The sequence below is a fragment of the Ranitomeya imitator genome, chromosome 2, assembly GCF_032444005.1.
Source record: "Ranitomeya imitator isolate aRanImi1 chromosome 2, aRanImi1.pri, whole genome shotgun sequence".
Classification (NCBI taxonomy): Eukaryota; Metazoa; Chordata; class Amphibia; order Anura; family Dendrobatidae; genus Ranitomeya; species Ranitomeya imitator.
In genome coordinates, this window is record NC_091283.1 from 36,696,350 (window position 1) to 36,840,528 (window position 144,179).

A 144,179-nucleotide genomic window follows, 5' to 3' on the forward strand; every position below is an offset into this window, starting at 1 on the left:
GTGGCGATTTATTAGACCATGGCTCTCCTGACCTGAACTCGACGGCCTTGTGGGGATTTATTAGACGATGAGTCTCCTCACCCGAACTCGACAGCCTTGTAGGGATTTATTAGACAACGGGTCTCCTCACCCAAACTCGACAGTCTTGTGGGGATATATTAGACCATGGGTCTCATGACCCGAACTCGACAGCCTTATAGGGATTTATTAGAACATGGGTCTCCTGACCTGAACTCGACAGCCTTGCGGGGATTTATTAGACCATGGGTCTCGTGACCCAAACTTGATAGCCTTCTGGAGATTTATTAGACCATGGGTCTCCTGACCCGAACTCGACAGCTTTGTAGGGTTTTATTAGACCATGGGTCTCGTGACTCAAACTCGAAAGCCTCGTAGGAATTTATTGACCATGGGTCACCTGACGCGAACTTGACAGTCACGTACGGATTTATTAGACCATGGGTCTCCTGAATCCAAACTCAACAGCCTCATGTAATGTCTAAGTGACAGTTGTGTTTGAGTCAAGAGACCCGTCCATGCATAATCAGAAGTTGATACATGGACACCTGAATTTGGCCTCAATAGGGTCTTCGATCAAAGCGACCCACAGGATATGCTATTATATGCCCTAATTGTATAATAGATGGGGTCTTGTCTCTAGGGTGTGCACTTGTCTCTAAAATAAGTGTCCTGTGATACCCCGTTCTGACTAGTCCCATGGCTTCAGTGACCGGCACGGAGGCTGCGCATGCGCAAGTGTCTCCATTTAAAAACAGGGGAGCAAATGCGCTGAGCTGTACTCATAACTAACAGCAGTCAATGGAGGAAGCAGCACATGTGCTAAAGACTGGAGGACCCCTGTTCTTTGGATAGGTGCCAGTTCAGGTTTCCATATGTTTATGGAGAGTGGGAGGAAACCAAAGAAGTACTTGAGAGTATCCAAACTGGATGCAAATATTGTCCTCACTAGGAATACATGGCCACTGAGTCACCGAGCTGCTCTTTGTTATATGTTATATTCTATATCTTGCATGTCTTTGGTCAGCGACTGTGCCGAATCTCCAATGTTACAGCAATTCCTCTGCATCATTTGTTTCACATGTTTAGAGCCACAAGGGGGAGACATAGAGCTGTGTATTTATATAGGGCAGCATCAATGCAGCTCGCTGGTAATAATCTTATAATGTATCCAGGAAGGTTCTATGATTCTCTTTATGGATTTCAGTAATTGCTGAGGATATTTCAGAAGGTGTGAACACTTTTTTTGTTCTGACATTTAAACCCCAGTCTGGATGTATCACTTTGGGTGTGATAGAATCAACACTTTCCAAGTACCCTCAGGATTAGCAATACAGCATAACTTCGAGGATACCCAATGTTAAAACTTAGCTTTTAATCAGTTCAGATCAAACCTATAACAACCCAACTAAAGCCCCACTCAAAATAACCAAAACAGTGCTCATGTGAACCAGTGCACAAAAGATAAAAATTGGTTGGATCTTACCAATGATGACGGACATGTAGTCACGATAATGTACCTCCCACTCTCTTTAGCTGAGAGTCGGCGGTCAACATGTAGGGATGGGGATTGGGGGTAGGGTATATACTCAAAGATACGCAAAACTCAAGATATATATATATATATATATATATATATATATATATATATATACGTGCAATAATTTTAATAACCAAACACAAAGGGGAAAGGAATATATAACATCGTAAACCAGCTTCATATAGGACAACACATAATGTCAAAAAAGTTGAGTTCATCTCCGAAACAGCAATCCCAAAACTTTCTGTTAGTTTTAACCCAAAAAGAAGGGTACCAGAAACGGTATAAAAAAAACAGGATTACCGAGTACAGCAGGGGAAAAGGTAAACCCCTAGCAAATGTCAGGGTTGACATAATTAGTTTTGTTTTCTTTGGTGGTCCCCCCATGGCAGATCCATATCCTACTACAAAAAATTAGATACAGAAATCTGCATCGGCACGATATCCTGGTTAGAAGGTATATACAGTTAACCACAATGGTCCAATATTGCTATACTGTTTATTGGTGCATAGAGTAAATTCCTCAAAAACAAAACCAAACAGGACAAATACTAGATTGTATATATAGAGAAGCGGAGGAGGAGAATTCAGTGGGATTAGTGGTCCCCAATAGGGGCCACAACCTAATTTGGAATTAGTCTTGCGGGAGTATTTTATAAGAAACACCCAAAGTTCAGTTGGTCATTTAGCCCCCGGGGGTGACTAGAATCCAAGACAAAAATCCATTTTGCCTCCCTTTGTAGGAGTAACCTATCCAGGTCACCCCCCCTAGCAGGCATTTGGATTTTATCTATTCCCATGAAATGCATGACTTTAACATCCCCCCATGCACAGTATTGACGTATCTGGCAATGGGGGTATCCCTTTGGGTATTTTGAGTGGGGCTTTAGTTAGGTTGTTATAGGTTTTATCTGAATTGAAAGCTAAGTGTTAACATTGGGATATCCTCCAAGATATGCTGTGTAGCTTTCCACCCGCCTGGGGCTATATTACAGACGTTTTCTGTATCAATCTATCATATGACACCCATAGCCGTGCCCAAATTATATCTATATGCACCTTTGGTTTTGCATAGCGGCACACGAAGACTGGAGATAGACCTGGGCAATTTTGCAGAAGTCTGGGAAAGTTGGGTAGCAGTCGATTATATAAGTCCTCTGCTCCGACCCCACACTCTGGCTCCGGGCGGCTGGCCATGGCGTCCTCCACGTGGCTCGCTCCTTCCTCGTCCTTTTCCCGCTCTCTCCTCCGGGGATGGTTCCTGTTTCTTTGTCTCCGCTCGCCATCGAGGATCAGAAGGCGGATCTCGGCTGCTGACAGACACGTCCTCAAGGTAAAGATAATTAGACTGGGCGGCCATTGTTTTTCGCGCTTCTCAGTTCGTTCACGCCCACAACTCCACACCCTTCTTCTTCTCCAGCGCTCCTCGTGGCGCAGTAATGGCGGCAGCCTTGGCGGGAATTTTGACGGTAAATAGCAATACACAGTCCTTAAGCACAAACAGTTCAAACACAATTCTGGCACAGTTATTAGGCGCACATGACCCGATTTTCAGGCTTAAGTAGATCCTGTTCGTGACGCCAAGTTGGATCGTCCCCAGTGTAGGGCAATGGGGTACTCAGACCCGGGCCCTTCGGTTCTCAGTGGGGATGTCACAGTGGCTGACCCGCTCCGTGGCCCTCGGGAGGTCCGTTGTAAATGGGGGAAAGGTCTTTAAAGGGATAGTGTTCGTGACGCCACCTGTGGTACTCGGTCAGGGTGACCGACGCTGCTTAGGGGTCCGCTGGGGTGATGTTAGGGCAACTAGATGGTATACCTTCCCACAGGTGAAGTATGTCCACAGGGCTTCCCAGAGTGTAGTTGGTAGATGGTGAATGTTGTAAGGCGCAGGGAATAACGAGGACACAAGGTTGCAGTCTCTTTACCTTTACTGAAGGCTTCAACATCCACAGTCCAGGGCACCAGACCACAGGGTAGGCAGAGTCCGGCCGGTCCGAAGGCAAATCCAGAGCCCCCTTATCCAGGTGGAATTCAGTAGCCTTCCTACTAGCGCCTGGGTGTTGTAGTAACTCCCTGCTGAGCAACTCGGTAAGGTCATCACAACTGGTGTAGATGTTCTAGATGTTATTTCTTCCTCTCTGTCCCCCAGATGGTGTGGATAGGACAAACCCGTATGACTGATGGCCTGAGGCTTGTTTATAGGGACTCTAGAGATGCCCCAACCCCAACAAATTTGCCACCGTGTCTTCTTAGGTATTAAGGTCGAGCAGCCAACTTGGAATTGACTGTCCTGCCGGTCTCTGAAGTATAGCGTAGAGTCTATTACTCCCTCGGTGTTCCGGCCACCGGCTATGCGCCTCAGAAGGAGGCAGCATCTCTCAGGGCAGAACTCCTTCTGGTTTTCTTCTCCTTGTGCTATGACTTCGCGTCTCACTTTCTACAATACAGTTCTCTTTGTATCCTTTCTTAGGATGCTGCCGCACATGGGGCAGGCGCAGCTCCGTGTCTTTCTGTCTAGACCTCTGACAGGATCCCACCCCTGTCTGGGGCCCTCTGTCTGCAGCTTTGTGGTGTTCCTCCTTTCCCGCTGTCTGCCTGACAGGAACTCCCTGGGTGAAGCCCAGGCAGCGTCTGACTAACTTTCTATCCAACCCACCAGTTTTACCCTAATGTGAGGAGTGCCCTAGTAGATAAGAGCAAGGCTCCCCCTGGTGGGCTGGAGTGTGAAGTGTAGTGTATGGTTTGTGATACCTGACAAGGTGAACTTCTTTAGTGCCATCAGACGTAATATCACTCCCCCTGGTGGAAGAATAACATTACTGCAACGACCAGGACTCTGGGGCGCTGCATAAGTAATTGTACACAACTTTTTTTTATCAAAGATTAATTAGCTTTCTAAGAGCTAAATTATAAACTGTATTTGGGCAGGGTCAGATGTTTATAAAGAGGCTCTGTACGCGTCATATAATTTATTATAGAGTTTGTATAAAAAGTCTCCTGGTGGTCATAAATGGTACTGCTTTTGGCATTTTTTTTCCATTTTTTTTTTTTTGCAACAAATTTTTTCAGCTCCAGTATAATGGGCCCAATAAGATTTGATGTGAGCAAGGTGCTTTAAGACATACATAAGACATCAGAAAAAAATACTTCAAAGAGTTCCCCAAAAAGGGTATGTGCACAAAACATCTTTTTCTGGCAGATATTGACATTTCAGGAAAGAAAACCGCCAGCTTCACTTAGGAAAACCTCGGCAGGTCCGCCAGGATCTTAATGATGCCGTATGCCCAAATTGGATTTCCCATAGAAATAAATAGGAAACGTTTTCCAAAGGTTAATTAAATGGATTTTAAGAAGGATTTTGGAATGTCTCCGCTCCAAAAACTCTGTAGAAAACCCTGTAAACGCAGCCTTAAGGCTTCTTTCATACAATACATGGTCATCTTGCAGTGCTTTATTTTTGGGTTGCAATTTCTTATTTTCAGAATTTTTTTTATTTTCTATACTGAAGCCTATAGGAAAATGTATATAAAAAAAATCGCACCTTACAAAAAAAAAAACACCTGGGACCCAAAAATGCACCAAAAGTGTAAAAAACAACGACCCCCAAATGACAGAAAACATAGTAACATAGTAACATAGTTAGTAAGGCCGAAAAAAGACATTTGTCCATCCAGTTCAGCCTATATTCCATCATAATAAATCCCCAGATCTACGTCCTTCTACAGAACCTAATAATTGTATGATACAATATTGTTCTGCTCCAGGAAGACATCCAGGCCTCTCTTGAACCCCTCGACTGAGTTCGCCATCACCACCTCCTCAGGCAAGCAATTCCAGATTCTCACTGCCCTAACAGTAAAGAATCCTCTTCTATGTTGGTGGAAAAACCTTCTCTCCTCCAGACGCAAAGAATGCCCCCTTGTGCCCGTCACCTTCCTTGGTATAAACAGATCCTCAGCGAGATATTTGTATTGTCCCCTTATATACTTATACATGGTTATTAGATCGCCCCTCAGTCATCTTTTTTCTAGACTAAATAATGTTAAAAGTCGAGATTTAGGAGCAGTTTTTCTTTTTTTTTTTTCTAGAGCAAAAAAACACAAGAAAAAGGTGTAATAAAACAAAATGCTTTGTGTGAAACGCGTGGTAATAAGTAGTCGGACCCTGTCGTGGAGCTGGTGAGATATGGAAATTGGGCGGTCTACACCAGACCACCCCATTATCATAGATCTGAGCCGGCCAGGCAAGCACATGAGTAGCAGCTAATAATGGCGCAGATCAGAAGAGGATATTAGGTAATATTAGCTCCTGTAATGGGGACTCTATGAGTAACCGCTCAACGTGTAAGAACAGCCGGTTCTGTCTTCGCCTTTGATGTTGATTCCTGACATCCCGGGGAAGCGGAGTCTGAGCTCTCACTGCGGCACACATTGCTTTCACGGCAGCTTTGGATCCCTGTACCGGGCACGTGGAAGGGCAACAGGTAGGCAGTTGGCTTATTATGGGGGGTCCTATGGGTGAGGGTTCCCTCGGTAGATGGAGCCGATGATTTGGAGATATTCGCACCTTTTCGTGAAGCATTTAGGATTTATTCCATCATCCCCATTTGCGTATATGAGAATAATAATTTTGTAGGATAGTCAGATTTCTGGCCATCCTAGCTGTATGGGGGTCTCCCGCCTCAGATGATGTTTGGAAGAGAAGTTGGATTTCAATGTCCGCCCTTTTTGTTCTCAGGGAAGATAAGCGGCTGCCAGAGGTTTCTCTTGGCTGCTTTTCCCCTCAATCTATTGAGAATTAGACCTGATATTATTGCAACCCGCATCAGGCAATAATCACCACTGGGTCTGGCGCTGATGATGGGCCGGAGACCACTTGGAAATACTAAATTGGAAAATCTTCCCATTCACTAAGATGCCCACCCGCCAAGGCAGTATTGAGCGCAAAAGCGATGCTCCTGAGCCCCAATAAAAAAAAACAGCACGCTCAGCCAAACTGGGCATGCATGATGCATGGAGAGGAAGGATCTGCAGCACTCTAGAATTGCTTCAAAATGGGGCGTTTATTCCATCAAAGACACAAACCCATCACCAGCATTAGTGGTCTCTGCCAAGTAACGAGTAATGGTGGAACGCAGCGTATGTTCGGGTGACTAAACACCCGGCTTTTACTATTCTGGAGCGTCGCAATCCTTTCTGTGTATTCCGCTGATGAACGTCCATGTGGCCACAATCGCTCTGCACCCTCTCACTATTCCACCGGCTAGAGGTGGCAGCTTTGCACTTTGGCATCATGGCGCCAGTTGTAGGGGGTCACTAATTTACTAATATAAATAATTTTCTACTTTCTACGTCTCAGATGGGTGGTATAAAGATAATAATTTATCCTCTTTCTGTAGAATGAGGGGTAACTTGCTGATCACTAGGGGCCCACGGCTAAGACCCCCAGAGATGCAGAGAGCCGGGCCATTTACCGCATGGCCTTGAATGGAGCCGAGGTTTTAATACTAGACTTCCATCCCAGTCATTATTGGAAATGCCCGAGCGCTGCGCTCTCCTACCTCCAACAGTCCCATAGACAATGAATGAGATGAACATGATAAACCTCTGATCCATTCGTGATGGGGCTCTATAGCGCACCTGCATCAATGGGGGTCTTAGCAGTTGGACCCTCACGAAAAAGGATAATTTACCATCTTGTGAATAACCCTTTAAAAAGTACAAAAATGTTTACTTTTTTTGTTGCTTTAGTGGGTGGGTCTAGGTTCTAAGACCACTATCAAATGCTCTAAAGACCCCTCAGTAGATAGCAGCGCACAGTTTCTGCCTTAATACGGATACCGTGTCAACATGAAGGTGCTCTGTGCGCGCTTACTCCAGAACTGTGCCCTCCGAATAACACACTTCTCAGGGATCTATTGTGCAATCTGTGGGGGTCTCAGATCTCAGACCCCCCCCCACTAATCTAAAAGAGATATAAAGGGGGGGGGGGGGGGGAAAGAATCATTTTTGCTAGCACTTAGTTAATCTTTAAAGTAGTGTTCACAGCTCGGTCCGGGGATTTCATCTGAATCCATGGTAAAAAAAAAAAAGGTATTCAGACATTCCCGAGACAGAGTCATTCACTTCAATGAGGCACCCTGAGTCCACAACATGCACCTTCGGCCTTCGTGCCGGCGGCGGACATCTTTTTAGCCAGTGTGGTAGACAGCGCCATTGTGTCACCGCCGGTATGAAGGCGAAAGGTGCATGGTTTGGGCTCAGTTTATCTAATTGCTCTCTCCCAGGCACCTCTGGCTCCCACTTTTCTGGGGTTCACTATGGGAACCATGAACGTGCCACTTAATGCAGTGTGAATGCTGCCTAAGGGGGGTGCAGGACAAGGTATACACCAATGTGCCGCCACCTCTGCCCCCCACACAGAACTGAGTGACCAGGACTTGCCAAATCCTTCAGGAGTTCACACATACAAGTCGTGCGTGATGCAAATTTCCTTTTTCAGGATGCAACTCCTTGTAAGAAGTGTCATAAATGCACATTTTCTTGGTACAACCATGAGTCAGTCTCATGTCTCCCTGATTTCTCCACCCCCTGCAATATCAGCTTTGAAGTGTAATAACATGCTGCCCATTATCAGTCACCATTACCACCAGTCATTACTGGCAGCAGCATGTCCATCTATTGCATCAGGCTGCACTGACTTCTCTCCACCACCAGATGTCGCTTCTTGGGCTGCCCTCTTTATTGCCTGACTACAATGATAATTGCCGCTGCTTCGGTGTAATAAAATCCCAGACAACATAGCAATGGCGGCTCTTCATCTGTTTAATAATATATAAAACATTTGGAAAAAATGAAGAAACGTAATTAGAAGTCGCCGTTAGACACAGGCGAGTAGTGCGGACAGCTCGGGATGGGCAAATGGGGGTCCTCTGACGGTGCGCGCTAAGGGCGGAAGCAGGAAGTGGAAAGGGGAAAGAAAATACACGTGGGGGAATGTGCGTGACGTCACTGGCGAGGAGCTGAGGAGAAGTGAGTGGGGGATGTGGGGTAACGGGGAAGAAATGCGTGGGAGTGTGTAAGGGGCGTGAATTAGAGGTAGGCCACTGCCGGGGGGACTACAAGTCTCAGCAGGACGCCTCACTGTCATTTCAGTATCTGTGCTCCCTGTGCAGTGGCCTCAGCAGCTGGAATATCAGGTATTGTCCTCTATTATCCGTCACCTCCAGTCATAGAGGTGGGAGACAGGCGGCGGTGTGATCCTGCTCACAGCTGAGGGTTTGTGACAGTTGTATCTGCCGCCACTAAACCTATCATCCGCGCAGTACCCTCTCCGCGCAGTGCTGACGGTCTGTTACAGTGTGTCAGTAAAAACGACCTGACGATGTGACTGCCCGGGTCACTACGATGACGGCTATAGAATTTTATTTTATTTTTTTTTTTGACCGGCTAAAATAAATTAAAACCATTTCCCCCCCCCCCCCCCATTTCCCGAGACCGGTAACTTTTGTCTTTTTATCCTTCTGTTGATGCATAATTATTTTTTTTTTCCATGATCCGCTGATATTTTTGTTGATAACATTTTGTGGTGCTTAAAATGTTGTGATTTTTTTTTTTTTTATTTTATTTTTTTTTAAATATGGAACCAAAAAAAGACAATTCCGGCTTTTTAATTTAATTTTCTTTTTTTTCATTTCAGACTTTTATGGTATAAAAAGAATAGATATTTTATTAGTTGGGACATTTATGTATAAAGTAATGTTAAATATTAAATATACTTATTTCAGAGGGAATAAGGGAGGGATTGAAATCTTTTTAATATTTTTTTATTATATAATAATAATAATTTTTTATTACTTATGTTTGAAATATGTTTTTTGTTTTTACTCGAATCTGTGGTCGCCTTCTTATATACACTGCACTGTAATATTGCGGTGTAACGTGGCAGACACGGGGGTCCTCCAGTAGCCCCCTGGTTGCCATGCCAACCCATCGGAACCCCACGATTTCCATCAGAACTGACAGCCACCACTAGTTATTGACAGTAACATTTCAGATGTGATTGGCCGCTGTGTACAGGAGCGCCGTACACGTTATTTTGGGGGGGTGATGATTTGGTGACTGTATAACCCTGTATGTAACCCCTTTCTTATGTACAGCACCATGGAATTAATGGTGCTACATAAATTAATAATAACTCCGTGTCTGCTTCCTCCGCAGGTATTGGCTTCCCCCTTCCACCATGTCGACCCTCTACCTTCCCCTGTCTTCCGCCTCAGACCCGCGATGCCTGTGGGTGCGTATCTCCGGACAGTACGCCCCGCACCCTCGGCCGGCAGTGCAGGAGGTGGAGGTCGGGCCCCGCGGGCTGCCACTTCCTTGCCTGCTGTCTCCATCCACTGGCTCAGTGTGGGGAGCCTGGGCCGTGTCTTACATGCTGGCACCAGAGACCCTCTCTGGGGGAGGAGACCCCCGAGCGTTCTCCCTCATTAAGCAGTGGGTGAACTATGCGGAGTCTGACGTGTTGCCGGCTGCCTATGGCATGGACCATAAACAGGTGAGACTTACAATGAAGGGCGTCTCGCTGTATTTCTTGGAGCCTCTTGGTAACTTTCCGCCTTTTGTTGATGTCGCAGACGAAGGACCGGTCTCGTGTGGAGCTTCAGAAGATACTGGAGGTGCTGGAGGGTCACCTTAAAGTGCGCACATACTTAGTAGGGGAACGTCTGAGCCTCGCTGACATCGCAGTGTCCTGTTGTCTCGTCCATCCGTTCAGCAAGGTGAGAAAGTGTTACCTACCTGATCGCCTCCATCGGGGGTGGACAAACCTCATGAGCAAACCTGTAGTAATCCCCGATGCCAAGGCTTGGTCTACTGACTGGTTCTCACTAAGGGCTTTTCTGAGTCCGTCATACACAGTATACAGCTGTCATTCATCTGCTGTCGCTTCACTCTTATTTTCAAGAAGAACAAAAGGATCCATATTGGGATCCAAGTTACTGATTCTTCTCTTTCCTGGTACCATCTATCAGGGAAGACTCATTAGACTGTCGGTGGGTTCAGCCAACTTTGGTCCACTGTGTATAGAGGCCTTTAAAGGGGTTTACAGTTTTGGAAAATCCATGACTTCAGTTTGTTTTAAAACTAAGCAAACTGAGCTTTACTCACCCTCCCTGGGTCCACCGCTAAGTGTCTGCTGCTGCTCCCAATGTCTGCAGCGCTCATGTCACGTCGACAACACTGCAGCCAATAACTAAGCGCAGAGCCGCTGAACTCTTATTGGCTGCAGCTCTGCTGATATGACATGAGCGCTGCAGACACAAACGTCGGAAACAGCGGCACAGGACCTGGGTAGGATGATTAAAGTACTTTTTTTTTTCTATTCTAAAGCAAGCTGCGGCCAAAATGTCTTTAATATTGATGACCTGTCTATAAAATACAGTGGGGAATATAAGTATTTGATACGCTTCTGATTTTTGCATGTTTTCCAACCTACAAAGAATGGAGAGGTCTGTAATTTTTATCGTAGGTACACTTCACCTTTGAGAGACAGAATCTGAAAATAAAAACATCCCATTGTATGATTTTTTTGCATAATTAATTTGCATTTTATTGCATGAAATAAGTATGTGATACAATAGAAAAACAGAACTTTAATATTTGGTACAGAAATCTTTGTTTGCAATTACAGAGGTCAGATGTTTCCTGTAGTTCTTGACCAAGCTTGCAGACACTACAGCAGGGATTTTGGCCCCCTCCTCCATACAGATCTTCTCCAGAACCTTCAGGTTTCGGGGCAGTCACTGGGCAACATTGAGTTTCAGCTCCTTTCAAAGATTTTCTATTGGGTTCAGGTCTGGAGACTGACTAGGACACTCCAGGACGTTGAAATGCTTCTTATGGAGCCTCTTCTTAGTTGCTCAGGCTGTGTGTTTCAGGTCATTGTCATGCTGGAAGACCGAGCCACAACCCATCTTCAATTCTCTTACTCAGGAAAGGCGTTTATTGGCCAAAATCTTGTGCTACATGATCCCAACCATCCTCCCTTCAATATGGTACAGTCGTCCTGTCCCCTTTGCAGAAAAGTACCCCAAAGTAGGGTGTTTTGGTCTCATCTGACCACATGACCTTCTCCCATGCCTCCTCTGCATCATCCAGATGGTCATTGGTGAACGTCAAACGGGCCTGGACATGTGCTGGTGTGATCAGGGGGACCTTGCGTGCCCTACAGGATTTTAACCAACTTTACTTTTGTGCATACTCTTAGGTATATAACTTAGGGATGCTTCTCCTTTCCTGGGATTTGGTTGGTAACTTCTGCTCTTTTTCTCTGCCCACTTCCAGGTCATCTCTTCTTCCCACCGACAGTCGACTCCTAACGTCACTCGCTGGTACCTGACATGCGTAAACCAGCCGCAATTCAAGGAGATTTTAGGAGAGGTGCTGCCATTAAGTGGAGGTAATGACTCCCATAATTGGAGGTGCGGGGAGGATTTGATTGTCGCTTTAAGGCTCAGGGGTTTGTGCGCTGTTCCTCTGTTTTTTCTTCTGTGCCATTGCTTCTGCTATGGACTTGCATGCAAGATCTCATCTCCATTTATAACTTCTTGGCCTGATTTATAGAAAATGAGACCCCTAATAGAGTCCTGTACTAGTATGGCAGCTCAGTCCCCATATCACCGTGAGTTACCTGATTGGAAGGGGTGCCTCAAGTCGGACCCCAAATTATGAATTTCCGAATGAATGGAGCGGTAGTCGATCATACGCATCTCCACATCATTAATTCCCTATGGAACCGCCAGAAACAAGCGATCGGCTGATATTCGACACTCCCATTAAGAATGAATGGAGCAAAGGTGAACATTATCGGCCAATGCTCTAATACGGGGGCTCCTCAGATCGATCGGGGGTCTTAGCAGTTGAACCCACAGCTACCAGAAAGTTATTCTTTATTCTACTGATGGGGGATAACATCCAAATTAGGAATAGTCCCTTTTAATGTCATTAAAGGTCCATTAATCCCACTCAGTCAAGAAAATCTAATAATATTTTACACTTTATATTGCGTGACCATCTTATCTTCTTGCCCCAGACACCAAGATGGATGTGACCTCTCCACTCGTTGCGTCGGACCCTCCCGAGGTGAACGGTCTCCCCAAGACGGCTGCCCAGCTGAAGAAAGAGTCCAAGAAGAAAGAGAAGCTGGAGCGCTTCCAGCAGAAGCAGGAGAAGCTGAAAGGCCAGCCGGGCGAGGTGAGGAGGCCGCACTTCTCCAGGTTGTGATTCGTCCCCCTTCTTTGTTTTTTACCGTTGATTCTTCTCAACCACAGAAGAAACCAAAGTTGGAGAAGAAAGAGAAGAAGGAGCTCGGTGTGATCTCCTATGATATTCCCACCGCTCCAGGGGAGAAGAAGGACATCTCTGGTCCTATGCCGGATTCCTACAGTCCCCAGTACGTGGAGGCGGCTTGGTATGCCTGGTGGGAGAAGGAAGGATTCTTCAAGCCAGAGTACGGGGTGAGTGCCACCTTGTCCATGTTGGGTTGGTGGACCATCATAAAGCCCAGTGGTTATTCCATTCTTTCTTTGTTGGATCAACTTCTGTATTGTGTTACAGAGAGAAAGTATCTCCGATCCCAACCCCAAGGGCATGTTTATGATGTGCATCCCCCCTCCAAATGTGACTGGATCCCTGCATCTTGGACATGCCCTAACCAATGCCATCCAGGACAGCCTAACCCGCTGGTGAGTACCTGTCCAGATGAACAAGAAGCAGCAAAGACTAAACCTACATACAGTTTGCATGTTGTCAGCAGCGCATCTTCTATATAAACTGTCTAACAATGACCATTGGCTGATTGCCGCCATGTTTGCACAAGGCACAACCCTTACTATGGACGTTTGTTCTGACCGTCACACGATCATTGTATAGTCTAACGCCCAGTACTTTTACCCTAAGGCATCGCATGCGCGGTGAGCTGACCTTATGGAATCCGGGATGTGACCACGCTGGGATCGCCACACAGGTGGTGGTGGAGAAGAAGCTCTGGAGGGAACATCAGAAGACCCGACACGACCTGGGCAGAGAGCGGTTCATAGAGGAGGTCTGGAAGTGGAAGGGAGAGTGAGTCTCATGGTTACACGTCTCTGCATCCCCTCTTTGTATATGACTTGGGCTTCACACCGTTTTCCTTGTTGCACTCTTCAGGAAAGGTGACCGCATCTATCACCAGTTGAGGATTCTCGGCAGCTCGCTGGACTGGGATCGAGCGTGTTTCACTATGGAACCAGTAAGAAACCATCATGCTGCTTTAGTTCTTATCAGTTGAGACTATTTTTTTTCCCACCGCTCACAAAATGTTCTTAATTCAGAAACTATCAGAAGCCGTCCAGGAAGCGTTCATTCGCCTGCATGAATCGGGGATCATCTATCGCAGCAAACGACTTGTCAACTGGTCGTGCACCCTCAATTCTGCCATATCGGATATAGAGGTGAGCAATGGCAGCAGTAGGTATTGGGGAACCTTAAAGGAATATTCTGAGAGTTTGATATCGATGGACTAACGCCAGGGTAGACCATCAGTATCTGATAGGGAGAGGCTTTGACGCTTAGCACCTTCGCTGGTCATCTGATTAACTGGCGCTCTTTAACCCCTTTCTGACATGGGACGTACTATCCCGTCGAGGTGGGGTGGGCCCCCATGACCACGGACGGGATAGTACGTCCAGCGCGATCGGCGGCGCTCACGGGGGGAGCGCCGCCGATCGCGGCCGGGTGTCAGCTGTTTATCGCAGCTGACATCCGGCACTATGTGCCAGGAGCGGTCACGGACCGCCCCCGGCACATTAACCCCTGGCACACCGCGATCAAAGATGATCGCGATGTGCCGGCGGTGTAGGGAAGCTTCCCGCAGGGAGGGGGCTCCCTGCGGGCTTCCCTGAGCCCCCCGCAGCAACGCGATGTGATTGCGTTGCTGCGAGGGTCTCACCTCCCTCCCTGCTTCCTCCAGCCCCGGATCCAAGATGGCCGCGGCATCCGGGTCCTGCAGGGAGGGAGGTGGCTTCACAGAGCCTGCTCAGAGCAGGCACTGTGAAGGCTGCAGCGCTGCATGTCAGATCAGTGATCTGACAGAGTGCTGTGCACACTGTCAGATCACTGATCTGTGATGTCCCCCCCTGGGACAATGTAAAAAAGTAAAAAAAAAAATTTCAAAATGTGTAAAAAAAAAAAAAATAAAAAAAAATATTCCTAAATAATGAAAAAAAATATATATATATTATTCCCCTAAATACATTTCTTTATCTAAATAAAAAAAAAAACAATAAAAGTGCACATATTTAGTATCGCCACGTCCGTAACGGCCCGACCTATAAAACTGGCCCACTAGTTAACCCCTTCAGTAAACACCGTAAGAAAAGAAAAAAAAAAACGAGGCAAAAAACAACGCTTTATTATCATACCGCCGAACAAAAAGTGGAATAACACGCGATCAAAAAGACAGATATAAATAACCATGATACCGCTGAAAGCGTCATCTTGTCCCGCACAAAACGAGCCACCATACAGCATCATCAGCAAAAAAAAAAAAAGTTATAGTCCTGAGAATAAAGCGATGCAAAAATAATTATTTTTTCTATAAAATAGTTTTTATCGTATAAAAGCGCCAAAACATAAAAAAATGATATAAATGAGGTGTCGCTGTAATCGTACTGACCCGAAGAATAAAACTGCTTTATCAATTTTACCAAACGCGGAACGGTATAAACGCCTCCCCCAAAAGAAATTCATGAATAGCTGGTTTTTGGTCATTCTGCCTCGCAAAAATCGGAATAAAAAGCGATCAAAAAATGTAACGTGCCAGAAAATGTTACCAATAAAAACGTCAACTCGTCCCGCAAAAAACAAGACCTCACATGACTCTGTGAACCAAAATATGGAAAAATTATAGCTCTCAAAATGTGGTAACGCAAAAAATATTTTTTGCAATAAAAAGCGTCTTTCAGTGTGTGACGGCTGCCAATCATAAAAATCCGCTAAAAAACCCGCTATAAAAGTAAATCAAACCCCCCTTCATCACCCCCTTAGTTAGGGAAAAATTAAAAAAATGTATTTATTTCCATTTTTCCATTAGGGTTAGGGCTATGGTTAGGGCTAGGGTTAGGGCTACAGTTTGGGTTGGGGCTAAAGTTAGGGTTGGGGCTAGGGTTAAGGCTACAGTTAGGGTTGGGGCTAAAGTTCGGGTTAGGGTTTAGATTACATTTACAGTTGGGAATAGGGTTGGGATTAGGGTTAGGTGTGTGTCAGGGTTAGCGGTGTGGTTAGGGTTACTGTTGGAATTAGGGTTAGGGGTGTGTTTGGATTAGGGTTTCAGTTATAATTGTCGGGTTTCCACTGTTTAGGCACATCAGGGTCTCTCCAAACGCGACATGGCGTCCGATCTCAATTCCAGCCAATTCTGCGTTGAAAAAGTAAAACAGTGCTCCTTCCCTTCCAAGCTCTCCCGTGTGCCCAAACAGGGGTTTACCCCAACATATGGGGTATCAGTGTACTCAGGACAAATAGGACAACAACTTTTGGGGTCCAATTTCTCCTGTTACCCTTGGGAAAATACAAAACTGGGGGCTAAAAAATAATTTTTGTGGGAAAAAAAAAAGATTTTTTATTTTCACGGCTCTGCGTTATAAACTGTAGTGAAACACTTGGGGGTTCAAAGTTCTCACAACACATCTAGATAAGTTCCATGGAGGTCTAGTTTCCAATATGGGGTCACTTGTGGGGGGTTTCTACTGTTTAGGTACATTAGGGGTTCTGCAAACGCAATGTGACGCCTGCAGACCATTCCATCTAAGTCTGCATTCCAAATGGCACTCCTTCCGTTCCGAGCCCTCCCATGCGCCCAAACGTTGTTTCCCCCCAACATATGGGGTATCAGCGCACTGAGGACAAATTGAACAACAACTTTTGGGGTCAAATTTGTCCTCTTACCCTCGGGGAAAATACAAAACTGGGGGCTAAAAAATAATTTTCTTTATCGCCTCTCATTGGGGGACACAGGAACCATGGGTGTATGCTGCTGCCACTAGGAGGCTGACACTATGCAAATAAAAAAGTTAGCTCCTCCTCTGCAGTGTACACCCCACCGACTGGCATTATACTCTTCAGTTTAGCTTAGTGTCAGTAGGAGGTGGACACGGGTCTTTCATTAGACCCTTATCTACCTCAATGTGCGTCGTTTTCTTTCAGTTTTCCTCGGAGGGATACAGGGTGAACAGTCACACCTGTATTCCCACAAGCGGACTATGAGTACGGTGTGTACTGCCACCCCGTATCCTCATAGATCCCTCACCAGGACCAAGATCCTGGCACACCAGCGTGCTCAGAAGTCCGGTCCTGGCTCCGTCCCCCACCCACTCGCCCACCAGAGCCTGTCGGTTGGAGGAGACGAGGACGTCCATCAGCCCTGGATGTCTCACCCTCTTTTAAGGTTAGTACGGCGTGGGATGTTTTTTAGGTGAGTATTTCCCCTATCCCATCCCAGATCCTTGTTAGGGGGGGGATTCTTGTTAAGGGCTCCCAGACGGTGACCCTCTCTTACCCGGTCATCGCCTGTATCCTTTGCGGCGCGGTCGATATTTTATCGGTTCCTGGAGTTCCAGCATTTTCCCCATTCTGCAAGGGCCTTCTGCTCCAGCGCGGGGCCCTTTTCTGGCCGCAGCGCTCTCACCCGTGACCAGCACCTTCTTTCTTGGCAGCTTTTGGCTGCTGTTCGCTCCTTTCCGCGGCGCACTATCAGCGCTGCGGTTTTTCACTGGGCACAGTCCTCAGCGCAGCAGCCCTGCAGTCTATCGCGCTGCTTATCGCTGCAGCGCATTGCCCCGGCGCCGCAGGAGGTGGATCTGCGGCGCCCTTCAGCGGCGCAGCCTGGCAGGCTGCGGCGCCTGTGCCGCCAGCCTCCCGTCGCGGCGCACTGCTCCGGCGCCGCAGGAGGTGGATCTGCGGCGCCCTTCAGCGGCGCAGCCTAGCAGGCTGCGGCGCCTGTGCCGCCAGCCTCCCGTCGCGGCGCATAGCTCCGGCGCTCTATACCGGCGCCGCGGCTCGTTTCCCGGCCGCCGGTTCCTAATTTAGGCCCCGGCTTCGGCCGGGGCCTACTTCCGGTCTTCGGATCTGTCACTTCCGCTTCTGCGGGCGGGCTTTTTCCCGCCCGACATACTATGACCTGCCCACCGGCGCCTCTGCGTCTAGCTCCGCCCCCTTCCTCGTGGGACACTCGTCTGGTGTGAGCATCGCTTCACACCACAGCAGCAGCCCTTGCAGTGCCTCACGCAGCGCGCCACGCTCCTTCGCCCGCATCTTCTGTGAGCTCAGCACCAGGGGATTTCTCCACCAAGGACAAGTGGGACATCTTCCAGGACCGGGTCCGTGAGTAGCTGCACTGCAGTCTGACACCCCCCTCTGCCCACTGTCCCCTAACCAACTGGCATCTTCAGGGTCCCTCAAAATGTCTTCCTCTAAAGGGGGCCGCTCTCGCCCCCCTACTTCTTCTTCTTCATCTACTACCTTAGTCACGTACTTTGCATGTTCGTCCTGTAACAGCAAACTTCCCTCAGGTCAGTCCTCCCCGCTGTGTCAGTCCTGCAGCAACCCGATTGCTCCCACCGCCCAGGATCCCCCGGCTGTTCCGCCCGAGAGTGATCCCCCCCATCCCAGGCTGGGCCGCCTCCCTGTCACAATCGGTGGCCGATTTAACACGGGTGTCTCAAACCCTGGTGTCCGCGCTGGATCGGTTACCCCTGCAGACCCCTGCAGTGGCCAGCGGGTCGCAGGAACCGCCGCCCGAGCCCTCCTTGATTAGCCACAAAAGGTCCAGACAGGAACGTCGGTCTGAGTCCTCTTCGCGTTCCATGTCGCCGCACGGCCCTCCCCCGCGGTTGGTGTCGCACCGTTCCTCCTCCCCTGAGTCAGGCGAGGCTTTATCTGATGCGCCCTCAGAGGAGATGTCGGAGCTGGATCCTAGCCAAATCGCCACCATGAGTGAGTCGGTCCAGAACCTCATTCGGGCTATAAACCAAACCTGTGGCATTAAGGATCCCTCTACGGAACCCGCAGATCAGGCGGTTTCGTTTAGACGGGCCAAACCACCTTCAAAATTTTTTGCCCCTCATCCTGAATTCGAGGAAATCCTGGCCAGAGAGAGAGAGAATCCGACCAGACGTTTTCAGAGGGGAAAACGCCTGGGGGTGTTATATCCTTTTTCACCAGATCTTACCGCCAATTGGACGGTCTCTCCCTCGGTGGATCCACCTGTGTCCAGGCTGTCCACCAACACGGTGCTCCCACTGTCCGGCGGAGCGTCTCTGAAGGATTCTAACGACAGAGTTATAGAATCCTTCGCAAAATCTGCCTTCGAAGCGGCTTCAGCAGCGCTATGCCCGGCCTTTGCTTCCACTTGGGCCTCAAAATCCATCTCTAAATGGGCCAAGGATCTGCGGCGAGGTATCCTGGACGGGGCTCCTCCCGCGCAATTAGCGGAACTTGCCAACCAGATTTCCCACGCTGGTGAATACCTGGTTTCCGCCTCCCTGGATGTCGCCTCTTGTGCTGCTCAGGCTTCCAGCAATGCCGTTGCCATCCGCCGGACCGTTTGGCTCAAGGCCTGGCAGGCGGACTTGTCCTCCAAAAAGTCCCTCACTAGTCTGCCCTTCCAGGGCTCTCGTCTCTTTGGTTCCCAGCTGGACCAGATCATTAAGGACGCCACTGGGGGCACAAGTTCCCTTCTCCCCCAGGCTAAACCTCGTCGCCCTCCTCCTAGACGGCAGTTTCGCTCGTTCCGGCCTTTTCGTCGCTTCGCTGCGTCAAACTCCTTTTCCCAGCAGCAACAGAGGCCACAGGCACGTCAAGAGAAGAAGGCGGTGTCCTTCAGGCCCACTCCGTCCTGGCGTCCTCGCTATTCCCAGGGTAGATCGTCCAGGCCCAGGGCTGGAAGATCCACTTCCGCATGACTCTCGGCAAGACTCCAGCCCAACTCCCAGGTTGGGGGGCCGTCTTCTCCGTTTCAGGGACGTCTGGATTTCCGCAGTAGAGGATGCATGGGTCAGGGAAGTTGTGTCTTCGGGATACAAAATAGAGTTCGCCTCCCAACCCAGAGATCGTTTCTTCCAATCTCGTCCTCCAAAAGATCCCGCTTTGGTTCCGGGCTTCTTCGCAGCCATCGCTTCTCTGCTCAAATCCGGGGTAATCGTTCCCGTCCCAGAAAAGGAACGGTACACGGGTTTCTACTCGAACCTCTTTGTGGTACCGAAAAAAGACGGCAAGGTTCGTCCCATTCTGGACCTCAAATTGTTGAACAGGAGGGTTCGCCTGAGACACTTCAGGATGGAATCCCTTCGTTCAGTAATTGCTTCCATGGAGGCTCAGGAATTTCTATGCTCTATAGATATCCAGGACGCCTACCTACATGTTCCAATATTTCCCGGACATCACCGTTTCCTGCGCTTCGCAGTGCAACAAGATCATTTTCAGTTCGTCGCCCTGCCGTTCGGTCTCGCAACCGCGCCAAGGGTGTTCACGAAAATCATGGCGGCGCTGATGGCCATTTTGAGAGTCAGAGGCTTGGTTCTGTTTCCATACCTCGACGACATCCTCATCAAGGCTCCGTCCTTTGCTCAGGCCCACGAAAGCTTGTCCATTGTTCTCGACACCTTATCCCGTTTCGGATGGCTGGTCAACCGGAAGAAGTCCTGCCTTATTCCTTCTCAGCGCATCATCTTTCTGGGCATGCTCTTCGACACTCGTCAGTCCAGAGTCTTCCTTCCCAAGGACAAGAGATCCACCCTTTGTCGGGACATTCTCTTGCTCCAGGGTCCTCGGCCTCCCTCCCTCCGATCGGCCATGAAGGTTCTGGGGAGGATGGTAGCTACCTTGGAAGCGATTCCCTTCGCCCAATTCCATTCTCGATCCCTTCAGCAAGCCATTCTGTCTCAGTGGGACAGGTCGGTCTTCTCCCTGGATCGGCCGATCAGACTCTCCTTTCGGGTCAAGCGGTCTCTCAACTGGTGGCTGACGTCTCCTCTCATCTCCCAGGGCAGGTCCTTCCTTCCGGTTCACTGGCAGGTGGTGACAACGGATGCCAGCCTGATCGGCTGGGGTGCGGTTTTTCGCCACCTGACGGTTCAGGGCCGTTGGTCGCTGCAGGAGTCCGCGCTGCCGATCAACGTCCTCGAAATTCGGGCCATCTTTCTGTCCCTCCGCCATTGGGAAAGGATCCTCAGGGGCCTTCCAGTCCGGATCCAGACGGACAATGCCACGGCTGTGGCATATGTCAACCATCAGGGGGGGACTCGGAGCTCCTTGGCCCTTGCCGAGGTGTCCAAGATCCTCCTTTGGGCAGAGGAAACGGTTCCGGTGATATCCGCGGTGCATATCCCCGGCGTAGAAAACTGGGCCGCCGACTTCCTCAGCCGCGAGGGTCTCGCGGCAGGGGAATGGTCCCTGCATCCGGAGGTCTTCCATCAGATTTGTCTTCGTTGGGGAACTCCGGATGTGGATCTCACGGCGTCTCGGATCAACAGGAAGGTTCCACAATTCGTCTCCAGGTCACGCGATCCCCTCGCAGTGGGCGTCGATGCTCTGGCCATCCCTTGGTCACAGTTCGAGCTGCCCTATCTGTTCCCACCCCTTCCATTACTTCCCAAACTGTTGAAGAAGATCAAAGCGGAAGGGGTGCCGGTCATCCTGATCGCCCCGGATTGGCCCAGGAGAGCTTGGTTCGCGGAGCTCGTCAACCTTCTCGCGGACGCTCCCTGGCGCCTTCCAGACAGGCCCGATCTGCTGTCCCAGGGTCCGATCTGCCACCCGAATTCTCGGTCGCTCAGTTTAACGGCGTGGCTGTTGAGACCGCGGTTCTAAGAGCGTCCGGCCTTTCGGACCGGGTGATTCACACCATGATTCAGGCTCGGAAGCCTTCGTCTTCCAGGATCTACTACCGCACCTGGAAGGCCTACTTCCGTTGGTGCGAGTCCAACCGCGTGCCGCCTATGGTCTTTTCCCTGCCTTCTCTTTTGGCCTTCCTTCAGGCAGGACTGGATTCGGGCCTGGCTCTTAGTTCTCTGAAGGGTCAGGTCTCTGCGCTTTCCATCCTCTTTCAGAAGACCTTGGCCTCTCGGCCACAGATTAAGACCTTCTTTCAGGGGGTAGCCCACGCCGTCCCGCCGTACAGGGCCCCTGTGGAGGCATGGGACCTAAACCTGGTACTGGACGTTTTGAAGGTTTCTCCCTTTGAACCTCTTAGGGAGATTCCTCTATCAGTTTTATCTTGGAAGGTGGCCTTTCTTGTGGCCATCACGTCCATTCGCCGCGTTTCCGAGCTGGCGGCACTGTCTTGCCGCCCTCCGTTTTTGGTCATTCACCAGGACAAGGTGGTCTTCCGACCTCCACCTTCCTTTCTTCCTAAGGTGGTTTCCACCTTCCACCTCAACGAGGACATCGTTCTACCTTCCTTTTGTCCAGCTCCGACTCATCCTCTGGAGCGATCGTTGAACAAGCTGGACCTAGTCAGGGCAGTGAGGATTTATCTGGATAGAACATCCTCTTTCCGGAAGACGGATTCATTTTTCGTCATTCCTGATGGCACGCGCAGAGGCCAGCCGGCTTCTAAAGCGACTATTGCTCGCTGGATCAGAACGGCAATTTTGGAGGCTTACCGGGTCAAGAACAGAGTGCCCCCTCCTGGGATTAAGGCTCACTCTACCCGGGCAGTCGGCGCCTCCTGGGCGGTGCACCACAGGGCTTCCGCCCTACAGCTTTGCAAAACTTGGTCTTCCATCCACACGTTCGCCAAATTTTACAAGGTCCATACCTACGCATCGGCGGACGCCAGCCTAGGCAGAAGGATCCTGCAGGCGGCAGTGGTGAGTCCTCTGACCTGATGGAAGTCTGTTTTCCCGCCCTTGGGACTGCTTTGGGACGTCCCATGGTTCCTGTGTCCCCCAATGAGAGGCGATAAAGAAAACAGGATTTTTTGGTTGCTTACCGTAAAATCTGTTTCTTGAAGCCTCCATTGGGGGACACAGCTCCCTCCCAATGTTTTCTGTTATCTGTTCTATGACTGTTCTCACGTTACAGTTCTCAAGTTTGTGGTTATGGTTTTTCAACCTTGTTTCATTATCTCCTACTGCTTTCTCACTAACTGAAGAGTATAATGCCAGTCGGTGGGGTGTACACTGCAGAGGAGGAGCTAACTTTTTTATTTGCATAGTGTCAGCCTCCTAGTGGCAGCAGCATACACCCATGGTTCCTGTGTCCCCCAATGGAGGCTTCAAGAAACAGATTTTACGGTAAGCAACCAAAAAATCCTGTTTTTGTGGGAAAAAATTTTTGTTTTATTTTTACGGCTCTGCATTATAAACTTCTGTGAAGCATTTGGTGGGTCAAAGTGCTCACCACACATCTAGATAAGTTCCTTAGGGTGTCTACTTTCCAAAATGGTGTCACTTGTGGGGGGTTTCAATGTTTAGGCACATCAGGGGCTCTCCAAACGAAACATGGCGTCCCATCTCAATTCCAGTCAATTTTGCATTGAAAAGTCAAATGGCGCTCCTTCGCTTCCGAGCTCTGCCATGCGCCCAAACAGTGGTTTACCCCCACATGTGGGGTATTGTCGTGCTCAGGACAAATTGTACAACAATGTTTGGGGTCTATTTTCTCCTGTTACCCTTGGTAAAATTAAACAAATTGGAGCTGAATTAAATTTTTTGTGAAAAAAAAGTTAAATGTTCATTTTTATTTAAACATTCAAAAAATTCCTGTGAAGCACCAGAAGGGTTAATAAACTTCTTGAATGTGGTTTTGAGCACCTTGAGGGGTGTAGTTTTTAGAATGGTGTCACACTTGGGTATTTTCTATCATATAGACCCCTCAAAATGACTTCAAATGTGATGTGGTCCCTAAAATAAAATGGTGTCGTAGAAATGAGAAATTGCTGGTCAACTTTTAACCCTTATAACTCCCTAACAAAAAAAAAATTTGGTTCCAAAATTGTGCTGATGTAAAGTAGACATGTGGGAAATGTTACTTATTAAGTATTTTGTGTGACATATCTCTGTGATTTAATTGCATAAAAATTCAAAGTTGGAAAATTGCGAAATTTTCATAATTTTCGCTAAATTTCCGTTTTTTTCACAAATAAACGCAGGTACTATCAAAGAATTTTTACCATTGTCATGAAGTACAATATGTCACGAGAAAACAATGTCAGAATCACTGGGATCCGTTGAAGCGTTCCAGAGTTATAACCTCACAAAGGGACAGTGGTCAGAATTGTAAAAATTGGCCCGGTCATTAACGTGCAAACCACCCTTGGGGGTAAAGGGGTTAATTATTTACTAAGCACTGAGGACTTTACATGGTAAAGTGAATGGTGCCATTCAAAACTACAATTCCTTTTGTAAAAAAATAAAAAATTCCCAAGTTTTTGTACAGTTATGTCCGGGGGAGGGGGGAAAGTTTGGGCTCTTTGCAGAAAAGGAGACAAATAAGTAAAACGAAAGCACAAAAATTAAACTTTTGCTCTGTCATGAAGGGTATATCTGTCATTAATAGTTGGGCCGACTTTTTTCCACTTACTCGTAGCGGGACCTTAGGGGTTGCAACGTGACCCCATTCACTGCATTATGCTGCCATATAATCGCACAGTCGTGGCCAAAGTTGCCGTCTAGCCCCCGCTTTACTCTCTTGCATGATTGACATCCCCGGATTCTGCATTGTAGGTGGACAAGAAGGAGCTGACGGCTCGCACGATACTGCCGGTGCCTGGGTACAAGGAGGGCGTGGAATTTGGGGTGTTGGTCTCCTTTGCTTACAAAGTACAATTTACAGGTGAGATTTTGTGTATTTACGACTCTTGTTTTCTTTAATTATTCATTTGCTGACTCCTTTCTGCTTTGGACGCTCTTCTAGGCGAGGAGGTCGTGGTGGCCACAACTCGTGTTGAGACCATGTTGGGGGACACGGCGGTGGCTGTACATCCTCAGGATCAGCGGTACCAGGTAAAACAGCGTTTCTTCTTTACGTTCTGAACATTTTGGCTGTGGATAGTGACTTATCCTGTTTCTGATTCCAGCACTTGCGGGGAAAGTCTGTTGTCCACCCCTTCTCCTCTCGCCTCCTGCCCATTGTGTTCGATGAGTTTGTGGATATGAGCTTCGGGACTGGTAGGTTGGGAACTACGCAGGACACTTCCGTCATGAAGCCGCCCGTGTCTCCTCATCGTATTCTCTCTCTCTTCCTCCATTTCAGGCGCTGTGAAGATCACCCCCGCTCATGACCAGACTGATTATGAGGTCGGGATGAGACACTCCCTGGGGTTTATTAACATCATGGACGACAATGGGCTGCTGGTGAATGTTCCTGAGCAATTCTTGGTGAGGAGTTCATCTGATTATTTATTTTTTTAAATAGTTTTATTTTTTTATTCCTGATTTTCATCATTGTTAAATGTTGCTTCCTGAATTAGGGAATGAAGCGTTTTGAGGCCAGGAAAGCCGTCTTGCAAGCTTTGAAAGATAAGGGATTATTCAAGGAGATAAAGGACAATCCTATGGTGGTCCCTATCTGCAGGTAATGACCCCTTTTTAAAGTTGCTTATTTTCGTTTGGTCAGCAGCTTTTTCTCTTGTGCTCCCCGAATTCGGCTGATTGTTCATGTGTTGTCAGTATAGAGGGGACACCTGGGAGAACATGGGGATCAAGTGTGAAAACGCAATGTGCCGATCATTCTCCTCCTGGACATCATCAGTGGGGGGAGAACTGTGAGGCTTTCATTCAGAGAAGATAAATGGAGGGTTCAGGAAACTATGGCCTTAAGGGGTCTTAAGACCATGGGGTCTGACAATCTATATAAAAAAATAAATGCTTGCCTACCGGACCTCTGCTGCTCCTCAGCACTGCTTCCTGTGTCTCCTACCAGTCTCCATGTTTCCTCCTCCCAGTAGGGGACATTATACGATCAGTGACCAGTCGACAGCTATGACCTTTTGTTTTCATTTGGTGTCCAAGCTCTAAAGTTTTTTTGTTTTTTAGTCGCTCTAAGGATATTGTGGAGCCTCTCCTAAAGCCTCAGTGGTACGTGCAGTGTGACGCGATGGGCAAGAAAGCAGCCGATGCCGTCCGGGATGGACACCTGTCAATCAAACCTGAGTTCCACAATAAGACTTGGTTTAGTTGGATGGACAATATCAGGTGGGTGTCGTGTCTTGTGGCGGATGGTTGTGATCTCTCTCTGTACTGACATTGATAAAGTTAAGGGTAGTAGTTGGCACTAGACACATATATTGCATGCAGTTGGCATCAGAAGGGGCTATACAAATATGTCATTAGTAGTAAATCATCCTCACCCTGCCATTAAAACCAGCTCTGAAATATCATTGCACCCTCCAGTTTTCTCCCCTGACATTGAATTCCTTTTTGATTTGCAGAGATTGGTGCATTTCCCGGCAGCTATGGTGGGGTCACCGCATCCCGGCTTACTTTGTCACTATTAATGACCCGTCTGTGCCCCCCGGAGAGGTGAGCGGGCAGGACGGCTGCGTTATGCTCTCAGGTTGGGCCGTAGGTGGGCTCGCTGTAGTAGCCGCTGTACGGCAGGGGGTTAATCTGTGACTATATTACAGCCTAATGTGACTGCGCTTAGTGTTGGTGTATTTCACATATTGACCCCGCTGCTCGTCTGTGCAGGATACTGATGGCAAGTACTGGATCAGCGGCCGATCAGAGGAGGAGGTGAGGGCCAAAGCCGCCAAACGGTTCAATGTTGCTCCCGCAAAGGTGTCACTTAAGCAGGGTAAGTCATCATAGAACTCGCCTTATTGGCAGTAATATATGTATGACATATGGTATAATAATAATATGATATTAAATATGAGAAAGTATTCATACATAATTTGTTGATTCGTTCACAAACGGGTTCTCTCGATATGTCGCCGCCGCTCCTCATTCTACACACGTCTATGTTTGTGCTGCAGATGAAGACGTCCTCGACACCTGGTTTTCCTCTGGAATTTTCCCATTCTCCATCTTTGGCTGGCCCAATGAGGTAAGGAACCATAAAGACTGCAGCACGATGTTGAAAGGGGGATTCTCGTTATTTAGGGACATTCTGACGAGTGGGGAAGAGGGTTCGGTGTCTGTATGATAAGACTGGGGGTAGTAAAACCAATTAGAGCGAATTTGTTCGGATTCGGTCGCCGAATCTGAATTTGCCATATTTGTGCCATATTGTTACCCTATTCGTGCCTAATGTATGTTTTGTTGTTCGGTTCCGATCATATTCTACACCCATTAATTCTAATGACGTTCGGCTGTGATCGGCAAATATTGCAAAAAACAATATTTTTCCATCATACATGACGGCACCACGAGAGAGGGGATCCGCCCATCAAGGAAAGGAAACCTTCAAGATAAAAGGGGCGGCTCCTCTCCACATCAGTTGGTTTCCTGTCCTTGACGGGGAACCCTCAAGATGGAAGACATCTGATGAAGATTGAAGAGGATGCCGGGATCTGGGTCGGGTGGATTTGGGCAGGCGCTGTCTGCTGCACCCGTCACCAGATACCCGTAGTCGCCTCGGGGGTCAATGTATACCATGCCCCCCCTGAATGAAGCATGGCCACAGCCCGCGAGGCGAATGCCCGGGTGAAGTTGGAGCCTCGGAGGCCTTTCCTTTTACCAAAAAAAAAAAAAAAAATCCACCTGCCAATTGTCCTCGGAGGTCACAAAGGTGCTCCCTCCCTGTTGACTATGGTGGCCATGCAGCCTGTGAGACACATCGGTGCCCAGGCTAGGTAAGGCTCCTTGGAGGTTTTATGCCATCCCTGTTGAGCACTGCAGATGGTCCCCCCAGCCCACCCCCCTCCTCTTCCCCCCTCTCCTTCCCCCCTCTCCTTCCTTCCTGGATCGGTACCTGAAACAAGCGGAGAGGTGTGGAGCGGTATCTGACAGCATGGTTCTGGAGGTGAGCGTGGCGTGTCGGACGGAGGGGACACTGCAGAGTTTCCTGCCTGGCCGGCGCCATGATCCCAGGAGGCGGCCGCGCGTGCGCACATTGCTGGGCAGCAGCGCTCGGAACGTTTGTGCAGGGCACTGGGGCAGGAGGACAGGAATCTTCGGCGCGCACCGGAAGTAAGGGCCGGATGCGCGCCTGGAAGGTGAGTGCATGGACGCTGGAGGGCGACAGAGCAGCGCGCACCGGAAGTAAGTGCAGGGTGCGCGTGCAGAACCCAGCGGTGGCACTTGGGTCAGAGGCAGGATCAACCAGGTGAATGATTAAGAGCACGCCCCGGAAGTAGTGCCAGGGGCACGCTTTGTTTATACAGCAGCATTGCGCTAGCGGTGGCAGATGCAGGATCAACCAGGTGTTTGATTACATGCACGGAGGTGGTGCAGGCACGATCAGCCAGGTAGTTAATTGGATTAAATACACCTGGTGCTGAGCAGCCAATAAAGGCAGGATCAAGCAGGTGATTCATTAAAAAAAAAAAAAAAGGTGAATCTATTTAAACGAGCTAGAAGTGCTGCCCTGTGTCACTAAAACCAGGCCAGGTTGAAGGTGACTACTCTTGTTGTGTGCTGGTGTGTATAATGGAGAGTTTCTCGCCAGAGCATTTGATGCCACAGCAAGAGGTGCAGGAGAGGCGGTCTCGCTCAAGCGAAAAGAGCCAGACCCGCCATGGCAGCAGCAGAAGCCGCTCGGACAGTATACGGCATACCAAGGAGGGGTCCCTAGTCTCATTGGGAGACACGGAGAAAACCAGCCAACCTCCGGATCCGGTACCCGTACTTTGAAAACGTCCGAGTGGTGAGTGAACTACGAGAAAGTCCAGCACGCTAATGTCTGTTCTTATCTCCTCTCTCCCCTCTTTTCTTACATACATTGCGGGGTGGAGTATAGAAGGTCACCAAAAAGTATAAGACGAAGACTAAAAATAGAGAATGTCCCTTATGTAAAAAGCCCTTAATATCATCTTGGGGTAAAAGACTGTGTCAGGACTGTATTAACCAGACTGTGGCGGAGGAAACACCCTCCTTTACGGACAGTCTAAGATCTCTGATTCAGTCTGAAGTCTCTAAGTCCGTAAGAGCATTACAGACGGCTGACACAGATGCCAGATCTAGGGACAGATCCAGCCCCTCTATAGCATCCCAAAGGGATTCCTCGGGGTCAGAGCAGGATTCAGATACGGCCCGCTGTTCTGATAGTAGCTTGGAGGAGGAAGACACTTTTCCAGCTGAGGCTACAGATAAACTTATTAAATCCGTTCGCTCTACCATGGGGCTGGTAGATGAGAAGGCCAAAAAAACAGCCCAAGAACTCATGTTCAGTGGCCTACAAAAGAAAAAACGGAGGTCATTCCCTGTTAACAATCAAATACAAGAACTGATTAAAAGGGTATGGCAAAAGCCAGAAAAAAGGTCCCAAATAACTACCTCCCTAAAAAGAAGGTATCCCTTTGAAGAAGAAGCATCCTCATCTTGGGACAGAGCCCCAAAAATTGATGTGGCGGTCTCAAAAGTGGCCAGGAAGTCCTCCCTGCCATTCGAGGACCTAGGTTCTCTAAAAGAACCTCTGGACAGGAAGGTGGACAGTTCCCTGAAGACAGCTTGGGAAGCCTCAGCGGGAGCACTAAGGCCAGCTATCGCAGCCACTTGTGTCGCCAGATCCCTTAAAATCTGGATAGACAACCTGGAGAAACAGGTGGAGCAAAAAGTTCCCAGGGAAGCTATTCTAGAGTCACTTCCAACCATGAGGGCAGCGGCTATGTTTCTAGCTGAAGCATCTGCAGACTCTGCTAGGCTGGCAGCAAAATCAGCAGCGTTAGCTAACACTGGACGCCGTGCCGTATGGCTTAAATGCTGGCCGGGGGACACTCAGGCAAAAATGAAGCTTTGTTCTTTGCCTTGTGAAGGAAACTTCCTGTTCGGACCGGCATTAGATGAGGTATTGGAGAAGGCCGGTGATAAAAAGAAGAACTTTCCAAAACAGCCATTTCAGCCCTTTCGTCGCTCCTTTCGTAGAGGCCAAAAGTTCCGAAGGCAGCAATACAGAGACCGGGACAGGAGCAACCTGGACAAGCGACCCAGGGGAGGAAAGGGCTTCTATTTCGGCAAGTCCCCCAGAGACACCAAAAAACCCTCCCAGTGACGGTCCTTCTCAGGTGGGAGGGAGGCTCTCACTTCCTTCCAGCCTGGGAGAGGATCTCCTCTAGCATATGGATCCGGCAGATCGTAGAATCAGGCCTAAAGCTAAAATTTCACCACTGGCCTCCAAGAAGATATATGCAGACCCCGGTACAGTCCTCCCAAGAAAAGCAAGACAGTCTGGAGGGGGAAGTAACATCACTCCTAGACAAGCACGTCTTAGAGGAAGTTCCTATAGAGGAAAGGAGGGAAGGATTTTATTCCCCTCTTTTTCTCATAAAAAAACCGGACAACTCTTGGAGGACAATTATAAATCTAAAAGGCCTCAACAAATTTCTTGTAGTACCATCTTTCAAGATGGAAACCATAAAATCGGCGGTGAAACTTCTCTATCCCCAGTGCTACATGTCCGTCCTCGACCTCAAGGACGCTTATTATCACGTCCCAATCAGACAACAAGATCGTCAGTTCCTCAGAGTGGCAGTTCAGATGGGGTCCCAGCTGCGTCACTTCCAGTACAGGGCTCTGCCCTTTGGGATAGCAACCGCCCCACGCGTATTTACGAAGCTGATTGCAGAGGTCACAGCACATCTCAGGGAAAAAGACACTCTAATAATTCCCTACTTGGACGACTTCCTGATAGTGAGAAAGAACTTTTCTCACTGTCAGGAGCAGGTCAGGATAGTGATGGACACTCTTCAGACATTGGGATGGCAACTAAATCTCAAAAAGTCCAAGCTAGAGCCGGCAATGATCCAGAATTTCCTGGGGATAACGGTAGACTCCGTGGCACAGGAGTGTCACCTCCCAGAAGAAAAAGAAGGAAAAATCAAACAGATGTTATGGCCACATTAAAAAAACCGGAGATGACTTTAAGAAGGGCCATGTCGGTGTTAGGGTCCCTAACCTCCTGCATACCGGCAGTAAAATGGGCCCAGTTCCATGCAAGAGAACTGCAATGGTGTGTGCTGCAGAACGACCGAGAACTTCAGGGACAGTTAGAGCAGAAGCTCATTCTCCCGCTCTCTGTACTCCAATCACTCAGATGGTGGTTACAGATAGTCATCCCCCAGAGGAGTTCCCTAGACATTCACAGCCTCCATGATAATCACAACAGACGCCAGTCCATGGGGATGGGGAGCTCACTCAGACACACTATGGGTCCAAGAGCCCTGGGCTCAAGAGGAGAAAGATCTATCCTCAAACGAGTGGGAGCTCCTAGGAATAGAAAGGGCGCTAGAGAGATTACTTCCGCACTTGGCAGGGCATCACGTGAGAGTCCTATCGGACAACCAAACAGCGGTCGCATACGTGAACCACCAGGGAGGCACCCGCTCTCGGGCACTGATGCACATAACCACAAGACTCATGTCTCTAGCTGAAAGGCACTTCCTGTCATTATCGGCCCTGCATATCCGAGGTGTGGACAACATAAAGGCAGACTTTCTAAGCAGGAACCACTTGAGGCAAGGGGAATGGTCCCTAAAAAAGTCCGTTTTTCAACGGATAGTGCACATGTGGGGAAAACCCAGGGTGGACCTCTTTGCCTCAAAAGTCAACAAGAAAGTCCAAAAGTTCTGCTCCCTGAACCCTACAGACAGGCCGTTGGCAGTAGACGCCTTCACCGTAGAATGGACGTCAGGACTCCTGTATGCCTTCCCACCGATATGTCTAATCCCAGCAGTTCTGAGGAAGATCAGGGAAGACAAGGCCAGAGTAATTATGATCGCTCCCTTCTGGCCGAAAAGACCGTGGTTTTACTGGCTGAGAGTGATGTCAGTGACGGACCCGTGGGTTCTCCCGGAAGACCAGGACCTTCTAACTCAGGGTCCCTTCAACCACCCGCAGAACTCCGGGCTTCATTTGACAGCCTGGCATTTGAGCGGTTGTTACTAGAGAAAGAGGGGTTCTCAGCTGGGTTAATATCCACCTTGCTCAGCAGCAGAAAACCAGTAACGACCAAGATCTATGGGAGGATATGGAAGAAATTCCTGTCCAGCTCCGGGCCAATGCGGGAAGGGGAGGTCCCGATAGTGGCAATACTGGAGTTCCTGCAGAAGGGCTTAGATCTGGAGTTAGCTGTTAGTACCCTCAAAGTACACATTTCAGCCTTAGCAGCCCTATTCAACTGTGACCTGGCAAGTAATAGGTGGGTGGTGAGGTTCATCCGAGCCTGTAGTAGAGCTGACTCTGTTCCATCTTCTACTCCTCCACCATGGGATCTAAATCTGGTGTTAACAGCTCTGACAGAAAGCCCCTTTGAGCCGTTAAATACAACTTCTGATAAAATACTAACATTAAAAACAGCCTTGTTAGTGGCACTTACATCGGCCCGTAGGGTGGGGGACTTACACGCGTTGTCAGCTGACCCCCCCCCCTTACACACAAATTTTGGATGATAGGGTTGTATTAAAATTAGATCCGGCATATCTCCCCAAAGTGGTATCGAGATTCCATAGAGCTCAGGATATAACCCTACCCTCTTTCTGTTCCAATCCTAGTAACAAGAAAGAGGAGAGACTCCATTGCTTAGACGTCAGGAGATGTATCCTACAGTATCTAGAGAGTACAAAATCCTGGAGGAAACAGAGGGCTTTATTTGTTTTGTTCCAGGGGTCAAGGAAGGGCCTTAAAGCCTCAAAACAGACTATCGCTAGATGGGTGAGAGAGGCCATTATTCTAGCATATAGTAGTACAGGCAGGGTTGTTCCACAGGGTCTGAAAGCCCACTCCACGAGGGCCATGGCGACGTCGTGGGCGGAGAGAGCAGATGCTACCATCGACCAAATCTGTAAGGCGGCCACTTGGTCCTCTCCGTCTACTTTCTTTAAACATTATAGACTAGACCTATCTGCTACCTCTGATTTCACTTTTGGGAGAAGAGTGTTACAAGCAGTGATCCCTCCCTAAAGAGAATACAAATCTCTGTAACTCTCTCGTGGTGCCGTCATGTATGATGGAAAAACACGGGTATTACATACCTGGTAATGTGTTTTTTCATGAGACATGACGGCACCCTTATATTCCCACCCTTTTGATCACGTCATTAGTTGGGTGCATTATTAGCATTTTTTGTATTATACACTCCCTGGGGTATCGGTGAATAGAACCGTATAGGATGTGTTATTTATGTGTACACTAACCAGCGGAGTTCCTCTCGTACTCTGTAAAACAACTGATGTGGAGAGAGGAGCCGCCCCTTTTATCTTGAAGGTTTCCTGTCCTTGATGGGCGGATCCCCTCTCTCGTGGTGCCGTCATGTCTCATGAAAAAACACATTACCAGGTATGTAATACCTGTGTTTGCTGCCGATCGTATTCGGAACCAAATCCGACAGTTCGCTCAACTCTAGTACCGATCAGTAACTTTAAGGATATGTTAGCATTGTGCCATCACTTACTATGGTTGGAAAACCGCTTATAAAAAGAACGTGTCATAAGAAAATGAGTGTTTTTTTTTTTTAAATGTTTGTTTTTTTTTTGTTTTTTTTTTCTTATCACTTATTTAAAATAAAATCTTGCACTTTTTACACCATCCACTAGGCCTCATATTAGATTCCTACTTTCTGTTCTTCACATCTCTATATATAATCTCCAGTTGGGATTTCCGGCCGCTGTCCCCGAATCCCATAAGGCACCGCGGCAGTGTCACTTGCACCTGTGCAAAAATACAAAAATGCAGAGGGATGATATAGAAGAGATATGTTGGAAAGCGCAAATGGTGTCCGCTGCTCCTGTCAGCACCACGAAGCTTGCACAGATGTTAATTTCACTGCACTCCCGATGCCATAGCATCCGGCCTATTTCTAGTGCGTATTATAATTAATAGTCTGTCCCAGACCCTTTTGTTTGTATAGAAGTATCTGGGCAAAGGGAGGAGGAGGTGAGCTCTACGTTTTAGAGGAGGAAATTAGAAAAAAATTGAAGTAAAAAATGTAGTAAATTCTGTAATAATGTCCCCTATCCTGGTATGTGTGCGTGTATGTATATGTGTGTCTATCTATCTATCTATCTATCTATATCCCCAATCCAGGTATACATGGTCCCAGAGGTGTATCTAGGGTTTCTGGCACCCTGGGCAAGAATTCAGTTTGGCGTCCTCCCCCCCTCACCTCCCCCAGGCCATATGCGATTTGCACACTCAGTCATGTACCGACGAGCTCCTCTCTCTAATGCTCTCAATGTTCAGTGAAAAACTGAAAGAAGCAGAAGAGAAGCTCGTTGTCACAGGACCACAATTATGAAAATCGCATATGAGTTAAGTGTCCATGTGACGACTACTGGAACCTGCAGAGCTGAATCCTGACATCGCAGCTTCTGAATTCTCACAACGCATGCACTGCACACTACTAGGATTCTCCCTGGCCGGTGGACGGTCATGTCAGCACAAGTATGTGATTTGTATACTTCTGACCATACTCCGACTAGACGTGCCCGACCTCGCTCAGTTCATTTTCATTGAGTGAGACCACACATGTCTAGTCAGCACGTGACCGCATGTATGTAAATCGCCAGCACGAGAGAATCCTGACAGTGTGCAGTGCGCACTGTGAGAAGTCAGAAGTCTGCAGTCACAAAGAATGACTGCAGACTCATTACAAACCTGGACATTGCCTTTAATGCTCCTAACACAAATAAAAACATGAGAATTAGTCAGTATCACAAATAACATTTACATCCAGGTACCTTATAGATGATGTCATCTCTGGAGCCGTTCTCCTTTTCTTCATCTTGTCCAGACCCCATGATGAGTTTTCTCATCCACAGCCGTCTCTGCAGACCTCCATCTTCTCCGCTCTTTTGCAGAAAATCTCCACATGACGCCCTTAAAGATACAAGTGTCATTATAATGCTCCTGTATAAAAAATTGCTCTTCACTATATTGTCTGCACAAAATATGACCCCCACACTGTCCCTCTTATGGTACATGCTCTTCACACTGACCTCTCATTTCCATACCGGCCCCCTTTTCACACTGTCCTCTCATACTGTGTCCCCCTATAGGGCCCAGTATTTATACTGTACTCTCATCAGACCCCCCTCCTTGGTATACTGTCCCCTTCTGGCTGTGCCCTTACACTGTCCCCCATGCTACGCATGCACACATACTTTTTTCACATCGCTACTCATACTGTGTCTGCATACATTCCCCCATTTGCTCCCCAAACTGTCTGCACCCATCCCCCATACTGTTTCCTCATATATGCCCCACATCTCCCCCTTTGCTCTTCATTTTGTGTCCTCAAATCTCCCCCACACATTAAATCCCCCCATCCCCATGACAAATCTCCCCCCACACACATTCAATCCCCCATCTCCACTCCAATTCTCCCCACACACAATAAATCCCTCATCTCCACTCACATTAAATCCCTTCCCCACAATAAATCCCCCCATCTCCACTCATATTAAATATCCACCATCCAATAATAAATCCCCCCATTCCCACTCACATTAAATCCCCGGGCTACACCTTCGGTGTCTTCAGCTCCACTAGAGCACTTGCCGCCGATCAGCGTCTCTGACTCTGCTCTGCAGCGCAGGTGAGTGACGTCAGCAGCGTGATCACATGACCTGATCACGCTGCTGGCGTCTCTCTGACCCGGCAGTCAGAGCTTCAATTGTACTTGCGTCTCAGATGCAGTACAATTGAACACTGGGAGCCGGCGCGCTGCAGCTTCTATGTGCCGGCTGTCAGCTTGACAGTCGGCACAGAGAACAGGTGACTCCCAGTGCGGTGGGCGGCAGAATGCAGCCGCCGGGGGAGACACTGCGGACCGTCGCTTTAGGCGGCCCGACTGCGCCCCCCTGCCGGCTGCACCAGGGGCACATGCCCTGGCTGCCGAGATACGCCACTGCATGGTCCCCCTCATCCCTATCCTGGTATGTATGGTGCCCTCATCCCTGTCCTGGTATACTTGGCCTCCTCATCCCTGTCCTGGTATACTTGGCCTCCTCATCCCTGTCCTGGTATGCATGGTGCCCTCATCCCCATCCTGGTAGCCACGGCCTCCCTCATCCCCGTCCTGGTAGCCACGGCCCCCCTCATCCCTAGCCTGGTAGGCACGGTCCCCCTCATCCCTAGCCTGGTAGGCACGGTCCCCCTCATCCCTAGCCTGGTAGGCACGGTCCCCCTCATCCCTAGCCTGGTAGGCACGGTCCCCCTCATCCCTAGCCTGGTAGGCACGGTCCCCCTCATCCCTAGCCTGGTAGGCACGGTCCCCCTCATCCCTAGCCTGGTAGGCACGGTCCCCCTCATCCCTAGCCTGGTAGGCACGGTCCCCCTCATCCCTAGCCTGGTAGGCACGGTCCCCCTCATCCCTAGCCTGGTAGGCACGGTCCCCCTCATCCCTAGCCTGGTAGGCACGGTCCTCCTCATCCCTAGCCTGGTAGGCACGGTCCCCCTCATCCCTAGCCTGGTAGGCACGGTCCCCCTCATCCCTAGCCTGGTAGGCACGGTCCCCCTCATCCCTAGCCTGGTAGGCACGGTCCCCCTCATCCCTAGCCTGGTAGGCACGGTCCCCCTCATCCCTAGCCTGGTAGGCACGGTCCCCCTCATCCCTAGCCTGGTAGGCACGGTCCCCCTCATCCCCATGGGCGTAGAGAACAGTGAATATTCATTTCTCTTTAGCAGCGGGCACAGGAGTTAGCAGCCTCAGCCGGCTCCTGCCTCCTGTTACCCACAGGTCCCCCGCTGCCGATTATCCCCCCCACCTCCCCAGCCGGTACATCCGGACTATGACTCACCCCACCCCATTTTCCTCCAAACTTTTGGAGGAAAAAAGTACACTATCTAGTCTGGAACAATACTGTAGGTCTTTTTTATGATGTCACATTCCCATAATATTGGGTCATCTAATGGCAGTCGGTGTACTAGCTGTCATGGAAGTGGCTGTACATGTATTTTTTTTTTATTTTTTTTTAACGGCCTTCGACTCGGTTTCAAGCCATGAGTACTAGGCTGATTGCTTTGTATGACGATCGATCTTGTGCAAGCCAAGATAGGTCCACCAGGGTCTTCTATATCTATGTCTTCCTCTTCGCCTTCATCCTTCTATTCTTCCCTCCATGATGTCCTTCTCCAGTGATTGCTCTCCTCGTATTATGTGTCCGTTAGTACTTTGGTGATTCTTGCTTCCAGTGACATGTTTGGCTTGGTTAGCTTGTTCTTCTGGACCTCCATGGTCTTGGTAACCTCCATCTGCAGCACCTGGAGGCATTGATTGTTCTTCGGTCTTGTTCCTTTATCGTCCAGGTCCATCCATACCCGGCAGCACGTACACGACGTCCTATTCATTGCTCGCATCCTCGCTGTACTGGATAACACATACTTATTTATGTCCCTTAGACGGAGGACTTACAAGTTTTCTACCCTGGCACTCTCCTGGAGACTGGGCATGACATCTTGTTCTTCTGGGTGGCCCGAATGGTGATGCTTGGCCTTACCCTAACAGGAAAGCTTCCCTTCAAAGAGGTGTGTACCCCACTGACACCGATAAGCTACGAAATCAATAAAATTAATTTCTATGATTCAGGGAGTTGAGCTCTGAAGCATACAGAATTGTGAACGCAGCTCTGACTGCAAAACGGACTGTTCATAAAGTGACGGTCTCCATCCTCTTGTCCTCTCAGGTTTACCTCCATGCCATCGTGCGTGATGCCCATGGCCGTAAGATGAGTAAATCCTTGGGCAACGTCATTGACCCTCTGGATGTGATCAAAGGGATCACCCTAATGGTAAGGAAATGGCGGGGACGGGAGGAGGGTGCGGAGATGTCACATAGACCCTCTCGTTGTCTGTCTCATTAACCCTTTGTCTGCTCCCTCAGGGTCTGCATGCCCAACTGCTTGACAGTAACCTTGATCCCGCCGAGCTGGAAAGGGCCAAGGAAGGACAGGTGAGCCCGGATCCAGACTGCGGCCCTTGTACGATGTTCCGTCCACCATCTATGCGTGCCAATGGTTTCTCTATAAGGACCTGAATATAATGTTTTTCAAGAAAAATGTTTGTTTGTTTTTTTGTTTTAATTCTTAGAAATCGGATTACCCCATGGGGATCCCTGAGTGCGGGACAGATGCTCTGAGATTTGCTTTGTGCGCTTATACCAGTCAGGGTAAGTGTAGCGTTAGCAAAATCCTATACTTAACTACTTGCGGGCCACCCTGTGTCTTAAAACATCAGGCTGGTGACTCTGCAAATATGTTTTAGAAGGTGTTTGCAGAGTCGGAAGCTGCAAGAGTGGGGAGCTGACAGTCAGAGGCGGTCGGACTTCACATGGAGCAGGCAGAGATGGTTTATTACCAGCTCTGTCCTCCTGATCGCTCTACACAGCACAGAACAAACGCTGTGAATATAGGCCAGGCAGAGCCGGCCACGCTTCCTCCTCCGAGCCTAGTGATCGTTAGATTGGCGGGAGCAGGATCTGTGGTGTGCCGGCAGAGTCAGATCGGCTCCGAGGGGCAAACTGGAGGCGGAATTTGCCCTGTAACTGGGGCTGTTTTGCCGGTTACAAGGAAAACCAGCAAATACAAAAATGGTATTGGATGCTCCCCAAACGTCTTTTTTATGATCTTATGGGGGAAAAAACATGAAAACAACATTTTTTTTAAAAATCCACTTTTAGTTTGAATCTCTATTTCAACCCCCTAGTGGTGGCTGCAGACGGGATCTTATCATGTATCTCTGTATACAGGGAGCTCCCCCTAGTGGTGGCTGCAGACGGGATCTTATCATGTATCTCTGTATACAGGGAGCTCCCTCTAGTGGTGGCTGCAGACGGGATCTTATCATGTATCTCTGTATACAGGGAGCTCCCCCCAGTGGTGGCTGCAGACAAAATCTTATCATGTATCTCTGTATACAGGGAGCTCCCCCTAGTGGTGACTGCAGACAGGATCTTATCATGTATCTCTGTATACAGGGAGCTCCCCCTAGTGGTGGCTGCAGACAGGATCTTATCATGTATCTCTGTATACAGGGAGCTCCCCCTACTGGTGACTGCAGACAGGATCTTATCATGTATCTCTGTATTCAGGGAGCTCCCTCTAGTGGTGGCTGCAGACAGGATCTTATCATGTATCTCTGTATACAGAGAGCTCCCCCTAGTGGTGGCTGCAGACAGGATCTTATCATGTATCTCTGTATACAGGAAGCTCCCCCTAGTGGTAACTGCAGACAGGATCTTATGTATCTCTGTATACAGGAAGCTCCCCCTAGTGGTAACTGCAGACAGGATCTTATGTATCTCTATACAAAGAGCTCCCCCTAGTGATGACTGCAGACAGGATCTTATGTATCTCTGTATACAGGGAGCTCCCCCTAGTGGTGGCTGCAGACAGGATCTTACTCTATACAGGGAGCTCCCTCTAGTGGTGGCTGCAGACAGGATCTTATCATGTATCTCTGTATACAGAGAGCTCCCCCTAGTGGTGGCTGCAGACAGGATCTTATCATGTATCTCTGTATACAGGGAGCTCCCCCTAGTGGTAGCTGCAGACAGGATCTTATCATGTATCTCTGTATACAGAGAGCTCCCCCTAGTGGTGGCTGCAGACAGGATCTTATCATGTATCTCTGTATACAGGGAGCTCCCCCTAGTGGTAGCTGCAGACAGGATCTTATCATGTATCTCTGTATACAGAGAGCTCCCCCTAGTGGTGGCTGCAGACAGGATCTTATTATGTATCTCTGTATACAGGGAGCTCCCTCTAGTGGTGGCTGCAGACAGGATCTTATCATGTATCTCTGTATACAGGGAGCTCCCCCAGTGGTGGCTGCAGACAGGATCTTATTATGTATCTCTGTATACAGGGAGCTCCCCCTAGTGGTGGCTTCAGACAGGATCTTATCATGTATCTCTGTATACAGGGAGCTCCCCCTAGTGGTGGCTGCAGACAGGATCTTATCATGTATCTCTGTATACAGGGAGCTCCCTCTAGTGGTAGCTGCAGGCAGAACATTATCTATTCTGCGATTTATGCAGTGAATGTGAAAGTCTGAGAATAAATTGGGTCCAGTCACTGTTAAGATATATTAAGAAATTAATCCGTGCATGATTTCGATTAAAAAAAAAACAAAAAAAACCTCCTACAGTGGTGGACAATACATTATTGCTTTGGACTCGCGTCAGTGGCTTCTGTTTGACTAAATTTTTTTTTTTTTTTTTTTTAGGCCGAGATATTAACCTGGATGTAAACAGGATCCTCGGTTACCGTCATTTCTGCAACAAGCTTTGGAATGCAACCAAGTTCGCCATGCGAGGCCTGGGAGATAATTACACCCCTCCTCCATCTTCACTGGTGAGCAGCGGTGGGGGGAGGTAGTTTTCCGTGGCCGCAGTGTTGGTCATGTGCCATGCTGCCCCATTATTCGAGTGGGTGTGGGAGAATGGTAGCACTCGGCTCATTTGGGGTCCTGATCAGTGAGTCCCGTGCGGTGCGAGGCTGCACTCTTCTTCCGGTGCAGCAGCGTGTCGCAGGCTATGTGCAGATACCTGTCTACTGGTAAAATGGTAGATTTTTACCAGCCTGTATGTAGGTGGCAGAATTGCTCGGCGCTGATGGCACAATGGAGGCTTCTTCTCCAGTGATCATTGTGCTGATCAGTGTCGTCTTGTGTCCCAGCCCTCAGGACAGGAGAGTCTGGCCGATCTCTGGATTCTGAGTCGTCTCAGTTTAGCAGTGGATCTTTGCAACACCGGCTTCCAGAACTACGACTTCCCAGGGATCACCACAGCCGTGTACAACTTCTGGCTGTATGAACTATGCGACGTCTACCTGGTAAGGACACAGACAGTGGCATGAATCCTCCATCTTTGCCTCTCTACCTCTTCTTATCGTCACCCTTCTTGTCTCCTTCTTCAGGAGTGCTTGAAGCCCTTGTTCTCTGGCACGGATGACTACGCCATAGCAGTAGCGAGGAACACACTGTACACGTGCCTGGACGCCGGCCTCCGACTCCTCTCGCCCATCATGCCGTTCCTCACAGAAGAGCTTTATCAGAGACTCCCCCGTCGTTCGTCTGAGACGTTCCCCAGTATATCTGTCACTCCTTATCCTGATGCTGCTGAGGTGACCACCAATATAGATACATGACAGTCATACTGGATGAGAAAAGCATGGCCGAAAGAGCGCCACAGGGTGCCTATAGGCCGTGTCCGGTATTGCAGCTCAGCTCTATTGCCGTCAGTAGGGTTCAGCTGTAATACCGCACAAAACCTGTGGATTAGTGTGGCGCTGTCTATGGTTGAAAACGGCTTAGTCTTTTCTAATGGTGGACAACCCCTTTAAGTTCGAACCTGCTGTATGTGATGAAAACGGGGATGAAGATAATGAGGGCTGGATGGGTAATACACCGTGAAATTCCAACACTGCGAGGGAAAAGAGATATATATGGTGTGTGTATATATATATATATATATATATATATATATATATATATATATATATATATATATATATATATATATATATATATATATATATATATATGTGTATATATACATATATATATAAATATATATATAATTCGGAAATAAGGGGATCGATAAACATGGGCAGGAGAAATGGAGCCAGCATTTTCAAACCATTCGATCTAATTAGTCTGAAATCCCGGCACTTTCGGCCTCGGCTGCTATCACTGAGGTTAATATTGGTCGTCTGAGGAAGATTCTGCCCCCGTATGCATTTGGGCAAATCGTCAAGATCCGCAGCTGGCAGCTCCTGTGTAATCACCAACCAATGATGTCCCTGATGTGTTTGATGGGGCACAAGTCTGGAGACGCTGCAGCCATAGGAGGAGTTTTGGGCCACGCAGGCTGCTCACAGTAGCACGAGCAACATGCGGCCTGGAGTTGTCGTTTTGAGAAACAACTCTTCGGACACTTTTGAGAAATTACTTCTTAATTGACCTCGCGCCGCCGCTGTCAAAGGCTTTCATGGTGCAGAGCAAGATGGCAATGGAGGTCTGTCCTTCAGCGATGAGTCCCACTTTCTCTGATCGCCCATGACGGCACCACGGAGAGAGGGGATCCGCCCACCAAGGACAGGAAACCTACGGATAAAAAAGGCGGTACCACTCTCCTGCATCAGTTGGTTTCCTGTCCTTGATGGGAGACCTACGGACTTACCGAAGATCGACGTTGGAATTCCGGGGCCATCCAGTCCGACTCAGGCAGCTGGGGGCCCTCTGCCTCGGCTGGGGTGGTGACCCGAAGCGCCACCGCTGAAGGCTAGTGGGCCTCTAGGGTGTGCGGGGGAGGTGACAGGGAATTCGCGGTCACCTCCCCAGGTAAGATGCAGCAGCGGCAACATCCAGGGGGGTCCCTCTGTGGTTGCGGGAGGTGCGGCGCGGGCCTCCCGAACAAGCGTCAGTCTGCACACTGCACTGCCATCAGGCATGCAGAGCCGCGCGGCAGGGGCTGCATAGGACCGGGAGCGCCGGTCAGCAGTGCCATATCTGCACTCCAGGTGCCATCTTGAGAGTCAGGCGCATGCCCGGAGTTTTTGCTGGTCTCGCGATGCGCGGGCGCCGCCGAGGCTCATCTGCGCAGGCGCCGGCGTTCGTCGTCGTCAGCTGGGCGCTACTGTGCAGGCGGGGGGCCGCTCAGGCGTTTTATACGAGCCGCAGAAGCTCAACTGCGCAGACGCCGGCGTTCGGCGCTCCTCGCCGTCGGCTGGACGCTACTGCGCAGGCGGGGGGCCGCTCAGGCGTTGTATACGAGCCGCTGAAGCTCAACTGCGCCGGCGTTCGGCGCTCCTCGCCGTCGGCTAGGGTCTGCGCAGATGCAAGGGGCGGGAAGCTTGAAATAGAAGGAGCTACTTCCTCCCAGTGGCTCTGCAATATATCGCAGGAGCCTCAGGAGCTACCAGTCGCTACAGCGCAGCAAGTGCTATTAGCAGCGACCGCAGACCAGCAGCAGGATGAGCGACCCAGCATCACCCTCGCCAGAATCACCTCCACCTACTGCATCGCCGCAGCAGCAGCAAAAAAGGCGACAGCAGAAAGGTCACCAGGACACCAGTAAAGATCGCCAAAGGTCCCAACATAGTAAGGAGTCCAGTGCGGCGTCGGGGAGAAAGCCAGAGGCAGAGAATCCCCAACTGGTATTTATGGGTCCTGGAGGTGGTAAGTGGATCTTCGTGAAAGTCAGAGACAGTAAGATTATTATTTGTCTCTTTTTAGGGGAGGAAAAGCATAGGTAAAACAAAGCACAAAGTCTGTGCCATCTGTAAAGAGGATCTTCCACCCGCCTGGGAGAAGCAGCTATGTAATTCCTGCATACAGCAGACGGTATCCGAAAGCCTGCCTGGGTTTGCAACTGATTTAAAAAACCTAATTAAAGAGCAGGTGGAAGACACCTTTAGATCCCTTTAAAAATGGGAAAAAACGGAGAAGGACCAGACACAGGTCCCCGTCCCCGGTCTCAAAATCTGATAGCGATAGTGCGAGTTCAGTATTCTCCGATTCCTCCACCTCAACTTCATCATCCACTTCTTCCTCAGGCGGACACAATTGTTTCCCGTTAGAGGACACCGATGGCCTCATAAAGGCAGTAAGAAGTACTATGGGGTTGGTAGACTCCCACCCTAAAAAATCGGCACAAGATATCATGTTTGGGGGCCTGGAACAGAAAAAGAGAAGAGCTTTTCCGCTTAATGACGCAATTGCAGCTTTGATTAAGAAAGAATGGAAAAAACCCATGAAAAAGACTCTCCTAACTCCAAAAAGGAAATACCCTTTCAAGGATGAATCCTGCTCCTTTTGGGAGAAAGCCCCCAAATTAGATGTAGCAATAGCTAAAGCATCAAAGAAATTTGCTCTCCCGTTTGAGGACATGGGGGTCCTAAAAGACCCTATGGACAAGAAGGCGGACGCCTTTCTCAAGGGCTCTTGGGAGTCAGCGGGAGGAGGCCTAAAACCGGCAGTAGCAGCCGCATGTACATTGCGCTCCCTAATGATCTGGTTAAATCAACTAGAGGGTCAATTAAAGGGGAAGACTTCCCGAGACTCGATGCTGAATACTTTACCAGTAATAAGGGGGGCTGCGGCTTTCCTGGCTGACGCCTCGGCAGACTCTATCAGGTTAGCCGCCAGGTCAGCAGTGTTTGCTAATGCGGCCAGGCGTGCCCTCTGGCTTAAGAATTGGCCTGGCGATCTGCAAACAAAAACAAAACTATGTACTATCCCCTGCGAAGGAGAATTTTTGTTCGGCTCTACATTAGACGACATCTTGGAAAAAGCAGGGGATAAAAAGAAGTCCTTTCCCTCTCTAGGTCTCCCCTCTTACCGAAAGCCCTTTCGGAACAAGAGGTTTTTTTGTAAGAACCCGGGGAGAGGCCAGGGAAAGTGGGAAGATAAGAGGAACAAAAATAAGGGGTTTATCTTTAACAAAAACCCCAATGATAACAAGAAACCTCCTCAATGAAGGTTTGCCCCAGGTGGGAGGGAGATTATCTCTCTTTTTCCCAGCCTGGGAAAAGATCACCTCCAGTCAATGGATTCTGAACATCATAGAATCAGGACTAAGGTTGACATTCAAAAGATGCCCCCGTCCCTCTTTTACGATGACATCCACAAGATCTTCGGCAGAAAAACAGCTGGCACTAGAAAACGAGGTCATCGGGTTAGTAAAAAAGGGAGTACTCCGGGAGGTTCCCCCTCAAGAAAGAGGGCAAGGCTACTATTCCCCTCTATTTCTGAGAAAAAAACCAGATGGTTCCTTCACGACCATTATAAATCTAAAAAACTAAACAATTACCTGGAGGTTCAAGCATTCAAGATGGAAACGATAAAGTCATCTATCAAAATGTTGTTTCCCCAATGCTTCATGGTGGTCCTAGACCTGAAGGACGCATATTATCACGTCCCAATACACAAAGATCACCAGAGATTCCTCAGGATGGCAGTTCACATCAGGGGAGTCCTAAATCACTTCCAGTTTTCAGCCCTACCATTCGGTCTTGCCATAGCCCCGAGGATTTTTACAAAACTGATCGCGGAGGTAATGGCTCACCTCAGGGAAGAAAATATCTTAATCGTACCATATCTCGACGATTTCCTGGTGATAGGCTCCTCCCCGCAACATTGCGAGGATCAACTGACGATAGTGATACATTCCTTAAAGGAATTGGGTTGGCTAATAAATATAGAAAAATCCAGACTAATGCCTTCTCAGGTCCAGGAGTACCTAGGTCTCACTCTGGACTCCAAAAAAATGGAATGTCGGCTCCCGGAGAACAAGATACAAAAACTAAAGAGTTTAGTATCAAAGATCCAATCTCTCCCCTCTATAACACTCCGTCAGGCCATGTCCCTCTTAGGCTCCATGACCTCTTGCATCCCCGCGGTCCAGTGGGCCCAATTACACTCGAGAGATCTTCAATGGCAGATATTATCGGAGCAAACCCATCTAGGAGGGCATTTAGACGGGCGGTTAACTCTATCTCCTCACACCAGTCACTCTCTGACATGGTGGAAATCACAGGAAAATCTTTCCCAGGGAGTCCCATGGGTAATTCAGGTCTCAAAGGTCCTGACTACAGACGCAAGCCCTTCAGGGTGGGGGGCTCACCTGGGCGACCTAGTAGCCCAGGGCATTTGGTCTCCATCTCTGGCAAACAAATCCTCCAATATGAAGGAACTTCTGGCGGTAAAATTTGCTCTTCAAGAATTCTTGGGGGTCCTTCACTCTCACCATGTAACAGTGATGTCGGACAACCGGGTGGTAGTAGCTTACCTAAATCACCAGGGGGGTACCCGTTCCAAAAATCTAATGGAAGTGACCAGCTCAATCCTACAAATAGCCGAGAGCAACCTCCTATCCCTAACAAGCCTGCACATAAAGGGAGTAGACAACTACAAAGCAGACTTCCTCAGCCGGTCCAGCCTAAAACAGGGAGAATGGGAACTAAATCAGTCGATATTTGCCCAGATCACAGAAAAATGGTGTTCCCAAAATCGATCTCTTTGCGAGTCATCTAAACAAAAAAGTAACCTCCTTTTGCTCCCTATCTCCTCTGGGGAACACAGTAACCGTGGACGCTTTCATGATGTCTTGGGGTCACCATCTGGTCTACGCCTTCCCTCCTCTTATTCTGATTCCAGCAGTGCTGAGGAAGATTCGGGAGGACGGGGCGTTGGTCATCTTAATTGCCCCGTTCTGGCCGAAGAGACTTTGGTTCTCATGGATGAGGAAGATGTCAATATCCGACCCTTGGGTATTACCAGACCTCCAGGATCTGTTGTCACAGGGCCCAGTCTGTCATCCGCAGGTCAAGAACTTGCACTTGACAGCTTGGCTCTTGAAAGGAAATTATTAGAAAGCAGGGGGTTCTCTCCGGGCTTAATCTCAACTCTGTTACAAAGTAGGAAGCCGGTTACAACAAAACAATATGGCAAGATATGGAAAAAGTTTCTGTCATCATCAGGTGCAAAAATAGGGAAAGAAATTCCCCTTAATTCCATATTAGAGTTCCTACAAAACGGGTTGGAGATGGGTTTAGCCACTAGCACCCTAAAAGTTCACGTGGCGGCTTTGGGAGCCCTATTCAATTTTGATTTAGCCTCAAATAGGTGGGTCTCTAGATTCATCAGGGCGGCAGGAAGATCAAGGCCTCTTCCAGTAAAAGTTGTTCCTCAATGGGACTTAAACTTGGTCCTTAAAGCCCTGACTAGCTCACCATTTGAACCATTACACGAATCTACAATAAAAAACCTATCTCTCAAAACAGCTCTATTAGTCGCCCTTACTTCTGCCCGTAGGGTTAGCGACTTACAGGCTCTCTCAGTTAACCCTCCTTACACACAATTTCTAGAGGATAGGGTCATTTTAAAAACAGACCCAGCATATCTCCCGAAAGTGGCTTCAAAATTTCACAGGTCTCAAGAGATATCTCTCCCTTCCTTCTGTCCCAATCCTAAAAATAAGGAGGAACAAACACTACATACACTAGATGTAAGAAGATGTCTCTTACATTACCTAGAAGTCACTAGAGAGAGTAGGGAGGATTCCTCTCTGTTTGTGTGTTTCCAGGGTCCCCGGAAGGGGAAAAAAGCATCTAAAGCCACCATAGCAAGATGGATCACGGACGCCATCAGTCTCTCATACTCGGCAAGTGGGATGTCCATCCCCGGGGAGGTTAAGGCTCACTCAACAAGGGCAGTAGCGACTTCCTGGGCGGAGAAGGCCGGAGCTTCCATTGACCAGATATGTAGAGCTGCTACCTGGTCCTCACCATCCACATTCTATAGGCACTATAGATTGGACCTAATCTCCTCTTCAGACCTTACTTTCGGTAAAAGGGTTCTGGAGGCGGTGGTCCCTCCCTGAATGTACTATCTATGCAATTCTCTCCGTGGTGCCGTCATGGGCGATCAGAGAAAAATATAGTTCTTACCGATAACGGTATTTCTCTGAGCCCATGACGGCACCCGTACATTCCCTCCCTTCACTTGTGGGTGCACACATTAAAATAGTGCCATAGTCTACTTATAGTCTACTCATAGTTTAAAGTCACGCGGTATCTTGTTATGCTAAACAGTTAAAATGAACAAACGTTTTAGTAGTCTCCCATCGTTCTCTATGTAAAACAACTGATGCAGGAGAGTGGTACCGCCTTTTTTATCCGTAGGTTTCCTGTCCTTGGTGGGGGCGGATCCCCTCTCTCCGTGGTGCCGTCATGGGCTCAGAGAAATACCGTTATCGGTAAGAACTATACTTTTTGCCATGGACGCAGTGATAGCCGGAGATTGTTTTGGACACCACGTGGACATTGAATGGAACGTCACACTGGTACTACTCCCAGGATTACGGTGTGGGGTGGCATAAGACACTGTAGTCCATTGTTGCTCATGCTACTGTGAACATCCTCAGACGACCACTGCTAACCTCATCGATGGCAGCTGAGGCTGAAAGTTCCGGGATTTCTGCGCGTGGCTCATAATGGAAGCTGAATCAATGAATATGTTTTGAAATGTTGCTTCCATTTTTCCATTCTTTGCAGATCAGTAATGTCTCCAGCCTGTGATTTTCATAATTCCATGGCTTTTCCTACTCTGTATTTGCAATGTTGAGTAGATTTTAGAAAAATTGGTCATGGGTCCAGGCGGCGGGGTCTGTGGCTGGACAGGCGGGCGGCGGTGTCTGGGTGGACAGGTGGGCGGCGGTGTCTGTGGGTGGACAGGTGGCGGCGGTGTCTGGGTGGACAGGCGGGTGGCGGTGTCTGGGTGGACAGGCAGGCGGCGGTGTCTGTGGGTAGACATGAGGGCGGTGTCTGTGGGTGGACAGGCGGGCAGCGGTGTCTGTGGGTGGACAAGCGGGCAGCGGTGTCTGGGTGGACAGGCGGGTGGCAGTGTCTAGGTGGACAGGTAGGCAGGCGGTGTCTGTAAGTGGACAGGTAGGCAGGCGGTGTCTGTGGGTGGACAGGTGGGCGGCGGTGTCTGTGGGTGGACAGGCGGGCGGCAGTGTCCACGGGTGGAGTAACAATTTTTGGCATATTGGTTTTACAGTTACAAATGTAGAAGAACTAAGCTTGTCGGTTTGCACCGCTCATGGTGGTCTCATACTTTATCTGAGGTTTTTCCATGGAGTGGTACAGTGTCCTTCTACATGAAAACTCTGCAACATGGTTGAACATAGTGTTGGGTGGTTTTGAGATTAGTAGTTTATTGGAGTTCTCATTCAAATGGATGGGTGTGTGACCGGACCACCCTACACACACGATTCAGTACTCTGGGATGAATCTGACCATTATTTTATTTTTGCCTCTGTAGTACCATTGGCGAGATGAAGAGATAGACAGAAATATGGATCTGGCTCTGCTCATTGTGAAATCCATCCGGTCTTTACGAGCTGATTATAATCTCACCAAGACGAAGGCTGACTGTAAGTACATCCTGGTGGTCCAGAGACCAGTTCTGGTACAAGTTATTGTAAGTAGGACCTTCATTCATTGTCATAGATATCAGATTGGTGGGGATCCAACACTCGCACCTCCACCGATCAGCTGTTATTGATTCGGCCACCCCTGGAGCAGGTAACGGTTGATCATGGAGATCCCGGGTATAGGAATCCTCCAATCTAACATTGATTTCATGGATAGGTTATCAGTATATTCGTTCCTGACAATCCCTTTAAATGCTTGTCATGAATAGACTGTAAGGACTAAAATCGAGGGCTCAGGACTGATTCTAAGTCAGGGAAGGGCATAAGTCCAGCTTCCTGGTACTGGGTGTCCTGTAAGGTGACAGTGACTTCATAAAGAAGGTTCTCCACCTGTTACTGTTATCCCCCCCACCAGTGACTCCAGGAAAAGCAAGAACTTTTCTTCTTGTCATCACCCTCAATTCTCATTGGCAGCCTGTACAGGTACCAGTCACCCCAGGGGCAGATACAGGAACTTTTCTTCTTGCTATCACCCTCCATTTTCATTTGCATCCTGTTCAGATTTCTAGTAAAAAGTGAGAAGTTTGTTTAGGTATAAAAACACTTAATTAACCTTTTTATTTTTAGCAGTATTGTGCATGTCAAGCTCTGTTTGTCAGAATTCAAGACACAAAACATGATATTTTTTTTCTTTTAGTTGCATTTTGTTGTTGGTTTGCAAAACCTTACTCTTTATTCACACTGTGACACCCATGATTGTAATTTTCCAGGTAGCATTTCCACGAGGTGCAAGGAACTATTTTTTATTTCAAAATTTAAAAAATGGTGTAAATATATTTTTGAATGTCCTAAAAACAAAACTGAAAATGCATAATGTAATTTATATAAAATGGCGGAATTATGTTTTTTGTTTTTTTTCTTTTCCCACTTTTTGACCACACTTGGAGTATTTGTTTTTCTGTGTTGCCCCTCAATAAACAAGCCATCTTATGGCTATGTAGATATAAAGATAAAAATACTGTATATACTCGAGTATAAGCCGACCCCGAGTATGAGCCGACCCCCCCTGATTTTGCCACAAAAAAGTGGGAAAACTTAATGACTCAGTATAAGCCTAGGGTGGGAAATGCAGCAGCTACCGGTGAATTTAAAAAATAAAAATAGATACCAATAAAAGTCAAATTAATTGAGACATCAGTAGGTTAAGTATTTTTGAATTTCCATATTGAATCAGGAGCCCCATATAATGCTCCATAAAGTTTATGATTGGCTCCATAAGATGCTCCATATTAAAATATGCCCCCATATAATCCTGCATAAAGGTTAATAATGGCCCCATAAGATGCTCCATAGACACATTTGCCCCATATAATCCTGCACAAATGTTGATTATGACCCCATAAGATGCTCCATACAGATAATTGCCCCATATAATGCTGCATATGGCCACATAAGGTGCTCCATACAGATACTTGCCCCCATATAATGCTGCACATGGCCACATAAGATGCTCCTTACAGATAATTGCCCCATATAATGCTGCACATGGCCACATAAGATGCTCCATACAGATACTTGCCCCATATAATGCTGCACATGGCCACATAAGGTGCTCCATACAGATACTTGCCCCCATATAATGCTGCACATGGCCACATAAGATGCTCCTTACAGATATTTTCCCCGTATAATGCTCCACAAATGTGGATTATGGCCCCATACAGATATTTGCCCCCATATCATGCTGCACATGGCCACATAAGATGCTCCATACAGATACTTGCCCCATATAATGCTGCACATGGCCACATAAGATGCTCCTTACAGATATTTTCCCCGTATAATGCTCCACAAATGTGGATTATGGCCCCATACAGATATTTGCCCCCATATCATGCTGCACATGGCCCCATAAGATGCCCCATACAGATATTTGCCCCATATGCCGTTGCTGCGTTTAAAAAAATAAAAAAATTACATACTCACCTCTCAGGTCCCCGGCACTTGCTATACTCACCTTTCCCATTCCGCCGCTGTCTCTTCCCATCCTCTGCACCGACGATCAGGAAGAGAGCGGCGCGCACTAATCGCGTCACTGCGCCCTCTGACCTGAGCGTCGGTGCCAAAGACACAGCGGCACCGACGGTGGAATGAGGAGCAGGTGAATATCGCGCACTGCCCCCGTCATACTTACCTGCTCCTGGCGCCGTCGCTGCACATCTGTGCCCCGCATTTTCTTCCTGTAGTGAGCGGTCACCGTTACCCCTATGGGAGGTGGAGCCGCATATTCATTACTGTAATGAGCGGTACCATGTGGCCGTCACCGCTCACTACAGGAACAAGCTGGGGACCTGCAGGGACCGCGCCAGGAGCAGGTGAGTATAATTAGACAGCCCCGCTCCCCCGACCCCTGGGTATGACCCGAGTATAAGCCGAGAGGGGGACTTTCAGCCCAAAAAAGGGGACTGAAAATCTCGGCTTATACTCGACTATATACGGTAAGTTTTGGCTCTTGGAGGAAGCAGCAAGAAAAATAATAGCATTAAAAAAAGCCCGGTCTTGAAGAGGTTAAAATTGATCTGTCCCCAGGTTTCACGACTAAGCTGTGTACATTTACGGAGCTGATTGCCGGGCCTATTGGCTTTATAGTCATCCTGCTCCTTTTAATTTCATGTGGGGGGGAGGGGAGAGGATTAAACAGCCAGTCATTTTCATAGTAAGTACATCTGCTCCGTCAGGTTAGATAGCTCTGTATAGTCATGTATACAGCTTGTAATGTGAAATCTGGTGACCGATCCACTTTAAATGTGTAGCAAGTCAAAAAGTGTCAAGGATCTTGCACAAATTGTGAACTTTGCTCTAGCTTATGATATATGCGGCCGTTCTCTATTGTTATCCCCAGAGTGGTTGGTTGTATATTAACCCTTCATAGCCATAAAAGGATTACGTTCCTGGTGCTTTATGTGACATTGATCGGGTAGGCCTATAAATACTATGGAGTACTGACTATTGTAAATCTCTGAAAGCTGCACCAGCCCAATGGTAACGGCAGGTTCACGGAGGATGGTGAAAGCCTAAACACTAGATTGTTAGGGACAAGACGTCTCCACAACTGTTCACATGTTTTCCTGCTATGACAGGTTACGTGAAATGTCAGGACGCAGAGACCAAATCTGTGATTGTGGCTCACACCTCGTACATCACCGTCCTCTCCTCCTCGCTCTCCTTGATCATTCTGGAGCCTAGAGACCCAACGCCAGAGGGGAGCGCCGTCAACACCGCCTCCGACAAGGCCACTGTCTACATGGTTCTCAAGGTAACTAAAACCCCCCAAAAATGTTCTGTTCTGGCTGGAGGCCACAGATGGAGCGACATGTCTTGTCTTCAACCTGTGATGCAAGATGCCAGTGTGCAGACTAATCCTATACACCCGGTGTGTCCTGTAAGTGCTTGTGTTCATGGGCAGGATTTTCCCGCAGGGACTTATTGATCTGGAGAAAGAGATGGCGAAGCTGCAGGTGAGGAAGACGGAGCTCACCCGACAGCTGGAGAAGTTGCGTGAGCGGGTGGGAGGCGCAGATTACAGCAGCAAGGTCCCCGCTACAGTGCAGCAACAAGACTCTGAAAAGGTGAACAAACCACTTCCCTGTTCTGCCTACAGGGGGAGTAGTACTTGTTGTCTTGGTTGATTTATTGGTATTAAACTGCTGTCTGCATTACCCGTACACCCCTGTGCTCTGACATCACTGTGTGCCTTTCCCCTGCGCTGTGACATCACTGTGTGCCTTTCCCCTGCGCTGTGACATCAATGTGTGCCTTTCCCCTGCGCTGTGACATCACTGTGTGCCTTTCCCCTGCGCTGTGACATCACTGTGTGCCTTTCCCCTGCGCTGTGACATCACTGTGTGCCTTTCCCCTGCGCTGTGACATCACTGTGTGCCTTTCCCCTGCGCTGTGACATCACTGTGCCTTTCCCCTGCGCTGTGACATCACTGTGTGCCTTTCCCCTGCGCTGTGACATCACTGTGTGCCTTTCCCCTGCGCTGTGACATCACTGTGTGCCTTTCCCCTGCGCTGTGACATCACTGTGTGCCTTTCCCCTGCGCTGTGACATCACTGTGTGCCTTTCCCCTGCGCTGTGACATCACTGTGTGCCTTTCCCCTGCGCTGTGACATCACTGTGTGCCTTTCCCCTGCGCTGTGACATCACTGTGTGCCTTTCCCCTGCGCTGTGACATCACTGTGTGCCTTTCCCCTGCGCTGTGACATCACTGTGTGCCTTTCCCCTGCGCTGTGACATCACTGTGTGCCTTTCCCCTGCGCTGTGACATCACTATGTGCCTTTCCCCTGCGCTGTGACATCACTATGTGCCTTTCCCCTGCGCTGTGACATCACTTTGTGCCTTTCCCCTGCGCTGTGACATCACTGTGTGCCTTTCCCCTGCGCTGTGACATCCCTGTGTGCCTTTCCCCTGCCCTGTGACATCACTGTGTGCCTTTCCCCTGCCCTGTGACATCACTGTGTGCCTTTCCCCTGCCCTGTGACATCCCTGTGTGCCTTTCCCCTGCCCTGTGACATCACTTTGTGCCTTTCCCCTGCGCTGTGACATCACTGTGTGCCTTTCCCCTGCGCTGTGACATCCCTGTGTGCCTTTCCCCTGCCCTGTGACATCACTGTGTGCCTTTCCCCTGCCCTGTGACATCACTGTGTGCCTTCCCCTTCTATGACATCCTTGTACTGTGACCTCACTCTGTGCATTACGCCTCTTTTATCTCCACATTTTATCTTCCCTTAGATTAAGCAGTTTGAAACAGAATGCCAGAAGGTGGAGGAAGCCATGAACAGTTTCCAGAGGATGGTTTAGTAGTAAATTATTTCCCACTTGCCCGGGGACGGTCTCGCTGGCCCTGATGCTGCTCCTGAACTTTTATCTTTTTTTAGAGAAGAAAAAAAAAAATGTGTTGTGCGCGAGTTGTCGTCATGCCGGGTGGATTGTACGTAATAAATCCTGTAGAACCAAGGAAGACTCCATGTGTGGTTTCCTGGGGGTCCGAGGAGAGAATTTAATTGGGGGACTACTGATCAGTAAAAACTTCTTAAAGGGCTACAGTTTGGAGTCTACAGATTGTCGCATGATAAAATATAAATAAGCAGAATTAGTAATTGGACTGTTATATAAAATAAATAATTTCATTGGCTACGTTGACACCTTTTTTTTTTTTTCTCCATCTTCTCTGACTATTTTTTTTTTTTAAGCTATAGATGTAAAAGAGATTGGAGCTGAGGGTTTGCTACGGTGCTATCTAGACGTGACGATACTTTGACTTTTAGCTGCTTATTTTAGGCCTCTGGATGTAAACGGAAATGTTCTCATTCACTAACAGTAGCCAGAAATCTTAAAAAATGGTGGGAAAAGAGAACCCAAAATGTGTTAGAAAGTTTCTCTCCACAGTACAAACACTCCTTCCATTGTTAATATTCCACAACTACATTAGTTTTAAACATTGCCAAAGCTATGACCAGCTAAATAATGCAACTGGCAGCAAAAAAACCCGAAAAAAACTGTTGTACATAACAGGCTCTACAGTGTTTATGTAATTATGGCCCTTTTTGTGCTTTGTTGGCGAAAAGGCCGTGGTTAATATGTGGTGTGGTTAATAAAAAAAGGTGTGGCTTAGCCAATCAGAAGGCAGAATAAAGTTAAAAATCATTTGCGTATGTGCCAAATTTAACCAAACATCGTTTGCCACCATGAAAAATTTGGTGACATTTCAAAGTGTTATTCCAATCTTTAGATATTATCATCTCCAGGATAGGGCTGACTTATAATTAGTAGAGGTCTGACCACTGGGACCCCACCAATCTCAAGAACTAAGCACTGGAGAGCCCCATATAAATGGAGCCCTGGTCGGGACTTTCTCACCTCCGTTTCATTCATTCATTCTCTATGGAACTGCTGGAAGAAGTTGAGCGCTTTATTCATCTATCGCGGCAGTCCCATAGACAATCAAGGGAGCTGAGACACACATGTCCGACCACCCATTCACTAAGATGGGATCTGGAGAGCCCTGTACTCTGGATAGGTGGGGCTCCCAGTTGTGTGCCCCCCCCCCCCCCCGATCTTCCCTGCTTTCCCGCCATCGTTCCTCCCTTGATCCCCGCCATCGATCTTCCCTTGTTCCCCGCCATCGATCTTCCCTTGTTCCCCGCCGTCGATCTTCCCTTGCTCCCCGCCGTCGATCTTCCCTTGCTCCCCGCCGTCGATCGTTCCTGCTTCCCCGCCGTCGATCGTTCCTGCTTCCCCGCCGTCGATCGTCCCTGCTTCCCCGCCGTCGATCGTCCCTGCTGCCCCGCCGTCGATCGTCCCTGCTTCCCCGCCGTCGATCGTCCCTGCTTCCCCGCCGTCGATCGTCCCTGCTTCCCCGCCGTCGATCGTCCCTGCTGCCCCGCCATTGATCTTCCCCACCATCGATCAGCTCGGCCTCATCTATCAGCAAATTATCTCCGATTATAAGAATGGATGATAATGTCTAAAGATGGAAATGACCCTTTAAGACTGCATTCAAATCCACAGGATGTATCCCATGCTTGTGAAGTCTTTAGCTCGGCAGCATGCGGAAAAGCCAATAAATGGGGTTTATCGTAGTGTATAATGTCCCAGTTTGCACTTTCTCACACTAATATAATGGAAGGATATAATGGAACTAGAGAGAGTACAAAGGAGGGCAACAAAATTAATAAAGGGGATGGGAGAACTACAATACCCAGATAGATTAGCGAAATTAGGATTATTTAGTCTAGAAAAAAGACGACTGAGGGGCGATCTAATAACCATGTATAAGTATATAAGGGGACAATACAAATATCTCGCTGAGGATCTGTTTATACCAAGGAAGGTGACGGGCACAAGGGGGCATTCTTTGCGTCTGGAGGAGAGAAGGTTTTTCCACCAACATAGAAGAGGATTCTTTACTGTTAGGGCAGTGAGAATCTGGAATTGCTTGCCTGAGGAGGTGGTGATGGCGAACTCAGTCGAGGGGTTCAAGAGAGGCCTGGATGTCTTCCTGGAGCAGAACAATATTGTATCATACAATTATTAGGTTCTGTAGAAGGACGTAGATCTGGGGATTTATTATGATGGAATATAGGCTGAACTGGATGGACAAATGTCTTTTTTCGGCCTTACTAACTATGTTACTATGTTACTATGTAATGTCGGCATATTAATATCTCGGTCATAGTGACCGGTTCTAAGAAAAAAACATGATCTCGTTGCCTGTAGAAGCCAATCCTATTTCCATACTAAACATGAAGACCCCGTCTGTCGCCGGCCGTGTCCCCGAGCATATCACCGCCATGTAGTGTCCGTGTCGGCGCTGGTAGTGGGGGAAGTACCAAATATAGACGACATGTCTTCCTCTTCATGGTAAGGAAGTACTTTGGTTGGTATTAGTAATGTCAGTCTGGAGGTAGAGGAAGCGAGAATATAAGGGGTGGATCCTGTTATCTACTGTATATAGGTGTTATCAGTCATTGTACAGGAGGAGGAGGTGAGCTGTGACATCACCTATTGTGAATGGTGGATCCTGTGTTATCTACTGTATATAGAGGTGTTATCAGTCATTGTACAGGAGGAGGAGGTGAGCTGTGACATCACCTATTGTGAATGGTGGATCCTGTGCTATCTACTGTGTATAGAGGTGTTATCAGTCATTGTACAGGAGGAGGTGAGCTGTGACATCACCTATTGTGAATGGTGGATCCTGTGTTATCTACTGTATATAGAGGTGTTATCAGTCATTGTACAGGAGGAGGAGGTGAGCTGTGACATCACCTATTGTGTATGGTGGATCCTGTGTTATCTACTGTATATAGAGGTGTTATCAGTCATTGTACAGGAGGAGGTGAGATGTGACAATGTCTTTTGTGAATGGTGGATCCTGTGTTATCTACTGTATATAGAGGTGTTACCCGTCATTGTACAGGAGGAGGAGGTGAGCTGTGACATCACCTATTATGAATGGTGGATTCTGTGTTATCTACTGTGTATAGAGGTGTTATCAGTCATTGTACAGGAGGGGGAGGTGAGCTGTGACAATGTCTTTTGTGAATGGTGGATCCTGTGTTTTGTTCTGACCCAAAGACAGATCTGCCGGATCACCAGTGATGCTGAATTAAGAGATAAGGCCCTGAAATAACGAGCACATGGAGGAAGCAATGCACACTTGAGAGCAGGTCATTTTTCTATGTATTCACACGAGAACGCTGTCTCTTGCACCATTTCCAGCAGTGTAGCTCGTGTTGCCCCCTTTTCCCTGTTACCCAGGTCATGATGACTTTATTTACCATGTACCCATAACATGTTTCTGCAGAATCTTAAAAACATTACATAGGAGATAAGAAGTATAAAATCCTTGACTGAGACTATAAGGCTGACAAATCCGGAAACAAAATCTAGAGAGAAAACATTAACCCTTCTTTATCACAACCAATCACAGTGCAACTTTTATTTTACCGAAGCACTTTAAGAAATGTAAGCTGAGCTCTGACTGGTTGCTATGGACGACAGAAGCAGATTTTCTTTCAGGCAGCTTAAAAAAAATAATAATAATAATAATAATCTTCCTTTAAGACATGTACACGATGGATTTAAGGGAATGTCTATTAATAATGGGACCTAATAAGTGGGCTGTAACGTCTATATAATAGTGGCACGAGGCTCTCTGTAATAAGGAAATAAAGGGTTAATATAGAAGCCGACGACAATAAAAACTTTATTTTTTTTTGTAAGGGATCACAAGAGTTAATTGGTTGCGGCAGCTGTGAGCGGCGTCCTCTCTGCGGGCCCGGTCCCATGACACTGCTTCATAACCTAATCCCATTCACAATGCTGCAATCCCCGCAAATAACAAGGACTTAGGGAAAAGACTTGTGCACAATAGTGCGGTAATATGTGGGTGACGGCGGTATAAATTGTCAAAAATATACAATAAAAAATGGGGGAGACCCCGGACTTTCCAGTAATATGGAGCGTGACGTGCACATAGAGTGTCAGCTCTTGTGGTCCCCGTCCTGCGGGTTATACCGCCACCCCGTGTGCTCCCGCCATTGTGCATTCATGGCTCCAGGCAGGGAGGTGCGTGCTGTGCTATTCCTGGGGGGTTGGGGGTTTGGGCTTTTTCTCACACTCCCCCCAGCCTTGGGTTTTTGTGGGAGCACAAAGGATTTGTGACCTGTCACTTGCACACACACAAAAGAGAGGCGCGCACACAAAGAAGTTGGATTAAAGGGGGCACCACAGCGAAATTCTGGATTTAGGGTCAGAATTTATTTATTTTATTATGTGCAAATAGGATTTTTTTTTATTTGTCAGCGCGACTTTTTATTTACTGACGCGTGGTTCTGTGAAGCCGCGTCTTTGTGGCTGCATTACTTTCAGATCATCGCTTCCTTTTTTTTCCCGTCATTTTTTGCTGTGACTGCGCGTCTCCCCATAGAAGTGACTCTACACATGATATATTTCTGCTGCTGTCCCTTTAAGGCAAGAGGAGGGAGGTACCTGCTGTCATTTATTGGGCTGATAAACACTCAGAAGTGGCCACTGTAAACTTGGAGATTAGAGGTCTGTGTGAGGAGGCAGCGAGGACAGCGCGAGGACAGCAGGTGCCGTACGGATGATGGGAGTTACGACTGGTGACACAGCAATTATCAGGTTTGCCAAAGAGCTTGCCATTAATGTATGTAGGTTGTGCGTGGCATGTTGAGGAGTGCGTACGAAGGGTTAATATGGGTATGGAGCGCACAACTTTACACGATGTGTGCACTTGGCTCAGTGTGTCCTATTATATACATGCGTACTATATATATATATATATATATATATAATGTGTGTGTGTGTACTAGCACATAGGTGCAGACATAGACACGCATTTGACTACATGTGACGTGCACACTTACGAGTGTGTGCTTTGTTTTGTGCGCAGGGTGTAGATCCGCACATAGGAGCGTGCACTTGTCTGCATGTGTATAGTGTAGATCTATATATGAGTGCACCTGTCAGTCCGTGTGCACAATGTAGATTGGTGTAGAAAGCAACTTGCACTGAACGATGTGCGAGATCCGCAGATAGGTGAGCGCGCCAAACTGTGTCTATGTACAGATCTACACAGCAGTGCGCACTCTACTATCTGCAAACACTGAGGCTCTGTACATACGAATGTGCAGTCTACTACCTGTATACAGATAGTATAGTGCACATTCCTATCTGTGCACAAAATACCTCTATACATAGGAGTGTGCACTCTACTACCTGTACACAGTATCCCTCTATACATAGAGTGTGCACTCTACTACCTGTATATAGTATACCTTTATACATATGAGTGTGCACTCTACTACCTGTACACAGTATCCCTCTATACATAGAGTGTGCACTCTACTACCTGGGCACAATATACCTCTACACATTGGAGTGCGCACTCTACTCTGGACAATATACCTCTATACATAGGAGTGTGCCCTCTACTACCTGTATACAGTATTCCTCTATACATAGGAGTGTGCACTCTACTACCTGTATACAGTATTCCTCTATACATAGGAGTGCGCACTCTACTACCTGTATATAGCATCCCTCTATACATAGGAGTGTGCACTCTACTACCTGTATACAGTATTCCTCTATACATAGGAGTGTGCACTCTACTACCTGTACACAGTATCCCTCTATACATAGGAGTGTGCACTCTACTACCTGGGCACAATATACCTCTACACATTGGAGTGCGCACTCTACTCTGGACAATATACCTCTATACATAGGAGTGTGCCCTCTACTACCTGTATACAGTATTCCTCTATACATAGGAGTGTGCACTCTACTACCTGTATACAGTATTCCTCTATACATAGGAGTGCGCACTCTACTACCTGTATATAGCATCCCTCTATACATAGGAGTGCGCACTCTACTACCTGGGCACAATATACCTCTACACATTGGAGTGCGCACTCTACTCTGGACAATATACCTCTATACATAGGAGTGTGCCCTCTACTACCTGTATACAGTATTCCTCTATACATAGGAGTGTGCCCTCTACTACCTGTATATAGCATCCCTCTGTACATAGGAGTGTGCACTCTACTACCTGTATACAGTATTCCTCTATACATAGGAGTGCGCACTCTACTACCTGTATACAGTATTCCTCTATACATAGGAGTGCACACTCTACCACCTTTATACAGTATACCGGTATACATAGGAGTGTGCACTCTACTACCTGTATATAGTATACCTTTATACATATGAGTGTGCACTCTACTACCTGTATACAGTATTCCTCTATACATAGGAGTGTGCACTCTACTACCTGTATACAGTATTCCTCTATACATAGGAGTGCGCACTCTACTACCTGTACACAGTATTCCTCTATACATAGGAGTGTGCACTCTACTACCTGTATACAGCATCCCTCTATACATAGAAATGTGCATTCTAATACCTGTATACAGTATTCCTCTATACATAGGAGTGCGCACTCTACTACCTGTATACAGTATTCCTCTATACATATGAGTGTGCACTCTACTACCTGTATACAGTATTCCTCTATACATAGGAGTGCGCACACTACTACCTGTGTACAATATAACTCCATACATAGGAGTGTGCACTCTACTACCTGTATACAGTATTCCTCTATACATAGGAGTGCGCACACTACTACCTGTGTACAATATAACTCCATACATAGGAGTGTGCACTCTTCTCTCTGTATACAGTATACCTATATGCATAGGAGTGCGCACTGTACTACCTGTGTACAATATACCTCTATACAGAAGTGTGCACTCTACTCTGTGTATAATATAACTCTATACATAGGAATGCACACTAGTACCTGTGTACAATATACCTCCATACATATGAGTGTGCACTCTTCTCTCTGTATACAGTATTTTTCTATAAATTAGTGTGCACTCTACTACCTGTATACAGTATTCCTCTATACATAGTAGTGTGCACTCTACTACCTGTATACAGTATTCCTCTATACATAGGAGTGTGCCCTCTACTACCTGTATACCGGTATACATAGGAGTGTGCCCTCTACTACCTGTATACAGTATTCCTCTATACATAGGAGTGTGCACTCTACCTGTATACAGTATTCCTCTATACATAGGAGTGTGCACTCTACTACCTGTGTAGAAGATACCTCTGTGTAGAGGAAAAAGGGATCCAGTTTCATCCAATAAAAGCAAAACTTTATTTGTGTTCATTTAAAAGAAAACAATAGCTGCTTTGACATATTTGACTGGAAAAAAACGGAGGAAGGGTGACAATGAGACACTGAAAGCGTTTTGTACACAACATTCTGTATACAGTATATCTCTATACATAGGAGTGTGCACTCTACTACCTGTATACAGTATTCCTCTATACATAGGAGTGTGCACTCTACTACCTGTATACAGTATTCCTCTGTACATAGGAGTGTGCACTCTACTACCAGTATACAGTATATCTCTATACATAGGAGTGCACACTCTACTACCTGTATATAGTATTCCACTATACATAGGAGTGTGCACTCTACTACCTGTATACAGTATATCTCTATACATAGGAGTGTGCACTCTACTACCTGTGTATAGTATTTCTCTATACATAGGAGTGTGCACTCTACTACCTGTATACAGTATTCCTCTATACATAGGAGTGCACACTCTACCTGTATATAGTATTCCACTATACATAGGAGTGTGCACTCTACTACCAGTATACAGTATATCTCTATACATAGGAGTGTGCACTCTACTACCTGTGTATAGTATTTCTCTATACATAGGAGTGTGCACTCTACTACCTGTATACAGTATTCCTCTATACATAGGAGTGTGCACTCTACTACCTGTATACAGTATTCCTCTATACATAGGAGTGTGCACTCTACTACCTGTACACAGTATTCCTCTATACATAGGAGTGTGCACTCTACTACCTGTGTATAGTATTCCTCTGTACATAGGAGTGTGCACTCTACTACCTGTATACAGTATTCCTCTATACATAGGGGAGTGCACTCTACTACCTGTATACAGTATTCCCTATACATAGGAGTGTGCACTCTACTACCTGTATATAGTATACCTTTATACATAGGAGTGCGCACTCTACTACCTGTATATAGTATTCCTCTATACATAGGAGTGCACACTCTACCACCTTTATACAGTATACCGGTATACATAGGAGTGTGCACTCTACTACCTGTATATAGTATTCCTCTATACATAGGAGTGCGCACTCTAGTACCAGTATACGGTATTCCTCTATACATAGGAGTGTGCACTCTACTACCTGTACACAGTATTCCTCTATACATAGGAGTGCGCACTCTACTACCTGTATACAGTATTCCTCTATACATAGGAGTGCACACTCTACCACCTTTATACAGTATACCGGTATACATAGGAGTGTGCACTCTACTACCTGTATATAGTATACCTTTATACATATGAGTGTGCACTCTACTACCTGTATACAGTATTCCTCTATACATAGGAGTGTGCACTCTACTACCTGTATACAGTATTCCTCTATACATAGGAGTGCGCACTCTACTACCTGTATATAGTATACCTTTATACATAGGAGTGTGCACTCTACTACCTGTATACAGTATTCCCTATACATAGGAGTGTGCACTTTACTACCTGTATATAGTATACCTTTATATATAGGAGTGTGCACTCTACTACCTGTATATAGTATACCTTTATACATAGGAGTGCGCACTCTACTACCTGTATACAGTATTCCCTATACATAGGAGTGTGCACTCTACTACCTGTGTATAGTATCCCTCTATACATAGGAGTGTGCACTCTACTACCTGTATATAGCATCCCTCTATACATAGGAGTGTGCACTCTACTACCTGTATACAGTATTCCTCTATACATAGGAGTGCACACTCTACCACCTTTATACAGTATACCGGTATACATAGGAGTGTGCACTCTACTACCTGTATATAGTATACCTTTATACATATGAGTGTGCACTCTACTACCTGTATACAGTATTCCTCTATACATAGGAGTGTGCACTCTACTACCTGTATACAGTATTCCTCTATACATAGGAGTGCGCACTCTACTACCTGTATATAGTATACCTTTATACATAGGAGTGTGCACTCTACTACCTGTATACAGTATTCCCTATACATAGGAGTGTGCACTTTACTACCTGTATATAGTATACCTTTATATATAGGAGTGTGCACTCTACTACCTGTATATAGTATACCTTTATACATAGGAGTGCGCACTCTACTACCTGTATACAGTATTCCCTATACATAGGAGTGTGCACTCTACTACCTGTGTATAGTATCCCTCTATACATAGGAGTGTGCACTCTACTACCTGTATATAGCATCCCTCTATACATAGGAGTGTGCACTCTACTACCTGTATACAGTATACCTTTATACATAGGAGTGTGCACTCTACTACCTTTTTAAAGCATACCAGTATACATAGGAGTGTGCACTCTACTACTTGTGTACAAGATAACTGTGTAGAGGAAAGAGGGATCCAGCTTCATCCAATAAAAGCAAACTTTATTTGTGTTCATTTAAAAGAAAACAATAGCTGCTTTGACATATTTGACTGGAAAAAACCAGAGGAAGGGTGACAATGAGACACTGAAAGCGTTTTGAACACAACATTCTGTATACAGTATATCTCTCTATATAGGAGTGTGCACTCTACTAACTGTATACAGTAATCCGCTATACATAGGAGTGTGCACTCTACTACCTGTGCACAGTATTCTACTATACATAGGAGTGTATATATATATATATATATATAATTGTTGTTATTTGAGATTTAAATAAATTTATACTTTTTCTAACATATCTGACCTTCATTGTTCTCAATGGGCTATACCTTTATACATAGGAGTGCACACTCTACTGCCTGTATACAGTATTCCACTATACATAGGAGTGTGCATTCTACTACCTGTATACAGTAATCCTCTGTACATAGGAGTGCGCACTCTACTCTCTGTATACAGTATTCCTCTATGCATAGGCGTGTGAACTCTACTACCTGTATACAGTATTCCTCTATACATAGGAGTGCACACTGTACTACCTGTATACAGTATTCCCTATACATAGGAGTGCACACTGTACTACCTGTATACAGTATTCCCTATACATAGGAGTGTGCCCTCTACTACCTGTATACAGTATTCCTCTATACATAGGAGTGTGCACTCTACTACCTATATACAGTATTCCTCTATACATAGGAGTGTGCACTCTACTACCTGTGTATAGTATTTCTCTATACATAGGAGTGTGCACTTTACTACCTGTATACAGTATTCCTCTATACATAGGAGTGTGCACTCTACTACCTATATACAGTATTCCTCTATACATAGGAGTGTGCACTCTACTACCTGTATACAGTATTCCTCTATACATAGGAGTGTGCACTCTACTACCTGTGTATAGTATTCCTCTATACATAGGAGTGTGCACTCTACTACCTATATACAGTATTCCTCTATACATAGGAGTGTGCACTCTACTACCTGTATACAGTATTCCTCTATACATAGGAGTGTGCACTCTACTACCTGTACACAGTATTCCTCTATACATAGGAGTGTGCACTCTACTACCTGTACACAGTATTCCTCTATACATAGGAGTGTGCACTCTACTACCTGTACACAGTATTCCTCTATACATAGGAGTGTGCACTCTACTACCTGTGTATAGTATTCCTCTGTACATAGGAGTGTGCACTCTACTACCTGTACACAGTATTCCTCTATACATAGGAGTGTGCACTCTACTACCTGTGTATAGTATTCCTCTGTACATAGGAGTGTGCACTCTACTACGTGTGTATAGTATTCCTCTGTACATAGGAGTGTACACTCTACTACCTGTGTATAGTATTCCTCTATACATAGGAGTGTGCACTCTACTACCTGTATATAGTATTCCTCTATACATAGGAGTGTGCACTCTACTACCTGTGTATAGTATTCCTCTATACATAGGAGTGCGCACTCTACTACCTGTACACAGTATTCCTCTATACATAGGAGTGTGCATTCTAATACCTGTGTATAGTATTCCTCTGTACATAGGAGTGCGCACTCTACTACCTGTACATAGTATTCCTCTGTACATAGGAGTGTGCACTCTACTACCTGTACACAGTATTCCTCTATACATAGGAGTGCGCACTCTACTACCTGTACACAGTATTCGTCTATACATAGGAGTGCACACTGTACTACCTGTACATAGTATACCTTTATACATAGGAGTGTGCACTCTACTACCTGTACACAGTATTCCTCTATACATAGGAGTGCGCACTCTACTACCTGTACACAGTATTCGTCTATACATAGGAGTGCACACTGTACTACCTGTATATAGTATACCTTTAGACATAGGAGTGCGCACTCTACTACCTGTATATAGTATTCCTCTATACATAGGAGTATGCACTCTACTACCTGTATATAGTATACCTTTAGACATAGGAGTATGCACTCTACTACCTGTATATAGTATACCTTTAGACATAGGAGTGCACACTCTACTACCTGTACATAGTATTCCTCTATACATAGGAGTGCACACTGTACTACCTGTATATAGTATACCTTTAGACATAGGAGTGCACACTCTACTACCTGTATATAGTATACCTTTAGACATAGGAGTGCACACTCTACTACCTGTATATAGTATACCTTTAGACATAGGAGTGCACACTCTACTACCTGTATATAGTATACCTTTAGACATAGGAGTGTGCAATCTACTACCTGTATATAGTATTCCTCTGTACATAGGAGTATGCACTCTACTACCTGTATATAGTATACCTTTAGACATAGGAGTGCACACTCTACTACCTGTATATAGTATACCTTTAGACATAGGAGTGCGCCCTTACGTACATATATATTCCACAACATTGAAACTGTAAAACCAAGAAGGAAGAGCCATAGAATTAGGGAAATGATAGAATTCATGATTCCAAGCCCTTTCCTTCTCGCGGTCTTAATGTTGGGCAGTGTATGTGTGCGCTCGTCTTGGTGTACCACCTCCTCCTATAAATAGGAGTGTTCTTCAGACACCTGCTCTTACAAGGTGTGTAGCTGGGAAATTCACACTTCCTGCAGGTATTCCGCACACTCCCGTATCCTGTTACATCGAGCAATCATTAATATGGGAGAAACAATCGTGGATCGGTCGTGTGATCAATGGGGGATCGCCGTGATCTGTTGTGTGATCCGAGTGACCCCTGGTCCTACCGTAGATCGTTAGATGCTTCCATTATAAATTTGACTCTCTAGTTTCCTGGATGTCAGTAGGGACCAGCAGTCATCGATCCCATATCTGATTGATCCATTTTTGAACGGCGGATTTAGATACTGAATTTCATGTGTAATACACCAGCGCGGGGCTGACTATTGTCATGTCATTGTCTCACGTTTCTCAGTTTGTGCCCCCCCCCCTTCTCCGCCATCATCGCATTAATAATAGAGTGTGAGCGCCACGTATGTAATAACGGGGTCGGAGGCAGTAATTATGTGACAGGAGGCTTTGTTTGTGATGGGGAAATAGCTGATTCGGTGGCGGGGAAGGGTGTAGGGTATATATTAGCAGCTGAGGTGGGGGAGGCAGATAGGTGACAAAAGATGCCTGGCATTCCTAATGAGACCTGAATGTGCCACGTTAACTCCAAATTCTACAAAATGCTGTTAATTTGGAGGCACGTTGAGAAAAATGGAAAAAAGGGTTCATCTGTCCACCACGTGCCTTCCAATATCGGCTTTGGTAGACGGAGTTGGACATATTTAGGATATTAGGTGGGATCTTCCCATCCAGGACCCTTCCCAGCAGGGACACAGAGAGTCTCTCTTGCTCTGAAGGACCAGGTATGTCTGTACTTTACCCAAACATCCCATTGATTTCAATGACATCTGTGCAATGCTTTATTTCACCTGTGGAGGCGCTGCAGAGAAATTGAACACTTGTTTCCAGAGAACCTGCAGGTCGCGTGGGATCCCTGCGATAAGCATATTTCACCCAAAATGAATGAGAACAGTAAAGTAGTGTTTATAGAGTGTGGGTGTAAACAAAAATGTCTCCATTCACTGTCAGCAAGCAGAGATCTTGAAAACGGTGAGACGATAAAACATCAAGCGCATGAAAACTTAAGAATCTGTCTGTAAGATCAAAGATACTCTCATATATGGGTACGCAGGTCTCCGAAAGCTAAATCAATTGCCACCTTTACACCTTCTATCTGTTGCTGCATTTCCAATACAGCAATGTTTTAATCCATATGCAAATTAGGCATTAAGTGCTTGGGGCGTGACAGAGCACTTCCCAAGTATCTTCCTCCCAACGTTGTTTTCTTGCCCTTCTCCGGTCTCTTTACCTTGATTGATAGCTCACTATCTCTGTGAAGTCCGGCACCGTGCTACACGAAGAAATCAGACATTTAACTATCAAGATGCTGCCAGGTGGGTGGGGAAGTGCTCTGTCACACCCAAAGCACTTAACCCTTTATTTGCATGTGCATTAAAACGCTGACTTTTAGGGAATGTATACCAGCATATCCATATACCGGTATGCGGTTTTGTTATCATAGGGATTTAAGGTTGATCTTACTGACAGATTCCCTTTGATGGATTTCTATGTCAGTGTATACTAATGTATGGACCATCTCAATCTACGCAGGTGCTCTCGATGAAGGATCCATAACCATCTTCCTCCCCCATGCTCCTACCCTTTCTGTTCCTCTGGGGCCTGGCAATACCAGGTGGCCATGCCTTCTTCCCAAACTTCTGGTCTAAGTTTCTGTCCTTCACCTGGGGATCTTTCACTCATCAGGATCTGACGGAAGAAGCCGTGCTCAATATCACCCTGCAAATCCTACTGGACAACAAACATCCCACCAGACCGCCTCTTCGTTGGGAAGACTTTGAGGTGAGGAGGGCTTCTTATAGGCATATGTAGATTTTACATGAAGTGCAGATCACGGCTCATCAGATTTTGCAAAACTAGAACTCATACCATGCTGGGAGTTGTAGTTGTGCAACAAGTGAAGAGCCGCACATTGGCGGACAGTGCTCAACTAACCCAGCTATTACTAAACTGCCCACTACCGACAAAAATATAGGCCTGAACAGGATTTTTTTCCTGACTTCTAGGTAATTGGGGATATAACCCCTAGAAGGCCCCATACTTGATTAGTGTTAGGACCAGTGATGATGAGCGAGTGTGCTCGGATATCGTGTTCTCCGGGTATACTCTGGTGTTATCCAAGTATATCGGGCGTGCTCCAGTAATATGCTCTAGTAACCTGTTAGACAGGTGCAAAACATAGAGTCATAGAATGTTAGAGTTGGAAGGGACCTCAAAGGTCATCGTGTCCAACCCCCTGCTCAATTCGAGATTCACTATACCATCTCAGACAGATGTCTGACCAGCCTGTGTTTGAAGACTTCCATTGAAGGAGAACTCACCACCTCTCGTGGCCGCCTGTTCCACTCATTGGTCACCCTCGCTGTCAAAAAGTTTTTTTTTAAATATATAATCTGTATCTTCTCCCTTTCAGTTTCATTCCATTGCTTTTCGTGTTTCCATATGCAAATGAGAATAATGATAATCGTTCTACACTGTGAGAACCCTTCAGATATTTATAGACAGCCATTAAGACTTCTCTTCGCCTTCTTTTTTGCAAGCTAAACATTCCCATATCATTTAATCGTTCCTCGTAGGACATACTTTGCAGTCTAGCTCTTCTCTGAACCTGCTCCAATGTCTTTTTTTTTAAATGTGGAGCCCAGAACTGGACACAGTATTCCAGATGCGGCCTGACCAAGGAGGAGTAGAGGGGGATAATTACTGCACGTGATCTAGACTCTATGCTTCTCTTATACATCCTAGAATTGTATTTGCCTTTTTTGCTGCTGCATCACACTGTTGACTCATGTGCAGTCTGTGATCTATTAGTATACCCAAGTCTTTTTCGCACATGCTGTTGCTTAGTTCTATTCCTCCCATTCTGTAGATGTAATTTTCATTTTTCTTGCCTTAACAAACTGTCTAACAGCCGCAAATTATGCAGTCACAGGGACTCGAATATATTACTTGAGCACACGCGGGATACTCTGATAACACCCAAGCATGCTCTGATAACACAATATTAGAGCACACTCGCTCATCACTTGTTAGAACCCTATACATTGAGTATGTTGGTCCCTGGAATAACTTCCCATGCGTCACTGTATGGCCGAGTGTAATTCATTCTGGGGTTTGCAGCTACAGAGGGGATAATGGATTCCTATACACAGATCCCTGATCTATTGAATGATGCGGCAAGATGGAGGCATAGGCATCTTTCCAAGATGCATGACTAAGCAGTGCAATTTTAGGGGAATGATATAAAGCACTTTGAATTTGGCAGTAGCCCTTTCTTTCACACTGTCTCTTCTCCTTGTCTTGTGTAATAATCTTTGCTGCTGTAAGAGCATGCTGAGAGTTGTAGTTTTGCAACACAGGTAATAGCCAGAGTACGGTGTAGTTTAAAAATGCTTTAATTCGGTTTCTACGCCAGTGATAGCTGCCGGATTTCTGGATATTTTAGATTAATGGAACGTCATATATGGTAAATAGATTTAAACGAAAAGTCAAAAAAGTGTATATTTCTGATTGTCAACGACATGATTCTTAGTTGCAAACAGTCCCAGATGGGCTAATAGGGGACATGGTTTCAGTAAACCCTGCCCAAAAGTTGGTGTTATATAGGCAGGGGTGGGGGCATTCCTGGAAGGAGCTCTGCTGGGGCACGGTGTAAACCGTCCCCAGAAATAGTAGCGACTATATTAATTGTTGTCAAAATCACTACTACTGGCCAAATTTTGCTGCCAATTTATAATATTGTCCACTCCTTTTCTTTTTTTTTTTACTTAACTGCATATATTTTTGTTTAAAAATATAATTTTTCCAATTAGGGTTCATTAAAAATGTTGAACCGTTTGCCTTCTATAGAATATATGTGGCACCATTTTTTTTTTTTTGCAGAGTGAGTTAACTGAAAGTCTGTCAGTGAGCTCTTGTGGTGGTCTGACAGGACAGTTTTTGTAACTTTTTATTTGTATTTTCCTGAGACCACATCAAAGTTGAGTTTGCAAGGAAATTAGTCTGTAAAAGCTAAATTAAATTTTTTTTATTGAAAACCCAATTGCAAAAAAAAGATTTTTAGTCCCAAATACGTGAATTTAGGTAAAAGAAAAAAAAAGAAAAAAAAAATTGCTACATGCGGCATCCCAACATCTGGGCACTTTCCAACTCTATCTTCTCTACTGGGGGTTCTCCGTTCATATAATTGAGGAGAGGAAAATAGGGTAACGACGAGGGAGACGGGTCTTCACTGTGGGGCATCCTTGCATGCCCTGGAGTTTGAGGGACCTAAAATGCCCGTCCCATAGAAGGGGTCCAGTTAGGTGAAGGTCCCTGGTACAGATTTTGCACTGGAGCCCATGTATGCGATGTGACTTTGCGGCGTCCATATTGTTTATATGTCTATTAGTGAATATTGTTTTTCTATAGATCAGACAACGCCATTTTCTGTCAGTGTTTGGCCTTCTTGTGTATCTGCTGAGGGTCACGTACTCCGCTCTTCCTCCATGTGTGTATACAGGACATGTGTGGTCCATGAGGTTTTGTATGTCAGGCTCATGTGACCGCGGGCTGAGCAGCGTCGTCTCCTCATCCTGTCATGTGTCCTACATGCAGAATGAGGCTGTCACCATTACATGTTATTGCATAATGCTGAGCTGTGCGGCCGCTGCCGTCTGCTGTGTATATACTTTATAATACAACGGGGAATTGCTTAAATAGCAACGCTCAGATATAGTATCGCATCTCCACAGAGGCGGCTGCCATGAGGCCTAGCCCTGGTTTTCATAAAAGAGAAAAATGTCTTTGTTGCCCATAGCAACCAATCGCAGTGCAGCGTCCATGTTTGAGGAGTAGAATCCAAAATGAAAGCTGCATTCTGATTGGTCGCTATGGGCAATAAAGACAGTTTGTATTTTGGATCTTCAGCCATTTTAAGATCTTTGCTCTCGTGCCCATATACAAAATCCGTAACTGAAGACCAACTGCTATTTATAATAGTGGGGTCTTCCAAACTGTCATGGGGTGCTTGGATAGCCCCTATCGGTGCAACTCTCTCCGCCTTCTGTACAGGCCTAGGTGCAGGTATATGCCGGTCCTTAGGCCAGTTGGCCCTCTTCGCTTTCGTTTTTTTCCCTTGCCTTCCAAGAGCTAAAACATTTTTATTTTTTTGTCAATAGGGTTGTATTTTTTTTTTTTTTTTTCGCTGGCGGTACTAGCTGTAGCTTTTATCATTACCATTTTAATGTCCATATAACTTTCTGATTTATTTTTATTCATGGGGCGGTGTAACCCAAAAAAGTAATTTTTGCCATTTTGATATCTTTTTTTTTTTTTTACGTTTTGGTGTTATACATTCTAATATTTTATTAGACTGGACAATTGCACACATGGCACAACTAAATATGGTGGAGTTGATTTTTTTGCTTATTTTTTTTCTCATTTTTAGGGGATTTATTTGCATTATGGGGAAAATTTCAGTGAAATGAGCTTTTATACTTAAAAAATATATATTTTATTTGTGGACAAAGACTGTCAGATTGCAACCCCTTAAAACACCAATCACATCATGTGTAATGTGTATTATGTCTTTTGTAAATACTGTGTATAATGTACAATGTAGGACATAATGTGTGGAATAGGTAGAATAGGAATAGATAGTGAAGATGGAATAAGATAAGATAGTGTTAATGTTTGGGACTAGCCCATGGTGGTAATGATTAGTCTTAGGGAAAGAGATTGCTTCGTGATAGGCAGATAGGGGTTGGAGAGTGAAGAGAGCAGTGCTGATCTTCGGTTGATCCACAAAAGGAAAAGAGACTTGAGGACAGGGATCGCAAGATTCTGAAGTAATCTACGAGACAGAGTGGCATTCCGGAAAGAGATTACAAGAAACCCTGAGCTTGCAAATGCTAAAGGTAATGGGCCTAAACAGGACTGAGTTTGCAAGACTTGGGGAGGTCCCAAGTGGTAGATCCAGGGTGTCAATAGTGGAAGAAATAGGACACGGAACTGCTGAGCCAGTTGATCAGGTCTGTGGCATAGAAACAGGGTTGTGAACAAGCAGGGCAAAACAGTGTGCTTCACATGCCCTGGAGTAGACTACTGGAGAAGGATACTATATAGGGAAAATGCTTTGTATTGCAGCGGAAACATCCATAAGACTTTGCACCTGCTATCCATTGTACATAACCATTACTAAGTAACCATTCGGTTAAGACTATGTTTTTGAACGAAAGTCTCCTTTATTGAACTGTGGAACGTACTCTCCTGACCAGCCAACAACACCGGCTACAGGCCGCTTGCACAGGCGCAAAACCCTCACAACACAAATACAAACACCAAGGCAGGACCCAAACTTTCATGTAGTTCGTAGGGACGTGAAAGGAACCTCGCCCTCGGCTACCACCTTGCACTGCACTAGAGTTGGCATAGTTGGCAGGATCGAACAATGCAGTGCGAAGAAGGCTAGAGTGATGGGGAAAATGACAAACGTTGAGTGGTCTAAGATGGCGCTGAGCAAGGACTACAAATCGGTGGTGAGTGGCGTGAAACGGCGAGATGGACCCTCCCATCATAGGTGTGCCTGAAGAAAAAGGGCGCAAAGCAGTATCCAACCCTTCATCAGGTACACGTACCAAGGGGAGTGCCACAACCAAAAGCACCAACCCAAAGCAGGGAGTGACCGGTGTCGCAGAGGTAAGTGTAAGGAGAAGATCCACCCAGTAAGTGTGGCACAAGGAAATTGGCAGGGACATTCGATAAACCAGATGGTGAATCAGGGCAGACTCCACCAGTGAAAGGCGGGACCATGACAGGCCTCAGGAGGCAGAAACGACAATGCCATTTGAGACAGAGTTGGCAGAGTGGCAACTCATGCTGGCTTGGAGCGAGGTGACCAAAGAGAGAGGTGGCCGTGGGATGGCTGTGCCAGCTCATGGAAATATCAAATGAGAAGGTGAGACCAGGTGGTCTGCGAAGAAGGCCGCCCGATCCTTTGGTTCTGAATCTGAGGCTGAGGCCTACATCCCAGCTCAGCATCTGGCCTGTGGACTGGCTGAATGCCTTAAAGCCTTGTTGGCTCAGTGTCAGGTGGGTCCCACACCCAAGCCAGAGATTCCTTTTCTGACCTCGAAGGCTTCTCCCCAACTCTGGAGGTGTCTTCCCCAAGTCCAGAGGTAACACAAGGCCCGGGTAGCATGACCCTCACCTTTCAAGGTTAATGGATAGTGGGGGTGAGTCAGGCTAAGAAGGAGAGATAACAGTGGGTCTGTGTGCAGTTGAACAGCCCTGAGTGTGAGAAGTTGGCACGACAGATTACCCAAGGTGTGGTGAGACATCATGACCGCAGGCAAGGCTTCAGCTTCGTCATGGAGGAGGAACCGGACCCAAAGTCTGCATAAATTATGGTTTCTCGAATCTGGAACGAAGGGAGAGGAGAGTCAGCAACAATCCAGCCTTGCCAAGAGGAGGCAATACCTAGGACTGCCATACTTCAAGCTCGAGCGGGTTGAAGATCCACAGGATCTGAGACTTTCTCTATGTTGTTGGCCATGGACAGCTAGAGAGTTAAGTGTCACCCCTCCCCGTTTGTTGTGCTTATTGCACATCCTCCTGCTAGTTTTGCAGAGACACTGCAGCATCTGTTGGAAGTCCTACACCTTCAGCCTGAGACTGGATTCCAGCCAGCATGGGTGGAAATATTGAAAGGACTATATCTCCATCCGATAAACCGATGGGGGAAAAATGGACTTTGTTTGAATGGACTATGCACCACATGGACTGCGTCCTTGCCAATAGGACCAATTTTGGGGAGAGGGGGATAGATGACCCAATGTCCAAACCGGGTTGAAGGAATTGGTTTGTGCCCCTGGACTGTCGAGATTATGGATGTGTCAGCCTACGGGCCCAAAGAACTTGCATATATAACACTTATTGGATCACAAGGAGCCTGTAATAGACTCTCCTGATGCAACTGTGATTCTCAGCCGGATATTGCATTTATATCTATATATTTATGTATATCAAATTTGAATATTATATTTTTTGGATCTAACATGTATGTTCCAATGTGGAACAATTTTTAGATGTTTTTAAAACTGTGTGTAATGTCTTGTTTTTTTGGTGTGTAAAATAAAATACTTTTTGTAATCATATTGCTATTTGTGTGGTGATCCTACATCTATGTGCATGTACCTTTTTTTCTTTCTATTTTGTTATAGTACTTTTCTACATGCATGGTAGCGATCCCAGTTGATTATTACAGTATTATGTGATGGTGCCCACTTAAAAAATATATATTTTACACTTGTACAATATATTGCAATATTGTACCATTGTACTGTAAAACTACCTATCTCCAGATTTTGCATACGTAGGTTCCCAAGCTGCCATGACTATGCTAAGGGCAATGGGTGTCGGAAGGGAAACCTTTGCCCCATTTCCAGGGTCTGCAATGCCACGGTAAAGTTTGCCGGTAAAGGTCAACCTGCTGCAATCGGAGCTAGTGGTGGTCACAGCAGGTAGATTCGGCCACGCTGTACATATGGCGGATTTTACCATTTGAAATCTGGGTAGAGTGTGCCCCCCAGGCACCGTGAACCCTGGCATTTGCCTGGGTTAGCTATGTGCTGGCACCAACCTTGCTTCTATAGTTACATCTCTGGGCAATTAGGAGCTGCCAAGAGGACCAGAATTTCAGGGAGCTCCAAATCCTCTGCTCAATTACCCTGAGGCCGTCATGAATTTTTAAGTCTACACTTGGTGCTAATGGACATGATCAAACACTTTTTCAGCTTGTAGATGTAAAAAAAAAATAATAATAATAATAATGTTTCTATTCACTGACAGCAAGCAGAGTGCTTGAAAAATTACAAAATTAAGAAAAATATTAGAAAGTTGCAGGTCTTTTTATATTATCTATAGGATGCTATGTTTACTCCCTTATAATAGACTTAATCCTCGCAGTTTCCATGATTCAGGAGCAATGAAGCCCCAAAGTGTTAAATGACAAGTTCAGCACTGCTACATCTAATATACTTATCTGTGTGCAGAACTACTGACCTGCTTAAAATATATTTCAGTGGCTCTAAATGAGATCACATAGCCGCCGTCTTTTACTTGCCCTATTAGTTTTAGACTATTCAGTCCTATTGTTCATCCCATTAATAATGGGAAAATAGTCATCGGGGATTGAAGGGGGATTGGCAGATGATGAAGGGAGCAGGTGCTTGGAGAAATAATGAGAAGATGACCTAGCCACATCCTCATCTCCTGCTGAGGCGACCATTCATGTAATGTTCTGCTTCAGGACACTGATTTCTTTGTGGCTGGGGCAAAGGAACATCGGTGCTGACTCGTCACAAACAACCCCTCTGACAAGCCCTATTAGATCTGAGTGCCACGGCGGCACTATCCATGGTCCTGTATTGTATAGATGAACCCAATAGTTCTAGAATGAGTCTATATTATATTGTGAAAATATCGCAGTCAGAGCTACATTATGGTCTCCTGCATCATGTGGCTAAATACTACCGCCAAACAGAGCCCAATTAATACTGAAATACAGCTCATAAATGTTATTGCCTTATAGCATCTGAATAATACTATCTGACATTGACCAAATATTACTGCCATACTGCTCATAAAAAATACTGCGATACATTGTCTAAACCATGCCACCAAAATTCCATATAGTGTCCAAATAATGCTGCTATACAGCATACAAATAATAATGCCATACAGTTCCTAAATAATACAGCTGTATTCACTCTAAATAATACTCCTAATAAAAATACAGCCAAACAGCTCCCTAAATAATACATCCGTACAGTTTCTAAATAATGATACATGCAATACTGCTTGCGAATAATGCTAATAAACAGTGTCCAAATAATATTGCCATTGATGTATAAATAATACTGCCAAACAGTTTCCAAGTAATACTGGTAATTAGTAATACCGATACTATACAGTAAAACTGTATAGTATCAAAATAGTAATGCAAACAGTGCAGAAATATATTGCTAGTGTCCAAATGAAACTGCTATACACGCATAAACTTTACTGCCAAACAGTGTGCAAATAATACTGCCATGCAACTCATAAATAATATTACCAAACAGTGCCACAATATTACTGCCATAACTGTCATACATAATATTGCCATGCAGAGTCTGAATCATTCTGAAATAATGTTCATAAATAATACTGCCAAACAGTGCTTAAATAATACAGCCATACAGCTCCTAATTAATACTTTAATGTAGTGCCCATATAACACTGCCATAAAGTTTGTGAATCATTCTGCCAAACAGTGCCCAAATAATAATGCCATAAGTAATACTACCAGTGTCCATATAATAATAATGCAAACAATAATATTAACTAAGCAATATTGCCATAATATAACAATTGCACATGCTGCTATACGGTGCCCTAATAACACAAACCTGATCTAAAGAATACTATCATACATTGACCAAATAATAAGACCATATAGTCTCCAAATAGTACTGACATGCGGACTCCATATAATATTACTGCACATTGACCCCATATACAACATGTCACCATATAGTGCTTTAAATAATACTTCCATACAGTGTTGCAATCATTATTTTGCCCTATTTTTTATTACATTTTGGTTGCATAGGGCAAGACATTGACAGCGGATGCCATATTGGGGTCATATTATGGAAAGGAAGTGTCCTTACGTCCATTTCGAGCCGCCATGAAGCAGATCGTTAGTGCCAATGCCAATATGGACTTTCTTAATGGTACCCGCAACGATCCTATCATGCACTTTGACTCGGAGAGGGTGAGACAAGGAAACAGCCTTCTGCTACGAGGCCGTGAGGACCTGCTGAGGAATATGAGGGCCAAAGAGTATGAAGGAGCACGAGAGATACTTGGGCAGATTTTACATTCACTGCAGGTAAGGCTGATCATCTGACCTGTCCTGAATTTCCAGTTACAGTGCTGGCGAATTTGGGGCTTCAGTAGTCAAAATGGGGTTGAGACTTATGTGAATCCTGCCCAAAAGTGGGAGTTCTGGGATGAGCAAGGACGTAGACACTAAGCCTCATCTCCAGTTTTCCCCTCAATTATGTGCAAAAAAAAATAGAGTAAAAACAAATTAAGAAAATAAAAACAGATTAGCACATATTTTTGCCACATTTTCGGGTTTTTTTTTTCCACTTTTACATCAATTTTGTAATAGAAATTGACCTACACCGTAAGTATAGTTCAAATCCTCACGGGTCCATGTAGGCATAAATTTGCTTTTCCGAAGCAAAACCATGTAAAAGAATACAATTTATTTATTACAAGGCACCTATGTTTTATTCTAGAGTTGATATCCTGCTGTGTGACCCATCTCGAATGTTTAAACCCTTAGATGCCTCAGTCAATAGCAGCTGCAGCATCTGAGGCGTTAAGCAGCCAATGGGTTGCCATGGAAGCCAGAAGCTTTAAAGTGTTTCTGCTAAGATGAGAAGTTATCTCTTATCAATTAGATAGGGGATAACTTCCTTTTCGCTGGGGGTCTGATCGCCTTGGACCCTCACCGATCCTGAGAACGTGGACCCCTGAAGAGTCCCTTCTGAAAGTAGTAGAGGTCGAACATGCGCAGGATTTAGTATGGACCTAGAAGTGGCATGTATCTGATATCTGCCTGGTCTGTGATTCTGATCTCTGCTCCTTTGTACCCGAAGGATTTTTACAGCCATACTAACTGGGTAGAGCTGGGGAACTCCGACGTCCATCCTACTCTCGCTATGTCTGGAAAAGACGTTGCCTCCATAGCTGAAGGTAATGTTAGACTGCTGCAGTCTCTGCCATACTTTGCTCTGTCTCTTCCTGTTATCTCTGCTTTGGTAAGACTCTCAATAATTGCACTGAGGTTTCCATCTGCTTGTATATTTGTGAGTTTTTATCGTCTTCTAGTCTACATTGTATCGACCACCTAGTTTTTAGGAATAAGATCTCGATATGCTTCCCTGTCTTCACTCCCACTAACTTGCAGGCTTCTTCCATGACTGTTCCCACTGTTTTTCTCTTCTTTTAGTCTCTGATCACACCTGTACAGATTGCAATGATGTCTCGTGTCAGAATAACATTGTAGCGGCCATTCAAAAGAGACATCTCCTGACGTCGGGATACTACGGAATGTCACCTGTGAAGCCTCGAGGTGCGTAGCATGAAATGAGACATCAGTTTTTATACATTCTGATCTCATATGCCTGATGAAATAGGAAGGTTCGGCTGACCTCTATCTATGGTACATTGGCACCTTATGCACATGTACATGAACCCTGTACGATGGCCCATGGAGTCTTTTTTTATGTGTGCCGCCGTATGTTGACTTTGAGTCTCGGTATTCTCCCTCGGGAAAGAAAAAGCTTCCAGGGGTGGCAACGTAGTCAAGATGAAAATGGGCCACACATGCTGCAGGTTTTGCAACTGGAACAGAAAGATCTGATGGTTGTTTCATGAGCGACCATACATTTTGGGGAGAGGGGGCTCCTGCACAAGATCATGCCACCCAGTAACAAAACCGTACTTGTCAACTCTCCCTGAAACGGGAAGACCTGGAAGAGTTAGTAACTCTCCCAAAACCTTGGTCATGGTTCTAGTTGGTTTGGTGGCGTTATGCCTATATGCTTCATACGGAGCTCTTGCATTCATAGGTACATTCAAGGGAAGGAAAAATGGAGTTTGGAGAGGATTTCACCTGTTAAAAGGGGTGTGCAAATAGGTTTTCTGTGGCACATTACCAAATCTGCTAGACCATTTCCAAAAGTTGTCAAGCACGAGAGAAGAACCAAGGCACCATACAAGCCACGTGGTCTGCTTCTATGGTGTACAGAGTCTTTGCTCTTGTAGTATAACATTTAATAGAGCATCCCATGAAAACTACGGTATTTACCCTTGGCAAGCTATGTCCACGTGTATGTGATCCGTACCGCAGATGTCCGCAAGGCCACCGGCTAAGGGCCACACACAGACTTTTTGTACCAGTCTATAAGATTATATTGAGTCCCATGTACATATATAAAGCTACCAACGGTCTAAGATTTTTCAAAACTGTCATAATTTTTTAGATAAAGTCCTGGCAAATTTGGTTGGGTGGAAAAATGGTGGTGCTTCTGTAAACCCCACCCAAGAGTAAGTAGTTCTGGGAGTGACTGGGGCTTAAATGTCCCTCTTGTGTTTGTACAATGAGAATTTTGCTAATTATCAAGAAAATTCAGGAAAAAATAAAGTCTTGTCTTGGGGTTACGTGGGGGTAAAATATATGTAAGATCTGATTCTTTGACTTTCAGTCATTCATCCAGCCTTTGTCTCTGGACATTAGGAAAGTGCAGTCATGGAGGTCCATTTGATGACAGTAGAGAACGCAGCGCCCGAGGCGGTATCAACAAGGACACGGCCACGGCTATGTTTTCCCCCCACCATTTTTTGCATGAAAAAGCCGCTAAATTGGCTCTAAAGGCGACAATTAAATTTCTGAGTGAACTGCGGGGAGAGGTGACTGATCGAGATATGCTGAGGTGAGAGGAGCGTGAAACGCACTTATGTCAATAGATATAAAGGACCCTACAGTCGGATGTATATATATGTCTCTCTTATTCAGACTCCTGGGGGTTTCTGCCTTCCCGGCTCTGAGCTTTGTCCTGGACACCACCGGCAGTATGGGAGAGGAGATCACATCAGCTCGTCTGCAGTCACGAAGCATCATCCAGCGGCAGCACCAGACCCTATTGGAGCCGGACTACTACATATTAGTGCCCTTCAATGACCCAAGTACGTTCCTCAGTTCTTCTAATATCATCCGTTCATGTACCAATCTTTCTGCAGTAGAGTCATCAAGCCAACCATTGCCATTTTTCGCTTTAGGCTTCGGCCCTGTCTATAAGACAAGCGACCCTGAGGAGTTTTTGAAGGTCCTCGATGATCTCCATGCCCTTGGTGGTGGAGATGAACCTGAAATGTGTTTATCGGCTCTGCAGGTAAGCACGTGTATCCTTCACATCTGGTTTGTATAGTTTTTTTGCCTTTTTAATCACTGTCCTCCCCTTCTCTTCAGCTAGCTCTGATCAACACTCCTCCACTTTCCGAAATCTTTGTCTTCACGGACGCTTCCTCCAAAGATGCGCATCTCCAAAGCACTGTGGAGGCTTTAATCCAAGAGAGGAAGATGAAAGTGAGCGATTGATGTTGAGATGGTTGGCCATCTACTTTAATTTTGGGCTTGAAAGGGGTTTTCTGTTCAAACAGTGCTTGTTACCTGGGGGTTGAATTCTGTAGAAATATGAAAATAAATCATACTCGCCTCCTGGATCCGGGCCAGGTCACTATGTGATCTGCGTCAGCACCAGAAGTGATGATTGCACCATTCAACTATATAATATAATAATAATAATAATTTTTATTTATATAGCGCCAACATATTCTGCAGCGCTTTACAAATTATAGACGGGAATTGTACAGACAATAGACATTACAGCATAACAGAAATATAGTTCAATACAGATACCAGGAGGAGTGAGGGCCCTGCTCGCAAGCTTACAAACTATGAGGAAAAGGGGAGACACGAGAGGTGGATGATAACAATTGCTACCCCTTTAATACTGCTTGTGATCGACTGCAGTGGTCAGGTGACTTGAACTGAACATCATTGGATGTCTTTTGGATAATGCATGGTTCAAGTCATCTGACCTGACTTCTGCAGCCCACCACAAAGTCCTGTGGCAGGCTCAATGGTGCTTGCATGGACCACAGAGCAACCATCAGTGGATCCAGGAGGATGACAACTGGTGACTAGGACTTATTTTTACAGAATCCAACCCCTGGACAGCTGCTTTAAAGGGACTTTCATACGAATGACATTTTTCATCTATCTTTCTGAAATGCCTTATGGCTGGACTAACCCTGAGTCTCCATTCTTCCCACAATTGGTGGATAGAAGTGGTGCCTGTTTTGAAGGAAAGCTATCATGTGTTTCCAGTCCTAGACAAACCCTTTAATAACAATACACTGTCTATTGTCTCTAGGTGTCTTTCCTAATAACAGAGGATCCTTCCCGAACGAGTTCGAGGAGCCGACGGGAGGTTTTACATCCAAACAGATTTGACCTTTACGCCGATTTGGCCTCCGTTTCTGGAGGTCAGATCATCTTCACCAACAACCAAGACATTTCTGAAGTTGCAAAAGTTATAACAGATTCGGCGTACTTTGATGTGGTGAGTAAAGACAGTGACATCTGAAGAGGTGAACTGCTCCACCTCGTAGTATTCCCTTTCCATAGCATGTGCCAATTTATGGTTTGATTAGGATCCCTAGTCACATTGGAAGGGTCGGACGTTGACTTATAGTGTAGCTATCTCCACTAGGTGACACTAGACAGATCTTAAAGAGGTTGTTTACCTTTTTATTTTATTTTTTAACTTACATGTATGAATTTGGGGTTAAAAAAACATTTTTTCTAGCAGGTTTCATTAATGATTTTACACTGTTAAGCTTTTACAGGCTGCTTGTTTTCCTAGACATTCGACTTTGATGTGGTCTGTGGTCATAAATCATCTGAGAGGAAAATGACAAAGATATAACAGTTACAAACTCTCCTAACAGTTCACTGGCAGATTCTCAAGTTAACTCATTCTGTGGCCAGTAATACATAGTAACATAGTAACATAGTTAGTAAGGCCGAAAAAAGACATTTGTCCATCCAGTTCAGCCTATATTCCATCATAATAAATACCCAGATCTACGTCCTTCTACAGAACCTAATAATTGTATGATACAATATTGTTCTGCTCCAGGAAGACATCCAGGCCTCTCTTGAACCCCTCGACTGAGTTCGCCATCACCACCTCCTCAGGCAAGCAATTCCAGATTCTCACTGCCCTAACAGTAAAGAATCCTCTTCTATGTTGGTGGAAAAACCTTCTCTCCTCCAGACGCAAAGAATGCCCCCTTGTGCCTGTCACCTTCCTTGGTATAAACAGATCCTCAGCGAGATATTTGTATTGTCCCCTTATATACTTATACATGGTTATTAGATCGCCCCTCAGTCGTCTTTTTTCTAGACTAAATAATCCTAATTTCGCTAATCTATCTGGGTATTGTAGTTCTCCCATCCCCTTTATTAATTTTGTTGCCCTCCTTTGTACTCTCTCTAGTTCCATTATATCCTTCCTGAGCACCGGTGCCCAAAACTGGACACAGTACTCCATGTGCGGTCTAACTAGGGATTTGTACAGAGGCAGTATAATGCTCTCATCATGTGTATCCAGACCTCTTTTAATGCACCCCATGATCCTGTTTGCCTTGGCAGCTGCTGCCTGGCACTGGCTGCTCCAGGTAAGTTTATCATTAACTAGGATCCCCAAGTCCTTCTCCCTGTCAGATTTACCCAGTGGTTTCCCGTTCAGTGTGTAATGGTGATATTGATTCCCTCTTCCCATGTGTATAACCTTACATTTATCATTGTTAAACCTCATCTGCCACCTTTCAGCCCAAGTTTCCAACTTATCCAGATCCATCTGTAGCAGAATACTATCTTCTCTTGTATTAACTGCTTTACATAGTTTTGTATCATCTGCAAATATCGATATTTTACTGTGTAAACCTTCTACCAGATCATTAATGAATATGTTGAAGAGAACAGGTCCCAATACTGACCCCTGCGGTACCCCACTGGTCACAGCGACCCAGTTAGAGACTATACCATTTATAACCACCCTCTGCTTTCTATCACTAAGCCAGTTACTAACCCATTTACACACATTTTCCCCCAGACCAAGCATTCTCATTTTGTGTACCAACCTTTTGTGCGGCATGGTATCAAACGCTTTGGAAAAATCGAGATATACCACGTCCAATGACTCACCGTGGTCCAGTCTATAGCTTAATCGGCAGCACATTAACACTGCAAAGGGAGCAACATTTTTAATGCAACCCTATTGCAAAAAAAATATATATATTTTTAGCCCCAAGGTCATACGTTTAAGTAAGAAAAAAATTGTGGACAATCCCTTTAAAGAGATTATGAATTGTCCTTGAAGATTTGTAAGCTTGTGTGTAACGGCGAGTGTTTGCAGGTCACGCTCCTTCATGTGCAGGCGTCGGAGGGAGGCATAGCCCACCATGTTTTTCTGGTGGACGAGTTTCTCCACAACGTCACGCTGTACATAAACGGCAACGTCCGGGAATTCCGCGTACACGATCCGACAGGTAATGGTGCGTCCTGTAGCTGTGACGTGAGCTACACTACGAGATATGGAGCGTTAACAATTATTCTCTCCTACCCTTAACTAGGCCGAAAGCAAAATGGCCGTCGCCAAACTTATGGCAGATTTACCCGAGTCTTCCTGTCTGATCCTCTGCTCGTGGGGAACTGGACAATTTTTATGAAAACTGTCGAACCCTACAGTGTTCACGTACAAGGTGAGAAACCTATAGAGCTGGATCTCCTTAACCCCTTAGTCTACGTTCACACTAGCGTTCGGCTAGTGTGCGTCGCGCTAGCGTCAGGCGACGCAGCGGCGACGCACGCGTCATGCACCCTATGTTTAACATGGGGGACGCATGCGTTTTTGCTTGTTGCGTTTTCCGACACGTGCGACTTTTTTTACGCTAGCGTCGGACCAAGAAAACGCAACAAGTTGCATTTTTCTTGCGTCCGATTTTCGTCAAAAAACGATGCACGCGTCGAAAAACGCAGCGTTTTTGCGTGCGTTTGCACGCGTTTTTCGGTGCGTTGTGCGTCGCGTCGCCGACGCAGCGGCGCACAACGCTAGTGTGAACATAGCCTTACTGACATAAGATGTAATAGCACGTATATGATGCAGGCTCAGGAGCTGAGTCTGCGTCATACAAAGTTAGATGCCGGCTGTAGCATACAGCCGGCATCTGCCTGTAACTAGAGCAGCGAGAGCTTAAATGCCACTGTCAATCTGATTTAAGTGGCCCAATCGCCAGTGCTTGTGGTCTCCGGTTTGCACTGACTGCAATACAATTACGGAGAACCTATGGGTTGTTAAGGCCCCGTCTTAGCCCTCCTGTTATGGCAAGCCTATGGGTGGACTTCATAGGAGAACACCTTTATCAATATATACTGCAATACTATGGTACTGCACTATAAAGTATAAGTGATGAGAGGATCGCAAGTTCAATTCCCCTAGGGAAACAAAAAAATAGACTAAAAAGAAAAAAAAATTGTGTAAAATAAATAAAAATTTGAAAAACCTCCATTAAAAGCAAATAAATCAAAAAGTAACAATATTTAGTATTATTATGTTTATAAAAGTCCAATCTATCAAAATATTAAATTAATAAACCCTATCTAAAAAAAAATCAAATAACCAGAATTGCGTTTTTTCGATTCCCACAATACCACAAAAAATGTAGAAAGACGCAATCAAAGCATCGTAACTACCTCTATATCATATCAATAAAAGTGTCAGCTCAGGGCACAAAAAAAAAAACAAACCCTCACACAACTTCATCAACAGAAAAATGGTCTCAGAAAATGACGACACAAAAGTTATTTTTTCTTAACGAATTTAAAAACCCCACTAAGTTTGGTATCGCAATGATACTGACCTGTAGAATCGTGTTCCCGGCTGTAATTTACGGCACAACATAAGCTGTAAAAACAAAAGAATTTCGCTCTCGTAATTTATTTTTGTCAATTTTCCAGCAGTGTTAAAATGAATGTTAAAAATCAAACAAAACCCCTCATATTGTCGTGTGGACGGAAAAATAAAAAAGGAAAAAATGGCAATAAAAAAAATGGAAAATTACCGAAATGTCCGAAAGGGGATAATAAAACCAGTAGCTACTGAAAACCACCCCAAAATTGCATTTTTTTTTCTTCTTGTTTATTCATTAGGTCGGAGTTCTGTTGATTTCCTCTTTTATTTTGGGATTCCTGTAAATGGGTCTCATCCTGGACTCTACCAACTCAACAGCCAGCCTGTGGCAGGTAGGTGATGGCGCAGAGTCCTAACCAGCTGTCCTCTCCTTGAGCCTCCGTACATTTACATATGAGGCCTCGATTCTACAATGGAGGTTGGACGGGGAATGCCTCCATCATTTCCTTCTTTCTTCTCAGGTGTCCCTGCCATCCTGGTGGTTGATGCTATTGGGCTTCCAGAGTCTGCCAACTTGAGCCACGTCAGCTTGACCTCACGCAACGGGAAGATGCAGACAGCCGAGCTGGAGACGGCCAATCAGGGTGGACTCTTCACAGCCAAAATTAGTGAGATACCCATCGGGGAGTTTAGTGTTGGCGTGAGAGGTCAGGATGGAAGAGGACTCGAGCTGAAACGGGAGGCACCTCAGCAACTAAGTGCAGCTGAATGCATCGTGGAGGTAAGGTCATTGATTTCGTGTTACACTTGAATTCCACAAACTAATTCTTAACCACAGACATCTCGTTGTGTCTTCCAGATGTCCAGTAATTCACTTGTGACACCAGGAACCTCTCATCCGATTTCAGTGAAGGTCACTAATTTTGGAGAACCTCACTGCTATTCCATCACCATGAGTAATGATGTCAACAAGGACTCTCCTACATTCAGGTGAGCAGAGGAGTCTGTCCGTATAATATCCTAGTCCGGACATGCTGCATGGAGGTCTATGGCCTCTCTTGGATTAAAACAGTATTTTTGCATCAAGCATCATGAGAATAATACACTTGGTTCCACCTTTTAAAGGGATTCTCTGCGTTGGACAGTGCCTACTTTTTAGAAGGTTCCTTCAACAATAAACTGATCATAAAGTGTCTCCCTACTCACCCCTATCCACCAATCAATCAGTGGCGCTAATTGTTTCATTTTTCTGCAGCTTGTACTAAGGGTTGTGAGATTTCAGTAGCATCAGGAAGAAGGGACACTGAGGAGCTTTCAGTGAGGTTAGGTGGGTGGAAATTTAGGATGAGAAAGTGAGTCCGGTGGAGGGAGATTCGCCGGCAGCAGGGAGGAGGGACACTGAGATGCTGTCAATCAGGTGGATGGACATTCAACAGCAGCAGGGAGGAGGGACATTGAGGAGTTGTCAATCAGGTGGATGGACATTCAACAGCAGCAGGGAGGAGGGACACTGAGATGCTGTCAATCAGGTGGATGGACATTCAACAGCAGCAGGGAGGAGGGACATTGAGATGCTGTCAATCAGGTGGATGGACATTCAACAGCAGCAGGGAGGAGGGACATTGAGGAGTTGTCAATCAGGTGGATGGACATTCAACAGCAGCAGGGAGGAGGGACACTGAGATGCTGTCAATCAGGTGGATGGACATTCAACAGCAGCAGGGAGGAGGGACATTGAGGAGTTGTCAATTAGGTACATGGAAATTCATGTTCAGCAGGGAGGAGGGACATTGAGGAGTTGTCAATTAGGTGCATGGACATTCATGTTCAGCAGGGAGGAGGGACATTGAGGAGTTGTCAATTAGGTGGACAGAGATTGAGTTTAAACTTTTATAAAGGATTTATTTGCCTTTCTGACATGGATTATCACAGTAAGTACACTTGACTCATCTGGTCTAAATGCTAGATCTATTTAAAGAGGTGTGCAGTTTGTATTGTGAAATTTAATGACAGATCTGCTTTAAATCTAGTCCTTCTCTGTATTTGATTCCTTTCAAAACTGCTTATCTATTGTAAGTCTTTGACCCGTCACCCATTTGTGACTGTTTTTACATGGCCGCTAAACTGTGAACCTCTCCTGGCAGGATACAGATGGCGTCTGGAAAAACAGAAGTAAGAAAGATGGAGATGAGAATTCCTGACAACACCAAGCAAGATACCATAATCACAGTGATGGTAAAAGCTGACGTGTGCGGCGGCAGCAGCGGCAACCTCCATCCTCCGTGCTTCACCCACCTCTCGTTAATAGTCATTGGAGAAAACGAGGTAGATGATCACTGACGTTTTCCACGATGCCTTCTCAGTCCACTTCAAAGCCTTTTTTTTTTTTTTAGCTTGGCCTGAATGGGGTTGTTAAAGGAATAGAAATACTTGGCTGCTTTTTTCTCAAAACAGCTCCACCCCTGTCCACAGGTTTAGAATGGTACTGCAGCTCAGCCTCATTTACTTCAGTGTAGTTGGTTTGCTGCACCAGACATAGACACGTGCCTCCTTCCTTCTGAAACAAAATATATTGCAAATGTGTATATTTAGCTCTGTTTTGGTTAATATATATATTCAGGCAACACTACTGGTGCAGTTTCTTAATTTGACCAATAGCTGGTGCTATGAGAACAATAAAAAAAATATAATATATAATTTATTTATTTTTTTATTTTTTTACATGGACTAAGCTTGCCGAGTAGCCGTTGACGTATGAACTGTACCCGGCTGCCCTGGGTGTCATAACTTTACCTGCATAACAAGTCACCAAACATAAGATATAACACAGATTTGTCCTTCTTTAACTTTCTTCTAGATTGCTCATATCTCCAGTTGAGTAGTATGGGATGCACAGCTTAAAAAAAAAAACAAAAACAAAAAAAACATGATTTCGTGATCCTCTGTCGGGAGATGTTTTGCACTACGGGTCTATGTTTGGCCACGCATAATACAGAAAATAGACCCTTGGGGCCCGTCTTTGGCTTTGGTCACGTCCAAGTGGGGATATTCTTTCCTACACTTTTGAGGCCCGGTCATTTTAGGAGCCTATAGTTTCCTCATAGTTGTAATCTTGCATTACTTTTTAAGGAGAAAGTGGAGCCCAATTCTCATAGCGGCCCACAGTCCTGAATTTTTCATATTGCCTTGATTTTTACTAGTAAATATGGGAATTACTGGCATCAAAAAGGGGTGCAGCCTTATTCTGTATTTTCTCTCCTATTTGCAGACCTCTACGGCGCCTCCTCCTGTTCAGACTTCGCCATCATATCTCCAGTCCTGCCCCTTGGCTCCCAGTAACTGCAAGGATCATCACTGGATCGCCATTCTTTTAGTCTCAGACATTAACGGGATTCATTCCGTCCAGATTGTGAATGGTTCCGGTACCACCGTGCATTATTCAGATGCAGGAAACGATGGCGTAGAATACACGTCGGACTGCTGCCACCTCCACGCTGAACTACTGCTTACAAATCACATGGGGGCGGTGTGGAGTTGCTTGCTTTCTGCCCCGGTCATCGCCATGCAGGCCGGACACAAAGTCCATTACTTACTGATTGTACCGCTCCTGCTGATTCTTGCCGTAGGGTTGGGGATATGTTACTTTCAAAAGAAAAGAAATACCAGTTATAACAGCCCGAAGGACTGCAAAAAAGAATCGTGTTGATGATTGGGAAAATGTAGATGCAAAAAAAATTCTTGGCACCGGGTATGAAAGGCCACGAGGTGCATAGGAATTTTGGACTGAATTGGAGCAAAGTTCTAAATTGATAATATTCTCGTATGTCTCGTCATAAAGAGGTCCAAATTCCCTGTGTAGATAGTCAAATACATTTTTTTTCTGACAGCAGCCACCACTAGGGGGAGCTCACTGCCTACTGTGTATACATTGAACTCCATAATAACAGAAGTGTAAGGTTCTCATCTGCCCTCTACTGGAGGGATACAAGTAGTACGATTTTTTTTAAGGAGATTTGAAAAAATGGAGATCGAACTGCTAAAAAGATACAGCTGTGGCAAAAATTAAGAGACCGCCACATCAAAACCCTGCCATGGGCAGCTCAGTCCTGAACCCCATTGAAAACCTCTGGAATGTAATCAAGAGGATGATGGATAGTCACAAGCCATCAAACAAAGAAGAACTGCTTACATTTTTGCGCCAGGAGCAGTGTGAAAGACTGGTAGAAAGCATGCCAAGACGCATGAAAGCTGGGATTAAACATCATGGTTATTCCACAAAATATTGATTTCTGAACTCTTCCTGAGTTAAAACATTAGTATTGTTGTTTCTAAATGATTATGAACTTCTTTTCTTTTGCATTATTTGAGGACTGAAAGCACTGGGTTTTTTTTTTTGGTTTTTTTTTTTTTTTTTATTTTGACCATTTTTTTTGTTTCAGAAAAAAAATACACAATTTATTTCTTGGAAATTTAGAGACATGTTGTCAGAAGTTCATAGAATAAAAGAACAATTTACAGTTTACTAAAAAATATACCTATAAAGAGAAAAATCAGACACACTGAACATTTTGCAGTGGTCTCTCTTAATTTTTGCCAGAGCTGTACTGTATATTATGAAGTTAAGGTTCACAGCGCTTTAGGGCAATCCGTTTAAGGGATCCATTAAACGGATGCGCTAACGATGAGCCCCAAATTGTCTGTATTTTTGTGATCGCTTTAACGCATGGTTGCATTGCGTCGGCATGCGTTAACAATAGAGTTCTATGCAGAGCGAACGCTTTCGTTCGCTGTGCGTTCGCCGCAACGGACCTGAAAACACGGTAGTCCGTGTTCGAAGGTGCATCACAAAATAACGGACCATCGCTAATGCATGCCGATTTTGGCATGCGATAGGATGTGTTACGCTAATTAAAGTCTATGGGTGCGTTAACGGATCCGTTACATAGCGTTAGTGCCGCTTAGAAACGGATCCGTTAAACGGATTGCCCTAACGCGATGTGACCCTAGCCTTATCAGCATACCACCTAACATTAAAAAAAAATATTGTGAAAAATTATTTTCTGCTGCTTGTGATGGTGACCCTCCAATCCAGGGATACAATTTGACTTGTGATGGGGTAGAAGGATCACCTCGGGTGTCTTTCTTTCATGCGTCTTCTGATATGAATCCACAGTTAGGGGTTGTCCACTTTTATTTATTTTTTCTTTTAACTCAAGTGTATGTATTTGGTGCAAAAAAATGTTTTTTTTTGCAATTGGGTATCTTACAAATTTTGCATCGTTTCAGCTTTTACGGGCTCTTTGTCTTTCTGCTCATTCAACTTTGATGTGGTCATTAATCAGCAGAGAGGAGCGCGGAAAAAGACAGATAAAAGAGTCACCAACTCTCCCTTCATACCGTCATAGCTCATTCTGCAGCCGGAAACCGTGCAACATGCAGGCTATACCAGGCAAAATTTATAATGAAACCCAATTGTAAAAAGGAATTTTCGCTCAAAATACATGCATTTCAGTCAAAATAAAAAAGGTAGACAACCCCTTTAAGGTCCCTTTTAATTGGTCACAAAATGGCCATTCACTTTTTAGTGTAACCCTCGGTAGTCTGAGGCCAACCCAGACTGGACAAACATTGGTGACATTAGCGATCAAGTGGACGACCCGAAATCGGATATATCGCTGAGTGGTGCAAAATAGGAGTAAAATGTAATATTAGCCCATATCCCCCTGAAGGGGCTGTCACTGCAGCCATGTTGGTTGCCACCCGTGTTTTCCAGAGGCAGAAAAGGACGGCTGAAGTCCCGGTGGGTGATGACATTTTCGGTGATTTGGTTGGAACTGACGATAGCACTTCCTGTTTTGCACAATTAGGCGTTCGGCCATGTCGCATTTCTCGGTAAGAAAACGAAAACCGTGTACGGCGTCGTTAGATATCAGATTTTTAGGATCTCGGCGTGTGGACAGTGAGGTCAGGCGTTATTGGCACAGATTTTGTGTGGATATTGTGATGTTTTGTTTCACACCGTGAAATTTAGTTTTGTAATACCCTTTAAGTACTTTGTATTTCAATTCATGGCCATTTTTAAGAGGCGGAAACTGTACGAAATTTGGACATGTTTTCATTCTTTGACAGCAAACGGAGCTTCTGAAAAATGGAGATGGATTGATCCACTCGGGGCAGATTGATTAATGCTGTCTGAATGAGAAACTGTGGTGCCCATAGCAACCAATCAGAGCTCAGCTTTCATTTTATAAAATGCTCTGGTAAAATGAGAGATGCACTGTGATTGGTTGCTAGGGGGAAACACATTCAGATCCTCATTTTGTCAGGTTCCTTAAATCTGGCCTTCAAGTATATAGAAAAATAGAAAAATCTATGTAAATAAAACTGTAAAACACCATTAAATATGTGCTGGCAAGTGTCAATTTTTAGGATCCAAGTGAATCATTGAACATCATTGTACATAGTATCGTGCCCATGTCAGATTTTACTTGCCAAAATAAAAGCAACTTAAAAAAATACTACAAAGACTGAAAAGTTAAAAAAAAACAGATGAAGGACAGCTAATCTACTGATGTATCATGACCCCTGGGGCATTGGAGATCACAATGGCTTTTGGGCTGTCAGATACAATACAATGGCCACTGGCCCATCAGGAATTACAGCTGCCACTAGACCACCAGGACAGAGGCTCTGAGAACCTGTTGGAGATGCCAGTGCATTGACGACCTTGAAGTTATTGCATAGCTACCGACGGTCCCGAATTTGCCGTGACTGTCCTGATTTTTCAGATATAATCCTATCGATTATATTCGGGGCTATCCCTGGCCAAAAATAATTGGGAAATGGGTAAACCCCACCCAAAAGTGGGCAGCCTCCCTCTGGTCAACGGCGTTCTTAGGCAGGACTTTACCGTTGTTTATCTAGAGGGTTGTTTAGGCCTTGTTTCAAAAAACCAAGATGGGTTTTGATGATATTGGCCTCAGGAACCTTGAGAAGATGGGGCAAATATTCAATTTGTGGCCAAAATCGCTTATCTAAATACCCTCACAGAGTGGTTCGTTAGTGCCCACCCCGTCCCACCATGCCCTGCAGTATAACGAGGCCACATGGAGCACATTGGGGCAGGTTTGTAGCTCAGATCGTATAGTAAAAGCTGAATCATGGAAGCGAGAGAAGGTACGAGTGGATTCTGAGGACCTGGTCCATCGGTTGCATCAGTAATCGCTGGCAGTCGCCTCTTACTTGATGGCATCCACAGCTCTACTTTTGATTAGCCAGCCTGTGCGCCACTCTGCACAGATGACGTCGCGCAAGGCCGACTAATCAAAGGAAGAGCCGCGGATGTAAGAGGCGGTTCTCAGGGCTCCTGTCCAGTGCGCGCCGGTATTGGTCCTGTGAATCAATAGGCACCAACTCGAATGGAAACCAGTGATAATCTCTGATCATTTCTGTTGTGAATTTTTGAATGTTTTTGTAGCTTTGTGATTTTTCGTGGTTTGCGGTAGTCAGTGGGTTGGTCTTGAGGTGAACATATTCTATTTATTGGGACCTAACCTGCAGCTGTTTATAAATGTCATTGTCACTGCATTTTACACAGCACAAGCATTTGTAATAAAAATGTTAAAAAAAAACAAATATTATCAGCTTTTTATTACTTTTTTTGTTTTCAGCGTCTGCTCCCGCGATCAGGGAGCACTCAGATTTGTGCATAGTTTGGAGATAATGGAGTGGCTGTCATCTACTATATAATTGTCTAAGGGTCACTTCCGTCTTTCTGTCTTTCTGTCTGTCCTTCTTTCTGTCACGGATATTCATTGGTCGCGGCCTCCGTCTGTCAAGGAAATCCAAGTCACTGATTGGTCGCGTCAAAACAGCCACGACCAATCAGTGACGGGCACAGTCCGGAAGAAAATATCCGCTCCTTACTCCCCGCAGTCACTGCCCGGCACCCGCATACTCCCGTCCAGCCACCACTAACACAGGCTTAATGCCGGCGGCATCAATAGTAAAAAAATGTAATGTTAACAATAATAAAAAAAACAAAAAACCTGCTATACTCACCCTCCGTAGTCCACCGAGCCGCTCGCGCCTGCCGCCATCTTCCGTTCCCAGCGATGCATTGCAAAATTACCCAGAAGACTTAGCGGTCTCGCGAGACCGCTAAGTCTTCTGGGTAATTTCGCAATGCATCCTGGGAACGGAAGATGGGGGCAGCCGCGCGCCCATCGCCACAGCGCCGTTGGATCCCAGGGGTGAGTATGTAACTATTTTTTTTTTATTCTTTTTTTTTTAACAGGGATATGGTGCCCACACTGCTAAATACTGCGTGGGCTACATGGCTGCTATATACTACGTGGGCAGTACTATATACTACATGGCTGCTATATTCTACGTGGGCAGTACTATATACTACATGGCTGCTATATTCTACGTGGGCAGTACTATATACTACATGGCTGCTATATACTACGTGGGCAGTACTAGATACTACATGGCTGCTATATTCTATGTGGGCAGTACTATATACTACATGGCTGCTATATTCTACGTGGGCAGTACTATATACTACATGGCTGCTATATACTACGTGGGCAGTACTATATACTACATGGCTGCTATATTCTACGTGGGCAGTACTATATACTACATGGCTGCTATATTCTACGTGGGCAGTACTATATACTACATGGCTGCTATATACTACGTGGGCAGTACTAGATACTACATGGCTGCTATATTCTATGTGGGCAGTACTATATACTACATGGCTGCTATATTCTACGTGGGCAGTACTATATACTACATGGCTGCTATATACTACGTGGGCAGTACTATATACTACATGGCTGCTATATTCTACGTGGGCAGTACTATATACTACATGGCTGCTATATTCTACGTGGGCAGTACTATATACTACATGGCTGCTATATACTACGTGGGCAGTACTAGATACTACATGGCTGCTATATACTATGTGGACAGTACTGTATGCTACATGGCTGCTATATACTACGTGGACAGTACTGTATACTACATGGCTGCTATATACTACGTGGGCAGTACTATATACTACATGGCTGCTATATTCTACGTGGGCAGTACTATATACTACATGGCTGCTATATTCTACGTGGGCAGTACTAGATACTACATGGCTGCTATATACTACGTGGGCAGTACTAGATACTACATGGCTGCTATATACTATGTGGACAGTACTGTATGCTACATGGCTGCTATATACTACGTGGACAGTACTGTATACTACATGGCTGCTATATACTACGTGGGCAGTACTATATACTGCATGGCTGCTATATACTACGTGGACAGTATTATATACTACATGGCTGCTATATACTACGTGGACAGTACTGTGTACTACATGGCTGCTAAATACTACGTGGGCAGTACTGTATACTACATGGCTGCTATATACTACGTGGACAGTACTGTATACTACATGGCTGCTATATACTACTTGGACAGTACTGTATACTACATGGCTGCTATATACTACATGGGCAGTACTATATACTACATGGCTGCTATATACTACGTGGACAGTACTGTATACTACATGGCTGCTATATACTACGTGGGCAGTACTAGATACTACATGGCTGCTATATACTACATGGTCAGTACTGTATACTACATGGCTGCTATATACTACGTGGACAGTACTGTATACTACATGGCTGCTATATACTATGTGGACAGTACTGTATACTACATGGCTGCTATATACTACGTGGGACTGGCCAATATACTACGTGTCTGTGCTGTATACTACGTGGCTCTGTGCTGTATACTATGTCGCTGTGCAATATGCTATGTGGCTGGGCAATATACTACGTGGCTGGGCAATATACTACGTCACTGGGCAATATATTACGTGGCTGGGCAATATACTACGTGACTGGGCAATATACTACGTGACTGAGCAATATACTACGTGGCTGGGCAATATAGTACGTGACTGGGCAATATAGTACGTGACTGGGCAATATACTACATGACTGGGCAATATACTACGTGGCTGGGCAATATACTAAGTGGCTGTGCAATATACTACGTGGCTGGGCAATATACTATGTGGCAGGGCAATATACTACGTCACTGGGCAATATACTATGTGGCTGGGCAATATACTACGTGGCTGGGCAATATACTACGTCACTGGGCAATATGCTATGTGACTGGGCAATATACTATGTGGCTGGGCAATATACTACGTCACTGGGCAATATACTACGTCACTGGGCAATATACTACGTGGCTGGGCAATATACTACGTGGCTGGGCAATATAGTACGTGACTGGGCAATATACTACGTGGCTGGGCAATATACTACGTGGACATGCATATTCTTGAATACCCGATGCGCTAGAATTGGGCCACCATCTAGTATTCATTATTTTATGAACATTTTTGCATATTTCTAGTAATTACTGTTTGGTTTTCCAAGCCGAATAGGACATTTAAGTTTATATGAACTATCTTGTATAATAGGTCACCGGAGATAATCAGGTCTACGGGCCCATCAGAGGATAAAATGGCTCAACAAAGACCCCTCATCTTGGCCGGCTATGCCAATCTGTGCTTCATGGTAGAGTGTTGGCGTACTGGACATGACTGCTCGACCAATCCTAATGTCTATGAAAAGGATTTTAGTTTTTTAAAGTTTTGTCTTCAAAGCAGTTTTCAAAACCTACTTGCAGAATTCTGAATGCAAAATTTAACCTGCATTTTACAGTACCAGCAAAAGCTATGAGATTTCAGAAATCTCCTGCACACACACATTGTTTTTTTTCCCAGACTTATTTGGAAACCTACTGCAATTTTGCAAGATGCAGCATGTCACTTCTTTCAGTGTTTTGTCACCCATAAAATGCAAAGAGTAAGTGCAAAAATGCAGGTATCAGGTTTTGCACCATTTTTGGTGCAAAAACCTGAGGAAATTGAATCATGTATTTTTATGCACTAAACAATATCAGCATGCACAAGGGACAAATGGACCTGACAAAAAAGGAGCAAAAACTCAGGAAAACCTGCTTCTTGTAATAGGCTTCTTTACTGTCAAGAGAGCAGGTTTTGCCTGCTGAAAACACACAGCAAAAACGCAACGTGTCAACGTAGCCTAAAACAGCCACCTAAAACAGACAGAGCACACTGTTTTACATATCGGACTGGTGAAACCCCTGCATTAGACCTCTGGGATCTCCGGATCTCTTGGCTGTCAGGCAAGGCTTGACTATCTTCCAGAGGAACACTTGCTGCAGGAGTCATCGTGGGCTCTTGCCTGGTCTCGTCCTCACGTGGCGGTACTGGTACATCCATGAGATTACCGTCTCTGTGCGGCTGAGGACCCCCTAATGTGTCAGGGACGGTCCACCACTCGTCATCGATTTCAGCATCAGGCATGACAGATTCAGGAAGTGGAGTAGCACCTTCAGGCGGCAATGGCGTAGAACAGATCTCAGACCGGCAGGGCCGCAGCATATTTCTGTGAAGTACTCTAGGGGCGGACTCCCCACTCTCAATCTGCATCTTGTAGACAGGGCCATTAGCATACACTCGCTCAATTACTCTGTTAGGCTATACTTCCCATCTCTCACTTAGTTTTCCCTTGGGGCGTTTCTCTCTGACTAATACTCGGTCTCTGGGTTGGAGCGGTAACTCTTGAGTTGGTTTACGGCCCCTATGTTCTTTTTCTTGCAGCTGCTGACCCGCCAACCGCCGTATCGTTTGTAATCGTTGCCGATGCTCTTTCACCCATGAGGTGACAGTTCGTTCCATCAGCTCCTCTGGCTGTTCCAAATTCAGCTCAATGATCTCTCGTCCAGCTCTTCCAAACAGCAGTAGATAGGGGGTATAACCCATGGTGGAGTGGACCCGATTGTTGTAGATCCAGACCAACTCTGGCAGGTAGTCTGGCCAACACGCCTTCTTATCCTCCTCTAACGTTCTCAGCATTTGAAGTAAGGTTCGGTTGAAGAGTTCACATGCTCCGTTGCCTTGAGAATGGTAAGGGGTGGTCCAGGACCGCTCAATGCCATACATATGATACAGTTCTTCCATCACCTTGCCTTGGAAACATGCGCTTTGGTCGGAGTGGATGCACTTTGGGCACCCATACACCCGGATGAAGTCTTGACAGATGGCTCGCGCCGCCGATTCCGCAGTCGGATCTCTAGTTGGGGTGACTACTGCGAACTTAAGAGAAATGATTGTCATCACCAAACAGTACTGTAGCCCCTGGGCTGAGTCTCCCACGAGGAGATAGTCAATCATCAAGACTTCTAGTGGCTCCTTAGTTTGTATGGTCTGGATGGGTGCCCTCTGTTCGGCACTCTTAATGAGGTCACATACTCGACATTGCCGGCAAACCTCTTCCACCACAGACTCCAATCGGGGGCAATACACATACCGCTGTAACCATTGGTAGGTTTTTGTGGGCCCGAAGTGAGCTCACAGGGGCCCGAAGTGAGCTCCAAATTCGTGGGCTTCTTTAGCTACTTCTTGAGCCATTCTTCCTGGGATGACCACCTGCAACCTTACTTCCATATCTTTTGGCTGTTGTCTCTTACGATATAGCACTGACTCTCGCACTTCCAGTCTATCCCACTGGTGCAACACACTCTTCATTTCAGAGTCCAGATCATCTCTCTTGTGTTTGCCAGGCTTCCGCTTCTGAGTTACCCACCATTTCATCTGTCTCAGCCCTTCGTCTTCATCCTGAACATGTCCCGATTCCTCATTGGTTCTTCCCAGAGACCGAGGTAATGCGCAGGCCTCCCTTCTTGACTGGGCTGCAACCACTGGGGGCTTAAACTTATGAAAGTCTGGGGCTTCCTCCTCTTCGAGTTGCTCATCGAGATCCCCCATTGGAGTCTCCACAGTCACTCTTGACAGCCCATCAGCATTTGCGTTTTCGGTAGCAGAGCGGTAACGAATGGTAAAGTCAAACTTGGCTAGGCGAGCTACCCACCGTTGTTCTAAGGCCCCCAATTTAGCATTTTCAAGGTGGGCCAGGGGAGTATTGTCTGTTTGAACTTGAATCTTGGTCCCTGTCAGGAAGCCCGCAAACTTCTCTGTCATGGCCCACACCAGTGCCAGGAGCTCTAACTGGAAGGAGCTGTAATTGTGAGGGTTTCTTTCGCTGTCTCGCAGGGACCTGCTGACATACCTAATGACTCTCTCATGTCCATCCTGTATCTGAGTAAGTACTGCACCGAGTCCATGAAGGCTACCATCTGTGTACAACAGGAACGGTTGATCGAAGTCTGCGTAGGCCAAAATCGGGGCTGAGGTAAGGGCATTCTTTATAGCCTGGAAGGCCACGTCTTGTCCCTGTGCCCAGGGGATGCGCTGGGTCTTCGGCACTACAGCGGTCCCCCTCAGCAACTCATTGAGAGGACCCCCCCACCTTCGCGAAGTCTTTAACGAACCGACGGTAGTACCCGGGAGCCCCAGAAAGGCCTGGAGTTCTCTCACTGTTCGAGGGACTGGCCACTTCTGGATAGCAGCCACTGTTTCTGGTGAGGGTAGAACTCCATCTTGTGACACTATGTGGCCCAGGTACTCGATCTCTCTCTTGAAGAGGTGGCACTTCTTTGGCTTCACCTTTAGGTTATGAGCCCTCAGTCGTCCGAGTACCTGTCCAAGCCGGGCAAGGTGTTCTTCGAATGAGGCTGAAAACACAATGATGTCATCCAGATAGATCAGCGTAGCCTCAAAATTTAAGTCTCCCAAACACTTTTCCATCAGCCGTTGAAACGTGCCCGGAGCATTGGAGAGCCCGAAGGGCATCCGGTTAAACTCGAACAGCCCCATAGGGAGGATGAAGGTGTTTTTTTCTTTGTCTTTCTCTGCCATGGCTACTTGCCAGTATCCACTTGCTAGGTCCAGGGTGGAGAAGTACTTGGCTTTCCCCAACGCTGTCAAGGATTCCTCAATGCGGGGCAACGGATGCGAGTCTCGAACAGTGCAGGCATTGAGTTTCCTGTAATCTACGCAGAACCGGATGGTCCCATCCTTTTTCTTGACGATCACCTCCGGGCTGCCCAAGGGCTCTGACTACTCTGCACCACTCCTGAATCCAGCATCTGCCTCAGTAATGTTTTCACCTCTTGATACATCTTGGACGGGATCTGCCGGTATCGTTCTCGAATTGGACGAGCTTCTCCGGTCGGTATCTCATGCATGATGGCTTCAGTACAGCTGAAATCCTCGGCGTGACGGGCGAATGTGGCCTGATTTTCCAACAGCATAGCTTCTATTGCTTGCACATGCTCAGGGCCCAGAGTCTTCACATCAACTTCCATTTGATCAATGATGACCCGTCCACTCCACTCTGGGGATGGCGTCTCTTCAGTCCCGGAGCAACTGATAGGGTCCACCCTTCACCTTCTTTCGGCGATAAAAACATCTCCTTCTGACTCACCACTTCACCCTTATGTGTGTACTAAAGGGCCAGATCTGTTCCTCGTGGCAGGGTGACCTCCCCGGGGCCCATATTCAAAACTCTTATGGGGACGTGTCCTCGCTGGACCACAGCTATCGTACGAGCTATCATGACTTCTTGGTCCACTCCTCCGCCTACCACACGCTGAACAATCACTTCCAACCCATCAAGGTTGCGATGTGTCCCCACTGGAAGGTATACTATAGTTTCTCGCTCGGGAGGCAGGATTACAGGTTCTTTACCAGGAGCCCTGATGATCTCTACCGTCTGATAGGATGGCACACTCTTCTGCGTCACACAGACGCGGATCAGTCATTGAAGGGCTTCTTGAGTGGGCTTATGTGTAGTAGCCTTCTTCTAATATCCAGGTCCCTGTTTGGTAAACATAATCTGATCGAGTTCACATGGGATATTCATTCCCAGTACTACAGATACATCTTCTTTGATAGGCTCAGGGACTAACAGGATCCCTTTTCTCCCAACTTCTTGCCCACAGATTTGAATATTCATCCACACAACCCCTGTGACCAGGATCGGTTGTTGATTGGCAGCAAACAACCGGATCAATGTCTCTTTTTCTGGCTTGGCCAGGGCCTAGAAATGCTGCTTGAAATATGTTTCTGGCATCGTCTTCACTTGTGACCAAGTATCTATCAAGCAATCCACTAGAACTCCCTCAAATTCAGCACATAGGATGGGACACCCAGCAATCAAGTGTTCGTTATGATATGGAGCGGCCTCTCTCCTCGCCTCCCCCCCAGAGTGCCGCACTACTGCAGGGGTTGGTGGTTTAACTTCAGCTTCCGCTGGCCTTGAGTATAATTCCGACAGTCTCTGTCAAGGTGCCCCCGTCCTCCACATTCCCAGCATTGGATGCCTCCTCCTCGCCGGGTGGCACCTCGAGCCTGTCCTCGTGCCTCCGAAGCCTGACGGGAGGGGGCTTTCTCCCACTGATCCCTTATTGGTTAGGCCGAAGAATGGTTGCATGAGTACGGTGGGTCAGATTGTTGTAGTTCCCCCACTCTTCGCTCCATCTGGGTCAGTTTCTCTTGCACATTGACAAGGGACCTGTTGTGAATTCTGTGGCTGTTCACTTCTGTGGTCACAAGTGGTATTGCAGTCTCTGGGCTTCCTCCCTCAGGTGTTTTGGTGAGCTCGTTGGCTGCCTTGCTATTTAGCTCCACCTGAGTCTGTCTTCCTTGCTCCTTGTCAATGTTCCAGTGTTGGATCTGAGCTACTGCATCTTTCCTTGGGCCTGCTGCTCTGCTAGATAAGTGCTTCTAGTTTGTTTTCTGTTTTTTCTGTCCAGCTTGCTATTAACTTTTGCTGGAAGCTCTGAGAAGCAAAGGGGTGCACCGCCGTGCTGTTAGTTCGGCACGGTGGGTCTTTTTGCCCCTTTGCGTGGTTTTCGTTTTAGGGTTTTTTGTAGACTGCATAGTTCTCTTTGCTATCCTCGCTCTGTCTAGAATATCGGGCCTCACTTTGCTGAATCTATTTCATTCCTACGTTTGTCTTTTCATCTTGCTAACAGTCATTATATGTGGGGGGCTGCCTATTCCTTTGGGGTATTTCTCTGAGGTAAGTCAGGCTTGTATTTCTATCTTCAGGCTAGTCAGCTCCTCAGGCAGTGCCGAGTTGCATAGGTAGTGATAGGCGCAATCCACTGCTGCTTATAGTTGTGTGAGGATAGATCAGGTACTGCAGTCTACAGAGATTCCACGTCTCAGAGCTCGTCCTATTGTTTTTGGTTATTGCCAGATCTCTGTATGTGCGCTGATTACTGCACGCTGTGTTGCCTGATTGCCAGCCATAACAGTACAAGGAGCCAACCAATGATTCCCAATAGAGGGAAAAAAGAAATCCTGACATCATTTTTTTTTCTTAGCTCTGTCTTCAGTCTTTTTTTTTCCCCTAGACATTAGAGTGCTTCAGGACACAGCTGTGGACATGGATATTCAGGCTCTGTGCTCCTCAATGGATAATCTCGTTGTAAATGTACAAAAGATTCAAGATACTATTGATCAGAAATCGATGCTAGAACCAAGAATTCCGATTCCTGATTTGTTTTTTGGTGACAGAACGAAGTTCCTGAGCTTCAGAAATAATTGTAAGCTATTTTTGGCCTTGAAACCTCATTCTTCTGGTAATCCTATTCAACAGGTTTTGATTATTATTTCTTTTTTGCGCGGCGACCCACAGGACTGGGCGTTTTCTCTTGCACCAGGAGATTCTGCATTGAGTAATGTTGATGCATTTTTCCAGGCGCTGGGATTGCTTTACGATGAGCCTAATTCAGTGGATCAGGCTGAGAAAAATCTGCTGGCTTTATGCCAGGGTCAGGATGATGTAGAAGTATATTGTCAGAAATTTAGGAAGTGGTCAGTACTCACTCTGTGGAATGAATCTGCACTAGCGGCTTTGTTCAGAAAGGGTCTCTCTGAAGCTCTTAAGGATGTAATGGTGGGATTTCCTATGCCTGCTGGTTTGAATGAGTCTATGTCCTTGGCCATTCAGATCGGTCGTCGCTTGCGCGAGCGTAAATCTGTGCACCATCTGGCGGTATTGTCTGAGAGTAAACCTGAGCCTATGCAGTGCGACAGGACTATGACTAAAGTAGAACGGCAAGAACACAGACGTCTGAACAGACTGTGTTTCTATTGTGGTGATTCTACTCATGCTATTTCTAATTGTCCTAAACGCACTAGGCGGTTCGATAGCTCTGCCGTTATTGGTACTGTACAGTCCAAATTCCTTTTGTCCATTACCTTAATGTGCTCTTTGTCATCGTATTCTGTCATGGCGTTTGTGGATTCAGGCGCTGCCCTGAATCTGATGGATTTGGATTATGCTAAACGTTGTGGATTTTTCTTGGAGCCTTTGCGGTGTCCTATTCCGTTGAGAGGAATTGATGCTACACCTTTGGCCAAGAATAAGCCTCAGTACTGGGCCCAGCTGACCATGTGCATGGCTCCTGCACATCAGGAAGTTATTCGCTTTCTGGTACTGCATAATTTGCATGATGTGGTCGTGTTGGGGTTGCCATGGCTACAAACCCATAATCCAGTATTGGATTGGAACTCTATGTCGGTAACCAGCTGGGGTTGTCAGGGAGTACATGGTGATGTTCCATTTTTGTCTATTTCGTCATCCATTCCTTCTGACATCCCAGAGTTCTTGTCGGACTTTCAGGATGTATTTGAAGAGTCCAAGTCTGATGCCCTACCTCCGCATAGGAATTGTGATTGTGCTATCGATTTGATTCCTGGTAGTAAATTCCCTAAGGGTCGTTTATTTAATTTGTCCGTACCTGAACACACCGCTATGCGCAGTTATGTGAAGGAGTCCCTGGAGAAGGGACATATTCGCCCATCGTCGTCACCTTTGGGAGCAGGGTTCTTTTTTGTAGCCAAGAAGGATGGTTCGCTAAGACCGTGTATTGATTACCGCCTTCTTAATAAGATCACTGTTAAGTTTCAGTATCCCTTGCCATTGATTTCTGACTTGTTTGCTCGGATTAAGGGGGCTAGTTGGTTTACTAAGATTGATCTTCGTGGTGCGTATAATCTGGTGAGAATCAGGCAGGGAGATGAATGGAAAACGGCATTTAATACGCCCGAGGGTCATTTTGAGTATCTGGTGATGCCGTTCGGACTTGCCAATGCTCCATCTGTTTTTCAGTCTTTTATGCATGACATTTTCCGTGAGTATCTGGATAAATTCTTGATTGTTTACTTGGATGACATTTTGATCTTCTCAGATGATTGGGAGTCTCATGTGAAGCAAGTCAGAATGGTTTTCCAGGTACTGCGTGCTAATTCCTTGTTCGTGAAGGGATCAAAGTGTCTCTTCGGTGTGCAGAAAGTTTCATTTTTGGGGTTCATCTTTTCCCCTTCTACTATCGAGATGGATCCGGTTAAGGTTCAGGCCATCCAGGATTGGACTCAGCCGACATCTCTAAAAAGTCTGCAGAAATTCCTGGGCTTTGCTAATTTTTATCGTCGCTTCATCTGTAATTTTTCTAGCATTGCCAGACCATTGACCGATTTGACCAAGAAGGGTGCTGATTTGGTTAATTGGTCTTCTGCTGCCGTGGAAGCTTTTCAGGAGTTGAAGCGTCGTTTTTGCTGTGCCCCTGTGTTGTGTCAACCTGATGTTTCTCTTCCGTTCCAGGTCGAGGTTGATGCTTCTGAGATTGGTGCAGGGGCGGTTTTGTCACAGAGAGGTTCTGGTTGCTCAGTGTTCAAACCATGTGCTTTCTTTTCCAGGAAATTTTCTGCTGCTGAGCGTAATTATGATGTGGGCAACCGAGAGTTGCTGGCCATGAAGTGGGCATTCGAGGAGTGGCGTCATTGGCTTGAGGGTGCTAAGCATCGCGTGGTGGTTTTGACTGATCATAAGAACCTTACTTATCTTGAATCTGCCAAGCGCTTGAATCCTAGACAGGCCCGTTGGTCGTTATTTTTTGCTCGTTTTGATTTTGTGATTTCATACCTTCCGGGCTCTAAAAATGTGAAGGCGGATGCTCTGTCTAGGAGTTTTGTGCCCGACTCTCCGGGGTTATCTGAGCCTGCGAGTATCCTCAAGGAAGGAGTCATTGTGTCTGCCATCTCCCCTGATTTGCGGAGAGTGTTGCAGAAATTTCAGGCTAATAAACCTGATCGTTGTCCGGCCGAGAAACTGTTCGTCCCTGATAGGTGGACTAGTAAAGTTATCTCTGAACTTCATTGTTCGGTGCTGGCCGGTCATCCAGGAATCTTTGGTACCAGGGAGTTGGTTGCTAGATCCTTCTGGTGGCCATCTCTGTCACGGGATGTGCGTGCTTTTGTGCAGTCCTGTGGAATTTGTGCTAGGGCTAAGCCCTGCTGTTCACGTGCCAGTGGGTTGCTTTTGCCCTTGCCGGTCCCGAAGAGGCCTTGGACACATATTTCGATGGATTTCATTTCTGACCTTCCCGTTTCTCAAAAAATGTCGGTCATTTGGGTGGTCTGTGATCGCTTTTCTAAAATGGTCCATCTGGTGCCCTTGGTTAAATTGCCTTCCTCCTCTGGTTTGGTGCCTTTGTTCTTCCAGCATGTGGTTCGGTTGCATGGCATTCCTGAGAATATTGTTTCTGACAGAGGTTCCCAGTTTGTCTCGAGGTTCTGGCGAGCCTTTTGTGGTAGGATGGGCATTGACCTATCTTTCTCCTCGGCCTTCCATCCTCAGACTAATGGCCAGACCGAACGAACCAATCAGACCTTGGAAACATATCCAGGGATTCAAGCTTCAGGAGGCTAATTTGCATATTCCAGGTGCCTTCTGGGAGAAGCGAAGTCTCCCTAAGCTAGAAGATCGCTGGGTACAGCCGGGACCAGCTGCTTCGAAAGCATCACCAAACCAGGGATTCAAGCTTCAGGAGGCTAATTTGCATATTCCAGGTGCCTTCTGGGAGAAGCGAAGTCTCCCTAAGCTAGAAGATCGCTGGGTACAGCCGGGACCAGCTGCTTCGAAAGCATCACCAAACCAGGGATTCAAGCTTCAGGAGGCTAATTTGCATATTCCAGGTGCCTTCTGGGAGAAGCGAAGTCTCCCTAAGCTAGAAGATCGCTGGGTACAGCCGGGACCAGCTGCTTCGAAAGCATCACCAAACCAGGGATTCAAGCTTCAGGAGGCTAATTTGCATATTCCAGGTGCCTTCTGGGAGAAGCGAAGTCTCCCTAAGCTAGAAGATCGCTGGGTACAGCCGGGACCAGCTGCTTCGAAAGCATCACCAAACCAGGGATTCAAGCTTCAGGAGGCTAATTTGCATATTCCAGGTGCCTTCTGGGAGAAGCGAAGTCTCCCTAAGCTAGAAGATCGCTGGGTACAGCCGGGACCAGCTGCTTCGAAAGCATCACCAAACCAGGGATTCAAGCTTCAGGAGGCTAATTTGCATATTCCAGGTGCCTTCTGGGAGAAGCGAAGTCTCCCTAAGCTAGAAGATCGCTGGGTACAGCCGGGACCAGCTGCTTCGAAAGCATCACCAAACCAGGGATTCAAGCTTCAGGAGGCTAATTTGCATATTCCAGGTGCCTTCTGGGAGAAGCGAAGTCTCCCTAAGCTAGAAGATCGCTGGGTACAGCCGGGACCAGCTGCTTCGAAAGCATCACCAAACCAGGGATTCAAGCTTCAGGAGGCTAATTTGCATATTCCAGGTGCCTTCTGGGAGAAGCGAAGTCTCCCTAAGCTAGAAGATCGCTGGGTACAGCCGGGACCAGCTGCTTCGAAAGCATCACCAAACCAGGGATTCAAGCTTCAGGAGGCTAATTTGCATATTCCAGGTGCCTTCTGGGAGAAGCGAAGTCTCCCTAAGCTAGAAGATCGCTGGGTACAGCCGGGACCAGCTGCTTCGAAAGCATCACCAAACCAGGGATTCAAGCTTCAGGAGGCTAATTTGCATATTCCAGGTGCCTTCTGGGAGAAGCGAAGTCTCCCTAAGCTAGAAGATCGCTGGGTACAGCCGGGACCAGCTGCTTCGAAAGCATCACCAAACCAGGGATTCAAGCTTCAGGAGGCTAATTTGCATATTCCAGGTGCCTTCTGGGAGAAGCGAAGTCTCCCTAAGCTAGAAGATCGCTGGGTACAGCCGGGACCAGCTGCTTCGAAAGCATCACCAAACCAGGGATTCAAGCTTCAGGAGGCTAATTTGCATATTCCAGGTGCCTTCTGGGAGAAGCGAAGTCTCCCTAAGCTAGAAGATCGCTGGGTACAGCCGGGACCAGCTGCTTCGAAAGCATCACCAAACCAGGGATTCAAGCTTCAGGAGGCTAATTTGCATATTCCAGGTGCCTTCTGGGAGAAGCGAAGTCTCCCTAAGCTAGAAGATCGCTGGGTACAGCCGGGACCAGCTGCTTCGAAAGCATCACCAAACCAGGGATTCAAGCTTCAGGAGGCTAATTTGCATATTCCAGGTGCCTTCTGGGAGAAGCGAAGTCTCCCTAAGCTAGAAGATCGCTGGGTACAGCCGGGACCAGCTGCTTCGAAAGCATCACCAAACCAGGGATTCAAGCTTCAGGAGGCTAATTTGCATATTCCAGGTGCCTTCTGGGAGAAGCGAAGTCTCCCTAAGCTAGAAGATCGCTGGGTACAGCCGGGACCAGCTGCTTCGAAAGCATCACCAAACCAGGGATTCAAGCTTCAGGAGGCTAATTTGCATATTCCAGGTGCCTTCTGGGAGAAGCGAAGTCTCCCTAAGCTAGAAGATCGCTGGGTACAGCCGGGACCAGCTGCTTCGAAAGCATCACCAAACCAGGGATTCAAGCTTCAGGAGGCTAATTTGCATATTCCAGGTGCCTTCTGGGAGAAGCGAAGTCTCCCTAAGCTAGAAGATCGCTGGGTACAGCCGGGACCAGCTGCTTCGAAAGCATCACCAAACCAGGGATTCAAGCTTCAGGAGGCTAATTTGCATATTCCAGGTGCCTTCTGGGAGAAGCGAAGTCTCCCTAAGCTAGAAGATCGCTGGGTACAGCCGGGACCAGCTGCTTCGAAAGCATCACCAAACCAGGGATTCAAGCTTCAGGAGGCTAATTTGCATATTCCAGGTGCCTTCTGGGAGAAGCGAAGTCTCCCTAAGCTAGAAGATCGCTGGGTACAGCCGGGACCAGCTGCTTCGAAAGCATCACCAAACCAGGGATTCAAGCTTCAGGAGGCTAATTTGCATATTCCAGGTGCCTTCTGGGAGAAGCGAAGTCTCCCTAAGCTAGAAGATCGCTGGGTACAGCCGGGACCAGCTGCTTCGAAAGCATCACCAAACCAGGGATTCAAGCTTCAGGAGGCTAATTTGCATATTCCAGGTGCCTTCTGGGAGAAGCGAAGTCTCCCTAAGCTAGAAGATCGCTGGGTACAGCCGGGACCAGCTGCTTCGAAAGCATCACCAAACCGCGCGCCTTACGGCGCGCGAATTTTTGCCTGTAGGACATTATTGCAAGAGAGCTTGGCTGAGTAGATTACACAAGAAGGAAAACACACAGCAAGTCAGCAGGATCTAGGAGCAACATGGCAGATGTGACAACCTACATGGTGAGCTGCAGCATGTGCTACATGTTCACAGATCGACCAGAAGAAGAATCCAATTTCACCTGTCAGAAGTGTAGACTAGTGGCCCTTTTAGAAGAAAAGGTGCGGGGTCTGGAAGAAAGAATAGCAACTTTGAAACTCATCAAAGAGAATGAAGACTTTCTAGACAGAACAGAAGCATCTCTACTGGTCACAGAAGGTGCAAAAAGTGTCAGAGAACCTCCAAAAGCAGATGAGTGGAAGCATGTGACCAAAAGAAGCAAGAAGACCATGGAGAAATCACCAACCACACAACTGAAGAACCGATATCAAATCTTTGTAGAGGATGAAGATGGCACACCTAAGAATGAAGCAATACCAGCAAGCAAAAAAGAAAAGGGCACACAGCAACAAGTGACAGCAAAAAGTACAGCCAAGAAGCAACGAAGAGTGGTGGTGGTGGGAGACTCACTACTGAGAGGCACCGAAGCAGCCATCTGCAGACCGGACATAACTGCAAGAGAAGTATGCTGCCTTCCAGGTGCGATGATCAAGGATGTGACCGATAGGATACCAAAGCTCTTCAGCTCCAAGGACGTCCACCCATTTCTTCTGATACATGTTGGCACCAATGACACGGCAAGGAAGGACCTACCGACAATCTGCAAGGACTTTGAAGAGTTGGGGAAGAAAGTAAAGGAACTGGATGCACAGGTAGTTTTTTCTTCTATCCTTCCAGTAGACGGGCATGGCACCAGGAGATGGAACAGGATCCTTGATGCAAACAACTGGCTAAGACGATGGTGCAGACAACAAGGATTTGGATTCCTGGACCACGGTGTGAATTACTGGTATGATGGACTCCTCGCCAGAGACGGACTACACCTCAACAAACCTGGGAAACACACATTCGCCAGAAGACTCGCTACACTCATCAGGAGGGCGTTAAACTAGAAGAAGAGGGGACGGGAAGAAAAACATTAGACTCGAACAAAGACGACCCAGGAAAACATACTCAGAAGGGAGGTAAGAACATTTCTAAAACAATCCACAGTGAGGAGATTGGAACAAAACAAAATCCTCTAAACTGCATGCTCGCAAACGCCAGAAGCCTGACAAACAAGATGGAAGAACTAGAAGCAGAAATATCTACAGGTAACTTTGACATAGTGGGAATAACCGAGACATGGTTAGATGAAAGCTATGACTGGGCAGTTAACTTACAGGGTTACAGTCTGTTTAGAAAGGATCGTAAAAATCGGAGAGGAGGAGGGGTTTGTCTCTATGTAAAGTCTTGTCTAAAGTCCACTTTAAGGGAGGATATTAGCGAAGGGAATGAGGATGTCGAGTCCATATGGGTTGAAATTCATGGAGGGAAAAATGGTAACAAAATTCTCATTGGGGTCTGTTACAAACCCCCAAATATAACAGAAAGCATGGAAAGTCTACTTCTAAAGCAGATAGATGAAGCTGCAACCCATAATGAGGTCCTGGTTATGGGGGACTTTAACTACCCGGATATTAACTGGGAAACAGAAACCTGTGAAACCCATAAAGGCAACAGGTTTCTGCTAATAACCAAGAAAAATTATCTTTCACAATTGGTGCAGAATCCAACCAGAGGAGCAGCACTTTTAGACCTAATACTATCTAATAGACCTGACAGAATAACAAATCTGCAGGTGGTTGGGCATTTAGGAAATAGCGACCACAATATTGTGCAGTTTCACCTGTCTTTCACTAGGGGGACTTGTCAGGGAGTCACAAAAACATTGAACTTTAGGAAGGCAAAGTTTGAACAGCTTAGAGATGCCCTTAATCTGGTAGACTGGGACAATATCCTCAGAAATGAGAATACAGATAATAAATGGGAAATGTTTAAGAACATCCTAAATAGGCAGTGTAAGCGGTTTATACCTTGTGGGAATAAAAGGACTAGAAATAGGAAAAACCCAATGTGGCTAAACAAAGAAGTAAGACAGGCAATTAACAGTAAAAAGAAAGCATTTGCACTACTAAAGCAGGATGGCACCATTGAAGCTCTAAAAAACTATAGGGAGAAAAATACTTTATCTAAAAAACTAATTAAAGCTGCCAAAAAGGAAACAGAGAAGCACATTGCTAAGGAGAGTAAAACTAATCCCAAACTGTTCTTCAACTATATCAATAGTAAAAGAATAAAAACTGAAAATGTAGGCCCCTTAAAAAATAGTGAGGAAAGAATGGTTGTAGATGACGAGGAAAAAGCTAACATATTAAACACCTTCTTCTCCACGGTATTCACGGTGGAAAATGAAATGCTAGGTGAAATCCCAAGAAACAATGAAAACCCTATATTAAGGGTCACCAATCTAACCCAAGAAGAGGTGCGAAACCGGCTAAATAAGATTAAAATAGATAAATCTCCGGGTCCGGATGGCATACACCCACGAGTACTAAGAGAACTAAGTAATGTAATAGATAAACCATTATTTCTTATTTTTAGTGACTCTATAGCGACAGGGTCTGTTCCGCAGGACTGGCGCATAGCAAATGTGGTGCCAATATTCAAAAAGGGCTCTAAAAGTGAACCTGGAAATTATAGGCCAGTAAGTCTAACCTCTATTGTTGGTAAAATATTTGAAGGGTTTCTGAGGGATGTTATTCTGGATTATCTCAATGAGAATAACTGTTTAACTCCATATCAGCATGGGTTTATGAAAAATCGCTCCTGTCAAACCAATCTAATCAGTTTTTATGAAGAGGTAAGCTATAGACTGGACCACGGTGAGTCATTGGACGTGGTATATCTCGATTTTTCCAAAGCGTTTGATACCGTGCCGCACAAGAGGTTGGTACACAAAATGAGAATGCTTGGTCTGGGGGAAAATGTGTGTAAATGGGTTAGTAACTGGCTTAGTGATAGAAAGCAGAGGGTGGTTATAAATGGTATAGTCTCTAACTGGGTCGCTGTGACCAGTGGGGTACCGCAGGGGTCAGTATTGGGACCTGTTCTCTTCAACATATTCATTAATGATCTGGTAGAAGGTTTACACAGTAAAATATCGATATTTGCAGATGATACAAAACTATGTAAAGCAGTTAATACAAGAGAAGATAGTATTCTGCTACAGATGGATCTGGATAAGTTGGAAACTTGGGCTGAAAGGTGGCAGATGAGGTTTAACAATGATAAATGTAAGGTTATACACATGGGAAGAGGGAATCAATATCACCATTACACACTGAACGGGAAACCACTGGGTAAATCTGACAGGGAGAAGGACTTGGGGATCCTAGTTAATGATAAACTTACCTGGAGCAGCCAGTGCCAGGCAGCAGCTGCCAAGGCAAACAGGATCATGGGGTGCATTAAAAGAGGTCTGGATACACATGATGAGAGCATTATACTGCCTCTGTACAAATCCCTAGTTAGACCGCACATGGAGTACTGTGTCCAGTTTTGGGCACCGGTGCTCAGGAAGGATATAATGGAACTAGAGATAGTACAAAGGAGGGCAACAAAATTAATAAAGGGGATGGGAGAACTACAATACCCAGATAGATTAGCGAAATTAGGATTATTTAGTCTAGAAAAAAGACGACTGAGGGGCGATCTAATAACCATGTATAAGTATATAAGGGGACAATACAAATATCTCGCTGAGGATCTGTTTATACCAAGGAAGGTGACGGGCACAAGGGGGCATTCTTTGCGTCTGGAGGAGAGAAGGTTTTTCCACCAACATAGAAGAGGATTCTTTACTGTTAGGGCAGTGAGAATCTGGAATTGCTTGCCTGAGGAGGTGGTGATGGCGAACTCAGTCGAGGGGTTCAAGAGAGGCCTGGATGTCTTCCTGGAGCAGAACAATATTGTATCATACAATTATTAGGTTCTGTAGAAGGACGTAGATCTGGGTATTTATTATGATGGAATATAGGCTGAACTGGATGGACAAATGTCTTTTTTCGGCCTTACTAACTATGTTACTATGTTACTATATCTGAGATGTTTTGTTTCCGCTGACCAGGATGATTGGGTGTCATTTTTGCCATTGGCTGAGTTCACCCTTAATAATCGGGCCAGCTCGGCTACCTTGGTCTCTCCATTTTTCTGCAATTCTGGGTTCCATCCTCGTTTCTCTTCAGGACAGGTTGAGTCTTCGGACTGTCCTGGTGTGGATTCTGTGGTGGACAGGTTGCAGCAGATCTGGACTCAGGTAGTGGACAATTTGACCTTGTCCCAGGAGAAGGCTCAGCTTTTCGCTAATCGCAGACGCCGTGTGGGACCCCGACTTCGTGTTGGGGATCTGGTTTGGTTATCTTCTCGTCATATTCCTATGAAGGTTTCCTCTCCTAAATTTAAACCTCGTTTTATTGGTCCGTATAGGATTTCTGAGATTCTCAATCCGGTGTCTTTTCGTCTGACCCTCCCAGACTCCTTTTCCATACATAATGTATTCCATAGGTCGTTGTTGAGGAGATACGTGGCACCTATGGTTCCATCTGTGGAGCCTCCTGCCCCTGTTTTGGTGGAGGGGGAATTGGAGTATATTGTGGAGAAGATTTTGGATTCTCGTGTCTCTAGACGGAAACTCCAGTATCTGGTCAAATGGAAGGGTTATGCTCAGGAAGATAATTCCTGGGTTTTTGCCTCTGATGTCCATGCCCCAGATCTTGTTCGTGCCTTTCATGTGGCTCATCCTGGTCGGCCTGGGGGTTCTGGTGAGGGTTCGGTGACCCCTCCTCAAGGGGGGGGTACTGTTGTGAATTCTGTGGCTGTTCACTTCTGTGGTCACAAGTGGTATTGCAGTCTCTGGGCTTCCTCCCTCAGGTGTTTTGGTGAGCTCGTTGGCTGCCTTGCTATTTAGCTCCACCTGAGTCTGTCTTCCTTGCTCCTTGTCAATGTTCCAGTGTTGGATCTGAGCTACTGCATCTTTCCTTGGGCCTGCTGCTCTGCTAGATAAGTGCTTCTAGTTTGTTTTCTGTTTTTTCTGTCCAGCTTGCTATTAACTTTTGCTGGAAGCTCTGAGAAGCAAAGGGGTGCACCGCCGTGCTGTTAGATCGGCACGGTGGGTCTTTTTGCCCCTTTGCGTGGTTTTCGTTTTAGGGTTTTTTGTAGACTGCATAGTTCTCTTTGCTATCCTCGCTCTGTCTAGAATATCGGGCCTCACTTTGCTGAATCTATTTCATTCCTACGTTTGTCTTTTCATCTTGCTAACAGTCATTATATGTGGGGGGCTGCCTATTCCTTTGGGGTATTTCTCTGAGGTAAGTCAGGCTTGTATTTCTATCTTCAGGCTAGTCAGCTCCTCAGGCAGTGCCGAGTTGCATAGGTAGTGATAGGCGCAATCCACTGCTGCTTATAGTTGTGTGAGGATAGATCAGGTACTGCAGTCTACAGAGATTCCACGTCTCAGAGCTCGTCCTATTGTTTTTGGTTATTGCCAGATCTCTGTATGTGCGCTGATTACTGCACGCTGTGTTGCCTGATTGCCAGCCATAACAGGGACCGCTGCAAGTCTTGCACCACCTGGACCAGCACCTCCTGATGGTTTGGGTCCCCTCTGGTATTGGCGCCCTGGACACACATCACCCCAGACGCGTAGCTCTCCTCTTTACTTCGGGACACTGTTTCTGCCAGGATTTGACGAAATGTAAGAGCCGGATCTGCCCGGACCCATTCTGACAGTGCTCGCCTCAAGGATGTGCTGTGAAGTCCCAGAATGACTGGAGTATCCGGTCTTTAGAGCCCATGCCGCCAAATCCATCCGCCTTCTTTCTCTGCACCTCTGCTAACTCTTCTTGCAGTGCTGTTGCATACTGAGAAATTCCTTCTTCCCTCTGCAGCCTAGAGAAAAATTTTGTGCGAAGGTGTCCAGCGCTAGCAGTCTCGCCATAGATCTCTTCCAGGAACTTCACTAGCTCCTTCAGGGTACTGCGGGTGAGTTCTGGTTGTAGGCAGACGTTTCTACGGGCTTCTCCTTCTAGGGCAGTTAAAGCAATGTCCGCTTCAAGGTCTGGACTGATGTTATAAATCTTCAGGGTGCTTTGCAGTTGGGGCACCCAGTCAGACAGTGGCATATTATTGCCGTCAAACTTTGGTAGCACACTAAATACGGTGCCCATAGGGAGTGTCCTTGCAGGGGTTCCACCAAAGACCACAGCATCTCCATTAACATTCCCGCCGTTGCTGTCTGCTGCCTACATCTTGGTGACAGTACCCTGCTCGCAGCACCACTTGAAGCGATGGCCGGGGGACCACCATGGTGCAGGAAGACTACCGTACACAAGATGAGGTGCAAACAGCAAAGGGTAGATTTATAGGAAGGCAAGGAATAAAGTGGATGTGGAAGATGCAAACAGGGGTATGCAATGGCAAAAGATAATTTACAAGAGTTATATTCTTTAGATTGTCCGTAAATAGCACGGTGCTCCAACTGTTACAGACTCCATATATGTCACACAAGTAAATGCAAACAATAAACAAAGGATAGTGCTACTCTACGTATAACCTCCCTAGCCTTTACTAAGCAGGCCTCACGACTGCCGTGTTCTGACTATTGAAGTCTACACTAGGCCCTGACAGGTGCACCAAACAGGAACAAACTCACGGTGATGTTGGGGACCCAGATCCAATCCCGGGGGGGGGGGGGGGTCCCAGCAGTCTAGTACGGTGGTGCGCACGGCTTTCTGCCAGCTCCGTGAAACGTGGTCTTCTCCTTGCTTCCGGGTGCTGGAGGTGCTCCTGGAAACTGTAAATCCTTTTCTCGGTATCTTCGTGGCTTCTCAAATTTACACAGGGCAGCCACTCGTGCTGCACCCGGAAAAGTCTGTCTGATTTCACAAGTCCACTCCGTTACAGGTTGTGGGTCCTCTCTTGCAGCTATCAGCACAAAGTTCTCTCTGCAGCAGCTTCAGTTCTCACACGCTGACCAGGCTCCACCCCCATCCTCTGCTCAGTTCCGTTCCCGTTCATTCACACAGTCTATGGCAGGGGAGAAGCAGAACATTCCTTCACACCAGACAAGGGTGTGCAGTCTCTTAAAGTGACAGCGTGTTCCTTACTTTCCATAACAGCACCACCCTCTTACAGATGCACCAGGTGACCTCTTAAAGGATGGTGGGAGTGGTCACCACCAGCATCAGCTGACCCAGATGCAATGCAATAACACCAGTGGCCACCAGGGGAGGGAAACTATATTAACCCCCGATGACCAGAAAGGAAAAAAGGTCTTGAACTGAGGGAATCCAGATCTGCCACAAATCCAAAAATGGATCGTGATATATATGTTGCATAACATTGGTGAATGAAGTTGTGGTGCTATTAGAGTCATATTTAATATTTTGCGTGACTTCCATGATCTTGAAGGACTGCATGCATGTGATTCAACAATAATTCATACAATTTGTTAATGAAGTAATCAGGAATAGCAAAGAATGCAGTCTTACATGCCTCCCAGAGTTCATCTAGATTCTTTGGTTTTGTCTTCCAAGCTTCCTCTTTCATCCTACCCCAAACATGCTCAATGATGTTCATGTCTGGTGATTGGGCTGGCCAGTCCTTGAGCACCTTGATCTTTTTTGCCTGGAGAAACTTTGTTGTAGAGATGGATGTATGAGATGGAGCACCATCCTGCTGCAGAATTTGACCCCTTTTATGATTTGGAATATAAGAGGTAGCTAATACTTCTTGATATTTTAGGCTATTGATATTGCCTTCCACCTTGCAAGTTTTTCGCACACCCCCAGGGCCGGCGTCAGCACCCAGCGTACCCGGGTAAGTGCCGGGGCCCTGACGAGACGGAGGGGGCCCATAATGGTAAGACACTGCTGCCGACACTAATGCGCATCATGCGCTCCTGGGGGGGCCCCGAAGCCGGACTTCATCCCTCCCTGCAGGGCCGCCATCAGGGCATTACAGCCCTTACTGGCGTATGGTGCCCTCCCGGTGAGCAGAGAGCGGGCCCCTCACTTCTGCTCTCCTGGTACAGCCGGCGTGCTGGAACACCGGGTATCAGCGCGGCTGCGCGCACTCATTCTCTGCTCCTTCCTCTCTGCATAGTGAGGACTGGAGCAGAGCGCTGGCAGTGCACGCGGCCGTGCAGTGAGTTGTGGTACATCGGACCTTTCGAGGTCTTGGCCCACATCAATAATGTCTCTTACAAGTTGAGGCTACCTGCCTCTCTCCGTATCCCCAATTCTTCCCACGTTTCTCTCCTGAAGCCAGTTGTTCTCAACCAGTTTCATGCCTTGACTGTTCATTCGCCTCAGCCTGTTTCCGCGGATGATGTTTTTGAAGTTAAGGACATTCTTGCCATGAAAAAGCTAAGAGGGAAGACTATGTTTTTGGTTGATAGGAAGGGCTTTAGTCCTGAGGAGAGATCCTGGGAGCCTCGGGAGAACATCCAGGCTCCCCGAATCTTAGCAAGATTTCTTTCCAGCCTTGAACGAGGGGGGCGTAAGTGGAGGGGTAATGTCACGTCGCCGCTCCCCGAGTCCCGGCCTACTTACCCATCCTCAGCGTCCCGGTGGGCTTCTGCAGCTGCTGTTTGTCGCCCGGCGTCTGCTCCTCTGCGCTCGCACCCAGCTCCAGTTCCATGCCGGGTGCGCACGTGCGCTGCGTTCAGCGCTGTACGTGCACAGCTCTATGTGTGGTTCTGGCCGCTCTTTCTGCCCGCTCTATTCTCCTGGAGGACCCCAACCCAGAAGTCCTGCGGCGTGCTCTGCTTATTAGGCAGCCTCTTCCTCCTGGCTTTGCCTGATGCTCATTTGTGTCCCACAAGTGATTCTGGCCCCACATCTTCCTGAGTTCCTCCCTGCCTACCTTGTTAGCCATGTTCTTCTTGCTGCTGTTACCTTTGTTCTAACCTTGGTCCTCTCCTTTGTTCTCTCCTAGTCCGTGCTCAACTGGCTGCATCTGCATGGTGTTAAGGCAATTCAGCGATTTCTTAGATTTACGAATTATGCCTGCCTGCCCGTGCTCTCTGTCTAGTCCGTGTTCCTGTGTCTTACCTGCCTACCCCTCTTCTCCGTCCAGTCCGTGTTCCTGTGTCTTCCCTGTTTCAGTCTCTCCGCCAGTCCTTACTGACTCCTATTTTTGACCCTCGTAGTCCGTCCTTGTATACCAGCTCCCATGGCGATTGTCTCCCTTGGGTATGCCCCTAACGCTCCCTGTATAAAGGGTGGTTCACCTGGTCAGCTCGCCCATGGGAGGTTCGTTGTCATGGTCCAGTGGATCCACTCTAAGGTTTCCTCAAGTCCTCACATGTACACAGTGACTGCAGCAGCAGAATAGTGAGTGCAGCTCTGGAGTATAATACTGGATATAACTCAGGATCCATAATATAATGTATGTACACAGTGACTGCACCAGCAGAAAAGTGAGTGCAGCTCTGGAGTATAATACAGGATATAACTCAGGATCAGTAATATAATGTACGCAGACAGTGACTGCATCAGCAGAATAGTGAGCACAGCTCTGGAGTATAATACAGGATGTAACTCAGGATCAGTAATGTAATGTATGTACACGGTGACTACACCAGCAGAATAGTGAGCATAGCTCTGGAGTATAACACAAGATGTAACTCAGGATCAGTAATGTATGTAAACGGTGACTGCACCAGCAGAATAGTGAGTGCAGCTCTGGAGTATAATACAGGGTGTAACTCATGATCAGTAATGTAATGTATGTACATAGTGACTGCACCAGCAGAATAGTGAGTGCAGCTCTGGGGTATAATACAGGATGTAACTCAGGATCAGTAATGTAATGTATGTACACAGTGACTGCACCAGCAGAATAGTGAGTGCAGCTCTGGAGTATAATACAGGATGTATCTCAGGATCAGTAATGTATGTACACAGTCACTGCACCAGCAGAATAGTGAGTGCAGCTCTGGAGTATAATACAGGATGTATCTCAGGATCAGTAATGTAATGTATGTACACAGTGATTGCACCAGCAGAATAGTGAGTGCAGCTCTGGAGTATAATACAGGATGTAACTCAGGATCAGTAATGTAATGTATGTACACAGTGACTGCACCAGCAGAATAGTGAGTGCAGCTCTGGGGTATAATACAGGATGTATCTCAGGATCAGTAATGTAATGTATGTATACAGTGACTGCACCAGCAGAATAGTGAGTGCAGCTCTGGAGTATAATACAGGATGCATCTCAGGATCAGTAATGTAATGTATGTACACAGTGATTGCACCAGCAGAATAGTGAGTACAGCTCTGGAGTATAATACAGGATGTATCTCAGGATCAGTAATGTAATGTATGTACACAGTGATTGCACCAGCAGAATAGTGAGTGCAGCTCTGGGGTATAATACAGGATGTAACTCAGGATCAGTAATGTAATGTACCGTGTTTCCCCGAAAGTAAGACAGTGTCTTACATTCTTTTACCACTCAAAAGTCCCACTACGTCTTACTTTCGGGGTATGTCTTACATTGGAAAAAAAAACGCTGCGTTTTTTTTTTCCAACGTACAGTTTACTACCATACTAGTGTTGAGCGATACCGTCCGATACTTGAAAGTATCGATATCGGATAGTATCGGCCGATACCCGAAAAATATCGGATATCGCCGATACCAATACAAGTCAATGGGACACAAGTATCGGAAGGTATCCCTGAATGGTTCCCAGGATCTGAAGGAGAGGAAACTCTCCTTCAGGCCCTGCGATCCATATTTAAGTGTAAAATAAAGAATTAAAATAAAAAATATTGCTATACTTACCCTCTGACGCGCCCTGGTACTAACCGGGAACCTTCCTTCCTTCGAATCAGCACTTCCAGGACCTGCGGTGACGTCGCGGCTTGTGATTGGTCGCGCGACCGCCCATGTGACCGCTCGCACGACCAATCAGAAGCCGCGACGTCACCGCGACGTCACCGCAGGTCCTGGAAGCGCTGATTCGAAGGAAGGAAGGTTCCCGGTTAGTACCAGGGCGCGTCAGAGGGTAAGTATAGCGATATTTTTTATTTTAATTCTTTATTTTACACTTAAATATGGATCACAGGGCCTGAAGGAGAGTTTCCTCTCCTTCAGACCCTGGGAACCATCGAGTTTCGGCCGACCCCGACACTACTCAGCACTACGGTATTTACTACGTCTTACTTTCGGGGTACGTCTTACATTAGCCGACCCCGCTAAAACCCTCACTACGTCTTACTTTCGGGGGTGTCTTACTATCGGGGAAACACGGTATGTACACAGTGATTGCACCAGCAGAATAGTGAGTAAAGCTCTGGGGTATGATGCAGGATGTAATTCACCTGACGGGATCATTGGATTCCAGCAGCCGGATCCCCAGCAATTATACATTTGTCATCGATCCTATGGATAGGTCATAAATGTTGTTTATAGGACAACAAACATCAGACAGGTGATATCGGTGCCAGATATATCTGAAGTAAGAGTATAAATTTCGGGATTTTTTTTGTATAATGTGATGATACCTGGACATAATAATCACTGAGCACATATATAGGAAAACCACATCTGACTTTATTAAACATATTTGCAAATATACACAGGTAGACAAATAAAAGTTTTCATCTTATACTGAAAATAGGTTATCACTTAATCCCCTAATCCTTTCCTGTTCACTTTTTTCAAATGCTTCACGGATCATAGGAGGGCGAGGAATCTGCTGGAAACCACAAGGAAATCTGCAGAGAGAGAAATACATTATTGTTAAAGAAAACAACAACTATTTTATAGACTGAACTACTGCCGATTCATGTGTAAAGGACCCTCATGTTAAAAAATACATATTCAGTGCATACGGAGTGCTACTGTATCAACCTATTATCTATCTATTTATTATCTATCTATTATCTATCTATTTATTATCTATCTATCTATTATCTATCTTTTATCTATCTATCATCTATCTATTATCTATCTATTATCTATCATCTATTATCTATTTACCGTATATACTCGAGTATAAGCTGAGGTTTTCAGCCCACTTTTTTGAGCTGAAAGTAACCCTCTCGGCTTATACTCGAGTCATTCCCAGGGGTCGGCAGGGGAGGGGGAGCGGGGGCTGTGTAATAATACTCACCTGCCGCGGTCCCTGCATGTCTTTTCCCCGACACCGGCAGCTTCTTCCTGTAGTGAGCGGTAACATGGTACCTCTCATTACAGTAATGAATATGGACCCCACTCCACTCCCATAGGGGTGGAGCCGCATATTCATTACTGTAATGAGTGGTACCATGTGACCGCTCACTACAGGAAGAAGCTGCCGGCGCCGAGGAACAGACGTACAGGGACCGTGCCAGGAGCAGGTGAGTATATCTCAATGCGCGATACTCACCTTTCCCGTTCCACCGTCGGCGCCGCTGCGTCTTCCGCGTCCTCTGCAGTGACGCTCAGGTCAGAGGGCGCGATGACAGGATTACTGCGTGCCGCCCTCTGCCTGAACGTCAGTACAGAAGACGGGAAAGACACAACGGCGGTCAGCGGTTGAATGGGAAAGCTGAGTATAGCAAGTGTCGGGGGCTGAGAGGTGATTATGTGATGGGGCCATGTGCAGCATTATATGGGGCAATTATCTGTGTGGGGCCATATGCAGCATTATATGGGACAAATATCTCTATGGAGCATCTTATGGGGCCTTGTGCAGCATTATATGGAGAAATATCTGTATGGAGCATATTATGGGGCCATGTGCAGCATTATATGGGGCAAATATCTGTATGGAGCATCTTATGGGGCCATGTGCAGCATTATATGGGGCAAATATGTGTATGGAGCATCTTATGGGGCCATGTGCAGCATTATATGGGGCAAATATCTGCATGGGGCCATATGCAGCATTATATGGGGCAAATATCTGTATGGGGCCATGTGCAGCATTATATGGGGCAAATATCTGTATGGAGCATCTTATGGGGCCATGTGCAGCATTATATGGGGCAAATATCTGTATGGGGCCATGTGCAGCATTATATGGGACAAATATCTGCATGGGGCCATGTGCAGCATTATATGGGGCAAATATCTATATGGGGCCATGTGCAGCATTATATGGGACAAATATCTGCATGGGGCCATGTGCAGCATTATATGGGGCAAATATCTGTATGGGGCCATGTGCAGCATTATATGGGGCAAATATCTGTATGGGGCCATGTGCAGCATAATATGGGGCAAATATCTGTATGGGGCCATGTGCAGCATTATATGGGGCAAATATCTGTATGGGGCCATGTGCAGCATTATATGGGGCAAATATCTGTATGGGGCCATGTGCAGCATAATATGGGGCAAATATCTCTATGGGGCCATGTGCAGCATTATATGGGGCAAATATCTGTATGGGGCCATGTGCAGCATTATATGGGGCAAATATATCTATGGATCATCTTATGGGGCCATGTGCAGCATTTGTGCAGCATTGTATGGGGCAAATGTCTCTATGGAGCATCTTATGAGGCCATAATCAACATTTGTGCAGCATTATATGGGGCAAATTTTAATATGGAGCATCTTATGGAGCCCATCATAAACTGTATGGAGCATTATATGGGGCTCCTGATTCAATATGGATATTCAAAAACACTTAACCTATGTTGTCTCAATTAATTTTACTTTTATTGGTATCTATTTTTATTTTTTAAATTTACCAGTAGCTGCTGCATTTTCCACCCTAGGCTTATACTCGAGTCATTAAGTTTTCCCAGTTTTTTGTGGCAAAATTAGGGGGGGGGGGTCGGCTTATACTCGAGTATATACGGTATCTATTTATCTATTATTTATCTATTATCTATCTATCTATCTTCTATCTGTAGGGGTATACCGGGACTGTGTGATATTCTACTCCCTCCCTCTATGTAAATGTTACCTTTAGGTAAAACTGTGTGTATATATATATATATATATATATATATATATATATATATATATATATATAATTATTTATTTATACTTATTTATTTATACTGTATAGGAAAAAAATTGGAACAGCATCAAGTGTTACCTTACAGATTATGCAAAGCTCTCCCAACCAGCAATCTAATGGTCTCCAATGATAGAATCAAAAAAAGGAAAACAGCACAAAAAAAATGAAAATAGGTGGACTTTAATGCCTGAATGGCGTGGCAACGTTTCGGATGTAATATCCTTTTTCAAGCCTGTGCTTGTGCTGCTTTCCTTTTTTTGATTCTATATATTGTATATATATGTTTTGCTAATACATAATGATGAGCATAGGGAAAGCGTAGTACCCTGATCGGCCCACTAGATGGGGCCCATGACACCATATTATAATAAGTGGTGTAGCTAGTTAACTGCAGGGTTAGCTGGGGGATTTAGGTAGAAACAGTCCCCTAGCTATAGCAGAGGGACTAGGGAGCCCAGACAGCACGGGTGGGCTTTGTGCCCGAGCTATCCAGCAGCCTCCTTATGTTTAAGGGAAGAACCCAGCCATCCAGCGTTCGGTGGACAGAAGTGCAGCTGAACCAGCACAGGGTAAAGCAGTGGTGAAGCAGAGGTAGCAGCGTATCCCCAGCAGTACGGGGACACAGGTCGCTCAATATGTGTCAGATCATCGCATGGCCTGACGCCCTCAGATCCGGTGCGGAACGGACAAGCGCAGAGAATCTGTACAGGGAGGACGTTGCGTTACCGCAAGAGGCGGTATGATCAGGGCTCATATTGAAGGACCAAGGAAAGAGTGCAGGGAAAGTGTGAGCTGTAAAGAACACTATGCAAATGCTGTGCCTGTTAAGGATGTGCTGTGCAAAGAAGAAAGTAAAGTTTTATGTTGCAACTGGACTGTGTCTCTGTTTGTACGCAAACGACCGGAGAGGACCTTAGGCAACGGAGAGAAGGCCCAGACGGTGCAAACAATAAAGAGGCAAGTACATTGACCATTGGATGTTACCTGCATGTAACGGGAGTCCAGTGTGCGCAAGACCTGCTAATCTCAGCCACGACTACGGCCCTGGCCTTCCCTCACATATCTATCCATCTATCTATCTATCTATCTATCTATCTATCTATCTATCTATCTATCTATCTATCTATCTATCTATCTATCTATCATTAGTGGATTAGTGGATAACCTTTTTGATAAGTTTTTTCTAACCTAGGAACTTACACTAAAGAGAGAATAGCTGTAATAAAATAAGGCCCCAAAATTAAAAATAGAGAAACTTTCTCAAAATGTTTCTACTGGTCTCAGCATTGAGTCTTTAGGCTTATTTGGGTATTTTAGACTTTTTGATTTTTTTTAGAACTTACTTGTTGCCATCAGTCACTCCTGCATCACTTAAGAAGTAAAACTGGAAGCAGAGCCAGGACTATGAGAGCGCTCAAAGGACCACAGCCTGGAAGGAAATATAAACATTACTCCTTACAATCTAAGTTACCCCCCGGATTCAGTCCCTCAGCAGAGATGTCGCAATTTTCTCTACATGGTAGGCTTGTACTCCATTTTGTTTTTTGGGTGGAGCCTACCCCATTTTAACATTTCCATGTCTGGTATTACTGCTAACTGGAGCCCAGTCCTATATAAGTGAATGGGACTGAGCTGTAGTATCATACACAGCCAATAGGAAATGTATGGAGCTGTCCTTGATAAGCAATAAGAGGATGTGAAGCCTACTGGATTTCAGATTCTGATTACTCTAAGGATAATCCATCCATACTGTGATCCAGGAAAAACCCTTTAAAGGGGTTGTTTGGGAATTTTATATTGATGGCCTATCCTTGGGAATCCAACACCTGGCACCTCTAAATGACCAATGGTTACGATGTCCCATGGTGGCCGGACAAACACAGCTCCGTACAATGTGTAGTAGCTGATCTGCTGTACCAATGAACGGCTACTACACGGCGCTGTTCCAGCTTCGTACCCCTGTGTTCTTCTGACCATCATGGGACTTGCTGACCACCAATCGCTGATGGTGCCTGGTGTTGTATCCCCCTTATAGGCCATCATTATTATAGTCCTCGACAGCCTGCTTAGGTACTACAAGTAATATACCGTAATCATTTGTTCTTCTTCCTTTATTACATACATACTCTATACAGTCATATTTTGTATGATTTATTTGTATATTTGTTTTACTAAGTACTCACGCAGGGCGGATTGTCCATTTCCTTGTCCATTTCCTTGTCCATTTCCTTGTCCATTTCCTTGTCCATTATCGTCTGGTTTTGTGTCTGTAACAGTTGTCCGATATATACCGTTATATCGAAATAACGTTGGAGAGACTTTCCCTGAGCTGAATGAGCCCGTTGTGGTAGTGGCTCTATTATAGTTAATATTTAGAATGACTGTGATTTGACCACTGCCACCACTTCCGCTGGTAATTTTCTGGGGTTTGACAGTGACTTTTGCATCAACAATGATGTCAAATTGATGCGATTCACTAATGGACAACCTGGAAAAGGTAAAAGCAGGAACATTATTTCCAGCTGGGGTGAAAGACAAAGACAGATCGGCTTTTGGCTCTTGGATTGCGTTGCAGCTTGGATCGGCGGAATTCATGCACAGGGTTTGGTTCTTCCCTAATACAATGGTGCACGTTATAGAAGGGCCTGACAAAGATGTAGGAGATGACACAATCTCTGTGTCTCCGATGTGGGTTGACGGGACAGAAACCAAAATTTCTAGATTGTTCTCGACCCGTTGGGCTCCAACTGCAATAGAAATAGCAATAATTAAAGTTGAGAAAGAAGAATTCCATAAAGCAGATTTCACCTGAAGAACCTCAATCACATGACATTAGGGCTACATCAATAATGGTCCTCCATGTGGAAGTAAGTAGAAACTGGTTAATGCTGGGATTGGAATTTTCTCCGATCCCGGAAGCTGTGGTTCTCCTGCCAATAATCGTCAAGGTACTATAACCTAAGACCCTTGATGTACCATTACTTCAAAGTGTAAGGAAGGTTGTACATATCATTAAAGGGGTCCTCTTTAATGATAAAAAAGATACCTCCATGGTCAACTGTTCTCCAGGAGTGGAGTAGTTGTTGGACTTTCTCTACCTCATTTATAGCTTTTTGTCTTATCATCCGTGTCATTGTTCTCTTACCAAGTGCACAGAGAGTAAGGAAAATCAGGGTTGTCTTTGCATATTCCATTTTTAGCCTTCGTCAGAGTTGATCCGGTGACCTGGTCCAAAATTTCTCAAAGCGGGATCTACTGATATAAAAGGAGAAGCCAGCAGACTATTTACATTTATGTTACTTAGTAAAGAGAATTTGGATCATTTATAGAAATAATATCCTACGCAAACTATTCTGCTATTGCCTTTTTCATTTTCTAAGGGGGTTTCCAAGAAAAGAAAATCATTTCTCCTTTATTTTCTTTAGAGAAAGAGCACCACAGCTGTCCATAGGCTGAGTGTCAATACTGGGAATTAATCGAATTGTCCAGATTAAGTGGTGCAGTTCACGAGAAGTCTTGGAGACGGGAGTGGGAGGTTTGGATCATTGAGGATGTCAGTGGTAGGTCATTAGCGGAATGGAGGTCACGAGTAGGGTGATAGACAGAGGTCTAAGGAAGGGGAAAGGGTGGTGCAGAACTGTGGAGAACTTTGTGGGTGAGAGTGATATGTTTATATTGGACCCTGTTGAGGATGGGTAACTGCAGCGACCCAGGGTCCTGGTCGTTGCAGTAATATCATTCTCCTCTAAGGGGGAGTGATGTTACGTCTGAAGGTAATAAAGGAGATCACTTTACCAGGTATCACAAACCATTCAACACACTTCACCCTCCAGTCCACCAGGGGGAGCTATGCTCCTATTTAGTAGGGCACTCTTCATAATTAGGTAAAACTGGTGGTCTGGATAGGAAGTTAGTCAGAAGCTGACTGGGCTTCACCCAGGCAACACCTGTCAGGCAGCCAGAGGAAAGGAGGAACATCTAGCAGCTGCAGACAGGAGGGTCCCTGACAGGGGTGGGAGCCTGTCGGAGGCCTAGACAGAAGGCCACAGAGCTGCGTCGGCCCGGCGTGCGGCAGAATCCTAAGGAAGGACACGAAAGAGAATTATATTGTAGAGGGTGAAAAACGAAGTCATAGCAAAAGGAGAGGAAAACCAGAAGGAGTTCTGCCCTGCAAAAGGCTGCCTGCTTTCTGAGGCGCAGAATCCGGTAGCCGGAACACCGAGGGAGTGATTGTCTCCATGCCTTGCTCCAAAGATCGGCAGGACAGTTAATTGCACATTGCTGATCCGCACCTATACCCAGGAGGCACGGTGGCAACTTGTGGGGGCTGGGACGTGCTAGAGTCCCTGTAAAAAGCCTCAGGCCATCAGTCATACGGACTGTTCCTATCCATCTGGGGGACAGAGAGTAAGACATAACATCTAGAACATCTACAACAGTTGTGAGGACCTTATGAGAGGCTCAGCAGTAAGGTGCTACAACACCCAGGCGCTAGAGGAAGGCTACTGATTTCCACCTGAATAAGGGGACTCTGGATTTGCCTTCAGATCGGCCGGACTCTGCCTGCCCTGTGATCTGGTGCTCTGGACTGTGGACGCTGAAGCCTTCAGTAAAGGTAAAGAGACTGCACCTTGTGTCCTCGTTCTTCAATGTGCCTCACACCATCCACCATCTACACTCTGGGAAGCCCTGGGGACATACTTCGCCTGTTGGAAGGTATACCAACCACCTGCCATAACATCACCCCAGCGGATCCCTAAGCAGCGTCAGTCACCCTGACCGAATACCACAGGTGGCGTCACGAACATTATCCCTTTAAAGACCTTTCCCCCATTTCATCAACGGACCTCCCGAGGGCCACGGACCGGGTCAGCCACCGTGACATCCCACTTGAGAACCAAAGGAGCCGGTACCGAGTACCCCACTGCCCTACGGGGGCGATCCATAACCAATGCTAAAACTGGCACAGGGCAGAGGCATCGGTATAGTGGCTGGAGAAAAATATGATCCTGGCTGCTTCATTCAGGACAGATTGGAGAGTGGCGAGATTAGTAAGGGGAAGACTGGTTAATAGAGAGTTGCAGGATAAAGACTCTATATGTTTTTGCAGAAATTTTCAAGTGATTTTGCCTCAAATTCTAAAGCTACCATTGTCGGGACCAAGCAGAAGCTAGCAGACTTTCTCCTCAGCGCTGCAGAACTGTGATTGTGACACCGGTGTTCAACCATGTTAGGGTATAGAGCAGGTTTCTCTAGTTAGGGCGCTGTAACAGCACGGCCCGATTATCGGGAGATGGGTAAGAATTTAAGAAAATAGTCTGTAGAAATTGTATATACAGTTTGTATTAAACTTTGTATTGCTGGAGCGCAGCTTGTGTGACACGCTACAGCTACCTCTCCTTGTATCTAAGATTGCTGTTATCACTACAAGAACCATTAGTCTTATTTTCTAGCATATGATCTTCCGTCTATTAATAAAGCCGGTGTATTGTTCCTGTCTTCTCTTCTACTGTACCGTATTCCAGTCCTGCCCGGAGGTGTCGTTCAGTCACCGATTCACAACCATACTTATTCCTAACTCTCTGAATTAACATTTTCTCTGTCCTCATAAAAGTGTGGTTAGGCTACTTTCACACTAGCGTTTTTTACAATACGTCACAATGCGTTGTTTATGGGAAAAAACACATCCTGCAAAGTTGTCTGCAGGATGCGTTTTTGCCCCATAGACTAACATTAGCGACGCATTGCGACGCATTGACACACGTCGCAACCGTCGTGCGACGGTTGCGCCGTGTTGTGGCGGACCGCCGGGAGCAAAAACCGTTTCATGTAACGTTTTTTGCTGCCGATGGTCCGCCATTTCCGATTGCGCATGTGCGGCCGGAACTCCGCCCCCACCTCCCCGCACCTCACAATGGGGCAGCAGATGCGCTGGAAAAATGCATCCGCTGCCCCCGTTGTGCGGCACTTTCGCTGCTTGCGTCAGTGCGCCGCAACGTCGCATAGCGACGTGCGGTGCACAACGCAAGTGTGAAAGTAGCCTTAGTTTGTCTGAACAGGTCACTAAACAACCGCTGATCGATTTGCATGTCACCGATCGTTTAACGGTGGCGGTCGACCCCTCTAAATGGACCGTTGAAGGACTGTGTCTGTTGTTCTGCATGATTGTATTAGAGCCCATTTTATGTGGGAACCCGCTGAGCCTTGTACCTCTCTGTGGGAAATATAGAATTTATGGGTTCTAGAGTGTCAACCACCGCACATGGCATGAGACAGCCGGGTCGCCCTACTACCCTGCGCTTCATGGAGGGGATTCCTTAAATATCTGCAGCATTTCCAGAAGATGTTTGGAGTAAAGTTTAGTGCAGTGTCAGTGATTGCTCGGTTGCTCCCTTCCTCGAAGAACCAGCAATGGTGATGGACCCGAAAATAACGGAGAAGTGGTGCTGTGTGGTGTCATATGTAAGGCTCAGACACAATGGCACAAATGAGAGGTTGGATACCCGGCACAGCAGACGGTATGACAAAGGATAGGATTAGATACACCACTTAGCCGACTGTGTCACATATGAAGGATTAGATACACAAATAAGGAGAAATTTAAATATTAGATACCCCACTCTGTATCAGATATATTAGGATTAGATACATGGCTCAGCAGATAGTATCACACATGATAGGTTTAGATACACAGTTCAACGAACATAATCTTGTGTGATAGAATTAGATGCATTGCAAGTTAGACAGTATCATACACTATTGGCTTAGGTACAGAGCTCAGCAGGCAGTATCACATATGACAGGATTAGAAACACAGCTCAGCAAACAGCATCACGTATGGTAAGATTAAATAATTCATCTGCAGACAGTATCACATATGATAGTTTGCTGAGCCATGTATCTAATCGTTTCATATGTGTTACTGTCTGATGAGCTGTGTACCTAAACCTATTATGTATGATACCATCTAACGTACAATGTCTATAATGATATCATATGTGATACTGCCGCCTAAATTGTGTTTCTAATCATTTTACCTATGATACAAGATGCTGAGCTGCAGTATCTAATCCAATAGTACAGTATGTGATACTGTCTGTTGAGCTTTGCCTATCTTGCGTGATACTGTTAGCTACACTGTGTATTTAATCCTGTCATCTGTGATATAGGCTGCTGAGCTGCTGTATCTAATCCTGTTTTATTCAGCCTAGATTAGATACAGAGGTTCAGCAGCCTGCATTTCAGATGATAGGATTAGATACAACACTCAGCAGACAGTATCAGACATTATATGATTAGATACATCAGCTCAACAGACAGGAATAGATACACAGCTCAGAAAAGAGTATCACACCTGATAGGCTTAGATACACAGCATAGAAGACTTTACAAAATTCGGACAAGACAAGAACAATGAAGGACACAGGTTAGAAGTCCAAGAGTCCACACTAATAGAATAAAGTCCCACCAGAGGAATCAAGTTCTTAGGGCAGATCAGCCATATAGTGAAATGTGTTTATGTCCAAAAAGACAGCTAGTCAAATAAGTAAACAAAAGATTGGTCCTCACCCGTAGTGGTCATAGTGTGGAAGCGGACTACAAGCCCCTACGCGCGTTTCTCATAGGCTTCTTCTTGTTACCCATGAGATGGTTATATGTATTTAAATGTAATGTTGCTGTTTTACTATATTATGTGATATTGTTATTTAATAAATACTATTTTACAGATTTATAGACAGTAGCTTTGACTCCAATTGTCCCAATTTTGTAATCCATTGAGGAGTTTCTGTCAACTTTTGCAGACTCTGTACAACGTTTGTGTTGCTCTGATCTATATAATTATACAGCATAGAAGAAAGTATCACACCTGATAGGATTAGATACACAGCTTAGAAGACAGTACCACACCTGATAGGCTTAGATACACAGAATAGAAGACAGTATCACACCTGATAGGCTTAGATACACAGGATAGAAGACAGTATCACACCTGATAGGCTAAGATACACAGAATAGAAGACCGTATCACACCTGATAGGCTTAGATACACAGCATAGAAGATAGTATCACACACAATAGGCTTAGATACACAGCTTAGAAGACAGTACCACACCTGATAGGCTTAGATACACAGCTTAGAAGACAGTACCACAAATGATAGGCTTAGATAGTAACATAGTTAGTAACATAGTTAGTAAGGCCGAAAAAAGACATTTGTCCATCCAGTTCAGCCTATATTCCATCATAATAAATCCCCAGATTTACGTCCTTCTACAGAACCTAATAATTGTATGATACAATATTGTTCTGCTCCAGGAAGACATCCAGGCCTCTCTTGAACCCCTCGACTGAGTTCGCCATCACCACCTCCTCAGGCAAGCAATTCCAGATTCTCACTGCCCTAACAGTAAAGAATCCTCTTCTATGTTGGTGGAAAAACCTTCTATCCTCCAGACGCAGAGAATGCCCCCTTGTGCCCGTCACCTTCCTTGGTATAAACAGATCCTCAGCGAGATATTTGTATTGTCCCCTTATATACTTATACATGGTTATTAGATCGCCCCTCAGTCGTCTTTTTTCTAGACTAAATAATCCTAATTTCGCTAATCTATCTGGGTATTGTAGTTCTCCCATCCCCTTTATTAATTTTGTTGCCCTCCTTTATACTCTCTCTAGTTCCATTATATCCTTCCTGAGCACCGGTGCCCAAAACTGGACACAGTACTCCATGTGCGGTCTAACTAGGGATTTGTACAGAGGCAGTATAATGCTCTCATCATGTGTATCCAGACCTCTTTTAATGCACCCCATGATCCTGTTTGCCTCGGCAGCTGCTGCCTGGCACTGGCTGCTCCAGGTAAGTTTATCATTAACTAGGATCCCCAAGTCCTTCTCCCTGTCAGATTTACCCAGTGGTTTCCCATTCAGTGTGTAATGGTGACATTGATTCCTTCTTCCCATGTGTATAACCTTACATTTATCATTGTTAAACCTCATCTGCCACCTTTCAGCCCAAGTTTCCAACTTATCCAGATCCATCTGTAGCAGAATACTATCTTCTCTTGTATTAACTGCTTTACATAGTTTTGTATCATCTGCAAATATCGATATTTTACTGTGTAAACCTTCTACCAGATCATTAATGAATATGTTGAAGAGAACAGGTCCCAATACTGACCCCTGCGGTACCCCACTGGTCACAGCGACCCAGTTAGAGACTATACCATTTATAACCACCCTCTGCTTTCTATCACTAAGCCAGTTACTAACCCATTTACACACAATTTCCCCCAGACCAAGCATTCTCATTTTGTGTACCAACCTCTTGTGCGGCACGGTATCAAACGCTTTGGAAAAATCGAGATATACCACGTCCAATGACGTGGTATAGAAGACACAGCATAGAAGACAATATCACACCTGATTGGCTTAGATACAAAGCATAGAAGACAGTATCACATCTGATAGGCTTAGATACACATGTTAGAAGGCAGTATAACACTTGATAGGCTTAGATACACAGCTTAGAAGACAGTGCCACACTTTGTAGACTTAGATACACAGCTTAGAAGACAGTACCACACCTGATAGGCTTAGATACACAGCTTAGAAGACAGTACCGCAAATGATAGGCTTAGATACACAGCATAGAAGACAGTATCACATCTGATAGGCTTAGATACACTAGATTAGCCCATTATTCTATAGTATATTGCATAATATTTACATCTGGAGAAGTTACTAGAATAATCCCACACAGCAGAAGAGAATAATTCTGCACATATAGAGGTTTGGCTCCTAAGAGATCAGGTATGATTAGATAAATCAGTCATACCTATGTATCATTTATTAACATATTGTCATGTTATTTTAGGAATAGCTATCTTAGCGATTGTCTTTTCGATGTCCCTTTAATGCTGTTGCCCTGGCGGCTCTCCTTACTATAATCTGTGGGACTTATGGAAACAGCCCACAAATCAGTCCTGTATAATATCACCTATGGATGTACGCGACCCTCTGTCTTAGGAACGTCCCTTTAAAAGGGCTTACATGCCTAAACTTAAGTAATCAAATGTTGGATTAATCCTGACAAAGGCAAGAAATAGAGAAAAGTATCACAAATGCTACACTGTGAAAAAACTGTGAAAATAATGACTGGCGTCTATGAAATACACAGAGACTGTTACATGATGTTACCTTGATGTCTGGAGGTGATAATGACTTCTCGGCTTATGGTCCTTCCTTTTAAACCTGGTGCTGAGTCCTTCCTCCTTACTGTGGATTCGTCCTTAGTGTCCGCCCCTCCCCACAGTGATTATTGATCAAGATAGGATGTTGTGAGACATTATATCAAAAACACAAGAACCTTGAGCAACTACAGTAAGTAAAAAATCATCACAAGATGGATATTTCCTCATTTCCTTAGTCGTCAAAATGTTCTGAATCGAGGCATGCACACATTGAGTATTTGGGTGAAGAAATTTCTTGGCTGGAAAAACGCACCACCAAAAACGTGTGTTTTCAAGCATTTTGGACAACAATGATTGCCATAGAGATTGACAATAGATAGATATAGACAGACATATAGAAAAAGAATTGCACAACCCCTGAACTATTATAAAACTGCCCCCTGTGGAGCTTATCGGATACGTTTTTATGATTAAATAAGTAAATAAATATACTGACGTGGGGCCCCCCCCATTTTTTGTAACCAGCAAAGGTTCAGCAGACAGCTGAGAGCTGATATTCTCAGGCTGGGAAGGTCCCTGAATATTGGGTCCTTCCCAGCCTTAAAATACAAGCCCTCAACCGCTCAAGAAGTGGAGCATCACATGAGATGTCCAAGTAACGCACCTTGCAATGTCCAAACATCCAGTCACTCAATGTCCACCAAGCCAGCCCCTCGTAATATCCACACAGCCAGCCCGTCGTAATGTTTCCACAGCCTGTCCCTCTTTATGTTTGCACAGCCAGTTCCTCTTAATGTCCCCTCATCCAGCCCCCATAATGTCCACACAGCCATCCTCTTTTTATGTTCCTAAATACAGACACTCATAATGTCCCCACAGCCAGCCCCCCATGTCTCACATCCAGCTCTTCACTGTTCCCACATCCAGCTCCTAAATGTACTCACATCAGCACCTCATAATATCCCTATATCCAGTCCCTCAATGTCCACACAGCCACCTCCTCCGAATGTCCCCACATCCAGCCTCCCATAATGTCCCCACATCCAGCCCCACAACGTCCCCACATCCAGCCTCCATTAATGTCCCCACATCCAGCCCCACAATGTCCTCACATCCAGCCTCTCATAATATCCCAACATTCAGCTCCTCACTGTCCTCACATCCACACCCTCATAATGCCCACACATCCAGTCCCTCAATGTCCACGCAGCCACCTCTTCCATATTGTACCCACATCCAGACCCTCATAATGTCCCCAAATGACAGCCTCCCATAATGTCCCCACAGCCAGCCCTCCATAATGTCCCACATCCAGCTCTTCACTGTTCCCACATCCAGCTCCTAAATGTACCCACATCCAGCACCTCATAATATCCCTATATCCAGTCCCTCAATGTCCACACAGCCACCTCCTCCATATTGTGCCCACAACTAGCCCCTCAGAATGTCCCCACATCCAGCCACCCATAATGTCCCCACTTCCAACCCCACAATGTCCTCACATCCAGCCCCACAACGTCCCCACATCCCTCCTCTCATAATGTCCCCACATCCAGCACCACTACGTCCTCACATCCAGCCTCTCATAATATCCCAACATTCAGCTCCTCACTGTCCTCACATCAAGTCTCTAAATGTACCCACGTCCACACCCTCATAATGCCCACACATCCAGCCTCTCATAATGTCCCCACATCCAGCCTCCCATAATGTCCCCACTCCCAGCCTCCCATAATGTCCCCACATCCAGCCTCCATTAACGTCCCCACATCCAGCCTCTCATAATGTCCCAACATTCAGCTCCTCACTGTCCTCACATCAAGTCTCTAAATGTACCCACATCCACACCCTCATAATGCCCCCACATCCAGCCCCTCAATGTCCATGCAGCCACCTCTTCCATATTGTACCCACATCCAGACCCTCATAATGTCCCCACATCCAGCCTCTCATAATGTCCCCAAATGACAGCCTCCCATAATGTCCCCACATCCAGCCCCACAACGTCCTCACATCCAGCCTCCCATAATGTCCCCACATCCAGCCCCACAACGTCCTCACATCCAGCCTCCCGTAATGTCCCCACATCCAGCCCCACAACGTCCCCACATACAGCCTCTCATAATGTCCCCACATCCAGCCCCACAACATCCCCACATCCAGCCTCCCATAATGTCCCCACATCCAGCCCCACAACGTCCTCACATCCAGCCTCGCATAATGTCCCCACATCCAGGCCCACAACGTCCCCACATACAGCCTCTCATAATGTCCCCACATCCAGCCCCACAACATCCCCACATCCAGCCTCCCATAATGTCCCCACATCCAGGCCCACAACGTCCCCACATACAGCCTCTCATAATGTCCCCACATCCAGCCCCACAACATCCCCACATCCAGCCTCCCATAATGTCCCCACATCCAGCCCCACAACGTCCTCACATCCAGCCTCCCATAATGTCCCCACATCCAGCCCCACAACGTCCTCACATCCAGCCTCATATAATGTCCCCACATCCAGCCTCACAACGTCCTCACATCCAGCCTCCCATAATGTCCCCACATCCAGCCCCACAACGTCCCCACATACAGCCTCTCATAATGTCCCATTCAGGTCCTCACTGTCCTCAAATCCAGTCTCTAAATATACCCACCTCCAGACCCTCATAATGCCCCCACATCCAGTCCCTCAATGCCCACACAGCCACCTCTTCCATATTGTCACCACATCAATCCCCTCAATGTCCCTACAGTCAGCCCCTCCATTTATTGGCAAAGTAAATTAAGAAAAATAAAAAAGGTTGTACTCACCTAATCCAGACTCCCCATCCAGTGCAGCCTCCGCCTTGTGCTCTTTCTGGTAAGCAGTAGGCGCTAGATGGCGCGATGACGTCACTGTATTATGCCATCTGACGTCCCATGTTCCCGGTGGAGCAGGGACCTGATTTACAGCTCCTCTGCTCCTGACATGGGTGGCGTCATTATCAATTTTATTCACATCTGACAGATGCGAATACAGATGAGTGAGGGAGTGAGAAACTGGTGGGGCGCAGACAGAGACGGGTGACTGACACTGCTCACCTGAGTGCCCGCACCCTAGCCGTCACTGTGCTGAATGCCTGCGGCCGGAAGAAAGTGCTGGGCAGCCGCTGGCATTCAGAAGTGTCATTTTTTTTTTTCAAAGTGTGCCCTCATTGGGTAGGCAGGAAGTAGCTTCCTAGGCAGGTGCCTACCCCTTGTCCCTGCCCTGGTTTGTGGGAAGCGCTGGACTATGGCGGACCTCTGTGGGAACTTTTTTTCGAATAAAGTGTTGAACCAGGGATAGTATCAGGTTCGGTTCGTTTTGGATGTCTCCATTCTTTATGAACTATTTTTATGCCTTAATTGTCAATAAAGATTTAATATTTCTAATCATTTAGTTTGAGAGGATCCTTTGTTCTATTTAGGTTTTCTTCTATCACGGTCCTCTGTGTTATTTCTTAGGGCACAATAGGCTCTTATATGTCTGTGAAATACATATTAAAACGATTTAAAAAGCAAAAATAGGGGAATGTGTAGGATACAAAAAAACAGACCCGGGGCATAATATAAAAACATTGTTGTCAATGATAACTAAATTTTACAGCAACATACCATCCATATACAGTGGGGCAAAAAAGTATTTAGTCAGTCAGCAATAGTGCAAGTTCCACCACTTAAAAAGATGAGAGGCGTCTGTAATTTACATCATAGGTAGACCTCAACTATGGGAGACAAACTGAGAAAATCATTTTATTTGCATATTATGGTGGAAAATAAGTATTTGGTCAGAAACAAACAATCAAGATTTCTGGCTCTCACAGACCTGTAACTTCTTCTTTAAGAGTCTCCTCTTTCCTCCACTCATTACCTGTAGTAATGGCACCTGTTTAAACTTGTTATCAGTATAAAAAGACACCTGTGCACACCCTCAAACAGTCTGACTCCAAACTCCACTATGGTGAAGACCAAAGAGCTGTCAAAGGACACCAGAAACAAAATTGTAGCCCTGCACCAGGCTGGGAAGACTGAATCTGCAATAGCCAACCAGCTTGGAGTGAAGAAATCAACAGTGGGAGCAATAATTAGAAAATGGAAGACATACAAGACCACTGATAATCTCCCTCGATCTGGGGCTCCACGCAAAATCCCACCCCGTGGGGTCAGAATGATCACAAGAACAGTGAGCAAAAATCCCAGAACCACACGGGGGGACCTAGTGAATGAACTGCAGAGAGCTGGGACCAATGTAACAAGGCCTACCATAAGTAACACACTACGCCACCATGGACTCAGATCCTGCAGTGCCAGACGTGTCCCACTGCTTAAGCCAGTACATGTCCGGGCCCGTCTGAAGTTTGCTAGAGAGCATTTGGATGATCCAGAGGAGTTTTGGGAGAATGTCCTATGGTCTGATGAAACCAAACTGGAACTGTTTGGTAGAAACACAACTTGTCGTGTTTGGAGGAAAAAGAATACTGAGTTGCATCCATCAAACACCATACCTACTGTAAAGCATGGTGGTGGAAACATCATGCTTTGGGGCTGTTTCTCTGCAAAGGGGCCAGGACGACTGATCCGGGTACATGAAAGAATGAATGGGGCCATGTATCGTGAGATTTTGAGTGCAAACCTCCTTCCATCAGCAAGGGCATTGAAGATGAAACGTGGCTGGGTCTTTCAACATGACAATGATCCAAAGCACACCGCCAGGGCAACGAAGGAGTGGCTTCGTAAGAAGCATTTCAAGGTCCTGGAGTGGCCTAGCCAGTCTCCAGATCTCAACCCTATAGAAAACCTTTGGAGGGAGTTGAAAGTCTGTGTTGCCAAGCGAAAAGCCAAAAACATCACTGCTCTAGAGGAGATTTGCATGGAGGAATGGGCCAACATACCAACAACAGTGTGTGGCAACCTTGTGAAGACTTACAGAAAACGTTTGACCTCTGTCATTGCCAACAAAGGATATATTACAAAGTATTGAGATGAAATTTTGTTTCTGACCAAATACTTATTTTCCACCATAATATGCAAATAAAATGATTAAAAAAAAGACAATGTGATTTTCTGGATTTTTTTTTCTCAGTTTGTCTCCCATAGTTGAGGTCTACCTATGATGTAAATTACAGACGCCTCTCATCTTTTTAAGTGGTGGAACTTGAACTATTGCTGACTGACTAAATACTTTTTTGCCCCACTGTATACCTGAAGATCTCTAAATCAAGCAATCACATTGGTTGTAAATATAAGATGGAAAGGTATACACTAGTGATGAGTGAGTATACTCGTTGCTCTGGTTTTCCCGAGCACACTCGGATGATCTCCGAGTATTTGTAAGTGCTCGAACATTTAGTTTTCATTGCCTCAGCTGCATGATTTACAGCTGATAGACAGCTTGAATACATGTGGGGATTCCCTAGCAACCAGGCAACCCCCACATGTACTCAGGCTGGTTAGCAGCCATAAATCATTCAGCTGCGTCAACAAAAACTATATCTCCGAACAGTTACAAATACTTGGAGACCACCCGAGCGTGCTCGGGAAAACCCTAGCAACGAGTACACTCGCTCATCACTAGTATACACACATAGAATATAAATAACATTTAAATAATGGATGGTAGTGTGATGCATAGAGGAAATAGACATACCGTGTATATGTAAAAAAGCAAAAGAAAGTAAACAGGGTGTGTAATAACCATGCTCCAAGGTGTGACAGTATGGGAGTCTGACAAAGGGAGAACAAAGCCAGTGCAAACAAACGAGCTGACCAAGGTGCAAAATCATACAACAACCACATATGTTTAATACACATTCATTGCACACATCTCAGCAACCGATATTTTGCATGATGGGGCAAACAGCATCACACATCAAGGTTAGATACAGAAGCTCAGCAGAAAGTCTCACATATGATAGAATTAGGTACGCCATCATACATGGTAGACTTAGATACACAACTCAGCAGGCGATATCATATATTATAAGATTAGATACATTAGCTGAAAAGGAATCGTTAGTGCTGGGCAGGCAAGGGTTAATTATCAATGAGGAAGGTTGCTTAATTGTTTCGTGTGACTTCCTTGTTGCCCAACTTTTATGGAATGTCAAAGACGTGATATAACAATTATAGAAGAACAACATCGCTGACAAACTGTCTGGAGCTCACCTTTGTAGGTGGTAATTAGTAATAAAAGCAAGGCTCTAGGTGCATGTAGGTACAGTATGATTAGAATAATGGTGTTTTAGTTAATCCATCAGATTGGTGACAACTTTTGATCATTGGGGAATGCAGCCCCCTTCATAAGGTATAATGCAGCCCCCCTCATATAGTATAATGCAGCCCCCCACAGAATAAAATGTAGCCCCCTCAGAGTATAATGTAGCCTCCTCAGAGTATAATGCAAACCCCTCATAGGGTATTATGCAGCCCCCCTCGCAGGGTATAATGCAGCACCTCTCATAGGGTACAATGCAGCCACCCACAGAATATAATGCAGCCACCTCATAGGGTATAATACAGCCCCCCTCATATAGTATAATGCAGCACACTCATAGTTTATAATGCTGCCCCCTCATAGAGTATAAAGCAGCCCCTTCATATGGTATGATACAGCCCCCTCATTGGGTATAATGCAGCCCCCCTCATAGGGTACAATGCAGCCCCCTCATAGGGTATAATGCAGCCCCATCATAGGGTATAATGCAGCCCCCCTCGTAGGGCATAATGCAACCCCCTCATAGGGTACAATGTAGCCCCCCACAGAATATAAAGTAGCCCCCTCAGAGTATAATGTAGCCCCCTCATAGGGTATAATGCACCCCCCTCATAGTGTATAATGCAGCCCACTCATATAGTATAATTTAGCCCCCTCATAGGGTATAATGCTGCCCCCCTTATAGGGTATAATGCAGTCCCCCCCGACAGAATATAATGCAGCCCCCTAATAAGGTATAATGCTACCCACACATAGGGTATAATGCAGCCACCTCATAGGGCATAACACAGCCCCCTCATGTAGTAGAGACTCTGCAGCGTGCATTAAGGTATTTATCCGGAGGCTCTTTTTGGGCAGCAAATATATATATATATATATATATATATATATATATATATATATATATATATATAAAATTAGAACAGCATCATATTACCAAATTTGTAGTGCAAAGCTCTCCAAACCAATACTCCAATGGTTCCAACAATATGCAGAAAAAAGGAAAACAGCACAAAAAAAATGATAGAAAAAGTGGGCTTTAATGCCTGAACGGCATGGCAACGTTTCGGATTTCCAATCCTTTTTCAAGCAGTGAACATACAAATGAAGTGGGTATATATAGCTAATACACATGTTCTCTATTAATCATCATTAAAACAATAATCATATTTCAGACATCAGTGCCTGTATACTTCATATTCCAATAAAGTGCATCAGTGACTGTGTTCATGGATATAAGAATATATCTTGAAATAATATAAATCACATGAAGTGCATAGTGAATGTTCTGTCCTCACTAGTTGAGGCAGGCTCATACGTAGCTATACAGTCAGCTAAACCGCTATACCGGGGTCCAATAAGGAGACTGTGGTTGAGTCTGTGCTTTATTAAACGTAGTAGTATATTGATGCGGTGAAACTGTGAACAATAATATACATAGAATCAGTGCATGGTATAGAACAGATACATACTACACATGATGTACATTATGCATAACATTTAGAAGGCTAGTAACTGAACTAGGAGTACAACTGGTTAAACTAAGCTAATATAGAGCAGGAATATCTATATGAAGCATAAAGACATACCGGCAATGCAATCGCAAGGGGGATGAAGTGAAGCGTCTTTCCTTGCAGGCAAACTGAAGAAAGTGAAAGGAAAAATGGAGGGAAATGGAGGCTGAGCTACCATAATGCATTGCAAAGGAGGAGGAGAATCAGACATGGATAATACAAAAACAAGATTGAACTGCCAACATAACTCTGACCGCTAGAGGGAGCCAAAGCATCACAGATGAATAAAGGCATGAATATATCAATACTGTATACTGAGGAAACTGCAATTATGCAAGCAAATAATCAGGGTAACAATATTAGATGGCGGAGACAGAACACTCCCCGTCTGGCATCAACGGATGTCACTACTCCTTTCTTCCGAAGGCAACAATAGGACCAGTTCAGATACCGGTCTGGAAAATGTCTTAGGTTCATTCCCTTTGGTCATCCTTAGCTCAACTTTTCGGACGTTGCCGTCCTTGCTCGGGAACGTTGCGGTAACTAGGCCAAGTGGCCACTGGTTTCGGTGAATCTGACAGTCTTTCACAAGAACAAGGTCACCTATGTTCAGATTAGGTTTAGCAGATTGCCACTTTGTACGTGGCTGCAGGGTAGACAAATATTGTTTGCGCCACCTGTCCCAGAAAGTATATGCAAGACTTTGTACCTGTCTCCATTGGCGCTTGTAGAGGTCCTTAGCGTCGAATCCTCCTGGAGGGGCACTGGACAGTCCCGTTTTCTGGGTAAGTAGAGTAGCTGGAGTCAATAACAAGGGCTCCTCCGGGTCGTTAGGAACTGGAACCAGGGATCTTGCATTGATTATAGCTGCAGCTTCAGCCATGAAGGTGATTAGGCTTTCGTGGGTGAGCCTCGCTGCTCCTTTACATTCTTCCATGTCACAAGTTCTGGTGGTCCTGAATGAGCGAGCTATATGAGTCAGGCAGGTAATGGCTCGAGTAAGTGACTTCCAACTTGAGAATCTGTCGAACCTGCAAGATCCAAGCTGGATAACAGAGGTCATTGTATGTAGTGTAGACACCTGAGGGCGGATTTCAGCATCTGAGTCCTCTCCTACTAGTTCAAAGGTGTCTGGAAAACATTCCTCAATGTACAAGAGTTTTGGTCCAGAGAGCCATGTTGTGCTTCCTAGTCGACTTGCGTCAACTGCTCTAGTTGCATGATCTGCGGGATTCTGGTCTGTGGGTATGTAATGCCACTGCTTTGGGTGAACTGATCTCCTGATTCGTAACACTCTGTTATTGACATAAACGTAGAATCGCCTGGTTTCGTTGTGGATATATCCCAGGACTACTTTGCTGTCTGAGTAGAACTTGGCCTGTGTCAGGTCGATATCCATTTCGGATGCGATGAACTCCGCTAACTCAACAGCTAAGACTGCGGCACAAAGCTCTACCCTGGGTATAGTGTGCTCTGGTTGTGGTGCGAGTTTGGCCTTTCCCATAACGAAACCAATGTGGCACTGACATTTAGAGTCTACAGTTTTGAGGTAGGCAACAGCGGCAATTGCTTTGACAGAAGCATCTGCAAATACGTACAGTCTTTGGCTCTGTATCTCAGTAGATGGCACAGGGGTGTATGGTCTTGACATATGCAAGTTGGAGAGTGCCGCTAACGAGTTCTTCCACTCTTCCCACTGGATCCTCTTATCAGGTGGCAGAGGTGCATCCCAGTCAGATGTTTCCCTAGTTAAGTCTCTTAGTAGGGCCTTGCCTTGTATAGTAACAGGAGCTGCGAAACCCAAGGGGTCGTACAGACTGTTGATGGTAGACAGGACGCCTCTACGTGTGAAAGGCCTTTCTTCCTGGCTGACCTGAAAGGTGAAAGTGTCTGATTGTAGATTCCAGAGAAGCCCGAGGCTGCGTTGCATTGGTGCGGGGTCTGACCCCAGGTCCAGGTCTCTGAGACCATTACATAGGTCTTGAGAAGGGAACGCTTCCATGAGTTCTTGGCTGTTTGAGGCTATTTTATGAAGCCTAAGGTTCGAGTAGGCAAGCATGTCCTGAGCTCTCCTGAGAAGACTGATGGCAGTCTCATTTGAAGGCATGGCTTTTAGACAGTCGTCGACATAAAAGTCCTTTTCTATGAATTGTCTGACATCTGCTCCGTATTCTGGTTCTCCTTCCTGAGCTGACCTTTTGAGTCCGTAAATGGCGACTGCAGGTGAAGGACTGTTGCCAAAGATGTGCACTCTCATGCGATACTCTGTGACTTCTTTAGTAGGATCATTGTCTCTGTACCAGAAGAATCTTAAGAAGTTCCTGTCTCTCTCTCTCACAAGGAAACAATGGAACATTTGCTGGATGTCAGCGATGAAGGCAATGGAATCCTTACGGAAGCGCATAAGTACACCCAGTAGTTTGTTATTGAGGTCTGGTCCTGTCAGCAGAACGTCATTCAGGGAGACATCATTAAATTTAGCACTGGAATCAAACACGACTCTGATCTGGCCTGGTTTCTTAGGGTGGTATACTCCGAACATGGGTAGGAACCAGCATTCTTCAGAGTCTTTGAGAGTGGGAGCTAGTTCTGCGTGACGGTTTTCAAAAATCTTTGACATGAAGGAGAAAAAGTGATCTTTCATCTCTGGTTTCTTTTGCAGATTACGAATGAGAGAGGAGAAACGTTGTAATGCCTGATTTCTGTTGTTCGGTAGACGTGGTCTGTGGGTTTTGAAGGGAAGAGGTGCGACCCAGCTGTTGGTCTCATCTTTAACGAGTCCCTTGTCCATTACCGCTAAGAACAACTTGTCCTCTACCGACATTGCCACTTGGTTGTCCTGCTTAGTTCTCTGGAAGACTGTGCACCCTAACTGATCCTCATAGCTTCCCGACACTATACTGCTGTCGTGAGTAAAGTCTATTAGATGGTTGGGCAGTTGGATGCTGTGTGGCAGTTCCCTGACATGGAACTCATTGTTACAAGGTTGAAACAGAGATGGACGTCCTTTCTCCAATGTATTTGTCAGCATGCTTGTCACAGAAGATGGGGTGTGCATGCGTCCCAAGCATACGTTGCCAATTATGACCCATCCTAGGTCTAGCTTTTGGGCATAGGGAGCATTGTGGAGTCCATTGATATGACGTCTCACTTTATGAACCTGCAGGATATCTCTCCCCAACAGCAGAATTATCTGGGCCTGCTGGTCGAGTTCCGGTATAAGGTGTGCTATTCGTTTTAAGTGAGCGTGATGGATTGCTACATCTGGTGTAGGGATTTCAGATCTGTTGTCTGGGATCTGGTTACATTCGATGATCGTAGGTAGTGGTAGGCAGAATTGTCCGTCTAAAGACTCGATCTGGTAGTCAGTAGCTTTCCTGCCTGCTGTTGTCACAGTACCTGCACACGTCTTTAAGGAGTAGGGAGTGCTTGGCCCTTTGATGTTGAATAGGTCAAAGAACGTTGATCTAGCCAAGGATCGATTACTTTGATCATCCAAGATAGCATACAGTCTTACAGCTTGGTCTCTATGGCCCTTCGGGTATACTTTGACGAGGCATATTTTTGAACAGGACCTACTGTCTATTGTCCCTTTGCAGACCTCGGTGCATTGTGAAGTGATCTCTGGCGTAGCTGTATCAGTGTTCCTTTCCTCCCCGCCATGCTCACTGTCAGCTGGCGTGTTTTGTGTACTCCATGGAGCTGGGCCAGGGTGTAGAGCGGTGTTATGATCTGTGGTGCCACATTCTGTGCATTTTACACTGACCTTGCAATCCTTGGCGAGATGAGCTGTGGACGAGCAGCACTTGTAGCAGATACCGTTTTCTTTCAGGAAGCTTCTGCGATCTGGCATAGATTTTCCTCTGAAGGCTCTGCATTTCAGGAGAGGATGAGGCTTCTGATGAAGTGGGCACTGCTTGTCAGGGTCCTGCACCTTTGTCTCTGATTGGGAGCAGCCAGCAGACCTGTAATTAGAACCTGGAGAAGAAACATAAGTCTTGTGTACTTCCACAGATGTTCTGCGTGGATTTGCAGGTGGCGACGGTGTGGCATATGGTATTGCAAAGTCAAAGCTGGGATTGTTTCTAATTCTTGCTTGTTGGTGTATGAAGTCAACAAAAACGGAGAAGGGAGGGAATGGAACGCTGTGTTTGTATTTGTACGTGGAACCATGTGTGAGCCACCTCTCCTGTAGATTGTAGGGCAACTTCTGGACTATAGGGTTAACACCTCTGGCTGTGTCGAGAAATGCAAGTCCCTGTAGGTCGTCCTCGTATTTGGCAACTTCGACTTCCTTTAGCAAGTCGCTTAGCTCTCTAAGTTTCTGGAGACCTTTGTTAGATATTTTAGGAAAGTCATTGTTTCTTTTGAACAAGGCTCTTTCTATTACTTCTGCTGAGCCGTAACACTCATCCAGCCTTTTCCAGATCTCTTTGAGGCCAGTCTCAGGGCGGTTTATATTAATGGCTCTGATCCTTACTGCGTGTTTGACTGACTCTTCTCCCAGGTATTTGACTAACAGGTCTATCTCTTCCCTGTGTTGTAGCCCCAAGTCTCTAATGACATTTTGGAAGGAAGCTTTCCAAGCTCTGTAACCTTCAGCTCGGTCAGTGAATTTCATGAGTCCCTTGGCAACCAGTTCACGTCGTGTGAAGAACTTGGCAAATTCTGTCGTGAACTGGTTGTCAGCATAGTATACTGGTGATGGGTCGCCCTGATAGTGATGTGAGGTGCGTTCGTACCTGTTAGTGTCCTCATGGTGGCGCCAGCCGGTGTCGTATTGCTTCGGCCTGATGTACGGTGCGTCAGCAGGGTGATCCACGTTGGTTACCTGATGAGGGGCAAGGTAGTCATTAGCAGAGTTGTTTTGCCTCACATTTTCGAGTTTGTTTCTGTCCTGAGCCTCGTGACGACTCTCGTTCACTTCGCTGGAGGTGTCGTATTCTGGTTTTGGTACTGGTTCAGGGTTATAGTTTGGTTCAGGAAGTTCATTAACATACTGAGATGTGCGTTGTGGTGAGTCTTGCTGTGGGAACTCCAGACTCGACATACTGCTTTGGCTATGCAGCTTGGGATTTTGCGCGGCTTCTAGCGATTCTGCTTTGGTGAGGGCTGCGGCAGCTTCCCTTTTTGCTGCTAGGCTTTCTAAGGCGGCATCCACGCGTGCCTTCTCTAACTGCGTTCTTCTCTCTTGGTCGGCTCTCTCTAAGCGTGACCTTCTCTCTTGCTCGTCTCTCTCTAAGCGCGACCTTCTCTCTTGCTCGTCTCTCTCTAACAGTGACCTTCTCTCTTCGTCATCTAGGCGTGCTTTTTCTAATTTAAGTTGCATCTCTTGGTCAGCAAAGCTCGCT

The 144,179-nt window shown here is 46.0% G+C and overlaps 3 protein-coding genes across 6 annotated transcripts; 2 read left to right on the top strand and 1 right to left on the bottom strand.

The window, feature by feature from the left end:
• Positions 1-8,512: 8,512 nt before the first annotated feature.
• VARS1 (valyl-tRNA synthetase 1) lies at positions 8,513-53,648 on the top strand. 2 transcript variants are annotated; one of them, XM_069746478.1, is made up of 30 exons: positions 8,513-8,589; positions 9,778-10,114; positions 10,194-10,337; positions 11,902-12,016; positions 12,650-12,810; positions 12,888-13,073; positions 13,174-13,301; positions 13,516-13,680; positions 13,765-13,846; positions 13,929-14,048; positions 24,321-24,429; positions 24,511-24,599; positions 24,674-24,764; positions 24,850-24,974; positions 25,067-25,170; positions 25,632-25,790; positions 26,027-26,117; positions 26,286-26,391; positions 26,573-26,643; positions 37,092-37,217; positions 37,376-37,480; positions 37,573-37,641; positions 37,779-37,857; positions 39,915-40,042; positions 40,367-40,522; positions 40,607-40,813; positions 48,516-48,627; positions 51,768-51,943; positions 52,107-52,256; positions 53,424-53,648. In XM_069746478.1, the coding sequence occupies exons 2-30, from the start codon at positions 9,800-9,802 to the stop codon at positions 53,490-53,492; spliced, it is 3,738 nt and encodes a 1,245-aa protein (XP_069602579.1). In that variant the 5' UTR covers positions 8,513-8,589; positions 9,778-9,799; the 3' UTR covers positions 53,493-53,648. The 2 variants fall into 2 exon arrangements, with proteins under 2 accessions (XP_069602579.1, XP_069602580.1); XM_069746479.1 differs by having other exon boundaries at positions 8,564-8,756.
• A 4,152-nt stretch (positions 53,649-57,800) lies between these two features.
• Positions 57,801-92,116, top strand: VWA7 (von Willebrand factor A domain containing 7). Of its 2 annotated transcripts, XM_069746480.1 has the most exons (17): positions 57,801-58,340; positions 67,450-67,698; positions 76,550-76,831; positions 77,610-77,706; positions 77,963-78,085; positions 79,253-79,448; positions 79,532-79,701; positions 79,795-79,907; positions 79,985-80,101; positions 80,952-81,140; positions 83,001-83,133; positions 83,218-83,346; positions 84,794-84,886; positions 85,016-85,275; positions 85,354-85,484; positions 86,639-86,819; positions 87,763-92,116. In XM_069746480.1, exons 2-17 carry the CDS (start codon positions 67,489-67,491, stop codon positions 88,198-88,200), a joined length of 2,862 nt encoding a protein of 953 aa, XP_069602581.1. In that variant the 5' UTR covers positions 57,801-58,340; positions 67,450-67,488; the 3' UTR covers positions 88,201-92,116. The 2 variants fall into 2 exon arrangements, with proteins under 2 accessions (XP_069602581.1, XP_069602582.1); XM_069746481.1 differs by lacking the exon at positions 79,985-80,101 and having other exon boundaries at positions 58,193-58,340.
• A 26,347-nt stretch (positions 92,117-118,463) lies between these two features.
• Positions 118,464-131,177, bottom strand: LOC138661647 (uncharacterized). 2 transcript variants are annotated; one of them, XM_069746482.1, is made up of 5 exons: positions 131,087-131,177; positions 124,035-124,144; positions 123,073-123,636; positions 122,233-122,318; positions 118,464-118,649 (listed from the first exon to the last, which is right to left on the bottom strand). In XM_069746482.1, exons 2-4 carry the CDS (start codon positions 124,081-124,083, stop codon positions 122,257-122,259), a joined length of 675 nt encoding a protein of 224 aa, XP_069602583.1. In that variant the 5' UTR covers positions 124,084-124,144; positions 131,087-131,177; the 3' UTR covers positions 118,464-118,649; positions 122,233-122,256. The 2 variants fall into 2 exon arrangements, with proteins under 2 accessions (XP_069602583.1, XP_069602585.1); XM_069746484.1 differs by having other exon boundaries at positions 124,035-124,141; positions 131,087-131,172.
• Positions 131,178-144,179: the final 13,002 nt, after the last annotated feature.

What these genes read in the sequence shown, in the direction of transcription:
- VARS1 (XM_069746478.1), top strand. Translation starts at nt 9,800, where the DNA reads ATGTCGACCCTCTACCTTCCCCTGTCTTCCGCCTCAGACCCGCGATGC. An exon ending in GTCTGGAAGTGGAAGGGAGA is followed by an intron (nt 13,681 to 13,764) that starts GTGAGTCTCATG and finishes TGCACTCTTCAG; the next exon opens with GAAAGGTGACCGCATCTATC. An exon ending in TCAAAGGGATCACCCTAATG is followed by an intron (nt 37,481 to 37,572) that starts GTAAGGAAATGG and finishes CTGCTCCCTCAG; the next exon opens with GGTCTGCATGCCCAACTGCT.
- VWA7 (XM_069746480.1), top strand. Translation starts at nt 67,489, where the DNA reads ATGCTCCTACCCTTTCTGTTCCTCTGGGGCCTGGCAATACCAGGTGGC. An exon ending in AGTGCCCTTCAATGACCCAA is followed by an intron (nt 79,702 to 79,794) that starts GTACGTTCCTCA and finishes TTTTCGCTTTAG; the next exon opens with GCTTCGGCCCTGTCTATAAG. An exon ending in TGTGTTTATCGGCTCTGCAG is followed by an intron (nt 79,908 to 79,984) that starts GTAAGCACGTGT and finishes CCTTCTCTTCAG; the next exon opens with CTAGCTCTGATCAACACTCC.
- LOC138661647 (XM_069746482.1), bottom strand. Translation starts at nt 124,083, where the DNA reads ATGGAATATGCAAAGACAACCCTGATTTTCCTTACTCTCTGTGCACTT. An exon ending in CCTTACTCTCTGTGCACTTG is followed by an intron (nt 123,637 to 124,034) that starts GTAAGAGAACAA and finishes TTTCTATTGCAG; the next exon opens with TTGGAGCCCAACGGGTCGAG. An exon ending in AAATGGACAATCCGCCCTGC is followed by an intron (nt 122,319 to 123,072) that starts GTGAGTACTTAG and finishes ATTTCCTTCCAG; the next exon opens with GCTGTGGTCCTTTGAGCGCT.